Source organism: Labeo rohita, chromosome 22, assembly GCF_022985175.1.
Source record: "Labeo rohita strain BAU-BD-2019 chromosome 22, IGBB_LRoh.1.0, whole genome shotgun sequence".
Lineage (NCBI taxonomy): Eukaryota > Metazoa > Chordata > Actinopteri > Cypriniformes > Cyprinidae > Labeo > Labeo rohita.
The window spans coordinates 11821003-11965181 of NC_066890.1; the positions used below are offsets into that span (position 1 = coordinate 11821003).

The window sequence follows — 144179 nt, forward strand, 5'->3', positions numbered from 1 at the left end:
GATTTGTGACATTATTTCAGGCCAACAATTCTCTTACTGTAATGCAAAACACATATTATGAAATATTTCATTTAAATTGCAATAAATGTAAACATTATGGGAGTATTTGTCATACTGTCTTTAAGCCTACTGTAGCTAAATATGTAGCAATATGAATTTACATAATAATAACCATTTATAAATAAAGGGTTGCATTACAGTAATGATACTTATAAATATATATTTTTTTAAAATCTTTTTTGTTATATTTATTTTATTCTGGGAATTGTTAATATAATTTGTTATATATTAAAAAAATATATTATTTATTAACACATGTACAAACAAACCCACCTACTCACAAAAAAGTTTAGCCAAATATTAGGTCACATTATATATTTAAATAGTGGCTATTTATTTATTTATTTATTTATTTATTTATTTATTTATTTATTTATTTATTTATTTATTTATTTATTTATTTATTTATTTATTTATTTATTTATTCATTCATTCATTCATTCATTTTCACATCACTTTTTAATATTTTTTTTATTATTATTTATGTTTACTGGCCTGAAAAATATTATATTTAGTGTTCAGATTTTTTTTTTCCATAGAATTTTTTGTTCCTTTTTCTTTAAATGTATTAAAATTGTATTAAAATTATTACAGTCACTTTCACTAATACGTCTAAATAATAATAATAATAATAATAATAATAATAATAATAATAATAATAATAATAATAATAATAATAATAATAATAATAATAATAATAATAATAATAATAATAATAATAATAACCATTTATAAATAAAAGGTTACATTACAGTAATGATACTTATAAATAATGCACTTTTTTGTTGTATTTATTTTATTCTGGGAATTGTTGATATAATTTGTTATATATTAAAAGACAACAACAACAATAACAACAATTAACTTAATTATTTGAATTTTTATTTATTTGTTTGTTCGTTTACACATGAACAAACAAACCCACCTACTCACAAAAAGTTTAGCCAAATATTTAGGTCACATTATATATTTAAATAGTGGCTATTTATTTATTTATTTTTTCATTTATTCATTCATTCATTCATTCATTCATTTATTTTCACATCACTTTTTAATAATGCAGTTGTTTTTTTTTTTTTTTTTTTTTGTTTTCTTTACTGGCCTGAAAAATATTATATTTAGTGTTCAGATTTTTTTTTTCTCCCTAGATTTTTTTTTCTCAATTTGTCCATTTTTTTTTTTTTCAAAAAAAAGAAAGAAAAAGAAAAATCAATGATGCAAATTTTACAATGCTCTTCATTTAATGTAAAATGAATATGACACTTTATTTAAATATTGTAAAATATTCTAATGTACGTAAATATTGGTAGAATATTTGTTATACTGTCTTCAAGCTAAATTATTTATTTATTTATAATGTATTTTATTGTGTCTTATTCTTGGAATAAAATAAATAAATTAGCCAACAAAATTGTATAGTATGTTTACAAAGTAATACTTTGAGTTTTTTTGTTTTGTTTTGGGTTTTTTTTGTTTTTTTTTTAAATGCTAAATTATTTTATTTTATTTTATTTTATTTTATTTTATTTTATTTTATTTTATTTTATTTTATTTTATGGAATGGAATGGAATGGAACGGAACGGAACGGGACGGGACGGGACAGGACGGGACGGAATAGTTAGGTTTAACGTTCTGGAATATTAAATCTAATCATGGTTGGACAAATGTGCTTAGTTGTCCTGAACATAAAGTTAAAACAGAATAGTCACACGTTTTTGGCCACTTTCATTTAAACACATAAACCCTTCAGTAAATTTAGCATTGTGGGTTGCAATCGTGCCTTAAGGAACTATGAAATCAAGTAACAAATCTGACAAGAGTCTGACAGATTATTTTTTCCAATCTAGGCCCACATAAAACCCAAGTATTGCATCTCTGCATCTCCTCTGAGCCCAGAAACTTCAGAAGACAGAGAACGCCTTAGGACTGCAGAGGCAAGTGTGTGTGTGTGTGTGTGTGTGTGAGTCTATGGGCTGCACAGATAGCACAAAAAGCAGAAAGATGCAGACAGTGATCTGCACTTTCTCTCAGTCTGTACAATCAGCACAGCAGCACTGAATCACTGCTGTTATAAAAGTCCTTGAAAGTCAATAAATTCTGCTACGCAGCCACCGCCACAACCCCAGTTACTGTAAGCAAGCTTGAAATCCTTCATCGTATTTGATTCCACACAGCAGCTTTAATAATTCGTCATTGTTTGGATCAGACTGGAGGTTCGCTGATGCTGAGGTCATTGTTCTGACGAATGGATGGATATTTTTTATATACAGTATATATTAAACTAGATGTTTGTCAAGACAAACTTTTGGTTGGCTTGATAAAGCCTGACCAGAAAGTTTGAAAAAGTTATAAAAGTTTGACGGTTTTCAGTCTGAAGTAGATTGAAGTTTAAAGTACATTTAAAGATTAGCAAGTTACTAACATGATTAACATGTTACTAGCATAATTATCATGTTGCTAACATGTTTTTGGCATGACTAGCAAGTTACTAGCATGATTAGCAGGTTACTAGCATGTTGTTAGTTTGTTTCTAGCATTATTAGCATGTTGCTAACATGATTAGCATATTATTAGCATGTTTTTAACATGATCAACAAGTTACTAACAGGATTAGCATGTTATTAGCATGTTGCTAGCATGATTAGCATGTTGGTAACGTTTCTGGCATGACTAGCAAGTTCCTAGCATTTTATAGCTTGATTAGCATGTTACTAGCATATTGCTAGCTTGTTCCTAGTATGATCAACATGTTACAAGCATGGTTAGCATGTTGCTAACATGTTTTTGGCATGACTATCAAGTTACTAGCATGTTTTTAGCATGATAAACATGTTGCTAACATAATTAGCATGTTACTAGCATGTTGCTAGCTTGTTACTAGCATTATTAGCATGTTGTTATGTTTCTTGATTGACTAGCAAGTTACTAGCATGTTTTCTGACATGATTGGCAAGTTACAAGCATGGTTAGCATGTTGCTAGCATGTTTTTAACATGATTAGCATCTTATTAGCATGTTGCTAGCATGTTACTAACATGATTCTAGTTGCTAGGATTGGATAGATAGAATCTATGGGATATTTATGATTTTTAATCTTCAGTTTTATAAAAAACGTAAGTCTGATCAGTTAAAAAAGATATAGCAACAAACTTCAGACCAGTCTGAAGATCTGGGCTGAGTTTAGTGGTTCTAGAGTTAAAGCTCTGAGGGAGTTAGAGTTGATAATTTTAGTCTTGGAAGAAGAATAAGTACTTGTTTAAATAGCATTTCAGTAGGTTGACTTAATAATATCTATCCTACTTCCTCTGTAATTCCTCATAGTGACCTAGTCAGGCGAGTTTCCGAAAGCTCAATAGGGTTAGTGTTAACTGTTAGCGTGTAAACATGGATGAGCGTAAGCAGGTGCATTTATCTACATGACATCATAAGTTAAACAAAACCAAAGGTTTCTTTTCTTTAAATAACGTGCAGAGATGAATCATACGGAAGTCATTCAAACAGTCCATTTCTAATACAATAAAAGCGAACCTTAGAGATATTCTGATTCACACACACACACACCTGCGGATTATTGCATCACGATATAATGGCGTTTGCGAGTGTGTTTGTTCATTTCCAATACAATGAGCAGCTGCGGGCTGACAGGAAGTCTTGTCTGGACACGCACAGGGAGCAGTGTTAAGCAGGGTGTTAGTGCGTGTCAGCGGATCAGGCAGAGGTTGTGTCGGGCCACAGCGGGACTCGGCTGTTGGCAAGAGGGAGAACACGACGTCCCGCCGTGTGATAGCACCATTCAGACGGCCTCTCCCCGGTGGAGGTTAAAGTGTCGTCCTCTGGAGGGTGACCCACCGACACCTCCTCTGTTGGGCTGTGACCTCTGTTGTCTGCCTGCTGCTTTCAGCCGGAACCGCGTTTGTGGCGCCGGCGGAAGTCAACGAGCCCGCTGTGGCTCAACGCTGCAAGTCAAGCCAGTGGATTCTGGCCAGAGCATGTTCATTACATCAATTCTGAGCCAACTGAAATTTTTTTGGGGAAAATATGACCCATTAATGACCTCCATTGCAAACAAACTTTGTTAAAAATTTAAATTCTCACACTCTACAAGAAATAAACATGGTTGAGCGATTTCTCCAAAGTCTTGTTGGCCTAAGAAATTAAAGGCTTGATGAACATTTGTTTATTCATTTATTTTGAATTAGTTTTTAGGCATTTATTATTGTAGTCATTTTTAATATTTGTCCAGAAGGTTCTGCAGAGAGGTAGGTGCTACACACAACCAGGAACTACACAAGGTTTGACAGACTTTCAATATGACCTTTAACAAAAAATACTTTTAACAAAAAAATACTCTGCAAGAAATAAACCTGCTTGTTTGTTTGTTTTACTTAGTCATTTTTCAAACAGTTTTAGCAGAGCTGTAGGTGCTACACACAGTCAAAACACTCCACGAGGTTTGACAGACTTGCGATATTTCCTAATTGTAATTCATTTTACTTAATTAAATAAATATAAAATATAAAAATAATTTCTGCAGAAACTGCCAGAAACCATCTCAGGGAAGCTCATCTGCATTCTCGTCGTTCTCATCGGGGTCTCGACCTGACTGCAGTTCATCATCGTAACCGACTCGAGTGGGAAAATGCTCACATTCGATGGCGTCTGGCACTTTGGAGAGGTGTTCTCTTCATGGATGAATCCCGGTTCTCACTGTGGCAGATGGCAGACAGCGTGTATGGCGTTGTGTGGGTGAGCGGTTTGCTGATGTCAGTGTTGTGGATCGAGTGGCCCATGGTGGTGGTGGGGTTATGGTATGGGCAGGCATATGTTATGGACAACGAACACAGGTGCATTTTATTGATGGCATTTTGAATGCACAGAGATACCATGACGAGATCCTGATGCCCATTTGTTGTGCCATTCATCCACGACCATCAGCTCATGTTGCAGCATGATAATGCACAGCCCCATGTTGCAAGGATCTGTACACAATTCCTGGAAGCTGAAAACATCCCAGTTCTTGCATGGCCAGCATACTCACCGGACATGTTACCCATTGAGCATGTTTGGGATGCTCTGGATCGGCGTATACAACAGCGTGTTCCAGTTCCTGCCAATATCCAGCAACTTCGCACAGCCATTGAAGAGGAGTGGACCAACATCCACAGGCCACAATCAACAACCTGATCAACTCTATGCAAGTAGTGGTCACACCAGATACTGACTGGTTTTCGAAACCCCCCATTATTTCCTATGCATTATTTCCTAATTGTAATTCATTTTAATTAATTAATTAATTACGTGAATATACATTACATAATTAATTGGAAGTCATTTGCAGTACTTTAGTCATTTTTTTAACACTGTTCAGAATGATCTGCAGAGTTGTAGGTGCTAGACACAACCAGGAACCAGGAAAGTTTGACAGACTTGCAATATGTCCTAAAAATCAAATACATAATTAAATTTCACTTACAGTGCTTATTATTTAGTCATTTTTAACATTGTTCAAAAGGATCTGCTGAGCTGTAGGTGCTACATACAGCCAAGAACTGCACAAGGTTTGACAGATGTATTGACAGCAATATTTCCTAATTGTAATTCATTTGAACTATTTAATTAAATAAATATGAATTAATTAAATAAATAATTAATTAATTATACTCATTTAAAATACTTTAGTCACTTTTAACATTGTTCAGAAGAATCTGCAGAGTGTCGGTGCTGCACAGCCAGGAACTAAATAAGGTCTGACAGGCTTTCTGTATTTCTTTTGAAGAAAAAAAAAAAAAAAGACTTATTATTGACCTTTTCTCCACTGCAGATGTCATTAACGAAAAGACTTTGATTTATATTCTCAGACTCTGTGAGAAATAAACCTGGTTGAGCGCTTCCTCCCAGCTCGTTTAAGCATTCAACTAAGAAATCAAAGGCTTGATGAGCATTTAATAGCAAACACTTTGAATGTTTATAAGTTGGATGTGTAATATAAAAGTGCTGCCACAGAATTCTTCTTTGTGCAACAGTTCTGATATGTATGTATGTATGTGTGTGTAATATATATATATATATATATATATATATAAACATTTCAACTGATTTTTTAAGTGTGGCTGTCTTGTTTGTTTATGTTCCTTTTTTTCAGTAAGTAGAAGGTTTTACACAAGTTCAGTTCAAGGTTACTGGAATTAATTTCTGTTCTGACCAAACTGTGTGCTTTTCGGTTCTTTTTAAATCTGTTTACAGTGGTGACCGGTCAAGGTGTTTGATAAGTAAAGCTGGTTAGCTCTGAGGGTTAGTCTCCCAGGTCATGAATATTTTAGTTTTGCTTCAGTGTATACAGGCTAAAGTTCTGGCTTCAGAGTGAGCAGCCCAGCACACACACACACACACACACACACACTCACACCGTCTCACAACCTCCACCTGCTGCCTTTAAGTGGATGCAGATTAAATATACACACGTCTGAAAATAAAATTCACTTTTATCAAGGTTAAATGATTTCTTTTTTTATTCATGCAAATGAAGTTCTTAGTTTCCAATCTTTTCGACAACTGCCTGGGGTTCCTTCAGAGCAATTACATGGCCAAACCCATTTTAGTCTTGACTGAAACCTATTCATCACCACAAGAGCTCTGCCTCTGCACCGCACTGATGGGATTTTGGTGTGCCTGCTGCCCACAGAACACATTTCAAAGCAACAGCATTTGATTTTGTTTATATATTATTGTGTTTGTTGTGTGTATAATTTATTGTTTTTTTGTTTTGTTTTTTTCTCAACAATTTTAATGAATACTAGGAATATTCGCCCTTTATACATCGGATCTTCTGCAACAGACCTTGCAAACTCAGTTTAAGATGTATTTTTATTTTGATTATTATTATTATTATTATTATTTTAATACTTGGAGTTACTCATTTTAAAGCACTGATTGCTTTCTACTTCTGTTTGCAAATGTGCTATAGGAAATAATAAATATTGTACAGCAATGATAAACTGACAAAATCTAAAGTTGACCTTCGGATGGATGGATGGATGGATGGATGGATGGATGGATGGATGGATGACGGATGGACAAATATTCGGATGGATGGATGGATGGATGGATGGATGGATGGATGGATGGTTGGATGGGCAAATATTCGGATGGATGGATGATGGATGAATGGGCAAATATTCGAACGGATGGTTGGATGGATGGATGATGGATGGATAGATGGGCAAATATTTGGATGAAATATTCAGATGGATGGATGGATGGTTGGATGGGCAAATATTCGGATGGATGTATAATGGATGGGCAAATATTCGAAAGGTTTGTTGGATGGATGGATGGATGGGCAAATATTTGGATGAATGGATGGATAGGCAAATATTCAGATGGATGGATGGATGGGTAAATATTTGGATGGATTGATGGTTGGGCAGATGGATGGATGATGGATGGGCAAATATTCGAAAGGATGGCTGGATGGATCGAGGAATGGTGGATGTATGGATGGATGAGCAAATATTTGGATGAATGGATGGATAGGCAAATATTGAGATGGATGGATGGATGGATGGATGGATGGGTAAATATTTGGATGGACTGATGGTTGGGCAAATGGATGGATGGATGATGTATGGGCAAATATTTGGATGGATGTATAATGGATGAGCAAATATTCGAAAGGATGGTTGGATGGATGGATGAATGATGGTTGGATGGATGGGCAAATATTTGGATGAATGGATGGATAGGCCAATATTTAGATTTAGAATGGCTAAATATGGATGAATGGGTAAATATTTGGATGAATTGATGGTTGGGAAAATGGATGGATGGATGGATGGATGGATGGGGAAATATTCAGATGGATGGATGGATGATGGAAGGACAAATATTTGGATGAATGGATGGATGGATGGACAAATATTCGGATGAATGAATGGATGGATGGATGGATGGATGGATGGATGAATGGGGAAATATTCGGATGAATGGATGGATGGATGGATGGATGGATGGATGGACAAATATTCGGATGAATGAATGGATGGATGGATGGATGGATGGATGGACAAATATTCGGGTGAATGAATGGATGGATGGATGGATGGATGGATGGGGAAATATTCGGATGAATGGATGATAGATGGATGGATGATGGATGGACAAATATTCGAATGGATGGTTGGATGGGCAAATATTCGGAAGGATGGATGGATAGGCAAATTATTCTGATATGGATGGACTGATACATGGATGTGACTGAAATGACAGAACCAAATGAACAATTGTTCCAAGTTTGGCTTTATGAATTCAACATAATTATATACTAGAGTGTGTTGTCAGCATGAGTGTTCAGATTATAAAAACCCCTTAGAAGTCATTGTTTACAGGCACAGTTTTGTCATGAGGGAAATATCGATGAATTTAAATGCGATAAAAGCAAAATGCCATTGCGACACTCTCCAGAGCTCCACATATCCAACGCAATCCACACATTATGGCCGAACACGTGGACTTCGACTCTGGAGAGCGGCAGAGAGAACATAAAGCAGTAGAAAGGAAAACGCAAGCGCAGACGATTGCACACGGGCATGTTTAATTCCCTCAGTCATGCGTTTGATTGCTGTAGGATGCGAGAAATGGGGCCGCGAGACATCAGAGCCAAATACACACACACACAGACACCGCATTAGCGTTTCACACCAATTAAACTATTTCTGGAAAATATGACCCATCCATGACCTCTCGGTCCGTGCTGGTGGCCGTGTGGATTAAGCAGTTATCGTCACAGTAGATCAAACAGAGAGAGACACCCATAGGGCGAGAGACAGACAGATAGACGTGAACAAAGCAGTTGGGGCACAAAGAAAAAAGAATAAGGCTCTTAAACTGGCCCCATTTTCCACGGCATAAAGAGGCATTAACATAATCGGCATCGGCCTGCACCGTCAAATCAATCCATTCGTGCAGAGGAACCTCATTACCTGAGTGTACAGGAGAAACCCAGTGCTGGAGATGTGTGTCAGTGTGTGCCACAATTTCAAATGTCATGATTCTCTATACTAATTATTTAATTAAAAAATTAAATATATATTTTGGTCATAATCCAAGCATTCAATGGAAAGAAATGTGTAAGATGGGTTTGATGGTGTGGAAAGAATGGTGTGAAGTGGAGTATACAGTAATTTGGAGACACCGCTGACGTTCACTGTATAGAAAGAAAGAAAGAAAGAAAGAAAGATCTAAATATCATCTTTTGTATACTAACATTTCATACATAAATATCTGTGTGTGTGTGTGTGTGTATTTCCATGTTAATATACTTAATATCATTATTATTATATCAAGGATATTAATAGTGTTAAATATAAATATTTATATTTACAATATTAATACTTTGTTTGTGTATAAAATATTATATATCAAAGAACATGTATTTTATAGTGTTATATTAATATCATATTAGAATGTATTACAGTGTATATGTAAATATTACTATATATTTGTGTATTATTAGTAAATAGGTTTTTATGTTACATTGTTATATTAATATTGCATTATATTAAAAAAAATATTGTAGTAAATTGTGTAAATGTGTAATTGCACATTACAAATACATATAAATATTAAGTTATTATTTGTTAAAATGTATACTAACATTTCATGTGCAAATATTAGTGTATGTGTGTGTTTATATTTACATGTTAATATACTTACAATTTGTGTGTAAATATTAGTATATTATTAGTGCAAATTATAAATATTTATATTTACAATGTTAATGCTTAGTTTATATGTAAAAATTACTATATATCAGTAAATATGTATTATATTATATTATTGCATAATAATAAGTATTATTACATTATAGTAAATTGTGTAATTACACATTACACGTTAAAATGTACACTAACATTTCATATGTAAATATCTGTGTGTGTTTCTTTACATGTTAATATCTTATGTATGTGTAAATATTAGAATATTATTAGTGCAAAATATAAATACTTGTTAATACTTAGTTTATATGTTAAAATTACTATATATCAGTAAATATGTATTATATTATTACATTAATATATTATATTATATTATGTTATATTATATTATATTATATTATATTAAAATATACAGTATATGCAAATATTACTATATGTTTGTATAGTATTATATTGCATTGTTATATTAATATTGTGTTATATTAAAATATATATTGTAAATTGTGTAATTACACATTACAAATACATGTAACTAATAAGTTATTTGTTAATGTATACTGACATTTCATATGTAAATGTTAGTGTGTGTGTGTGTGTGTGTGTTTATATGTGTGTGTACATGTTAATCTAAATATTATATTAAATAGTATTTATTAGTGTAAAATATAAAAAAGATATATATATATATATATATATATATATATATATATATATATATATATATATATATTTACAATGTTAATGCTTTATATGTAAAATACTATAGATCAGTAAATATATTATATTATATTATATTATATTATATTATATTATATTATATTATATTATATTATATTATATTATATTATATTATATTATATTATATTAATATTGTAGTAAATGTGTAATTATACATTAGAAATACACATACATATTACGTTATTTGTTACAGTGTATACTAACATTTTGTATGTAAATATTAGTGTGTGTGTGTGTGTGTGTGTGTGTGTGTGTGTGTGTGTGTGTGTGTGTGTTTTACATGTTAATATTCCTGGAATTTATGTGTGGAAATTGATATATTATTAGTGTAAAATAGTGTAATATTTTATTAGTGTAAAATAACTATATTTACTATATGCTTGCATATTATTAGTAAATAGGTATTTTATATTATATTGTTATATTAAAATTGCATTATATTAAAAATACATTGTAGTAAGTTGTGTGAACGTGTGATTACACATTACAAATAAATGTACATATTAAGTTATTATTTGTTAAAATGTATACTAACATTTCATATGTAAATATCAGTGAGTGTGTGTTACATGTTAATATACTTGGAATTTATGTGTAGATGTTGGTGAATTATTGGTGTAAAATAGAAATATTTATATTTACAATGTTAATACTTACAGTTTATATTACTATATATTAGTAATTATTAGTAAATATGTATTATATTATATTATATTATATTATTATATTATATTATATTATATTATATTATATTATATTATATTATATTACATTACATTATTATATTATATGATATTATAGTATGTAATGTACAACTGTAAGTACACATTACAAATACATGTAAATATGAAGCTGTTTTGTTATTAAAATGTTAATATATTAGCTATTCAAATGTAAATATCAGTGTGTATGTGTGTTCATATTTACATGTTAATATACTCACTAATTAAATGCAAATATGAATATTTTATTAGCGTACAGTACAGTTAGCGTATACAGTTTTTATGTAAATATTATGATATTATATGATATTATATTATATTATTATTTAAAAATAAATCTTGACTATAAAATCTTGAAATATTAGCTTAGCATATATGCACATTCTGTAATTTATAAACAAAAGCTTTTTCCCCCTCAAATGTGCAACCCCCCCAGTCCCCCCCAGTCTTTTCCCATAATGCAACATTCTAGCGTTGTCCTTTCTATGACCCCATTTGCAATTATGTCACAGTCTAGCCACGGGCGGAGTCACATTTCGGCCAGCATGAACCAATCAGATGTGTTCATACAGACTCCGCCCTCTGCGTCACGTAACCGAAGCGCAGCTGCGGCTGACCTATCGTTAAATGTTAGCGTCATTCGCATGACCCGCTCATACATTCGCCAACATTCAGCATCCCATTGTTAGCGGCGAACGTGTCGATTTCCTGCGAAGGTCGAGTCATTTTCGATGCCGCCTTCCTGTCCCGCTCTTTGTTGTCCTGACAGCTCATGGTGTTTACAGGTCAGCAACAGCAGAACAAGATAAAGTGTGAAGCGCAATGAGGCGACACCGTGTTGAACGTAAAAACACCTCCTACTCTAATTCACACAGCTGCAGAAATGTTACCACACAACCCCAAACACCCCCACTGTTAGCGCCTTTGTCTGCCTGTCAGCTAGCATTAGAAAAACAAAAATCACCTGTGTTTCATGCAGACGCAAGCCGAAGGTTGTGCTAGTCGGGCCACCTGGTCACAGCAGGTCTGTTTAGCACTTAGTAGCAATTATACTTAGTACATGGTTATAAAATATTTAACTTGCTGATTAGTTTGTAGCTAATAATATAATTTTAGCTAATAAATACTGCTTTCCATTTACGTTTTGCTCTTTTAAAACAACTGGCTTTGATGTCTACTGTTGTAAATTTTATTATATTTTAACTTTTAAAAACAGATAAAGATTTTAGCTGTAGTTGAATATTTTAGCTGTGTATTGAAAAATATTTTAATATACTTCAAGTTTGGTGGTCTTTGGCTTTTCGCATCAAGGACACCCGACACTGTAGTCTCTGGGAAATAATCACAGCATGTCTGCCGCAAATTTGATTAAGACTGATAAATATCAACGCTCGCTTAATGAGATGTCAGACGCTAACTGGACTTTCTCAGCCTAACCTTTTCCACCTGCAAATAAAAATATAAAAAATATGATATAAAAACAAGACGGCGCATTCCCACATATCTCAAGGTCGTCTTTCACTACACTGGTCCGGTGTCTAAGCTGTTCATTTTCATCAAAAGATACGACATGGGAAGAGAAGATGGAGGTCCTCAATGCTGGGAAGAACATTACGATTAGAAGTTCAAGGTATCTGGTGTTCAATTAATTGTCACAAAGACATCAAAAGAACTGAAAGTTCTCATATGTGAGTTTGTTTTAAAAAATGATCACACTACAGTGTTTAAGAACTGTGTTAAATTGAAGAAAAAAAAAAAAAAATACAGGCAAGGCAAAGAAATTTGTGACATAGACAATAATGCTTAATTTATTTGTTTATTTATTTAATTTCACTAGGGTAAGTAAACAAATATGCTAAAATGTGTTTAAAACACATTTATTTCATGCTAAGTATACTACAAATACATTTACATATTATGCACTTAATAAAAATGCCCTGCAATTGTACTTTTAGTGTACTAAACTGGTATATTTAAAGTCTGCTAAATTGGAACAACTAATTTTGTTCTTAATGCACTTTAATTGTGTGGAAGTTTTGCTGAAATCATACTAAATATATACTTAAGTAAATATAATTGTGCTAAAGTGGAACTATTGTAAGTATACTTTAGGTACACTTTAAATATTTTGCATTTAAAGATATAATAGGCTTAATATTAAGAAATGTGCATTGTGCACAAGTAGTACTCCACATAAAGTGTAATTACAGTTTTTCTATCAGTAAATCTTGAGCAAATATGTCAGTAAATATGGTAATAGACCTAGAACTATACGTAGTTATACTACTCTACTATGTATACAATAAATGCATTTTAAATTTATCTTTGTTTTTTTATTTATTTATTTATTTTTACTAGGGACTCCAACTTGTTTTACATACTATTTTTTAAATTTACATTTTCAAATGTATATTAAGTCTTGGGAATGAGTAAGTTAGAGTAAATAGCTGGATCTGAAATAGATTTTGTTTGCTTGTTTGTTTGTTTGTTTGTTTTCTGCACACAGAGTGCCCACAAAGAAACAGATAAACATTTGGCAGATATTTTTTGACAGTTCTTCCACGGTGTGAATAAACTATTAATACAATGTTAAGTTCACTTAAAGAAAACTTACAAGACTTAGGTACTTTCATAAACTAAAATACTACACTAATTAATGCTTTACTTTAAAACGAATTCAGAAACTGCTGGCAAATTTCACAAAGAATTACAAAGAAACAGCAAGTAACACACTGAATTAAACAAGCATTCTGAAGTGTTTTAATATCTATAATTTATAATAGTATTTTATAATAGTGTTTTCTTGTAAACTAAGAGTATATTGAAGTAATGGACTTGTACTACTATTAAACTTACTACATAAAGTGTACTTGTAAAATATACTTGAAATTTACTTTAGTTTACATAATAAAATGAACTTGATGTTTACTTTTTTAGCTGTAGGTAAGTAGTTGTTTTTTATTTATTTTTATTTTTAGTGGTTTGTATCCTTTTTTTTTGCATACATTTTACATACACTGAAATGTAGCTTAACGCTAAAAACTCTTAAGCCAAGGAAGCTAAATTTGTGACATAAACAATAATGCTTTATTTATTTATTTATTTATTTATTTATTTACTTAACCTACTGAAAAAATAAATATACAAAAATGTATTTAAAATACATTTATTTCATGCTAACTACTATTAAATATGCTATACTTAATAAAAATCCCCTGCAGTTGTACTTTTAGCATACTAAACTGGTATATTTAAAGTCTGCTAAATTTAACAACTAATTGTGTACCTTAACTGTGCAGAAGTCCAACTAAAGATATACTGAAGTGTATCTGATTGTGCTAAAGTGGAACTATTGTAAGTATATTTTTAGGTACACTTTAAATATTTTGCATTTAAAGATCGATATAACTTAAAAATCATACAATCCGCATCAACAGTGACATTGAAACACATTATAGGCTTAATATTAAGAAATATGCATTATGTAGTAGTACTCCAAATAAAGTTTAATTACAGTTTTTATATCAGTAAGTCTCAATATGTCAGTAAATATGTTAATAGACTTGAACTATGCTTAGTATAAAATAAATGCATTTAAAATCTATTACTTTTTACTAGGGACTCCAGCATGTTTTACATACTATCTTTTAAATTTCATTTTTTTTTTTTTTTTTTTTATTTTATAGTAAGTCGTGGGGATGAGTAACTTAGAGTAAGTAAATAAACAGATAAACATTTGGCAGATTTTATTGACAATTCGTCCACGGTGTGAGTGATCTATACATATGATGTTAAGTTCACTTAAAGAAAACTTATACTTAGGTTATACTTTAGGTACTTTCATAAACCAAAATGCTACACTATTTTGCTTCACTGAAGCTTTACTTTGAAACAATTTCAGAAATTGCTGGCAAATTTGACAAATAATTACAAAGAAACAGCAGCTGAATTCAACACACTGAAACATGCAGTTCTGAAGTATTTTAGTATTTATCATTTACAGTAGTATTTTTCAACACTGTCTTGTAAAATATACTATAATAAATTCTAATGACAACTTAAAAAAAAGATATTTAACAGTATTGCAAACTAACACTATATTGAAGTAGTACACACACTACATACAGTGTACTTGTAAAATATACTTTAAATTTAGTTTACTTCATAAAATGAATTTGAAGTATACTTTTTTTGTAACTGTAGGTACATTGTACCTAAAAAAAAAAAAAAAAAAAAAGTTTGTTGAGTCAGCTTAAAATAATTTGTTACCCTGCTGCCTTAAAAATTTTAAGTTCAGTCAACTTGAAATGTTAAGTTGTACTAAGTATCAACTTAGATTTTTGTGTTTGCTAAATTTAACAGATGGGTAAGTAACCCAGCTGCCTTAAAATTTTAAGTCGATTCAATTAAAATATCTAAGTTGTCACTTAGTAAAATTTAACATTTCAAGTTGAATTTTGAGTTGACTGAACTTAAAAAATTTAAGGCAGCCAGGTTACAAATTATTATTAAGTTGACTAAAATTGTTTTATTTACAGTGTAGTTGGATATTTTTGTATACATTTTACATACACTGAAACGTATGAAACGTTTAAGCTAGAGAAGCTATAGTTGTGGCATAGACAATAATGCTTTATTTATTTGTTTATTTCTGTACTTGTGTTCTGTCACGCTTTAAAAAACCACAAACTTTACGACAAATAAAAATAGCCTTTTTGACAAGTTTCAGACTTTATAGTAGAACATAATATGTAGTTTGAGTTATAAAAGAGACAGGGTTACACTAAAATATACCTGAACTTTACTTAAATTAACTTAACTAAATGAACTTTTTTGACTGTGAAGCCAAATTTGTGAAATAAACAATAACAAATTCACCCAAAGTTTTCTGACCAATGCTATCTTGTGTACTCTCTCTATATATAGCACAATATAGACGGCTTGACAAATGTGAGACTTCACGGTAGATGATAATTAATATATTGTTTGAGTTATGACAGAGACCGTGCATGGTGAACTAATCCAGTCTGGCGTGCGCAGCTGCGCTCAAACATCTCAACAAAGGCCTGCTTGTTGGACCACTGTCATTGCAGGCTGCCATTTTGGATGGATCAGTCAAGGCGAACAGCATTTCTTTGGGGGGTTGGAGGTTGGAATGGGATAATCCGCCTTGACGTGCTTTGGAAAGTACGGCGCAGTCGAAATGGAGAAAAGCCTCGCTTCTAGCGATCCCTGCTTAGCTAAAGCCCTGTTTTTCAACTTTGTTCGCTCAATGACACGGGAACCCAGAAGACAATGTAATGTCACCAGCACCTTCTGTGATTTAACTTAGACTGAATCAACAGGAAGCATACAGTGCTCCAAAATACATATTCAAGCTAATTAATCACTGTAAATACAGAACTGAAGACATGACGGGAATTAATAAAGCAGGTTTTATTAGTCCCCTGGTAAGATTGTGGTTGTTCTATCAGGACACAGTCAGGAATCATAATGAAACACTATATGAAATGGTGCATAATGAGACCTGTGATTTGTGACCGCTCAACAGATGACCACTGGAAAAACAATTAAAACCTTTAATAACACTGATATATCATACGTGTGTATTAATTTCCCTTATGGAACAGCTTGTGTTTTCTGCCCAGTCTTGGCATCGGTTTTAACTGGGAACAAAGTCTGCTGACACAGGACTAGTTACGTAAAAACAAAGAAATTGTTTATATTTTTGCCACATTTTCTTGCAAGTGCAAGTTTGATGCTGGTTGTTGGGTAAAAAAAAAAAAAGTGGTTTGTTTACACCACTTGTTTTGATACTTAATACAATTGAAAATGAATTAAAGCAGTTTTTTTGATGTTAACGATTACTTTTCTGTCTGGTGCAACCAACATACAGAAACATACAATAAAACAACAAATAGGACAAGAAACACAGCACACACAAGCAAGTAAAACGAAATGGAAAATTAAACAAACCGCAACAAAACAAGCACAAGTGACAACACAACACAACATTTAAACAAAACTAAACGACACAACAAATTAGCATAAGAAAACACACACAGAGACACAAAAACAAGCACAGCACAATAGAATTAAACCAAATGCAACATATACAATAAAAAACTACATAAAATAAGCACTATATAAAACAAAAGCAAGTCAAACTAAACATAATACAACAAATAAAAAAACAAACAAGCAAAACTAAAAGATAAAACTAAAAACACAGCAAATTAAACACAAAAATGAAACGAAAAGTCAAAACAATACAGCAAAACATGCATAAAAAAAAAAAAAAAAAAAAATGCATAAAAAAAAAAAACAATATATATATATATATATATATATATATATATATATATATATATATAAGACAATAACAAATTAAAGCACAACAAAACAATACAATTAAACCAAACACAACAAATAAAATGAAGAAAAACGCAAAACAAAACAAATACGAAACAAAAAGCAAGTCACTAAATTAATAAATAAATAAAACAAAAATAACATAAACAAAACAGATACGAAACAAAAAACAAGTAAAAAAAAAAAAAAAAAAAAAAAAAAAAAACTACAACAAATAAAACAAAATTAGCATAAAACAAAACAAACATGAAACAAAAAGCAAGACAAAAAAAAAAAAAAAACACAACAAATGAAACAAAAATTTAATAAAACAAAACTAATATGTAACAAAAACCAAGACAAACAAAAACAAAAAAAAAAAAAACAAAAACGAATAAAAAAAATAGCATAAAGCAAACAAATACAAAACAAAAAGCAAGTCAAACAAAACAACAAATAAAGCAAAAAATAGCATAAAACAAATACAAAGTGAAAAGCAAGCCAAGCAAAACAAACAAACAAATAAAACAAAACAGCATAAAACAAACAAATACAAAACAAAAAGCAATTTTAAAAAAAAATAAGGAAAACTCAATTAAAACAACACAAACAAAAAACACAAAACAAAGCAAAACAAAACAATTAAATAAACCAAAGACAACAAATAAAACAAATAAAACACAAAACAAACAAAAACACATGAAACAAAAATCAAGTCAAACAAAAAGAAACACATTAAACAAAATGCAAATGCAAACACAAACTCAAAACAAAATTAAAGCACACCACAACAAATAAAACAAACAATAGAAAACAAACATTCAAAACAAAAAAGCAAGTCAGAAGAAATATATATATATATATATATATGTGTGTGTGTGTGTGTGTGTGTGTGTGTGTGTTTGTATGTATGCATGTATGTAATGTAATGTATGTAAAACAAATAATAACACAAAACAAACAAATATGAAACAAACAAACAAAAAAAAACAAGTCAAACAATACAACAAATATAACAAAAACACCATACAAAACACAAACAAAATCTCAAAACAAAATTAAAGCACATCACAACAAATAAAACAAAAACAACACAAAACAAACATTCAAAAAAGAGTTAACACTTTAAATAAAACACAAAGAAAGCAAAACACACCAAATAAAACAAAAGATAATACAACACATAAAACAAACTAAAAAATAACATAACAAAGAAGTAAAAAATAATAATTAAAAAAATAAAAAATAAAAAATATATGTAAAATAAAATAAAACACATCAGAATGGATTAAAAAACAAAGTAAAGGAAAACAAAAAAGTCAAACAAAAGTGAAAAACGCACATTAACAAACATTTAAAAAAAAAAAACAACAGTTAACAATTTAAATAAAACACAGAGCAACCAAAACAAAACAATGAAACTAAAGCAAAACACACCAAATAAAACAAAATATAAGAATAAAACAAACAAACAAACAATTAACATAACAAAGAAGTAAACCAAACTAAACGAAACACAACAAATAAAACAACAACTTAAAAAAAGTAAAACAAACAAAACACAACAGAACAGAACAGATAAAAAAAAAAAAAAAAAAAAAAAAAAAAAAAACTAAAGCAAACTAAACAACAACAAACAACATGACAAAAAAGTAAAACAAACTCAACAAAACACAACACAATAAATAAAAAGAACACAAGAAAACACAAAACAAGTAAAACACAACATAATAGTGAGCGTTCAACAGATGACCACTAGAGAAACGCTTAAAACCTTTGCTAACACGGTCGTATCATACTTGTGTACTGATTTCCCTTATGGAAGAGCTTGTGTTTTCGGCCGGGTCTTTGCATCGGCCTCAGCTGCGAACACAGTCCGCTGTCAGCTCCTCTGAACTGCACACATGAGCACACAAACACCCCCATTCTTGTGGGAACCCTCTTCCAATTAAAGGTTGTGGCGCTGGGCCTGTAATTAGCGTTTCCAGTCAGTTGCTGTCTGCATGTTGCTTAGCTGAGACAGGCCTGATGCTAAACGGCACACTATTTGTCCAACAATTATGTCAGGTCCCCGTGTCACGGCACAGACGTGACCAATTAGCCGAACCTCTGCACCGAGCGAGGGAAAGAAAAAAGGGATTACAGCGGAGGAGATGGGCGAGGATGAAAACAGGGTGAGGGGGAGAGGAGTGGGTGGAGAACGAGGCGAATCTAATGGGAATAAGAGAAAAGAACACATAGAAAGGCTTCGCCGGGAGGGAGGTGGATGGCTGCTTCTCTCTCGCTCTCTGTACTTTCTGTATGTTCTGAGGCTGCACTGATCATTTCTTTAACCAAAACACAGTGCACAATATTCATCAAAGCACGCCGGCTAAAGCTCAGTCTATTAAAATAGTCAGCACTGTCTGTGAAGCCTGCGTGTATAATGCATTACGGAGGTTGACGTAATACATTGCCATGTACGCGAAAAGGCCTTTTAATACATCGCATAATCATTTTGTAGGTTCTCATGCAAAATATTGTGACATGCATGGGAGAGTTTGATGTTAGCTTGCTTCTAAGATAACAGCATGACTCCAATTAGCATACGAAACTGCAGACACAAGCAGAGTTGCTAATAAATGTATTTGAATGATACTTCTCAGTGTTAAATGAAATATGGAAATAATTATATAATTACGATCCACATTTTTCTCTCAGGTTGTCACTGAGATTGTCAGAGACAATTTTGGGACTGTTGTCTGCACAAAGGTTGCAGTTAAATTTGTATATGTAATATATATATATATATGCTTTATTACAATATATATATATATATATATATTGTAATAAAGCATTTTACAACTATGTTCATTCAAAATGTAAAATAAAAATAATTGTAAAATATCGGGATGTAGCACAACACAACAAATAAACAAACAATAAAAACAAACCAAAAGCAACAAAACAAGCTGAACAAAATCCAACAAAAAGCACAACAACAACAACAACAACAATCAAAACAAAACAAAAAAGTAAGACAAAACTAAACACAACACAAATACAACAACATAACAATAAATAATTAAACAAGGCAAAACATAACATTCAAAACAAGACAACACAACAAATAAAACAAACAAACAAAACTGCAAAACAAACTGAAAAAAAAAAAAAAAAAACAAAGCAAAAAATTAAAGCAAAACTAAACACAACACAAAAATAAACTAAATAACACAAAAAGAAAACAACATAACACATAACATAAAGGACAACACAACAAACAAACAAAAAACACTATATAAAACATAAAACAAGCCAAACAAAACAAAATTAAAGCACAAAGCAGCAAGTAAAACAAAAAACATTAAACAAAAAAGCAAAACAAAACTGAAAACAACATAACACAAAAAATAAAGCAAAGTATAACAAACAATTAAAAAAACAGACAACTAATAAAACTACATAACACAAACAATAATCAAAAATACAACAAATAAAACAAAACATAAAATTAAAGACAATAAAACACAAAATAAATCTAAAAACAACATAACACATGAATAATTAAAGAAAAAAAACAAGAAATAAAACAAAACAACAAAACAAACATTATTAACAAAATTAAACAGCAAATAAAACAAACAACAACAACAAAAACATCATATAAAACAACAAAATCAAAGCACAATGCAGCAAGTAAAACAAACAAAACATAAAAAAGTAAAACAAAACTAAACAACATAACACAAACAAGAATTAAATAAACACAACAAATAAAACAAAACATGAAATTAAAAAGGACAATACAAATAAAAAAAGTCAATTAAAGCACAGCAGAAAATAAAGCACAACACAGCAAGTACAACACAAAAAAACTAAAACAAATCTAAACACAACAAAATAAAACAACACAACACAAAAATAACAAAAATAAAGCAACATATAACAACCAATAATTTAAAAAACACAACAAATAAAACAAAACGTAAAATTAAAAAGGTCAACACAACAAATAAAACAAACAAACAAAAACACTATATAAAACATAAAACAAGCCAAACAAATCACAAAATTAAAGCACAATGCAGCAAGTAAAAGACAAAAAAAGTTTAACAAAACTAAACAACACAAACAATAATTAAATAAACACATAAAATAAAAGAAAACATAAAATTAAAAAGGACAATACAACAAATAAAAAAGTCAATTAAAGCACAACACAGGAAATAAAGCACAACACAGCAATTAAAAAAAGTAAAAAAAAAAAAAAAAAAAAAAAAAAAAAAAAAACTGAAAAACAAGAAATAAAACAACAACTAAACTAAACATACAATTAAAAAAGGACAATACAACAAATAAAAAAGTAAATTAAAGCACAACACAAAAATAAAGCACAACACAGCAAGTAAAACAAACAAACAAACAAACAAAAAACACGTAAAACAAAACCAAAAACAACATAGCACAATAATAATAATAATAATAATAATAATAATAATAATAATAATAACAATAATAATAATAATAATAATAATAATAATAATAATAATAATAAAAATAATAACAAAACAAAACAAAACAAAATAAAAAAAGGACAACATAACAAATAAATCAAACAAACAAAAATAATAATAATATAAAACACAACAAAATTAAAGCACAACGCAGCAAGTACAACACAAAAACTTAAAACTAAACAAACAAAAAAAAAAAAAACATAACACAAACAATAATTTAAGAAACACAAATAAAACAAAATATAAAATTACAAAGGACAACACAACAAATTAGAAACTGTAAATTAAAGCACACCGCAGAAATTAAAGCACAACACAGCAAGTAGAACAAAAAACAAAAAAGTAAAACAACTAAAAACAACATAACAACAAAATGGAAAAACAAGAAATAAAACAAAACAAAACATACATTTAAAAAAGGACTAAACTAAACACAAGAAAAAAATATAAAACAACACAAAAATAACAAAAAATAAAGCAACATATAACAAACAATAATTAAAAAAACTCAACAAATGAAACAAAACATACAATTAAAAAGGACAAAACAACAAATAAACCGACCAAACAAAAAAAAAAAAAAAAAAAAACACTATATAAAACATAAAACAAGCCAAATAAAAAACTAAATTAAAGCACAACACAGCAAGTAAAACAAACAAACAAACAAACAAAAAACACGTAAAACAAAACCAAAAACAACATAGCACAATAATAATAATAATAATAATAATAATAATAATAATAATAATAATAATAATAAAAAAAACAAAACAAAACAAAACAAAATTAAAAAAGGACAACATAGCAAAAAAGCAAACAACAACAAAGAAACATCATATAAAACACAAAACAAACTAAACAAAAGGCACAAAACAAAACAAAAAACTAAAACAAAACTAAACACATCAACAACACAAAGTGACAATAAAAAAACACAACAAAATTAAAGCACAACACAAACAAAGCGAAGTAAAACAAAACTTAGCACAACAAATAAAACAAAAATGAACAATAAAACAACAACATTTAACAGAAATGTGTACAATAAGTACACAATAAGTACAATATACCTAATGTGGTCACACTGTATTGCAAAACACTTTTGCTGCTATCGAGGTGGGATATGGGTAAGTTTAGGGAGAGGTTTGGTGGTGTGGGTAGGTTTAAGGTGTAAAGGATGCCTCAACAGTGTAATTATAAATGTAATTACAGGAATTGTAATTACATGTATGTACACAATAAGTGAATTGCATCAAATGATTAATTTCAATGTAAGTACATAGTAGTTAAGGCCATTTAATATAAAGTGGGACTGAAAATTTACACAGAACAACAAATAAAACAAACCAAAAACACAAAATACGTTAAACAAAATGCAAAAACTAAACAAAACACAATGCCCAAAACAAACACAAAACAAGTGAAACAAAACACAACATAAGCAAAGAAAAAAAAAAAAAAAAAAAAAAGCAAAATACAACAAAACTAACAATTTTTTTTAATACCTATATTTTATTGTATTTATTGCTTGTGTATTTAATGTGTTCATATTTTTATACAGAACGTTGATATGCTTTTGGAGTTTTATAAATTTATAAATTTATTTTGCAGCTTTATAGATAACTGACTGATGATTTAATTGATTGGTTGGTTGGTTGGTTGGTTGGTTGGTTCAAAACAACACAAATATTTTTTATTTAGTTAGTTTTAGTTAGTTTAGTTTTTAGTTTAGTTTATATGTTCACCTGCATGTAATGTGTCTATTTCCCAAAATCAAAGAACCATATGTGAATCTTATGTTACATTCTTAAAATATTAACTTTTAAATCCTACTTAATGTAAGACAATCTTTAGTAATAATTAGGGCTTCTTAGAGGGAAAGTTCACCCAAAAAGTGAAATGGCATGTGTGATTGCTTATGATAAAATGAATCATTGAAACAATGCAAATGCAAGGCAATAGTGCTCTGTAAGCGCATAAATCTTTGCAAGCGCTATCTCTTTGTCAAAAGAAGCTTTCACGTCTGCTGTTGTCAAAACATTTTTTCATATAGGATGTGCGGTTGCCCCGTCTGGAAGCACCTCTGTTTCCCTTTCCAATCTGACAAGAGCTCTTGTGTGCGCACCAGCCACTGTAATGTCACGGCTTTCACCGCAGAGACTGACAGCGACTGGTTGCCATTGCAAATCAAGAGATAGCACACAATACAAGCACTGTGTCATCACATTCCTGCCCCATAATATCTGTCAGGGCTTGCTTAACTGAATCTATTATCTGTTACGGCGCAAGGAACGGTTGCAGATGGGGTTTGGTGTGGTAACATTTCCTTTGTGCTCTCTCTCTCCCTCTCTCCATTCTGTGCAGGCAACAAACAAGTAATCCTCCTTTTAAGGACCTCTGAGCATATCGCCACAGTCCTGAAGGAAGCCTGCAACTGCACACAGCTCCTTAACAACAACAGAAGGAGAGAAAGGTTGGTGCAGAGGCCTAGGTATGCAAAAGACAAAGAAACTCTTTGTATATTTCAATAAATTTCTAGAACTAGCATCAAACTTGCACTATTATTTGTCTGCATACACCACTTGTTTTCATAATGTACCTAATGCAATTAAATGCAAAATGCATTAATTTTAGTATTTTAACTTTTTGCTTAATGCTTATTAATATTTTTGTCATATTTTTGTCTGTTAAATTGTGTGGTGCAACCAACATGCAGAAATAAACAACACATAAAAATAAAATGAAACAAAACAAAATGAAATAAAACAAAAATTGAAAAACAACATGCAGAAATATAAACAAAATTAAATTAAATGAAACAAACATAAAACCAACATGCATAAATATAAAAACATAAAACAACATGTACAAATATATAGAAATATATAAAAAAGAAATAAAACAACAAAAAACACAACACCATAATGAAGAAGTATAAACACAAAACAAAATTAAAGAAAAAGCTAAAAAAAAACCCTGCAAAACATGTCGAAATATATAAAAAAGAAACAAAACAACAACAAAAACAAAAATAAACAAAACACAAAATAAAATAAAATAAACCAAAATGCAGAAATATAAACAAAATTAAATGAAGTTAAATTTAAGTAAATTAAACAAACAACATGCATAAATATAAACGAAACAAACATAAAACTCACATGCAGTAATATTATAAAAACAAAAATTGCAAAACAACATGCAGAAATATATATATATATATATATATATATATATATATATAAACTAAACAACAAAAAAGCACAGCATAAAGAAATTTAAACAAAACACAAAATTAAACAAAAAAACAACAAATTTAAACAAACTGAAATGAAACAAACACATAACAAACAACCAGATATATAAAAATGAAACAAAATAAAGTGAACACAAAAACAAACATGCATAAAATATATTTTTATATTATATATTTATGTTACATTTTATTTATATTATATATTCATGAAGAGAACACCTCTCCAAAGTGCCAGAATGTGAGCATTTGCCCACTTGGTTGGGTGGCTGGTCTCCCTCAAATATATATAAAATATATAAAAAACAAAGAAAACAAAAAAAACAAAAAACACAACACCAACATGCAGAAATACAAACAAAGCAGAATTGTACACAAAAGGCCTTTTTCTCTTGAATATTGTTCACAAATATGTCTAAATCTGTGTTAGTGAGCACTTCTCCTTTGCCGAGATAATCCATCCACCTCACAGGTGTGGCATATCAAGATGCTGATTAGACAGCATGATTATTGCACAGGTGTGCCTTAGGCTGGCCACAATAAAAGGCCACTCTAAAATGTGCAGTTTTACTGTATTGCGGGGGTCAGAAAACCAGTCAGTATCTGGTGTGACCACCATTCGCCTCATGCAGTGCAACACATCTCCTTCGTATAGAGTCGATCAGGTTGTTGATTGTGGCCTGTGGAATGTTGGTCCACTCCTCTTCAATGGCTGTGCGAAGTTGCTGGATATTGGCAGGAACTGGAACACACTGTCATATACACCGATCCAGAGCATCCCAAACATGCTCAGTGGGTGACATGTCCGGTGAGTATGCTGGCCATGCAAGAACTGGGATGTTTTCAGCTTCCAGGAATTGTGCACAGATCCTTGCAACATGGGGCTGTGCATTATCATGCTGCAACATGAGCTGATGGTCGTGGATGAATGGCACAACAATGGGCCTCAGGATCTTGTCACAGTATCTCTGTGCATTCAAAATGCCATCGATAAAATGCACCTGTGTTCGTTGTCCATAACATACGCCTGCCCATATTATAACCCCACCGCCACCATGGGCCACTTGATCCACAACGTTGACATCAGCAAACCGCTCACCCACACGACACCATACACGCTGTCTACCATCCGCCTTGTACAATGAAAACCGGGATTCATCCATGAAGAGAACACCTCTCCAAAGTGCCAGAATGTGAGCATTTGCCCACTTGGTTGGGTGGCTGGTCTCCCTCAAAACTTATGACATCTGTGGCATTGTGCTGTGTGATAAAACTGCACATTTTAGAGTGGCCTTTTATTGTGGCCAGCCTAAGGCACAACTGTGCAATAATCATGCTGTCTAATCAGCATCTTGATATGCCACACCTGTGAGGTGGATGGATTATTTCGGCAAAGGAGAAGTGCTCACTAACACAGATTTAGACAGATTTGTGAACAATATTTGAGAGAAATAGGCCTTTTGTGTACATAGAAAAAGTCTTAGATCTTTGAGTTCAGCTCATGAAAAATGGGGGCAAAAACAAAAGTGTTACATTTATAATTTTGGTCAGTGTACATAGATACACTACCGTTCAAAAGTTTGGGGTCAGTACATTTTTATTGTTTCTTTTTTTTTTTTTTTTTTTAAGAAATTAATACTTTTATTCACCAAGGATGTATTAAGTTAATAATTAAAATTTTATTAAAAGTTAATAATAAATAATTTACATTGTTATAAAATATTTATATTTTGAATAAACACTGTACTTTTTAAACTTGTTATTCATGAAAGAATCCTGAAAAAAAAAAAAATTACAGGTTCCAAAACATATTTGGCAGTACAACTGTTGATATTATCCAACATTGATCATTCTAATAATAAATCCGCATATTAGAATGATTTCTGAAGGATCATGTGACACTTAAGACTGGAGTAACAGCTGATAAAAATTCAGCTTTTCATCACAGGAATAAATTCTACTTTAAAGTATATTCAAATAAAAAAACATTATTTTATATTGTAAAAACATTTTGCAATATTACTGTTTTTTTTGTATATTTTTAATCAAATAAATGCAGCCTTGATGAGCATAAGAGACTACTTTAAAGACTATTACAAGTCTTACTGACCCCAAACTTTTGAACGGTAGTGTACATAACTGTAAAACTGTTCCTACTTTGCCAGTGTTATATTTTTACTTGGTGGTAGTTATATGTTATGTTATGTTATATGTTATGTTATGTTATGTTATGTTATGTTATGTTATGTTATGTTAGCTTATATTATGTTGCGTTACATTATATTATAGTATAGTATAGTATAGTATATTACAACTTTTATTTTTGCAACAATTATTTTTTTAATTATTTTTTAAACTTTTTTATTACAACTTTTGCGGAAAATAGAATAAAGATGTTTTAAAACCAAATGAAACCTACATTAAAAACTTCTCATTTGTCATTGAGTAAGACTTCAGTATATAAAAAAACCTTGGGGCCATTTTAAAATGTTTATAATACAGCCTTGTGTAGTCACTGGTGGTAAGCATATGAAGACCGTAAAACCACATATTGCACAGATAAACAATAAAACTTAAGTAATAAAACATCAAGGCCTATGTCTCTGCAGTTAAGCCTGACCACGAAGACTCTCCATTTTGTAAAGTCCAGATCAGTCTGAACAACACATGAACTCCACATACTTTCTCACAGTCCGTATCTGCAAGGCAGGTGCCCTGACCTGTAAAGATCAAAGCTTTCCCCTCTCAAATACAGGCCAGAATGTTTTATAGAGGAGAAGGACGGTCTTAAAAATCCTCAGGCTTTTCAATTAAGCAAGAATTTGTGGCCCCAACATGCCTGAGAAAGGACAACAGTTGACGACTGAACATGTCGATGCACAATAACTTTCAACAGCGGCCGTAAAGTAATCCACGCAAGAAATGAGACAAACGCCAAAGCGGGTATTTCTTAAATAATTTAATTGCAAAAGGGTTTTTTAAAAATATTTCTACAAGAATGCATTATTTAATCGCTGTTTTTTGTCTTCACCATTAAATACATCTCAATGCTTTCCAAAAACAAAACAAAAAGAACAAGAAAAAAATGTCTTGAAATGTGTCTTGCTTCTCTCAATATAAGTACAGCACTCAGCAGACATTTCGCTTTTGCACGTCAGTAATTCGTGATGTGATGAGAAGACTGTTTGGAAAAAAAAGAAAAAACATTTTTTGCTTGATTTTTAATATAAAAGAGTAACTTCAAAACTCAGGAAAACTATCACAGAGAGGAGTGGAGCAAAGAGAAAGAGAGAGAGAGAGACAGAGAGAGAGAGAGAGTCTGAGATGGAGAGCGACCATTGGCACGAAGTTATTGAACCAAAATCATGCAAGTTATGTTTTCGATTAAAAAGCAATGACAATAGCACCTTACCCAAATACAGTCATACATACAAACATACACACTCAAATCCAGTTATGAGAGAATATACCATGTCGAATGTGACAAAAGCAGCTACGTTTAGTTCCCGAACGGCTCTGTAAGTTAGTAGCACATACAGTAGGAACTTCAAGGGTTCATATACATCGAGAAAAAGGATAATGTCGGTCATCATGTTATATTACACGGAGCTCTTGTAATTGAGAGGGTTTGTGAAATCAGGAATGAAACGAAACCACAAACGGAGGAGTACTGTGTGGAATATATGCAGTACCATTTCCCATAGTGGAGTATATAAGCACTGAAACTAGTCTAGATACAGATTTTGGTAATAACATCCTGTATTGGCTTCTAAACCCATCAAACATGCTACTATTTTGCATATTTTATGTCTTTCTTGTTTGGCGTGGGGAAAACTAAACTAAAAAAGAAGACAAGAGCCATTCAATAACTGAAGGCAAATAATCACGTTGGTCATCCGTCTGTGCTAGGCTGTAAACATTTTCCCGCCTAATCAGACCGGCAGGCTCTGATGACGGGCCCAAGCCTGCGGAATCTGCGGTTGGGGTCTTTCATCAAGCCTACGCGCAAGAAAATCAGGTGAAGGCTAAAAAATATGGAAGACAAACCAACAGTTTCAGGAAGTGCAACGTATCCTAGCGCATAACATTAGCGTGAATTACCATTGTGACTCAAGATCTCATTTGAAAAATATGATTGCGCGAAGTGAACAAAACGCTTGGTGAGTGAGCTTTACAATTGGTACAGTTTCTCTTTGTGGTGGTGACGGAAAGGCTTAGCTTTAATATTGAAGAGATTTACTAGGGATCTGCCCAACTTTGATGAGATGTTTAACACCTCTATTCATACCAATTTCAATACACTTCCTCTGCATTTTTTTTCTCTATCTTCAAAGCAACGTCATTCCAAAAATTTTCTATGTCAGCGTTTAAATTGACATTAGATCTTTAAATAAATTAGTCATTCCTTTTTAGGGATATGTTCAAACAAAATAATAAAATAAAGACAATAAATTGGTATTTCTCCACACATTATTGATTCGTATATAACCGGAGCTCCTTGTCACAAGTCCTTTCATGCATTAGTGGTTCGCTGTGGAACACAACTGAAACGTTCATGTACAGAATGTGTGCATAATCCTTATACTCTCCCTTTGTTTTATACACATACACACAGAAACACACACACTTCAACAAGGTCATACTGATACATACACACTCACTCGCTGTAGAGATGGCCAGTGATCTTTTTTGCACTGGAAAAATACTTTATAAATCAGTATTTTATCATTTTCCTGGAAAAAGAAAGGAAAAACATTCTCAAAACAAGATAAGAAATTTCATGAATTTGAACCTCCGTTGTTAGATTTATGCTTAACATACCAAGAAAAAGCAAACATCTTAAGACATCTACTGTATATTGTGCAATTTGACTTCTCAAATCTTGTTTCAAGAATGTTTAGATATTTGTTATGGAAAAAGACAAACGTATTGATTTAAAAAATGATTTCTTGCAGTGTAGTACAGGTTATCACAGTCCTTCTCTTTTCTAACCGCTAAAGAATCCTGATATAATGACTGACGACCAGCTAAATGTCAACTCATTGTGGAACAGAAACTAAACAGGGTGAGGGAAAGCAACAGAAGAGAATAAAAGAAAACATCAATTGAAATTGTGAAAACACAGCTGAGAATCCATTATTTGAAACTATGAAAGCATCCTGAGTTCACCAGGTATATTCTAAGAAGTCCTTTGTCAGTTTAAACCTGGTGGACGAACGCAACTTCCTCAAATCCGGTCCTGCGACATCCGTGATCTTTCGCCCTCGGCTGTGCCTCTCCCTCTTGTCCGTTTGAGGCATGTGCCCTTAAATAAAACACCTTCAATATGAAGATGGGGAATAAGCACAAAATCACACGCACAATAGAACATCTGCTAGCATTGGAGGGATTTCTGCGCACTTGTGTCCACGCGTTCCTGTGAATGTATATTCACATCTAGTTTTTTGTCTTTATATTCAAGTTATGTGTACTATTAGAGGAGTATCTCTTCCATAAGCGATGTCCATCAGGGAGAGTTCGTCCCTCAGAGTCCGTTTCAGGGAGAAATGCATTATGGGAGGCTTCCCAGCCAGCCTCGCGAAAGAAAATACCACACGCATGCATGCAATCGCCAACCCCACAGCGGAGCCTAGAGAGGCATGCATGGGATATAGGCTTTCCTCTCCGTTCTTAAAAACAAGTACAAAATAATCTTATCTAATCCTGTCGGGTGTAAAATAATGCAGTCGTTACAGGAAAACAGGAGTATGGAAAAGAAAAAGTTGTCCGAGGCACTGCAAGCCAGTTTCATTTGATTAGTGGAGATGATCAGGCATCTGGGGTCGTCCGTTAGTTCGAAGTAGAACAGTTCCGCCCCCATCTCAGACCTGGACGGGCAGCGTTTGGTTCATTTGCAGTCTCATGTCTTGAATGCTGCCGAGAATCTTCTTTTGGTGGCCGGCTAATGTTACACCTATCCGTAACAGGTCTCTGTAGAAAACAACAACGAGAAAAGCTTATTGCCATTGTTACACAATAAACAACACAGTGGTTTCTGAAAGAAAGGACAGAATTGATGCTGCTCAAGCGATAAACTCCCATGGGAATGCAGCCAGGTGAGCAAATCCGTTAGCAAATTGTCACTAGGTTAAGCAAATAGAACAACCCCACCCTTTGGCTACTGAACTGAGACAGGTTTGTGGTGCAAAGCCAGTTCTCAAACTAGAGACAGGTCAAGCATTGGTCAATAATTTGCAAGCTTTTGCACCTAAGGCTACCAGATGTCAAATTTCACATTAAGAAAGTGTAACCACAGACATGACTTGGAATAATATTTCACTGCATGGCAGACAGTCATTGTACTGTAGAATGAGCGTGGTGTAAAGGTTACCACTGGCTTTATGATGAAAATGCTTCCTGTTGTTTCACTGGCTGAGGAAATCTAATCCCTTCGTGAGGTTTTAGTTTACACAGCAACACGTGTAGCTAAAAGCTAGTGCAGACTCTTGTCGTTTATCCTTTTTTACCTTCCGATAAGCAAAGAGGACGTTGTCAGGGAGCAAGCGCCCCGTGGCGGCCCCCAGTCTGTCTGCCCTTCTCATCTCTACAATCGCACGACATTAGTAGAGTAATTTCACACAATGTAAAAGTGTTTTCTCTCTTTTCCCTCTGTTGGTGCCATCAAGCCAACAATGTTGGATAAAATGATAATAAATGGAGCCCATTAGGAGAATTACTAGTCATTAAGAGCACGAGAAAACCACCGACTGGTCCACCTGTCAAGATGCCAAATTGAAACAAATTACCCCTGCCTCCATCCTTTATTACACTTTAATGGGCGTGATGAATTTATAATTTTTTTTCTTTATTAGTTTATTTGATCCCAGCCGCTCTCTTCACATCTGTCTAGACGTTTAACATAGCGACAACTCACGGATTTCTTTTCTGGACGGTGACCTTTGTAAGATTCTTTGTTCGTGACATTTTCTGGGGATGAAATGTTACAATAAATTAAAGTGAGATGCTCAACCGCATGCTCAAAATCTTTATCACTAACCCCGCTCTGATCGCTAATACCGCTTTTCCATTGGGGCTGGTGCCGGAGCTGAAGCCAGTGCTTGGCCAAAAGTGGCACTCGTTCAGAACAGGCTTGTGTTTCCACTGGCAGGGAGCAGAACCCTCTACGTCACCAACATTTGACCCGAGATGCTTTTTATCCCTTGGACTATTCTGTCGACCACTGCTAAACATATTTAATTGTTGATAATGCTGAGAATTTATCTGAACTCCGACAGCTTTTAAAAATGGTGCTTGTCTAGTTTCAGCCTCAGACATCACTCCCACGGACCGCTGGCTAAACGTCTGATTCATACGGCACACAAAAGTGGAAACACTTCAGGAGTTTCGAAGTTGTCATCGGATTGGTTCGATTATACCGGATTTCCGGGAGACTCATGTGTTGTGTTTAACATTCCGCCTGGAAACAAAAATGCCGTGGCGCCAAACCCCCTCACGAAAGAAGAAAGCTGTCGTGTTTGCAACTGTGATGGCGAGTGCCTATCAGTATCATCTAAACTTTGGATTTTCAAAAGTATCTTAAGAAATTAAATTTCGCGACAATAATATTTCAAATATGTCCGAGAGATTTACACACCGGTCTGTTATTGTGGCGGCATTTCCATGCTACTAAACATGATGCGGCACAAAACAAAACATGATTGGTTGCTTTACTTGTCAGTCATATTGCCTCTGGGGCGGGCCTTGGCCATTCAAAGCCGCCAAGGTTCCCAGACCTTCTGCCATCAGTCTGACGGTCTGGCTACATGAGACTAGTGGTTTTCAAACTGGGCTGTAGTGGAAACCCCTCCTACTAATGTCATAGGTTCCCTTATTCTAGACCAGCAAAGCTTTGGGGCCAGTTCGGGACCAGGATCTGGGCAGTAGCCAAGGATTTTCTGGAGTGGAAAAGCACAGCCTGGTTCCCAATTAGGCTCCAGAACCAGACCCCTATTAAAGTTTAGTTTTAGGTTGCTTGGTCTGAATCAGAATTTGATTTCACGTGACTGGCTGTCCACACCACAAGCAAATTATGACTTATTTCTTTCTTTAGAACAATTAGAAGTTGCACGAGTACACAGTGCTTTGAATTCTAACATGAAAACTAACATGAGACCAGCAAAACAAAGATGAGCAATCCAACAAATGAACCAAGACACTCACTCTGCAGTCATCTGGGCCACCAAGTCAAAAGAAGCAAAGCCAGCATTAAGGAAGTTGTCTCTGTAGCGGCTCATCTTGATGGCGTCCAGCCAGTCGCCCACAGTGGTGAAGGTGGTGTAGTCAGGCACACAGCGGTCGAGGAGCGGCTGGGAGGCCCTACAGAGAAAGAGAGGAGTGGAGATAAAAAGAGAGAAAGAGGGTTAGGTCACGCCAGGCCTCCACCACCGAAACCTCACCCCCAAACCCCCCCACCACCACCACCACCTCTCCTGGCCTGTAGGGCCTGAACCTGCCACTGTGGCTTACTGGCTGGAGACGTGCAGGGGCCCACCAGAGAGAACTGCAATGATGCTGTGGGTGTGGGTCCGTATGAAGCAGCAAATGTCTGTGATGCCTGACATGTATCAATACTTGACATGCTCTGTTTGCTTATGCATGACACAATTTATCAAAGTAGGACGACCACCTTGTTGATCCATTTAGCTAAATCATGTTTGCCTGCATACACCCAGAAATACCCTTCTTGCACCGTATTTCAACTGAATTTAATGTCATGCATAAACGCAGCCAGTTTAAATTAGATCAGACAAAACCAACAGAGACCAGTCTTGATCTATGACCAGATTGGGGTCTTAATAACTAACAGTGAGGTCTGGGCAGTGGGGATAAGAAGGCAAAGTTTGAGAGAAAAGACACTTCTGTCTGCAAACTCTCTGCTCTGCTGAACCTAGCTGTCTTTTGATGGCATTAGATTAATTAACAATTAAAAGCATAAGAAAAAAGTTAATAAGAAAGGAACAGAGGCTCTATTGAGGACGAGGTCTGTAGATGGATGGGAAGAGTGATTTTTTAATAAGCTCCTGCCTTTAGGGCTGAAGGGTTTGTGGTCATTAACCTGGAAGGCAGCTTTTCTTAATGGGGCATTGTTAGAGCTGGCCTGGCTCTCACATCTTAGGGATGCTGACTTTAAGTGCGAGACGGCGAAACTGTACGAGGAACCAAAATGTCTGCATAACTACCCTTAACTCACCACTGAGCGCAACTAAAAACTAATTAAACTCTCCTTAGTTTAGTTAAGGAATTGATTGCTGAAGATAGTACAGAGAGCATCAAATGTTGCAACAACCGGAGCCCATTTCTCAGTCTTTCATGAGGCTCAGCAGGCAGGCCACCTCTCCATTGGCCCTTTTAAAATCTTGTTACTTGCTAATTAAAACCATTCCCATCTCTGAATTGCATTAACTAATTATTCTTCCTTTATCCTCTGATCATTGCAGTGTAGACAAAGTGTCTCCCACTGTTTCCTGGTAGTTAGAGGCTCTCCCCCAGGACCTACAGCCTAGAGGAAGGCACCCCGAGGTGGGTCAAAACCCGCCTACAGCTTCTGGCTAACAATTACTGTGTGTCTTACTGAAACAAATACATTTTGTACAAAAATGCTGATCAACAAGTAAAATTCTGCTATATAGTGACGGGGATCTGGAAGGCAGCTTGTGTCTTTAAATATCTCAAACAGAAAGGCTCTAGTAAGTAGCAAGCATCTCAGGCAAAATAATCGATAGCCCCGTGATGGTTCAATTAAACCGAATGTTTTATTGACTGCAGGTCATCTTAATTTCCATAACGTCAGAGTTTCTCAGCTTACAATATTGTTTGTCAATTGAAAATGATCTGAAATCAATGGCCTCTTAATTCAAATGCCTCTGTAACTTTGGCTTAATTCTGAATTTAAAATGAGAGAACCAGTTTGTAAAAGTCTTTAAAACTGCTTGGTTAGTAAGTTGGTAGCAGTCGAATATGCCAATGTGTGCCCTTACCCAGAATGTGTGCTGGTGACCACTTTAAGGCTGGCGGCATTGCGAATAAGTTTGTCCAAGGTATTGACGATCTGGGAGAACTTGGGTCTCAAGTTTCTTTCTTTCACCCAGCAGTCTAGCATGAGTTGATGCAAGGCAGTAGGGCAGTCCATAGGTGGGGGCAGTCGGTAGTCCTGCTCAACTGCGTTGATCACCTGTTGACAGAAAAGAATTAATTGTTTGGTGTTAGATTACTCTCAAATTAAGTTCAACAGAGGCAAAGTAGGGATAACCCTTACATCTTGGTTGCTCATGTCCCAGTATGGGCGCTCGCCATACGACATCACCTCCCACATCACAATGCCATAGCTCCAGACATCACTGGCTGAGGTGAACTTCCTATACGCAATAGCCTCTGGTGCTGTCCAGCGAATAGGGATCTTTCCTCCCTACAGATGCAAGAGCATAACAATGTGTTTTAATCTCAAATGGAAGCTGGAGATGTTGTATAAATATTAAAGGATCAAGACTTGAATGCTGACCAATGAGCTGGTGTAGGTAGGGTCAGTGGGATCATCCTCCAAGAAACGAGAAAGGCCAAAATCGGACACCTTACACACCAGGTTGCTGTTGACCAGAATGTTACGAGCAGCCAAATCACGGTGCACGTAGTTCATGTCGGACAGATATTTCATGCCAGCTGCAATGCCTCTCAACATACCGACGAGCTGGATGACTGTGAACTGTCCATCATTTAGCTGTTGGAGAGAGTGGGAAAAATCACAGACCCATTCATAACAGAAATGTCTGCTGTCTAAGTGTTTTTAACTTTCCAGGATGTGACTCATCAGACAGATGATTCATCTCTCAAAGTCACAGCTAGCAGCCATGACATTTGTCATCGCTATTTAGAAAGTTTAGGATGTTTTTCAAGGGGACAGGTGAGAACAGCTCTTTTTATTAGAAAACTAATAGGGGCTCAAACTTATGCTAGACTGCAACAGTGATGGTTTCATGAAGTAGATAGCTTTTTTTTTTTTTTTTTTTAAGTATTACTTGGATTTCCATACATGTACCACAACAAGAATCCAGGCATCAAACTTATAAATAAATAAATAAATAAATACATGCAATTATTTTTATGATGGTAAGCATCTCTAACCCGAAGAAAGGAATCCAGCGCTCCGTTCTCCATGAACTCGGTGACAATCATGACTGGCCGACTCTTCGTCACCACCCCTTCCAGGCGGATAATATTAGGATGGTCGAACTGGCCCATGATGCTGGCCTCGCTCAGGAAGTCTCTTCTTTGGCGCTCAGTGTAGCCTGCCTTCAGAGTCTTGATAGCCACAATGATTTCACGCCGTCCAGGGAGTTTCAGACGGCCACGGCACACTTCTCCAAACTCTCCTACATAGGTAGTGGACAGACGAGAGAGAGGAAGAAAGGGTGGAGTGGAGAGAGGAGAGGGAAGAGTGGAGGAGTGTGGGAGAGAAAGGGGAGAGGGAGAGTTACTGGTTAGAATCAAGGAGCCAGGGGGAAGCAGGGGGAGACAGCAAGAGAAGCCAGGGCTAAAGGTGATGCTATTGGAGTGTATCCAGGGGGCGAGGGAAGGGGTAGAGTGAGATCAGGAATGCTTCAATGGGAAAAGGTCTTGGGGGTTGTTGGGGGTTGGGGTACCGAAAAGGAAATGGGAAAAGTAAGGCAAGAGTGGAAGGGGTAAAGGGTAGAATCAGAGAATGCTAGGGTCTGGAGGGAGTGAGGGTAGTAGGTGGGGACAGAAGCTTAGGAGCATTGGACGGCTTGCGTCTGCAGTCTAGGCCAATGTGTAAGCAAGTGCAAGAGAAACAGAGGGGTCAGGGAAGGACATGGTAGGGGTTCATCACTTTAGACAAAGCTAGGAAACAACAGGTTCAGGTAGCAGTGTTAGATGTTAAAAGCCTTGTTTGTTGGAGTCTGGCATGGGGCTCAACTTATTACAACATGGCTGCAAGTCTTATTAAACCAGAATCCTACTACTTGGCTTTTTTGGCTCTCAGAAGCTAAACTGCCAGTGCTAATGTTAAGATTTAAAAAATGTACAAAATAAAGGGGAATCGTCTCAAGGACAAGAAGGAGCACCATGGATGGAGAAGTTAACAGGTCACAGGATCAGGAGGACAATTAATTGTCCAAGAGGTATCATCAGGCTCAGGACAGGCTTGGTAAGTTAGCAGGAATGGTAGCTCTATAGTTAGCTCTGAAGATAACCTCAGAAGCTCCATTTTGTAAGTAAAGCTGTTAGAGACATTGGTAAGGTGCTAAGGGTTTGGATTTTGGAGCGGGATGAGTTGATTGAAGTACCGCTTGGTGTGAAGTCCTCTAAAGGTATGGCCTGGGTGTGCCTAGCTGTCTTCCCCCTGTTGCTCAGGAGCTTGTGTTGTTGGTTACCTGCGCCAATGACTTCCTCGATTTTCACACAGGAAACGTCAATCTCTTTGGCAAACTCGCGGATGGCCTCATTCGGGTCCTCGTAGGTGAATGGGTCAATGTAGACCTTCATCCCCGGAGTGACTATAGGGGATTCAATAGCGCGAATAGCCGTATGAATCACACTGCCATAATAAACAATATTTATAGCACTGTTAGTCATCAGATGGCAAGGAAACTCTGTAGAGACTTACTGTATTGTTGCAGTTTTTCTGTGTACTCTGATTCTGAGCCATTGCGTTGCTTCCTGTGAACCAAAGACAATACAGTCAGTTACAAAAGGTTGATGATTTCCTGTCTAAACATAAGAAAATAAGCATTTTGAAAAGGACCTGTTTTTTTTTCCCTGCCAGCCCCTTTAGGGACATAAATTGAGGTCGATTAAAGAACGAGAATGATATGAAAATTAAGAGAACAACAGAATCAGCCTCAAGAGACCCTCACGACGGAAGTCAAATCTGCATAAAGACAGCTAAGAGAAACAGTAGCAGCACTAGTTGTCTCGCTTCCGTTACGTTAACGAATCTTTACTGCCACATTGTTTAATTCTCTCCTGACTCTTAATTCCTTCCTTCACACTTTTCCCACTATCAGTCCATTAAATGCAATGCAATTTCAACAAACCCAACCCCCCTCTAGTACATGTTAATGCAATCCCTTTGTTGTCTAACTAGTAACCGGGCCAATAATACCCGCTGGTGATTTGTATCTCATTTCCAATTCAAATTCAGTTCCGGAATATGCCAAGGCCTACATTTTTTCAATCGCAGACAAGTTACGATACTGAGACACACTGTGCTGATTAGAACGAAAGAGAGTGCAAATTTAGAATTTTTGCATGATAAGGCTTTAAATACACAGCTGCCTTGCCCTCAACTGTGGAATTGGGAAGGTGGCCACAAGATGAAAAGTGCCAGTGCCAACGATCATCAGGGCACTGTGGAATTCCAATGTAGGGCACATGTACATTTGAGACCAAGTGGCTACAATTTACCAAGCACAAGATCCAAAATAACTGACAACCCGGAATGAATCTGCTTCTCATACTGCATTCATTAACTGTCAAATAGGTTCTAAGAAAGCAGGCAACTAAATTGCATATGCAACTTCTAATTAATTCTTCTACTCTTGGTGTGATCGATTTAAATGGATGTCATTAAGATAAGTGAAAAAGCAAACCATTTACCTTAGGCAGACAATGGCAATAACCACAACAACAATGATGAAGACCAGCCCTGCTGTCAGAGAACCAACAATGAGGGGTAACTGCTCCTGTAAGGTCTTGTCTGCATCAGCTGTGTGAGAGACACAGGAGGAGATATCATGGGATGCATTCAAGAGAACCAGATCTATTTATAGCATATCTTTTTCTATGAGAGGTATTTATATTCGTAGATTCACACAACTGTTTGATATTCTTCAAAAGAAAATGTTTTACATACCCTGGTGGTTGGTGCTGAAGTCAGTAGGGGTGCTATAACGGCCATACCCTGCCACTGTTCGGGCTCGAACCTGCACAACATACGGTGTGCCCGGCTTCAAACCCTCAATGCGTGCAGAGCTACGCTGGGCTGTCATGGTGTGGGCAATAGCTTCTCCCTGGTCCTGTGGGAACAGTGATAAAACAAGCCATATAAAACCAGCCAGCACCCAAAAGCAAGCGTCTGGCAGCTCTGGTTTAATCTGTCAGTACAACACATCAAACACGAAGCAGATATGCCTGGCCCTTTCTTCTCCTCTATGCAAATCCTCCTGCCTCCATCCCTGCCAAGCACTGACTGCCTCGCGGTATCAGCGTTCAAAAGAAGAGGATGAATCAAGGAAGGAGTTAGGGAGGAGTGTTAGGGTACGAGAGAGAGAGAGAGAGGAAGGGTTGATGCTGTTGTCAGGATGAACGATTATGTATAGAGCAGAGGATGACAGTGGTAGAATTGTGATTGAATGCCCTTCGCTTCATTGACTTACACTGGCTCTTACCTTCTCATGGTATTTAATCTCGTAATCCAAGATGATGCCATTTGGTTTTTCAGGGGGGAGCCAGGAAAGACTCATGGTGTTGGCTGAGGCCCCCATCAGGTGGACGGTAGGAACTGCAGATGGAGCTGTGTGGAGAAAATGAGAGAAATCCTATTTTAATGAAAGCTGAATTTCTATTTTTTTTTCACATTTCGAGCATGCTCACATTCAGGATTACCAAAAAGCTGCTTTGATGTGTAAGCATTAGACAGCTCTTAGTCTTGGGCCCTTTCGGGGCCCCAGACTCTCCAACTACACAGACAGAATGGATTCTAAAGTCTCTTGTGAAAAGCACCAGGACAGACAAACCGGAAGGCTTAGTATCTGGCACATCCAGTCCATACAACCTACACACACATGCAAATATATGTATAGCTGTACACACCCTCTCCCTAAACTCTTTGTTATAACCCATGACGACACCTTATTAATCTCATATTTTTATATTGTGATATTACTTCCATGACAACTATGCACATTCTTTCTCAGATTTCTGTAATGTAAAAAAATAAATAAATAAATAAAAATAAAAAAAATGTATATATTATTTAGATATTTAAAGCTATTTGAGTAAATGTCTGAATTTATTGCATGAACCTTGAATTTTGGGGGTAACTGACATATCCTTTTAAAATTTTCTTTATGCAAGTATAAACACTGTGACTTGGACCTTTTTTTACCCATGTATTCATGGTAAACTTCTTCCATAGCACCTCACTTATCTTAGCACCTCGCTTTACATAATCTGTACCGTCCCCATTTGTTCTCAGACCTGATGTTGCCGTCTCCGGTTTCTGATGTTATCAAGTTCTGTTCACACACTACAGTAGCTCTCAACATCCCCTACTTTTTTGCCTGTGTCTCTCTCTCCCTCACTCTTTCTTTGTTAAAAGCGTTTTAATCCCCAGGTCCGGTTCTTTGATCCTTTCCCTGGTAGCTCTTTATTATTCTGTCTGTCTCTTTGTCCACCTCCCCCAAAAGCTCACTCTCCCCCAACCCAACACCATCAACCTCCTAACCCAGGCCTTGCTCAGAAAAGCCTCACCCTGAAGACAATGCTCCCTGGGCAGCCCGCTTGCTTACTCTCACCCCAGGATTAAGGGGCCTCATCTTGAGGAGACAGTGGAAGTAACCATGACGTCCCTTGAGCTGATGGCCCATATTTACTTTTTGTCTTAAAAGGCGGATGAATATTCAAGCACAGTCCTGGGAGATAATCTGATCACAGACCCTCCTGAATTTTTGGAACCATAGGGGTGGGCTGCTGTGTGGGTGTGCATGTCACCCCGGGATTGACTTATGCGCAACAACAGCCTGGGTTATGTGACAATGCCTGTGGTCAATCCCTGATAGCAAACAGAGGCATTCACTTCTAGCATAGAGTGCTAAGGAGAGGGTTAAGCATATGCATAACTCTAAGAGCTATCCTGAGAAGTCCAGGGTCAATTCAAAACTTGAAATTACACAATAAGAGGCTGTTTTAACAAGGTTAATGCATCTCCACATCTCACTAACGTAGCACACTGTAGCCTAGAGTAGATTAGTTTTGCTACTGAGCCTCTCTGGCATCGATGCATTCTGTGGGCTGAGCTCTTTGGGTAGAGTGTCGTGGGTTGGAAATATCTTAAGAGAGGCCATTACACTTCATTATTTCAAGCTAGAGCATGTAAAGAAAAACCTTTTTGTAACCTTTAAGGACATATATTGATAACCAGCTTGAAATCTAAAGAAATCACTGACTCACCAGCCTGGTTGGTGGTGATGTTAACGGAGGCAAACTGGGGTGCGTAGGGACTCTTGTTGGAGACTCCATTTACAGCCTGGATCTCAAAGCTGTACTGGGTGTGAGCCTGAAGGTTTCTAACCGTCACATGTCTCTCGGTAAGGCCAAGGTGGCGGGGAGAGATATCCACGTTGTCATCGCATCGTGTGCAGGTACCACGCTCAGGCAGACATTTCTTACAGATGACGTTGTAGAGAAGGTCTTCCCTTCCACCTTGGTCACGTGGCTCGCTCCACTCAAGTACAAGCGACGTCTCATTTACACTGGAGATGACGGAGCGTGGAGCTGAGGGTACGGCTGCAAAAGAAAATATTGCTGTACTGAAGTAAGCGTTTTCTATTGCTGTTGTGTTCAGATTATTTAGTATCAGTAAGCGTGTCAAAAATGCCAGGCTAAGGTGGTTTTCTGGCAGGTTTAACCTCGGCTAGGGTTAGGTTTCTCAGCAGGTCCCTTAGCAAAGCAGGTCTTCAGCTGGTTTAGTTCCCAAAACCCCAACAAATTCCCAAGCTAAGCAGGGAAAACCAGCTTGGGATGCACTCCCAAAAGCAACTATGGTCCGTCGTTACCAATAGAATTCAGTGGATCTTACAACTACTGTTAGCTAACGATGCTTTTGGGAAACGCACCTCTGGTAAGCAACTAAGACCATCAGATCAAATTAGGCTAGTTTATGATGTTTTTTTTAAGCAGAAAATTTAAATAAAATTGGTTAAATGGGGCTTCACATTTACTTAATGTGGATTAAGTGCTTTCATGTAACTAAAATTAAGCAAAACCTTGTTTTTCCCACTTGTGCTGTTCATTTTAACATCAAAAATGGCTAGAAATAGCTGTGGTGTTCACTTGGGAAAACATTTTTTTTTGCATGTATCTGTTCAGAGTGCTGACAATGAACACAACCAGAAAGCAACTAATGTAAAACAGAAGAAATGGAAACGTTTCAAAACAATCCTAGCGTTCTTCTGCATGTTGGATGGAGGAATTGCTTTACATATGGATGAACATATGAAAGTACATATGGTGTTTGGATCAATGTGGCTTCTGAGAGCAGAGAACGTGGCAAGTAAACAACACTCCTTATGTTCAGATAAGTTTGTGGTGCATTACTCACTGGTGCATCCTGAGTCAGGCGAGTCATTGTCTGCCCGATAGTAGCCGGTCCTGCATGAACAGATGCTGGCGGCTCCAGAACTTGTCCGACTGTTGGGCGGACATGGGGAGCAGAACCCTTCACCCTGCTTAGACTTGAAAGTGCCTGGACTGCAAGCTAAGGAGAGAAAGAGTTGTTTACATATAGTTTACATACATACTCATAGCTATATCAGCATAATCACACAATGTGTACTTTTTTGCTACTTATTTTTGGTGTATGTCTCCATCTAGTTATGTGACATCTTTTCATTGCATTCAGCAGCAAAATCAATAGCAATTTCCCGTTTGCAATTTGCATTTTGTGAGCGCCGCTTGCCTTAATTTAGTTTCTTACTTTTGTTTTCCTTGCCCACAGTATGCAGTCTAATCCTTTCCATCTTGGCATTGTAAAATACGAAGGCGCACAGGTTCTTGCTTACGTATTTGTTTGGCACCGTTAATTTGCTGTTGTTTTCCTCCAGGGAAATAACCCCCTCATGACTAGACGAGTTCCAACAACATACCGTGGCCTTGCATAAACCCCATGTGCATATGCTAACCGTCAACTTCAATTACAAACACATGCCTGTTAGTTCCAAACAAGAGCACTTTTCAAAATGAACTCCTTCAATCAATACTCAAACACGGGGAATGTCGATGTTATACTGCAGGAAGTGTCCCTCTAAGATAAACAAAGCATATTAAAGACCACAAGGGAAAGTGTGAGCTGTTATCTTATACAAAGATTAGTGTGCCATTCACAGGTCTTTGGTCTTTGTGGGGCTCTGACACCATTTACGGAGATTGTGTACACATTTTATCGCATCTATGATAAATGCAGAGCTGGCACACAATGCCAGTGTGGTCTTTCTGCGCAGAATGTCACTCAGCTGTCTAAGTGATCAAGTAGTCAGTTTTAAGTTTATTAAAAACAGGCAAGGAGTTTGACTGCAGTTCCCAGCCTACTGAACCGTTTTATCAGTAAGGCTTAGAAACAGCAAATAATGAAAAAAATTGAACATCTGCTTTCTGGACTGATAGTGCTCAAAGCAGAACACAACACAATGTTCCTAAGGTCACCTTCCAAGTTCCCTTTCTCAGAAAGTGCAATATTGACACAAAGCTTCATTAGCGCAGGGATACTGTTAACTTGGTTAAGCGGGGGTTTATTTGTTTAACCATTAATCAGGGGGAGACCAGAGATAGGTACATAGAAAACAATTCACATAGAGATAAAAATGAAAGAGTGTAGGCCTTGTGAATTCAAGTTTATCACACGTAACATATCACTTTGGTGATTAATGAGTCCTCAGTGTTTTGCCTCGCATTTCAGATGTACATAAATCAACCAAAAACTGGGGGAGACAAATGAGACCATCTAGTTCTAGCCCCCATGAAAGACTGCTTGAAATTCCCCTTCAAAAAACTCTGGCTGTTTTCTGAAGGGTTGAAAGTGCTGATTAATCGCTTCCAAGAAGGTAAGAAGTCAGCCCTTTCCTTTCATCCTCATCCTTCCTCTAGCAGCTCTCCTGACAGAGCGAGAGAGAGGAGAGGTGAAAGAAAGCAAAGGAAATGCAAATCCTGTGGCTTTTTTCTCTTACTTGTACACTCTCTCCAGTACAGTCTATTGCTCACACTCTATTGCTCAAACCCTCTCTCCCTCTCTCATTGAGAGCAGAACATAGGACTTAAGGGAGTGATTAGAATTTGTGGTGAAATTGGAAGCGAGGAGAAAGAACGGATAGGGAAAATATGGAGCGCTCCGAAAAAAGGGCCTTGTCGATTAATATTCATGTGAATGTCCTAACTGTGCTCTGGCAGGGTATTAATGAGACCAACGGCCTTCAGATGAAGGCAAGCAAGAGAGAGGTGACAGAGAGATTTATCCCTCCTTTAGTTTCCGGTTGGCTTGATTAGAGAGCATTTTATCAGGGCACAGCCACCAGGGCTTTCACCTTGAGCCACCACAAGCAAACAAATGAGTTTTTAACTGTACATCAGGCAGCAGATTTCCAAAGGACTGCCCACTTTCCCCTACGGGTATACGCACGTTTGATATCAAGTTGGCTGTACTATAAAAGTCCTTCATTAATATGACAACTACATACATAATGCAAGTGGTGCCAAACATGCTTTCACTATGCTAAGGTGTTTGAAATGGTTGCCATGGCATTGCTATGCGATTCTTAACTTTTTAGGGTAGCATGTGGTTGCTAGGATTTTGTGGTAGATTGCCAAGGAGTTGCAATGCTATTACTAGGGCATTCTTTCTTGTTCTTTTTTGCATACTATGGTTGCTAGCTGGTTTCTTACCATTTTTACCATCAAGTGAAAATGTGTCCACCCCTAATCATATTCAAGACATTCTATTTCCCCCTAAAATGTGGGATATTTTTATTATACCTAACCCTAACCCTAAATCTAAACCTACCCCTAAAAGAGGCAAATATAAGGAAATCTAGCCCTGTACCTAATCCTAAACCTAATCTGGGATTACGGTTTATTTGAACCTTAATATAAAGAATTATAGCCCTGTACCTAATATTAAACCTAACCCTAACCCTAATTGGGGATTAAGGCTTAATTAAACCCAACTAATAAAAATCCATATATAAAAGTGGAGCAGCCCTATCAAAAACATGCGTTGGTCAGTGTATTCTACATCCTTCCTAACCCAAACCGGAATAGCCATGAGAGACTGTCCAGGGGAAGGTCTTGCTTTCAGAAACCCTAACCCTAAATCTAACCCTAACAGCTGAAAATGTAAGTAAATTGCTTAGTAGTATATATTCATAAAAGTGCCCAATACAGTTACCCAGGGTTAAGCGTTTACTTAAATCTCCGACCCTCAGTATGAACAATCATAACAGTTATGATTAGATCAAACACCACAAATAATCCTCTTTTCTCTATATACAAATAATTTGCTGTTCAGTTTAGTTCTTTACCCCAGAGGTTCACTGCTCAGTGGCTCTGTCTTTGTAGTTCTTTTAAAGTGCTAGAACCGACTGTTTCTTTGCGACCTTTCACTTCTGGTGCCTTGACTGTCAGGGTTACTTTTCTTTCTCCATCTTGTGCTCTTCATTAATGTTTCACTGCAGCCCTTGCCCTTGGTCCGCAAATCGATTCCGGTCTCCTCTCACTCCCAGCTCTCCATTTGACCCTTGACCTCCCGCTGTCTGCTCTGCTCACTTTCACCGCGGCTATGTTACACGCTGGCTTAATTCACCTCAGCCTGAACCTGATATGTTTTTCATCAAGACCGCTCCTTTCTCTCAGCAAAACGTTCCACTCTGATAGACATACAGACTTATTCATTGCTTTGCTCTGCTTAAATTGAGGTCGAATAACCAAATTTGCTGTTGGGCCGAACACCTTGATAAAAAACAGGATGATTTGTCCATTTGGCTTAATGTGATACCGAGAGATAAGACAAATTGCACAGTGAGAAAAAACACATATATCAGCACTCACCTTGACACTGCGTGTCCTTAACTGCAGGCTCGAACCCAGCCATGCAAGTGCAGGAACCGACTGGAACCATCCACTCTCCATCTCCATTGCAATAGAGTTTAAGAGGTACAGACACCTCCAGAGCGTTCGGCACGCAAGTGCCAGGAGCAATGACTAGTGACGTAGCTTCGGCACCTGTGGCGGTCTCTGGAAAGATGGCAAAATTGGCAATAGTCGTGGAACACTTCTTGTAGAAAACTCGGACGGAGATTAAAGACATGCATGCGCCCAGATCCTGGAAAGCCAGATAGAACCCAGCCTTGGAAAGTGGACCAAAGCTGCGAATCTTGGTGTTGACCCGGCCAGACTCCAACATAGAGAAGCTCTCGTCTGGAGCAATGGTGTCCACCTTAACATAAGGGTTCTCCATCCAAAAAGGACTGGTGGCGGTGGCTGAATCCGAGTCGGACTCGTAGTAGAATAGATTGAACGTCTCTTTACATGATCCTGGAATGTTGGGAATACTGTTGCAATCTCGTACAGTGAACTTCATCTCCACATAAACACGGAGAACATCCTTTCGTGGGATGAAGTCGCTGCGAAGCCAGTTGTTCTGGTTCAGCTCACGGACATTGCACACTTGGTACGTTCGGATGGGGTTCATGGCATCGTCGTAACCGCTAACTTCCTCCCACTGAGAGAAAAAAAAAAAAGAGGAAAATAGAGAACACTAAGTCATAGATATAAACAACATACAAGTTCACCTTCAGAATGAGGTAGCACTTAATATATTGACTGCATTTGAGGATCCTTCTACAGAACAATAGTAATAACAAATGTTTTATCTAAAGTACGGTACAATACGCCCTATTGTCAGTATTATAAATGAAACCATTTTCATTTTGATGTTATCCAGGGCTTTCGAACTCCGAGGTGTTACGCTACAGAGCAATAAATTGCTCTTTCTCAGCTCCAGCCCCACACACCGTAGCTAAGAAACAATATAACGGAGGGAGCAAGCCGAGAAAAGAGTGAATGGGGTGGATGAAAGAGAGGGGAAATTAAATTTTGTGCTTTTTGGTTTGTGTCTTTTCAATTACACATTGTGCGTGGTGTCATTAAGTGGGGAGCTGCATGCTGGTCTTTCATCTGCGTTCGCCAGTTCAATGAGAAAACCTGCTTGGCAAATTCATCAAAATTACCGTGGAGTGTCAGAACTCCATCGGATAAAACAACGAGTGGTTGTTTACCTCATACCTCGAGTGTGGAGTACTCTCTGCATCACTTCACAATCAATTACTGTTCAATTAAACCATCATGATTACATTGTATTCATGCAGATCAACAAGCTCAGTCCTCTACCAAAATCATTTCTTTCTTTTCTACCAAAATTAAGATAATACGAATATGAAAAGACAGTTGAGAGATATTTTCAAGAGGTTGATTGCTTATGTCAGGGGTCTCCAAATTTGGTTCTGGAGGGCCGGTGTCCTGCAGAGTTCAGCTCCAACCCTAATTAAACACACCTGAACCAGCAAATCAAGGTCTTACTAAGCATGCTAGAAACTTCCAGGCAGGTATGTTGAGGCATGTTGGTTCTAAACTCTACAGGACACCGGCCCTCCAGGACTGAGTTTGGACACCCCTAGCTTATGTGGTACTAAACTAGGGGTGCCCAAACTCTGTTTGGGAGGGCCAGTGTCCTGCAAAGTTTAGCTCAAAACCCAGTTAGACACACCTGAACCAGCTCATCAAGGTCTTACTGGCCATGCTACAAACTTCCAGACAGGTGTGTTGAGGCATGCTGGATCTAAACTGTACAGGACACTAGCCCTCCAGGACTGAGTTTGGACACTCCTGGCTTATGTGGTACTAAATCAGGGGTGCCCAAACTCGATCCTGGAGGGCCGGTCCTGCAGAGGTTAGCTCCAAACCCAATCGGACACACCTGAACTAACTAATCAAGGTTTTACTAGGCATGCTAGAAACTTCCAGTGTGTTGAGGCAAATTGAAGCTAAACTCTGCAGGACACCAGCCCTCCAGGACCAAGTTTGGGCATCCTTGTACTGCTGCATTGCAATTTAAGGTGACATAAACAACACCATGTGATAAGACAAGCATTAACTTGTTGACTGCGGTCAAGTAAGAACGCCTACTAGCAATCTTGGCAGCTAATGAATGTTTTTACATCAAACTTGGCTTGTTTAAACAGACTATATCAACAAGAAATGATTCAGTAAAGGAACAATTAGATTCACGCACAACCTTGGGAAACTGTCCCACTTCTTTTGATTACAGCAAGTTCAATTTCAGAGCAAGAAAAAGCGATCCTAAAGGAGAGAGTGAGCTGTAGCCAAATAGGAAAAAGAAAACTAGCACGGCATCGAGAGATTTGTTGAGAGAGTAGCGTAGTGTTTGTGTAGAGGTGAAGTCTTTAATTAACACGGAGATATGGATGTTGTGCGGACAGGCCATTCATCCCTTCGGGCCCCGGGGACCCGAGGCAGACAGGGCTTCCAGAAGTCTCTGCTTTATCACTGCCTTTCTGAGCCAAGGGTGCTGAGATCAATAATAAGCATCAGGTCAATGCGACAGGAGAAAGAATGAGGTGTAAATGGGCATTTAGTTCAGTGGAATAAATTGCTGAGAGAGTAAAGATGGGTACGAGGAAGTGGCCCACACATCACACTGGTGTCAATTTTTTTAGGGATACCGGTGGATCAAAAATTAATCTTTCCAGATGCCCAATCAATTTCTTTTCACCTCCATTTCAGGGAAATAAGTCCACTTTAAGTTATTTCTGCATATTAAGTGTTGATATGAGAAAGTACTACATCACACTTAAGCTTCAAGGTGAAAAGTTATGCATATTGATTTTTCCCCTGCTGCATCGCTTCGATTTGTAAAAACGATGAATGAATTTACTTTAGACACAGATGCTGCTGTGGAATGATGGTTCATGCGGTTTATTTATAAATAAGTAAGTGCATTACGGCTCTTCTTTTACTCGGTTTGTTTATCTTGGAAGAATTAGCAGGTCAGGTTTAAGCGACAGCAGGTCGTTATGTTTATTTTTCCTTAATGGTGTTACTGTCTGTATTTATTCATGTTTATTTCTTGGGTTACAGGTGTCACACTAATGACTAATAGAGGTTTTTCTTTTTTTGTGACAGATTAAATGAAATGAGAGAAAGAACTGCTGAGTCGGACTGGGATTTATTCCAACTTTTTGCCCCTGTTTTTATTATCTGGGCACAGTTCCCATTTCGGTTTTCTGGGTGCGACTTACCATTGAACTTAGTGTCACACAAAATTAGAAACGAGTCTGCCATAGGAAGGAGAGATATGGAGGGTGCCAATTAAGCCAGCGGCTGAAATAAAAACTGTCAAAATTACATTTCACCCCGACAGAAATATAAAATTATATTTTGCTGAAAAAAAAAAAGGTTTGTTTTTTAGAAAATTAATTATGAGAAGTAGGCAACACCTCTCCCAACTCACCCCAGTTATCATAGCTATAAATAAATGAATAAATAATGGATACATATATGTGACCCTGGACCACAAAACCAGTCATAAGTAGCTTGTGTATATGTGTAGCAATAGCCAACAATACATTGTTTGGGTGAAAATGATTGATTTTTCTTTTATGCCAAAAATCATTAGGATATTAATTAAATATGATGTTCCATGAAGATATTTAGTAAATTTCCTTCCGTAAATATATCAAGACTTAATTTTTGATTAGTAATATGCATTGCTAAGAATTTCATTTGGACAACTTTCAAGGTGATTTTCTCAATATTTAGTTTTTTTGCACCCTCAGATTCCAGATTTTCAAATAGTTGTATCTTGACCAAATATCCAAACAATATTGGAAAGCTTATTTATCCAGCTTTCAGATGTATAAATCTCAAATTCATTGAGAAATTGACCCTTATAGTCGTAGCCTAGTGGGTGAGTGGGCCGTCATATAGTCATATATATCATATATAGTTCTAAAAAAAGAAATTGACCCTTATGACTGGTTTTGTGGTCTAGGGTCATGTGAATTTACTCCACTAAAAGGAATATTTCAACTTGAGACCTAAATAAAAGGTGGCTAGGGCACTGTGAAATTTAAGGCAAGGAGACACTGGTGCCACATTTCCCCTGTCTGTCCTAAAATACAGTGGGGCGGCGTGGGTGAAGTGTATAGCGGCGTGCATGACAGAGAGCAGAAGGGAAAGCATTGGACAATGTATGTTCTAAAAGGCAGCATCTGTTGGGGTGTAAAGGGGTTGTGCTTTGGCCCATTGTGTTGGTGAGTTTTAGTGCTATAATGGGGGCGGGGAGGGATATTTACAAGAGTAATATATGGACGGGAAGGTGAGATGCCAGTTGATTTGTGTCTTTGGGGCTGATCTTGCGCCTCGGCGCATTGGTGCTAAGTTACTCGGAAGTAAAGGTTTTGGGGAGGGGTGCCTACAACAGCTGAGATGGTGTGGCTGGGGGCAGGAAGGGGGCAATGGACACATGCAGGACCCTGAAGTAGAGGATATAAGAAAGAGAGGTGAAGACCCAAGGAATTTGACAAATCCCAACAAAAGAAGTCAGAAAAGGCAGCAGTGCCTGGGTATTGTGAAAGATATACTGAGCGAAGGATACTTCTGCTGTGTCTGCCAAAACCTTGTGGGTGCAGATTTCACTTTTGGAGAATGAATGTAACACGGCTATGGTGAAACCTGATATGGGCATTGCCTTTATCTGATGAAACTCAGAGCTTCCTGTGTTTAACACACTATATTTGAACAAGACTGTAACTGGACCTCTTATAATACCTCTTGATTTAAAGGATCTGCAACTATGACATTTATGAGAGAATCTCACGAAAGCGGTCGAGAACATGTGCGAGTCAGTTTCAACCCTCGAATTAAAGACTTTAGTGGAAAGAATAAGAAATTTTATTTTTCTTGAAGAAAATTAGGCCTATATTTAAGAATTTGTATTTTGAAATAATTTAAATGATAATTAACCACATTTTAAGTGTCTGCATTTATTTGTGTTTATTTATTTGCTAGCTTGCTTAAATTACAGTAGTGAAAATTTTGGTTGAAATCTGTTAATTTGTCATGAAAATAATGCAAAAATGCCCAAAACAAAAGAAAAAAAAAAGAACGAAAGAAAGAAAGAAAAAGATGAAATGAAACAAAAATAAAGTAAAATCATTCAAACTAAACAAGAAGGGAAAAACAAAACAAAATGTTGAATGATGAATCAAAATAAAACAGCAAAAACAAAACAAAAAAAAAAAAGAAACACAAAACAAAATAATGCATCAAACTAAAAGTACAAAAAGAACTAAAAAGGAAAACAAGAAATAAAAAACAAAACAATATATATTCAAGACAAAACATTATACAAAAGGATGGAATAAAGTAAAATCCACAACACAAAAATTTGAAACAAAACAAAAGAGAATAAATACATAAATAAATAAATAAATAAATAAAATGATGCAACAAAATAAGTAAAAAAAAAAAAAAAAAAAAAAAAAAAAAAAAAATGATACAACAACAACAAAAAGTAAAAATGTTGGTTAAAGTGTGTTTTTTGGCATTAAAATACAGCAAAAAGGGCCAAAAGTAAAGAAAAAAAAGATAAAACAAAAATAAAGTAAAAACAAATTAAAACAAAACAAGACGAGAGAGAAAAAAGAGAAAATATATACATCAAAATAAATGAAGCACAAAACAACAAAGGAAAACAACAACCAAAAAAATAATACAACAAAAATTCAAAACAGAACAAAAAATTAAATGAGGAAACAAAATAAAGTAAAAACAATAACAACAACAAATAAAAAACAAAACAGAAGGGAACAAAAAAGGAAAAAAAACAAACAAACAAACAAAAAAAAAACTAAATGATGCAACAAAATAAAAAAAAAAAAGGAGAAATATGAAACATACTTAAATAGTTTGTTTGTTTGCTTGCTTGCTTAAATTATGGTAGTGCAAATTTAGGTTGAAATGTGTTTATTTGTCATTAAAATAATGCAAAAAATCCCAAAAGAGAATTGAAAAAAAAAAAAAAAATAAATAAAAAAAAAAAAAAAAATAAATAAAATAAAATAGCAAAAACAAATTATAATGATGCATCAAAATAAACAAAGTACAAAATAAAACAAAGGAAAATAAGAAGTAAAACAAAACAATCAAAAACTAAACAATACAGAATAAAATGGAAACAAAAAAAGTCTATACAAAACAAAAAGAAAAAAAAAAAAAAAAAAAACTAAAATTGATGCAACAAAAAAGGGGGAAAACAAGCAAAAACAATGAAGATAAATAAAAGTCAAAACTAAACAAATAGAAAAAAATTAAACAAAGTATAAAGAGGGGAAAAATAAATAGTGAAACTAAATAAACGTCCAAAATATAAAAATAGTACTTCAGTAGTACTAAAATAGTACCAAAATACTTTTCTTTATTTTATGTTAGGGGTCACATGTGAGCTGGTGAGGATTTCTTGAGATTCACCCTTGTATACTTTATTCGTACTGAATGAGCGGGTCATATAAGCATAATGGTTCAGGTTAACCAAAGTCAAACACACAAAGGTAATAACTCACCCCAGTTTCAGGATGTGAGGTCCATGCGAGTTCAGTGGTGGCCCATTTGGTGTCCATCAGTGTTTCTGCAGAGCAAAAAAATAAAGATCCACTCAGTTCAAGGAACAAAATCAGCCTAAACAACAGATGAGGGAAAAAAAAGAGAATGAAATGGAAACGGAAAACCACGGGAGGAAGTGATTTCACACTGTGCGGGACGAGCCACGCAACACATAACTGTCACTGTCCATATTGTTAATGGGTATTAATGCGTTGCGGTAAATTCACGGGGAAACGCTATCATGCTAATCAACAGTGAAAAGACGGTAGAAAGGCGAAACAGCTTTGTGGGTGATCCAGAAGGCATTGTCAAAGATTTATGACAGCCCTCCTCTAATTAGATTTAATTAGCCGTGTATTTGCTGGGTGGGAAAGAAAAGCTAAGTGTTTTTGAAAGACAACCCGCTCCCCTTCCCACACGCACACACACACACAACACATCCACACACTCGCACCCTTAAGCTAGCAGCTGTAAAACTCAAGAGGATATATAACAGAGTAAAGGAGTTCTTGAATAGCACCATAAAACTCACAAAAGGAAGATCTCCACTGTTTCCTCAATACCCAGTATGCTCTGCCTGTCTGTTTTTTTCTGTTTTTATCCCACCAGCCATATGTGCAGCTCTCTGTTTTTATTATAATGAAAGCACACTCACTCAGCCTAGACTGGCAACATATTGAGTCGACCATTTTACCTTCCGCCACCTGCTTCGGCTGTTTATATGTCGCGGCTGCAGTTACTATTGCACGGTGAGACTGTGTTTACTGAATGAGATGAATGGGAGTGTTTAAAATAAATATCACAGTATGTTTCTTGTCCTCTAAAGTGAGTGATAAACACTCTTACACCTGGTATTAACATTAAGTTAGCGTGTAAAAATGTTGAAATGGCTGTAAAACTTCAAGATTTATTGATTTATTTATCTCCAAAGAGCTCTAGTTTTGCTGTGTTTATTTGTAAATTGGCACAGTTTGACTAAAAATGTTATAATAATAATAATAATAATAATAATATTTTTATCAGTGTTATTTTAGTATCATTGAGATACTGTTATAGTTTTTGTTAATATTTTGAATTAGATTTTATTTTATTTTTTTTATATTTTCTGCTGTCATGTTAATTTTAATGAAAGTTTGAGCAATTTTATTGTTTTTGTCATTTTTATTATTATTTTTATTATTTTTATTTTTTTGTTCTTTTTAAATATGTCTATGTTTGTTTTAATTTATTTTTACTTTAGTTTTTGGTTTTTAGTAAATCAAGTTAAACTAACCTAACAAATGATAAATGCTGCTTTGGAAACTAACTGAAATAAAAAAAAAAATAAAAATAAAATAAAATAAAATAAAATAAAATAAAATAAAATAAAATAAAATAAAATAAAATAAAATAAAAGTTTTAATGTTTCATTTCCATTAACATTTATTTTATTTCAAGTTTTTTTTTTTTTTTTTAACTATAATATCTATGGTACATATTAATTTACATTATTATATTATATTATATTATATTATATTATATTATATTATATTATATTATACTATTATATTATATTTATGTAAAATGTGTACTTGTGTAATTTTATTTTAATTATAGAATATAAAATGACTCAACAACAACAACATTAATAACAACAATAACAATAATTATCATTATTTAAATAGCATTTAAGAAATGATGATACTAATACATATTATTTTCATTATAATTATTATTACTTCTGTATTATTATTATTATTATTATTATTATTATTATCTGAGAAAAATAAATATATACGATAAATATACAAAAATAAAAACAAAAATAAATAATATTTTTATTTTATTTTATTTTATTTTATTTTATTTTATTTCGGCAGAATAAAATTAAACTGCAGCTGTTATGGCCAGAGTATCACAATTTTGATTTGATTCAACATGTAAATTTATTGCCAAATGTAAAACATGTACTTGGAATTATTGTTGGAGTAATTTTATCCTAATTATAAACTATATAATTTTATATGACTCATGCTGACTCAAAAACAGCAATAAAAATACCTATTATTTCCATTATTATTATAATTACTGCTATAAAAAAATAACAAGAAGTATAGCAATAAAAAAGCATTTAAAAACATAATAATTACATTTTTTACACCTGTAAAATTACACTATGAATACTGACAGCGAAGGACCGCCTCCTCACCTGTCAGTCAAAACACATATCAGTCTGTCTAATTTGACTGAGATCATATCAGTCGAGACGGATGTTAATACTAAGTTTACATTATGTGTATCTCCTCTGCTCATCTTTGTTTACTCGTGTGAACCAAAAAAAAACCAAAAAAACCAACCAACCAAACAAACAAAAAAACACTGTGTCTACAGGAAATATCGAGCTGAAGTTGAGGAGTTTGTAACATGTAGGTGTTTGTACAAGTCTAGGCAGCTGTTTATTCTTCAGATAGAATCGGCCATTGATTTCCTGTCATGCGGTGTGTCCGGAGCGTCATACAGTGTCGCTGACTGACAGGTCCGGCGATGTTCAAACCCGCTCTCTGGTCGTTTCCAAAGAAAGCGCAAATAAAACGCAAGTCAAAGCCAGAGAAAAGCACTGAAGGTTCGGGAGCATGCGGCGACTGACTGCGGCGGTCTGTTTTGTTTGCGTTTTGTAAGCTGTGCTGAAAAACAGCAAAGCCGAGCATTGTGTCAGCCGAGCGCGCTTTTAGATGAGGAGGCAAGTCCCGGCTCAATGAGAGCGCGAACGCAGCGGAGGGCGAGCCGCCCCTCACCCCATCCCGCCGCAGTCAGGGGGGCGAGAGGCCGTGCCCTCAATGCGACAATTCATTCACACTCCAGCATGAAGCTCGCAGCCTCCATTACGGCCCTCGCTACAGTTAAAATGGCTCCACACAGGGAAAGTTTTGTTTAGGCGACCGGGAGCCGACCGTTTATTTCCTGCTTCTCTCAGTTCTGAGGAAAAAAACAAAGAATATGGGCCTTTCCTGGCAGGACGGCGAACCTGATTGACGAGTGCGCCGAAAAAACCTCTCCCTCGCACAACCAGTCTGTAAACTCAGTGACATAAAGCACACGCCGTAAACTTAAGTTAGTGAGGCAGAACATTTATGAAACCTGAGAAAGCGGCCCGACACATGCATTACCTGCTGCACAATCAAACGCAGGTTTACGTATTCAGCACGTGTTGACTTAGCTGTCATAAAAAAAATAATTACACTGTTTTTAAACTATAACATACTGAAGTATAAGAAAATTGTAGCAATATACTATAAAAACTAAAAAAAGAAAATATATATATTAATTGTTAATATTAATTAATCATAATAATAATAATCAATTAAATATTAATTATATTAATTAATATAATTAATAAGAGGCACTTTATAATAACTTATTTTAAAAATCATGAAACTTTAATCATCATCATCATCATCATTATAATCATAATAATCAGAATCAGAATAATAATGAAAATAATACATAATAATAAAAACTAAAATAAGTGTTTATTTTATGTTTTCTGTTTTCTGTTTTATTTTAAAGTTTTAATTGTGTTGTATATTTTGTTATAATACTACTACTACTACTAATAATAATAAAACAATTTTTATTTTTGTATTTTCATTTTTCTTTTAATTTTAAAGTTCTATTTTTGTTGTATGTTTTTGTGATGATGATGATGATGATAATAATAATAATAATAATAATAATAAAGCATGAATCCATTTTTTTATTTTTATATATATTTTGTTAAATTCAAATTTTGTTAAATTTTGCTGTATGTCTTGTATTTTTTATTAATTTTTAATATAAAATGACAATTAGGAGGCACTTTATAATAGCTTATGGTTATAAAAATCATGAAACTTTAGTACTATTAATAATAATAAAAATTAAACATGAATGAGTTTTTATTTTATTATTTTCAGTTTTCATTTTGTTGTGTCTTTGTCAGTTTTAATTCATTTATGTAATATAAAATGATATATAGGAAGCACTTAATAAAGTATAATTTTAAAAATCATAAAACGTTAATAATAATAATAATAATAATAATAATAATAATAATAATAAAAAAAAACATTGTTCAATTTTTAGTTTTATATTTTTATTTTATTTTATTTTAATCTATATGTGCATATATATATATATATATATATATATATAATTAATTTTTAGTTCATTTGTTATTTTCTAATGTTATTCAATCATTTTAATCATTTTATTGTGGCATATTATAACAAAAACTTAAAATTATCTGAATTATGAGTACAGTTATGAACAGGAAATATAAATAATGAATGTTACTACAGCCATATCAAAACATAACTCAAAGAAAGTAAATATGTAGCCAGGAAATATATGAAAATTATAAGTCATTGTTTGTGGTTCAAACACTAAACTTCCTTTTTTAAACAATAAAATGCTAATAATTGAGAAAATAGTAAGAATACTATATATATATATATATATATATATATATATATACACAGTGTTTAGTTCATTTAGAAATGTATTAGTTATTTTTAAACCCAAAAATCCCAGGAAATGTACATATTTGAGGTTACTGAAGTACACATCAAAACAGCTCCACTGAAAGAACACGAAGGTGTAGCCGGATGTTTAGAAGTAAATATGGAAATCTATGTAAATCATAAAATGATAAGTCAGTGTTTTTGGTCTAAACACCAAACGTACAAGCTGCATGACATGCAAACATTCAGAGGCACACATTCCCATTCTCTCAGAGTTGCATGTTAAAGCGCACACACACATATATTGATGTAAGAAAGGTCAGCTCTTCCATTCTAATCCTGTAATGACAGAGCAGCACTAATAACACAGCAAGACACAGAAATACTTGAATCAACACACATTCTGCAGGTTTACGAGTGCCTTCAACTATTTCTTTGTTCCAGTAAGCAGTCGTTTTAAAGAAGGGGTGTGTGAACAAAACCACCTCTATTGATACAAAGAATGTTCAGTGGATTTAGAAACTGAGTCAGTGGCGTGTGGGCAGACAGGTGAGAGATTACCGCAGGATTTCTGCTGATTTCTGCTTTCAGCTTTACCTAGTCCTTTTTTCATGTTGTTGGGAGGTTAGAAGATGTGGAAAGTAAGAAAAACTCCATGGGAAACAGAGATGACAGGACTGGAGAGGGCAGATTAAGGACTAATAGGAACTGAATTTACATGGAAATTTGCATTTCATGAAAATTAAAAGCCAATTGTGTACTTTATGCACCATTACCATCAGCAAATGAATCTTCATGAGAAAATTATTTTAAAAAAAAGTTGCCAAACTGGTTTTCTGAAGACTCTTCCTCTGCCCCATTGGTCAGTCGAACAAAAGCCACGCCCCCAAACTTATGCTATTGGTTGAACCAGTGTTGCTCTGAACAGCTGGTCAAGATGCTCATAAAAAAATAAAAGACAACGTACTTACAACTTACAAATTACTTCAAATAGTATTTGCACTAGTGTTATTATAGTAAAATTGAGATACTATAATAGTTTTTGTTAAAATATTGAATCAGTTTTTATTTTTACATCTACATTTGTGTTTTTTTTTTTTTTCATTTTAGTTAATGTTGCCTTGGAAACTAGCTGAAATGATATTGAATATGATATGAAATGTAAATTTTATTTCAAGTAATGAACACATTTTTACAATAATCTGTAAATTAATTTATAATATACATATCATATATTTTTAATATTTATGTAATATGCTTAATTCAGTTGTAATAAAATGTATTTTACTGTAAACATTCAAATTATTATTTATTAGAGTTTTTTAATAATTTTATATTGTATTTATTTTAGTACATAAAGTTAAACTAAATTTAATAAATTAATTAATAAGTAAACAAATAAACAGAAATGTTGCCTTGGAAACTAGCTGAAATTATATATTTTTACAATATTTCAGTTAAGTTTTATTTTATTATATTTATTTTATTGAATCATTTATATTTCTGTAATATATTTAATTAATTCAGTTTCATTAAACTTTCATCTTTTTCATCTTTTTCATTTTTTCACTTTTTTTATTTATTTTATTTCTTTATTTTTAGTTTTTAACAATTGTATTTTAGTTTTAGTTGTATTTATGTTAGTACATCAAGTTAAGTTTTATTTTTTATATTTTATTATATATATATAATATATTTAATTCAGTTGTAATAAAATTTTATTGTAAACTGTCAAATTATTATTTTATTTTCAGTGTTTTATTTTGGTTTTAGTTGTATGTATTTTAGTACTTCAAGTTAAACTAAATTAAAATAAGAAATATTGCTTCAGAAACTAGCTCAAGTTATATATTTTAATTCATTAATTTATAATTCACATATTTATTGCACCATAAAATGTTTGTGAATTTGCCATAAATGTGTACTTGAGTCATTTTATTCTAATTAAAATAAATACACACATAAATAAAGTTGTATTCATTGCATTCGGTTTCATTTGCATAAACAAATTCTCATTAATTTCCAGGAACAATTAATTAATTCTCTAAGATTCTCAGATCTTTCTATTCCATCTTGCATTTAAAGTTTTGCCAGTTTTTGTCTCCCGCTGTGCCGTCATGAAATTGTCCCGAACGGCCGGCCCGATGACAAAAAAAGAATGTCACTCTCTGTCTCCAAACACTTGAGCTCTGTTTTGCCACCCAACACTGAGATGTGTCAACAGCGTGGGGAAAACACTGCATTAAACTTATTAAAGCTATTAGACTGATTGCTTTGTGTGTGCTTTTGTTGCCGCTTTTATTAGCTCTTGGGGGGTTAGGTGAAGCAGCCGAAAGTGGGGGAGAGAGTACGGGAGAGAGAGGGAAAGTCGTTGAAAGAGGACGGAGGGGGGATAAGGGGGGGATCCTATTTAAATTGAAATGTGGTGAGCGGCCCGGGCTTTTGTGCCACACTGGAGTGCGGTGATTAGAGGCGAAGGCTGCTTTTGGCGAGCTGGCGTGCAACCTCTAATTGGTCGACGCTTCTTGATGTCGGTGGCTGGATCTCCAACACCCTGAATCCTCCATGGGAAATCCATGAAAGGAGTCTCCTCATCCCCATCCGTCCACTTGCCGTCAGTCACGGCACAATGCTTGTCACTCTCCGGGCCATTTACGTACTGACAAGGCCCACTGTCATGCTCATTTCACCATGAGTTTACCATCATTTTTAACTAGTAAAATTGCCCAGGATACGACTGATTTCGCAACTGCTCGTCGTTGAAATCTCTTTCAACATTTTTGACACCGGTTACATTGACAGCGTTTGACAGGAAGGCGACAAAGACCATAAGTGCATCTGCTACATTTTTTGTTTGTTGTGATAATTAGTTCTTCTTGAAGACGTCGGGATTGGCGCGAGGTCTTAGGGGGTCTGATTTGAAGTTGACATCATCAAGGGAATGGGCTTGTGGAAAATGAGCCCCTTTGCTTTGATCAAACGGAGTCAGACACACCGTTCACGCTCGCAGACAGCACAAAGACGAGCACGCCGGGTTCACACGGCGAGCGAAAGATGAGATGAATATTCAAGCCCCGTTCGTGTTTGCGTGAACCCCGTCGTGCGTTCTCGTTCCAGTTCCAGCCCTAGAAATGGGCTTTGAGCCCCTCCTTTCCCACATTCGCTCTCGTTTCTTCCAAGGCCTTTAATTACAGAGCGCAGTCAATCTGATGAACAGGCAGCCCCTGGGGCGACTGTCTGCTAACCAGGTGTGCTCACAACTGTGAGCTCCCAGTGTCTAAATGCGTGTCCTTATTACTAGCAAGTCCAGAGCTCCTAAAGACGTAGGGTGATCATGTCACCTGTTTAACCCAATGAGTCCTACCCCTCTCCCTGTGAATGACTCGAGAGTTGTAATGCATTTTCATATAGGACTGAGTGGTATTAATTCCCTAGAAAGTGTATACTAGTATCTTGGAGTAGTAATAGATACCCTTAAGGTGTTACTAAGAACATTTTAGGAGTAGATAAGGTATGAAATGTCTCTTTATTATTGTCCCTTTAGGGTATTAGGGCAAGGGATGAGCTGTTGTATCCCAAAAGGTACAATTTTTGCACTTTTTTGTCTTTGTGTATGTATTACAAAGTTATAATACTATAATAAAGAGCTTATTACATGGTTATGCAATATCAAGAAACATTTAGTAATAAAATGTCTGAGGAAAATCACTGTACACAGTGAAAAAAGGTACAAAGTCTGTCATTGGGGTGGACATTTTCAAAAGAACCATTTATCGACCTTATTTACCCTTAAAAGTATAGTATTTCATTTAAATGTCCTACTATGGACATTATAGGGGTAGATAAGGTACAAAATGTCCCTTTAAGGCTACTAGAACAAGGGATAGGTTGTTATACCCCAAAAGGTACAATTTTTGCATTTTCTTTTCTAAAAGTGTATGTATTACACTATTATAATATTGTAATAAAGATTTTATTACATTGTTATGTAATATAAAGAAACATTTGGTATTGCAATGTCAAAGGAAAATCACTCTATAATCTGAGAAAATGTACAAACGTTGTCACTGGGGTGGACATCTATTTTTGGACATTATTTACCCTTAAAAGGGTATATTATTATTAAATTGTAATAAAATATATAAAGCATTTGGCATTGAAATGCCTAATTTAAATCACTATACACTCTGAAAAAAGGTTCAAATGCTGTCATTGTGGTGAAAAACTTTCAAAAGAGACGTTTTTGGACCTTATTTGCCCCTAAATGGCTTTTAGCACCTTCAAATGTACTACTATTTACTATTTCAAGAGTAGATAAGGTGCAAAATACTCCTTGAAGGAAGTATTTGGGATGAGGGATAACCCTTTTTTTAGCCCAAAAGATACAACTTTTGCCCTTTTTTCTGAGGGTGCAAGATCCCTAAAAGATGCAAATTAAAGTCCTAAAAGTCCACCATATGAGTGCACAATTTTTCTGAGATAGTATATACATTGTAAGCAAGACTTTACTAGTATCATCATATAAAATTACTCAAACCATTTCGCTCTGATCACCTATGCCCATTGTGGTCAATCGCCGTGAATCCGTGTCCCCTAAAGCACTTAGTGAAAGCGTTACGATACTGCACATCAGTTACTCTGTTGTGGCTAGACAGGACACAAGATGCGTTGAGATGGAGATAAAGCACAATCAGCTATTAATGAGCACTTAAGCTAACACGCTGGCGTATTCTGATACCGAACGTTGATCCGATTACAGATTTCACACTAAACGAGAGCCGTCTGTTAGACTCACATTGCTGCCGGAGTACAATCAATTAATGCCTTCGTGTTTCTTCTTGTAGAGGCGAGTTATTGTACGGCCGCAAGGCAAACAAGAACGCGTAGGCCTCGTCTGTGCTCATAATTTGGTGTTTTTGTGTAGAAATGACTCAGATGTGTTTCCCACTAATCAATATCTACCATTTAAAAGCTTGTTTCCTTAAAAATGTTACAGTATGACGTCTTCACTACCGCTGATTCCTCAGGCATCGTTACACAACTGTAATGATAGTGTCTGCTGATCGGAGAGAATGACAGCTGTACTTTTATGATGTATGATGAGTTCCATGTGGTTTTCTAGCCGAAAAACACAAGCATAATGTAATTTATGCGTCAAAGCATATGATTCTCCCCACAGTCATGTTTCGGTATCGATGTTCATGGTCACATGTTGATGACTTTAAAACAAGAGTTTATGTTTGAGGTTTTGTACGTAATTATAAAAGAAAACTCTAGATTCTAGAGTTTAGACACAGAGCCATTGAAGAGACAAGGTTATGGAAAATGAGATGAGATGGCAGGAAAAATAATGTTTAAATGCTTTTCTGTTATGTTGCAAATACTCTGCATTTACCTTAGAAGCTAAGTGGTTATCTGCAAAGAATTTGCATTTACGAGAAAACTTTGCAATTATGTCAAGTTTCTTGGGGAAAAGCGCATGTTTGTGAGTTTCACAAGTGAACACATACACTGTAAAAAAAAAAAAAAAAAAAAAAAAAAAAAACAATTTGTTGAGTCAGCTTAAAATAATTTGTTACCCTGCTGCCTTAAAATTTTAAGTTTTTTTAAGTCAACTAAAATAAGTTTAGTGAACTTGAAATGTTAAGTTGTACTAACAACTTAGATATTTGTGTTTGCTAAACTTAACAGATGGGTAAGTAACCTAGCTGCCTTAAAATTAAGTTGATTCAACTCAAATACTAAGTTGTCACTTAGTATAATTTAACATCTGAAGTTGAATAAACTGTTTTTGAGTTGACTGAACTTAAAATTTTAAGGCAGCCAGGTTACAAATTATTTTAAGTTGACTCAACAAATAGTGTAGTTTCTTTGTAGAACACAAAGGTTTTGTGACTTTTGCAACAACACAAAGTTTCTTGGGCGAAAAACAACATTTTCGCAAAGTTCCTCTCTGAAACTGAAAAATTTTGTCAGACAATGCAAAAGCAAAATTGCATATATTTTAATACATTTGTATTATTTAGAGTGGCCAAAAGAACTTTAAAAAACAATGGAAATGTGATGATGGAATGATGTAGCAACCATAAAAATGTTAAAACAAACTAAAATACCTACATTTTCAGGCTCTTCAGAGTAGCCATCCATTGCTAGGGTCTCAACTGCTCTTTCTTTCTACCTTTTTAATGTTTCATTCACACCTTTTCTATCTCAGTCTTCTTTTCCCAAGCGTCTAAGGGTGTATCAGTCAACAGGAAGTGTTTTGACAGGCCGCCGCTGATCACAGCCATCCTTTCCATCCACTTCATTCTCCCTCATTCCCCCCATATCTCTGAAACCCCTTCTCTCTTTTTCTCCCTGTCTATCACGCTCTCCAGGTCTCCATTACTGTCAGCGGGGAGCTGGGCCAGCTAGAATAAATACAGATGACTCAACTAGCCAGTGGAAAAATGCAAGCCGGTGAGAGTAAACAGGTTTACGGAAGGTTTGGAAGAAGAGGAGGGAGACTTTGACTCTTAAGCATCTCGTAAATGGCACTGAGAAAATAATGAAACATATGTTTAGGTCACAAAGAGTCGCAGTGATGCGAACCAAGCAAAAGGTTCAACAGAAGCGCCAATTTGCTTCATTGTGCTGCATTAAATTCAGTCAACATAAGGACTTCTGAATCCTCTTTTATGTTTCTGGTGTCACCATGGTGTCATCTCTCTATTATTAAAAATAAATATATTTTTTAATAAATAAAAATGTATAAAAGCTGTCACAGGGAGGAAATTTTTCAAAAGATATATTTTTTGGACCTTATGTACTCCTACAAGATGTATATTTGTACCTTAAAAGGTACTACTATGAAGGGTAGATAAGGTAAAATTATAATTTTAAGGGAAATGAAGGATGGGATAACCTGTTCTACCCCAAAAAGTATGTATTACAGTATTATAATATGGTAATAAAGACATTATTACTGGGTTATGCAAAAGAGAAAACATTTGCTATTCAAATTTCTAGTGAAAATCATTACACATTGAGAAACAGGTACAAAATCTGTCACTGAGGTGGGCATATTTTCAAATGATATATATTTGGACCACCTACAAGATGCAAATTAGTACCTTAAAAAGGTACAACTATGAATGTTTTAGGGGTAGACAAGGTAAAAATGTAATTTTAAGGGAAAAGAGGAAAGGGATAACCTGTTTTACCTCAAAAGGAACAATGTCTGTGCTTTTTTTTTTTTTTTTTTTTTTTTTTTTTGTGAGAGAGTCTATTGCAACATTATAATATTGTAATAAAGGCATTATTACATAGCAGTGCAATAAAGAAAATATTCTCCATTCAAATTACTAGTGAAAATCACTATGCACTCAGAAAAAGGTACAAAAGCTGGGGTGGACATTTTTCAAAAGATATATTTTGTACCTTATGTACTCTTACAAGATGCATATTAGTACTTTAAAAGGTACTACTATGAACTTTTTAGGGGTAGATAAGGTAAAACATGTAATTTTAGGGGAAATAAGGAAAGGGATAACCTGTTTTACCTCAAAAGGTACGATGTTTGCACCTTTTTTGAGAGTGTATGTATTACAACATTATAATATTGTAATAAAGGCATTATTACATGGTTAGAAAAATGGCATTCAATTTTCTAGTGAAAATCACTGTACACTTTGAAAAAAAGTACACAAGCTGTCACTGGGGGTGGTACATTCTCAAAAGTTACAAATTTGTACCTTATTTACCCCTAAAAGATGAATATTAGTACCTTAAAGGGTGCAACAAATAACTTTTTAGGGGTAGATAAGCTAAAATGTAATTTTAGGGGAAATAAGGAAATAAATAACCTGTTTTACCTCAAAAGGACAAATGTTTGCACTTTTTTTTTTCTGAAAGTGTATGTATTACAGCATTGTAATATTGTAATCAAGGCATTATTACATGATATGCAATATTAAAAAAAAAAAAAAATGCATTTAAATTTCTAGTAAAAATCACTATACGCTCTAAAAAAAGGTACTAAAGTTGTCACCGAGGTGGTACCTTTTCAAAAGTTACACATTTGCACCTTATTTACCCCTTAAATATGTATATTAGTACCCTGAAAGTACGTAATAATACCTATAACGTTGCATTTAGACATTCTGTTTAAATGCAAATTAAAACTTTCTAAAGACACCAGTGTTTAATAAATAATTAACTATGTTATTACTAAATTATCATCATCATTGTTGATGTTGTTGCTTTCTACAAAAGCAGTAAATATTAATTAAAAGTTCAGTTAATAAATAAATGAATGAATGAATGAATTAATTAATTAATTAACTAACTTTCTAACTAGTACAATGGCACTGAACGTTGCTCACCAGAACTGGAAGAGTTGGAAATAGTTTACACAGTACTGTAGCTTTTGTTTATCATAAAAACAAACCAAAAGCCTCCAAGATGTGTAAATATACAAATTATTTTCAAAATGAGTGGAGAAAATTGCAATCCGTTGAGCATGATGAATCCTGCCAATGGCTGAGGCTAGCGTGAGCACATTTTAACCAACAGTCGAACACCTCTCCCTCTCCTCAAGCGAAAAGTATAAAAGGACTATAATCACGGTAACTGTGTTTTGATTGATTTTCTCGTTCTGGTTGAAATTCAACTCTGGCTGTAATAAACTGCCAGGAATGCAAGTCTGCCAATACTGCAGGAAGAAAAAAATACTTTTGAAACTCTAAAATATGCCTCCATGCTCAATAGAGAGCTCAACGCGTCATTACCCACTACTCATATTATCAGTCAAGCTATGTCCCGAAAGCTGGCACACGGCACTGATGGAGATGTTTTTACATAAATCAAAAATAACCTGAGCGCGATTCATGTGGCGCTATTGAGGTAAGTCAACATAAAACTGTAAAAACGACAAACATAGCCAGCCAGAAATTGGAAAAGTGTGACAACTATCCCTGGCCTCCAGGAAGCCCTGCACCCTTCCTCAAAGTCCGGAGTATGTTGGTTTTGGAGATATCTTTGTATTCCCCTCCTGCGTTTTGTAATCCAAGCCAAAGAACGAAGCAGGAGGCATGTCTGACTTCCCCATACCTCCATTCCAGGTTCATTATGGAGGTATTTTGGCACCGCGCTGCCCACTGGCCTTGCCTGTCAGAAGCTGTCTGTTGTAGCTGCTGTCCAGGGACTCATCTCCATCCTCCAACAGCCCTTTTTACCGTACTCGCCTCTCTTTGACACGTTCATTATGCCACTGCAGAGGCAGCCAACAGACATCTAGGCTAAATATATGGTAATGGCACGATCCCTCGGGACCACCGGAGGGCATTTGCCATGCTATAACACTAAGGAGGTACTTCAGACTGTTGCAGATGCTGAAATGCCCCCAAACCCTCATTTTCTCCAACCTTTTTTACCTTGAGATAAGATGTTTGTGAAAGGACCCTGAAGAGCTGACATCACGGTTTCTGATCGATAATGGTGTGCACACAATAAAAGCTTAAAAATCTTGGGTTCATCCTTGCAGTCACTCAGAAGGATCTATAAACGTAGTATGTATAAACACAAAGGCTTTGGTTAGATTTTATTTATTTTTTTTTTTTGCGGTTCTGCTTTAAATTATGTAATGAGATATACGTATGACTAAAATTACTCCTGATATAATCATCAGCCAAATGCACAGTATCATCTTACTATGCAAACATACAAATAACCTCTAATGGTTGTTAAATATGAGATTTCTGCTTTGCATCATGGGACAGCTGTTTGTTAGCAGCTTCTGGACTGATGTGGTCCACATTTCCAGCGTTCCAGTGGCTTTCGATCGCTTCGTAATGTTTCAAATATACCGTCTGGGGCAGCCAGTGAGGTTGAGATTCCTTTTCAGTTTTTGGGAAGAAAACCCAAGCTGCGAGGGCAAGTACCCTGCTAGCTTCCCAGTGCCGTCACATATTAGCATTGGCAGCTACCGCTGAAGACATGGGAGCAAATCCGTGGCTCAGTTTCGCCTGTCATGCTGCATGCTAATTATCAGGATATGTTGTGGTATACCTGCTAGAACAAAGAAAACATGTCTAATGGCTTCAACTACACCACAGCGTAATAGGAGTTATTATGTTAAGTTCTTTTGACTTTTTTTTTTTTTTTTACATTTCTTGCTACATGTGACACTTTAGCCCGAGGGAGTGCAGGCCTCTTTCGACTAGCTCTTCTCACGTTAGCTCATTAAGCCACTCGTTAATGTTTACCTGCCCACTCATTATTTGATTCAGGTCAGGACTGCAACAACAAAGAAAGGTTAGGCAGTTACCGACAGGAATGTGGATGGGTAGGGCCTTTGTGACTGTTGAGCCGACAAATACATGCACAGAAACAAATACACACCCACACCGAGTCTCTGAATACGCTCAATGACTAAAGCATGGTTTGGAACTGTCCTGAGTGAAAGGGACACTATCATTCATGCTATATTTCTGGAAATTCCTACAAACTTCTATAAATATGTCAATAACAGAAAGTAGGGCGCAGAGATATGCAAATTTCAAGCTCCCACAGCTCAATATACATGCATATACAAGCACAATGTGATGAGGTTACCCCATAAAGCATGTTCTTGGATCAACATTTTACCACTCAAGCCAGAGAACTAATCATTTCATGGGAAATTTGTTCAGGGACCAGTCGAGCTGACGAATCCAAGTATGTCTTAACTAGGTGAATCATTGTAACGTACCAAGAATTGCTAATTAGGCAACATAAGCTCACTGGAAAAACATGCCTCTAACTACAAAAATGTACCTACACATACAAATCACTGCAGTTTCCAGCTGAAATTAAGACTAGTGACAGAAAAACACCAACAATTTTTATTCCAACACCATATGTATGGCTTTTCTGATGTAGTAAAGTACCTTACAGAACCCTAACCCTAAATTTAACTAAAATATCACTCTTGCTTTTGTACATTCGTTAGATTTAGTGTAGAAAAACTGAACACGCTTTTAGCGCAACTGACTGGACATTTCATTTTGAAAGTGGCGTGGAATGTCCAAGAAGAAACGTAATATAACTTTTTACAAATGCAGCCACAGGCATGTTTTTCCAATACGCTTGGGTTCTAATTGAAGGTTATAGCTTGTTATTTCTGTTTACTCCTTGTACCCTCCCTGTTGGCTAAAGCAGAAAAAAAACGTTGGTTGCGATTCTCCCCATGCTTATCGGTTAAATCTTTTCAGCCGTGTTTTTAATTGCTGCTCAGTTAATTAATCTCACACTTGGCTGCAGTAATAACTTGACTCGTTAGACCTTTCTAAATGGTTTTCGGCTCTTTAACGCACAGATGCAGGCTGCCGGAGTGTATAGAAGACGGTCATCGGAGTAATTTATTCACAGACTCCACCCCCGAGACTGTTGATTAAAAAAGAAACAACTGCCTGATTAGGACACATGGGCGTCTAGGTCATTGGCGATCACACAATCATGCACTTAAGTGTTTCACTTACAGCAAATTGACTCACAGATTGTGACAGAAGGTATTAGTGACGGAAGTTCATTTCTGGGCAATTATGCTGGAGAAGGTTGATAGAACGGTTGACATCCAATTCTAGGGTGCCCCATATGGCCAGGGGTTTAGATGTCTCTGAACAATTAAATAAAAGCCTTGATACATTGGAGGGACAGTGTGAATGTTTTTATAATTGTGCGTCTAAGGAAGGGCTACTTGGATATAAATCAGTACACAGTGCAACAGAGCTGAGAAGGCTACAGTTCTGGGACCGTTTATGCCACAACAATCCATCTCCGCAGTCCTTGCTGGTCGACCTGGGTCAGTTGCAATACTTCCTACCCACTTCAAATCATTAACCTTAACATTATGGGTGTCACTTGCAGCTCCTGGCCTCAAGAAAAGGCAGTTTATCTGCATTTAATACCTTACAGTGCCACCTGTACTCCATATTCTATAGAGATAGACTTCATGGAACAGTTCATCCTAAAAACTATTTGTACTGGATCAACCTGACTAGGGAGAACTGTCCCTTTAACCCCCAGAGTGGGTGTTTAAACATCATAATATTTGCAAAGACAATCAGTAAATCAGCTGGAAGAAAGGTAGGCCAAAGCCAAGAGGTATATCTCCAGAGGCTGATTATGGCACAGATGCGCTGATGAAGGGCCAGGGGAGGCTCCGTCTGCCTGCCCGCCTAGAACTGTACTGTCAGGGGCTGACTAATGTATTATTCACCCTTCATTGATGTGTAACTAAAGCCAGCGGCTGGGGAGCCTGGGCCACCAATACCCCCCACAGACGGTAAACCCCCGACAGGCTACTGAGCTCCATTGATTTATGGGTCTCAGTAGAGGGCCTGGTGAGAAGGCTGAGGGAGGGAGAGAAGGATGGAAGGACTTAAGATGGGTCTCATTTTTATTCCACTATGTGGCTGTGTAATATCTAAAACACTTTTAGGCCCATATTGGGTTGTAAAATGACTGTGATGTTATCCTCACTTCCCACTCATAATCTGAATAATAATTAAATCTATAAAGTCTGAATGTGGGTGTATCTGGAGACATGGTGCTAAAATGACTATCATGTAAAGAGAGTGGCGCTGATGGAGGAACTAAGGGAACTGGTCACATGAGATAACAGAGTTGAATAAACAAAAACAGTGTACCAGAGATGAGAAATGCAGGGCTGCTGCTGGCCGTCTGTTTGTAGTGCAGGTGACACTGAAGGTTATAGCAATCTAGAGTCAATCATTGACTGATAAATCAAACACAGTGGCTTTAACAATGTCTCGACTGAACCAATAAAGTCTCTGTATTGCAGTATAAATGTACAAGCGCTGTTTTTTTTCAGTAGGACGGCAAAGGTGGCACAAAGACGGCGACTGGGGAAGAGAATTTTATGTGAGAACGCCCTTCAATTTAGGAAGCACAGGTGCTAAGAGATGCAATTGACAGGTATCGAGATAATGAGAAGTCTGGGAATTTTCTGCCGTTGTTCTCTGTCGCACACTTGAACACACACACATAGATCCACTAAATCCAGCACACACACAAAGATAGACATGCCGTCACGAAGACTCGGTGGCTTCAGCGCTAATTACAGACCTGCTAACCACACCTTGACTGCCTGGAACCTACCCGTGAACTTCTGCATTTCAGGTACGTTACATCTCTTGGTGGTCTCAAAGCGGGATGGAAGCGCTCATCAAAAGAACCACAGGGTGTGTACTGAATCTCGGCATAGATTACTCATAGAAGCAAGTCAGCTGTACAGGAGTTCCATCACTGGAGGACTGACCATATGTACTGGTGACAACCCTGTATTTACGTCTTCCTCAGAAGAGTGATGCATGAGCAGACATGTTTTCCCGAGTCTGAACTTCGTAACCTGGGGACAGGCGAGTACAAAGACGCAAAAGAACAGAGAGATAAGAAAACAGATTGCTCATCCTTTAATAATAGACATTTTTGTATGTAGTGTGATGACGGCTAACGTTTTGCTCGCATTGGCTTTCAAAAATCTACTGTGGTAGGGTATGTATTTTCTAACCATGTCTGCATACCAGAATACTCAAACTTTTAAACAAACAAGTTGCTAGCTCTGTGACTGGCCATCTGGCCAGGGTGGTGCCCTGCCTTTGGCCGAAGCACTGGGACAGGCTCCAGCATCCCCGCTCCCTACAATATACAAGTGGTTTGGAGAATGGATGGATTGATGATTGGACGTTTCTTGTTGCTGTGGTGACATAGCAGTTAACAAACATTGTTCAACACATTAAATTATGGCTCATTTCCTGTTCTGTCTGTACTGAATCAATACAAGTGGCAAAAACGCTTAAGTTAAAAGTATAATCTCCCCCTTGATATGCTTTAGTCGTAAGTGTCTCGGTGTTTATGACACCACTGCAGTGCCTTGATTAATTAACCAGGCACAAAGCTGTGCCCAGTGTTGAACTCTATAGATTACCCTTAAGTGCTTTCCTACTTAGCTAGCTCCTTCAGACCAAGCTGTCTCAAATTGAAGGAAAGATTTATGAATAAGTAAGAACAGTGACGAACTGCTTGCTTAATTAACCAAGGAAGAGAAATCTAGTCCCTAGACAGTTCGATCGCCACCTATTTTGATGGCAAGGCAGCGTCGTCAAGCATCTCCTCTCGGCCTGCCATATTGACCGACGGCTGGCTAAATTGAATTGCTAATCATCGCCATCCTTTTAGGTCATTTCCCAAAGGACACAACAGGGCAAAAGTGGGAATGAAGCTGTTTCGCTGTAGTGCGTCTCACACCCATGATACGACCCCTCGGTTCGCCATCCCCATCTGGCCATGAGATATTTTAATTTGTTTCTAGTGCCAGCTCCATTTCACGTCAATATGCTTGCTTTCACACCCCACGAGACTTTGCGTCACGTCAGCATGCTGTTCTTACTTAGAGACCTCTGCTTGACTCTCCTCCAAGCCGTGTATGGGATGACGATGCTTTCGGGCTGCTTTGTGCTCTTGCACCTACATAATTTCACATAAGATGTCAAGTGTAGGAACCTGCGCTGAGATTTTCTTAAAAGCCATGGGCAATGAAGTATCAAGAGACTGAACTTGTCAAATCTATCTTGACTTACATTGCTTATGGACATGCCACTTGGCTCCCGTAGGATACTGTGACAGAATAGAGTTGTAAGAACACACACACATAGTCACAAATCTTATCAATGACTGAATTCAACAAAGGTGGGTAAATAGGCCCTGTCCCCAAGCTTCTAAGACCTGTTCTGGGATTCTGATATCACTGAAGGGGTGAGATAACAGATAGGGAAAATAATGCCACAATTAGAATTATCTCCCTGATAAGAAATGGCCACGCAAGGTGCCCAGTGTCACGAACCTGGTCGGTGTCCCGTTGTCTACTCACCACCAGATGTCACTCTCGCTCCACCCACTCACTCTGACTGTCGCTTTGCATCTCGGACTGCATCTCCCATCCTCCACCGCTCTGATTGCGTCAGCCCCCATTACCAATCAGCGACAGTATAAAAGCCCCGGACTTTCCCCTGCACGTCACGGTGTATTGAATGTTTATGTCCTGTATTTCCTTGCTCCTTGTTCCTAGTTTTCCTTGTGCTCTGTGTTTATGTTTGCTACTGTTTTGACCCTGTCTGCCAGACCATGTCTATGTCTCATCAGATGAATAAAAGTTCGCATTTGGATCCGCTCGCCTCTCGACTCACTCCCACTGTTACAGAATACACCGTCATACAAGGATCCAGCAACTTTTTTCACGGACATCATCCAGGTATGGACTATACTTATTTGACTGTGGGCTCGTCTTTCACGGTGGGTGTCGCTAATGAGGAACGCGATACCCCAGTGATGCCGGTCGCGCAACCCGCTCGCGGAGTGGCGGGCGCGTCGGAGCGCGCTCATATAATGGCGGCTAATGTGGAGCCGGCTCGCAAAATGGCGGCCGCGCCGGAGCGCGACGCCACGAACACGCCGGCCGCCTGGCCTGCTCACGACACGGCGGCCCTGCTGGAGCACGCTCAAGCAGGGGTGGCCGCGTTGGATCGGCTTCTCGAAATGGTGGCGAACATGGGGCTCATTCGCAAAATGGCGGCGAGAACGGAGCTCCGTCATGTCACAGCTGCTATACCTGAGCCATATGAAGTTGCAGCTGCGTTTCCTGATTCAAGTCAAGTTTCCAAGTCAAGTCAAGCTACAGCTGCTGTTCCTGTGTCAAACCAAGCTGGAGCTGTGTTTCCTGTGTCAAGTCAAGTCAGAGCTGCTCTTCCTAAGGCAAGTCAAGTTAGAACTGTTGTTCCTGTGTCAAGTCAGGTTAAAGCTGTGTTTCCTGTCTCAAGTCAGGTTACAGAGCCACCGCACAAGATGGCTGCCACGCCAGAGCCACCGCACAAGATGGCTGCCACGCCAGAGCCACCGCACAAGATGGCTGCCACGCCAGAGCCACCGCACAAGATGGCTGCCACGCCAGAGCCTGCTAAAGCCCCGTCAGTCAAGCCACAGCCTGCTCAGGCCATCTCAGTCAAGCCACAGCCTGGTCACGTCATGTTTTCTGCTCCTGAGTCGGCACCTATCATGGCCAGTCTTCCCGAAGCGGTTTCTGAGTCAAGTCACGCCCCGCCTGATGGCCCAGAGTCAAGTCACGTCCCGTCTGGCCTCAAGTCTGCTCCAGAGGTCCCGTCTGGTCTCAAGTCTGCTCCAGAGGTCCCGTCTGACCACGAGACAGACCCAGAGGCCTCACCGGGGGGAGAAGCCGCGCCTATGCCTCCTGAGGTGTCAGCTTCGGATGTGGATCCTCCCATGGAGGCGGCGTCCCTCTACAGACTCTCTGCTTCTCCCCAAATTCTTTCTACCTCTTCTGTCTCTGCCGTTTCCAGATCCCAGGCCATAACGCAGTTTCCTGCTCCGCCCCAGCTCCCGCCTGGTCACAAGCCTGCTCCAGAGCGCCCGCCTAGTCACAAGCCAGCTCCAGAGTTTTCGCCTGGTCACAAGCCTGTTCCAGAGTGCCACTTGGTCGGAGAAGCTGCGCCAATACCTCCAGAGGTGTCAGCCATGGCTGTGGATCCTCCCTTGGAGGTGGCGTCCCCTACAAGCTCTCTGCTTCTCTCCCTTCTCTGTTTGTCTCCTCTGTCTCTGCTTTCCCCAGGTCCCAGATCGTAAAGCGGGGTCCTGTTCCGCCCGGAGGGCCGCTGCGCCTCCTGTTCCGCCCGGAGGGCCGCTGCGCCTCCTGTTCCGCCCCGGAGGGCCGCTGCGCCTCCTGTTCCGCCCGGAGGGCTGCTCTGCCTCCTGTTCCGCCCTGGAGGATCGCCCCGCCTCCTGTTCCGCCTCGGAGGGCTCGGGCGTCGCCTGTCCCACCTCCGGCTCCGCCCTGGAGGGCTCCTGCACCCCCTGCTCTGCCTCCGGCTCCGCCCTGGAGGGCTCCTGCGCCTTCTGCTCTGCCTCCTGCTCTGCCTCCGGCTCCGCCCTGGAGGGCTCCTGCGCCTCCTGCTCTGCCTCCGGCTCCGCCCTGGAGGGCTCCTGCGCCTCCTGCTCCGCCCTGGAGGGCTCCTGCGCTTCCTGCTCCGCCTCCAGCCCCTCCCTGGAGGGTACCTGCTCTGTCGGTCCTGCCTCAATCTCTGGGCTTCCCTCATGGACCTGGTCCTCCAGCCCTCGCCCTGTCTCCCTCCCATCCCACCGCTCCCTGGACTGTTGTTTCTTTCGAGCGTCTGGAAGCCGCTCCTCCTTGGGGGCTATGTCACGAACCTGGTCGGTGTCCCGTTGTCTACTCACCACCAGATGTCACTCTCGCTCCACCCACTCACTCTGACTGTCGCTTTGCATCTCGGACTGCATCTCCCATCCTCCACCGCTCTGATTGCGTCAGCCCCCATTACCAATCAGCGACAGTATAAAAGCCCCGGACTTTCCCCTGCACGTCACGGTGTATTGAATGTTTATGTCCTGTATTTCCTTGCTCCTTGTTCCTAGTTTTCCTTGTGCTCTGTGTTTATGTTTGCTACTGTTTTGACCCTGTCTGCCAGACCATGTCTATGTCTCATCAGATGAATAAAAGTTCGCATTTGGATCCGCTCGCCTCTCGACTCACTCCCACTGTTACACCCAGGGAGAGCAAGGAAGAAGGGGGGGCTTTCAAAAGATGGTGGGAAAGTGTAGAAAAGAAGTGACAGGGATGTGGAACAGGGAACAGTAAACAGAGCAGAGAAAGAGGTGCATTGTCTTTAGCCTCTCTGTCTGGATAAAGCCCACCTGTTGGGGTGGGGGGAGGCCTCTGAACTTCCCACACTTGTTCTCTAGGTTTTCACCAGGTTGTCATCCCTTTTACAGTCGACATGCATCTAGATGGTATTGCAGCTTTACAAATGAGGATTCCAATGAAAAGAGTTTCTAGCCACCAACTGTTGCGACATAAGAGGTAACATCTGTATGTTACTCTGGAAGGCTATTTTTCCTGCCTCGAGAGTTTCTTGATTCTGTATGCAGACTGTAACCTTCCTTTCTACTTTCCCGCTGTCAGGTGGACCTGATCTCATGTGCAGGCTCAAGGCCGTCATTGATTGATGCTCGCCGGTTTTTCAGATTCATTAAAAACCCTTGCATTTCCCTTGCCTATCAAGAGTTTCTTAGACTAGCTCAGAAAAAGAGAGTGATAGGTAGAAAGACGGACAGAGGGAAAAGGCAGAAACAATGATCTCCTCTCAGGCATAGCTAGGCCGAGCAAGTCAAATTTAAGATGCAGAGATAGATCCATGGCAGCTGTCCAAGACAGAAGATGAAAACTCTCTGCTCTCACTGTCCTGAGCTCTGCCTCAATTCCCACTGCATTCATAACCCCATCTGACCAGCTCCAGTGTATTTCCATTGTCTCTCCTCTCAGCACCTTTTCAGATGAACTGCTCAACCAATACTGTACCAAGTGCCTGCTGGATACCAGACAATTCTCTCAGTCTTTCTCTGTCCCTTTGTTCGCCTATGTCCTCATCTATCCCGTTCAGGTTGAGGGCACTTTAATAACAGATAAGCCACTCGTCGCGGCTCGCAAGTGACTTGGGGGTGCCCGGCATACCTTATATCAAGGGGTATTCTGTCCTCCTCCTTGAGATCTACCTTCCAGCAGAGTTTAGTTTTTTAATCAACTCTAAAATGTTGATCACTAGTTCAGGTGCTTGGTGTATCAATCAAAGTTCTGCATAAAGGTAGATCGCCAGGACCACAATTGCCTGCCTTATATCTAATGCCCTTAATGTTCTCCAGACTTGGGACATGGCTGGGAAAAGGGCAGTTCTGAGGTTGCTGCAGAAACATGTCATTTCATCTACAGGGTTGCTCACGAGACGTGATGAGCGCCCTTTTTCCATGGCAGTTCTGGCCTATGCCAGCTACACAGGAAGTTGACGGGAAGATCGCTGGACAGATACTATCTTCTAACTCATTGGATCTTCAATCCTGTCATTCTCCTATAAGTCTTAAAAAGCTGGTAATGAGAGGCTCTAGAAGGCTTGGCACATTTCGAAAGGGCAGTTGCCAGAAAGGCTAAGTGAGAAGGAAGTGTGATCGATCAAGCCTGACAACAAGCCATAAATGAATCAGTCAGTGTTTCATTCAGAATCCTTGATTGGATGGGGATGGTGACCCTGCCGAAGCTGGATGTGGTGTTATACTCTAGCAACAGAAAGTAGGAGAGGGAACAGGATGTTGGGAAATACTAAGTCACTCAAACATGCACAAATGTTATCTGCACAGTGAGATTGCCATCAACGTCTTAAAGGAATTCACCAAATAAAAGTGTGCCACATGCATACGTGGCACTTGCTTCGCATTACATGAATCGTCTGATCCACTTCCAGCAAGCTGAAATTCAAAAGACTCGCAGTACAGCTACAACAGACAGACTTGCAATGCCTTCAGGGACTTTTATGACACATAAAAAAAAAACAGTTTTTCACAAGTACCTGCATTTGCACCTTGCCGAAGTGGCATTGCTCTCACCTCGAACACCAAATGGAGAGGTGACAGATCACATAAGCAGTAAAAGAATTCCTGTCTAACACCAGTTCATTCTGTGTTGTCGGCTAAAACAAATTACACTTACACAAGCGTACCATGGTAAAAATAGTTGATAGAGCGGTGTTGATATTTTACAGTGTCCATGTTACACATCACATGTACTTACTATAGAGATAGCAATAAATTATGCATAATTACATGTAACTTACTACAAATCAAAACGTCATTCTAACTCTAACCATATAGTAAGTACATGTAGTTAATTAACATTGCTCAATACTTAAATGTGTAATTACACTGTAACAGGGACACTGTAAAATAAAAGTGTAACCAAACCGTTATTGCAGTTATTGTTGTAGCAATAAAAGTGATCAAAAATACTTTAATTAAAGACTGACAAACATTTCAAGAATGTCCCATATTAATATATAATGCTTTTACAGTAAGAATAGTAATTGTTCTAACTATATTTTTACAGGTTCATGAAATCTATAAATCACAACATATGATTCCAGCCTTATTCTGTTCGCCAAATATTCCCGAATGCAAAAATCAAACCAGTCAGAACTCATTTCTGTAGATACACGCGTTAACAAAATGAATGGCTAAGAAAGTCTACAGATGTGTAATTGAACAGCGTGGCTCAAAAGTGCAAATTCGAGTCTAGATTTAACAGAGAGGGTAAAGGGCCAGGGTGCTTTTGGGCCCCTGCCTGGGGCTCTCTGCGTTTGATGTGGAGATTAGGAGCATGTTTTAACCATCTAGAGGCCTGGTCTGATTGGTAGCGCGGAGTTTAGAAGCCATCATTAGCCCTAACACCCCCCACCCTGTTCGCACATGCCCGTATTGCTAATCAAAGCAGACATTTGCACCTAGCGTTAGCATTAGCCATTTCCTGCAGGGCTTCTAACATCACACATTCCCCCATTTAAACTAGGGTTGAGAACTACGGAGCACTGTATCTCTCTAACAGGTTTTTTTTTCCTCCATTTTTGACTTTGTCAGTTCACTACCAGCTTTGGGTTTAATCTGGGGAATTGTTATCAAAGAACTCTTCTGCTTCATCAGCGGAGCACGCCGAACTGGTTTAAAGCTCATAAACATTGTCCAGCAAAGGATCAAACACACTGCAACAAAAAGTCCGGAAGGTTCTCCAAGCTCCTACTTACCGAACGGTTTCACTATAGAGTAATAACTATGGCATTCTTGTAAAAATGTGTTAGTCATTTCTCAGGAGTATAGCAGGAATACATGTGTGTGTCCGATCATATGTCATCTTGCTTCTACAGTCAGAGCTCACATAGCCTATTTCTGCACATTACTTCTTAGGTGCGTTTTGACACATTTGTGACCCTGGACCACAAAACTAGTCAAAGGGGTCAATTTTTTGAAATTGAGATTATTTATACATCATCTGATAGCTGAATAAATATCCACTGATGTAGAGTTAATTTTTGGTCGAGATACAAATATTTATAAAAATCTGGAATCTGAGGGTACAAAAAAAATCTAAATACTGCGAAAATCACCTTTAAATTTGCCCAAGTGAAGTTCTTAGCAATGCATATTACTAACCAAAAATTAAGTTTTTATATATTTACAGTAGGAATTTACAAAATATCTTCATGGAACATCATCTTTACTTAATATCCTAATGATTTTTTGGCATAAAAGAAAAATCGATATTTTTGACCCATACAATGCATTTTTGGCTATTGCTACAGATATACTCGTGCTACTTAAGACTGGTTTTGTGGTTCAGGGTCACATACAGAAAGATGAATTTGCCTCTGGTGGGTTGAAATTGGAGGAAATTGTTAGAGTTTGCACAGCAACCATGTCACAAAATGCTTCTGTTTTTAGATTTTAAACAGGTACGATACTCAAGTGTACATAAAACACAGTCATAGACGGTGCACGGATATGATACATTTCTAAAGCATTAATAAAAGTACTTTCTAGGCAGGGAAAAACTTTCCACTGTGTTTTTTCTAATCAAATTGGCTCTGACTGTAAATTCACTGAACCAGTGGACGCATGCCGTCCGAATCTAAATTTTAAAACTTTTAAAAATCCCTGTGGCCGAGTTGGAGAGGGAAAACCATTCAGATGGAAAGAAAAATTTATTGTGCCTGTCATCATGTGACTTTGTTTGGGTATTCTGCGCTGCCGCCTCCCTTTTCAATGGGCGTTTTGGTAGCAGATATATTCCCTGCCAGCGCCACCCATCTCGCTCCTGACCAGCCGAAGACAGAAACCAAGCTCCGATGTCTCTTTTTCTCTCAATCCCTCTTTCTTTCTGCCTCTCTTTTGCTCTCAATTTCTCTCTCTCATTCCGCTTCAGTAGCTGCAGACAGCACCGGGGGGATTTTGGCAGTGTTTGGGCCCAGACACATTCTCTCCTCACACTGTCGTGAGTGTCAAAGACCTATTTTTCTGCAAAGGCCTTTGCGTCAGCTGCCAGGATGGCCCTTTTGAGTGGACACTCCAAAAAGAGCAAATTCTACATTCCAGTCAGCGTCCAGTCCACTTCTTCATCAATTAACAGAGCACTTGGTTAAATATTGGCCTTCAGCGCAAGTTATTGTTCCATGCTGGGCTCAGAACGCTGTCAAATTTTACGGCCAAAGCATTCCTGCATTCAAAAGGTTATCAGAGCTAATGTTTAAAGGCTAGTGGTGCGAGCTGACGTGGACCACCACAGTAAGTCACTCATAATTCTGCCTGGTTTTCACGGGATCTTTAAGTCTGAGACCCCTTTGAGCTCCTTACGAGAGTCTGAAACAAAGCCAGCGGACATCTGTTCACCCTATCCTCTGTTTAACATATGACCTTTCAATGGCTCTGGCTCAAGACTTATATAATAACAAAAATAATTAGTTTATAAATAGAATATCTCTGGAAATAAACGAATAAGCAATTAAATATGCTACAAAATGTTAGGCTGCACACCAAACTGAAACACTCATACATTAAATGCAGGCCCACCATCAGAAACAGTGAAACACGTCCAACCCAATAATCAGAATGGGGTTTTCTTAAACTTTGCAGTTTGGGCGTCTCCACTTTGGACTATTTGGCCACATCTTCGGATACAGTTGGTATTCATATTTGAATACATATCATTCAATCTTAGAATTTTAATTTTAAGCGCAAATGGAAAATGCATACTGTTGGTTTTAAACTATATTTCGCGTTTTTATTTTTATTTGGCGCTGAACGCAGCTTTGCAAAAATGCGTATTACTTTGTTTGTTTACTTTACTAGACCGAACTGTGCTCATGTTTAGTTTAAAACGGCTTCTCTGTAATTGAATAAGTTGAGAAAAGAGCCTCTCAGCTGAGTGTAGGCCGTGTGTATGGTGTGAAAAACAGATCAATGCTTTGACCTCTTTTTAAACCTTTTGACGGCGGATTTTACAGATCGATGAAGTCGCATCGATTGCAGAATTCGGGTGTTGCGCTCAACAGCTGTCATAATAATAATGAATTATAAATATTTTATATATAAAAAGATAATAATAATAATAATAATAATAATAATAATAATAATAATAATAATAATAAAATTGTTATTATTACTTTGCCTTGTTTCTTTGTTATTATTAATTTACATCTACAGGCTATTAAAATAACAGCAGCGGAAAAATAATAGCAATGTCGCCTACGTGGACGCGTTACTTGTCAAATAGCTTTTTTAATCAAAAATAAGATTTTAGTATCAAACATATATAGTTTTTTTAATGTAAATTAGTCTACAATTATTACGATGTGACTGTCACTATTTCTTTGACGTTTTTCATAAATTGTAGTTTGCCATCAGCAGATCCATTTTAAACGGGCCTGTCCTGCGCTTTGATGAATGGTTCTTTAAAGTGCAAACATTTAATTTAGCCTCTCAGTCAACGCAAAATGGCAAAATGGTTTAAATAAATGGACACATCCTGGCCTCTAACATTGAACCTCGCATGTGAGAGTGAATTGAACCTTTTTCTAAAAATACAAATAAACGTTTTGCTTACGCTGCGCGTTCAGGCCTTTCTTCAAGCTCACGTTACGGCTCTTCTGCAGTGAATGTGCCCTATAATTATTCCCTTGTTTCTCATGTTAATGCTGTTTACCCCCCAAAATGAGTCTGTTATTTTGTCAGTAAGCGCTATGTCTGCTTTTACCTTTACCTTTGCTATAACTGCGTTTACCTTTGAATTACCACTTCAATGGGACATGAAAAGGGCAGATACGCTCTGAAAAAGCAGAAAATGTTCCTACAGGCGCAAGGACGCTTGCTTTTAACGAATAAAGTACTGTAAATACAGTGTGTGTGTGGAGAGAAAAGATAAACAAGAGTAATGCCAGTATTTTAGCACGTTGATTTATGAGGTCAAATGGTCTACATGTACTTACACCGTACTGGCGTTATACAGCAAAGGCCTGTTTACCACATCTCCGATTGAGATATGCTTTAAATTACTGTGTTTAGCTCAGAATAAGTATACAGGATAAAATATGTTTATCACGAAAGTGTGTCCTAAATAATAAGTGCAGTGGCGTGGTACGAATTAAAACCAGATTTGACTAATTGGACAGGAGGAGAGAGAGTCTTGGATACTAAAATGCGTGTGAGTTCAGATTCAAATAGAGAGTGACGCGTAACTAATATTATAGAAAGGCTACAGGAGAAATTAGAAATGCATTGAAATCACATTTTAAGGCATGTTGGACAGCTTTGATCCCTCTTTTTTTAATTCGCTGGGCTCTCAGAGAGTAAAAATCTCCTGAGACCACGAATATGACATGAATGTTGTCAGCAAAAACACTAGAAGAATGAATTATATTCGCATACACTTCAGAAAATCTTTTAGTATGAACGGACACGTAAAATCAGTCGTAAACAACAGGCCTATATTGAATCACAACTTGAGTCGCTGATTAAGTTATTCATTGTTATTAGATACAGCTCTTTTATTGTTAAATTGTAATTTGCATTAAGCATGATAATTATGACACTTGACTACAATTAACGGCAGTTCATAATCTGCTTGATTTTCGAGCTAAACGAGTAGAACAAAGTATCAGACAATACAGGCTGGCAATCGAGGCCCGTGTGCCATTCACATAAACATTTACTCATTTTTTTCTGATATGTTATCGGACAAGACTATAAATCACTTAGCGAAGTTTATTTAAAGAACTTTTACAAGGGTAATATAGAAATATACACCACGGTGGGAAAAAATGCAGTGAGGGGGAAAAAAAGGATAAATAAATCAATTTAACTAAACAACCATATGGACTCCAAACAACTTCCCGCATTCAACATCCGTCCACTTCACTCACTAAAACGTTCAAATATAAATAAAATAAACAACTATAGCAATATATCCTCTCATTTAGTTAGTATCATAGTCTATAGATAGTAATAATCCAACACTAAGCAGTAAAATGTAAGGCAGGCTTTTTCATCTTTTAAAAAAAAAAAAAAAAAAAAAAAAAAAGAGTAATTGTGGTTAAAGGTGCTGTAGTTAAATATGCCAATATCGCCGTTAATAGTATGAAAATACGAGTTTGATTCAATAATAAGTGCTGTTTTAAAGATTTCACTAGTAGACACACAATAGACAAGTCTGAGCAGCAATACAATAAGCAAGTGTTCACGATTTCATGCTTGTCGCCAATTGTATGGCTTAAAATACCAATAAAGAAATAAATAAATCGACGTGTTGTTCTCCCTGAAAATCTATTAAGCGCCCACTCATTTTCATCTTTATTGGTGTCAAAAGGTTCCCGAGTCTAATGGAGGTCCAGACTTCGAAGAATTAATTGAATCAAAAGCCAGCTAAACTACCGATCTGAGTCATTATGAAATAAACGACTCATAATTGTGATTAGAAAGAACACGTACGCCAAAAAGGCCTTAATTGATTCACAACATGAAAGCAACCCCCAGATACAGAGGAGCGAATAAAATGCCAATTTTGGTCAATTTATGCGTTGCTCAAAATTCAGCATGTGTCTTTTGAGGGAGCCTGGATTTGCGGTTTGACTGACAGAGAGACTGTTGAAGTGGGACTCCCTGTAGAGACATTTCCTTTACGAAAGACACAAACTATTGTCTTGGTGAAAGAAAATAAACAACAATTAGGAGGGAGAAGTTCTGCAGTCCTAATTGCATGTGTATTGGTGTCATTCAATGGCCAGATCGATTCCCCAAGAAAGCTTCGGACCGGGCGCGTGTTTCTGCATTCATTAAAACGCATAAATCTAAAACCTTAAAACCCGGTTATTATTTACGGCGTCCGAAGCGCAACTCCTATAGACGCGCATCAATACTATCGACCCGTGACTTGCCTCCCAGACTCTAGTTTGGGGCTGATAAAAAAAAAAAAAAAATACAGGCAATCTTACCTTCAACAGCTGAGGACAGAGGCAGCAAAAAGCCGCATAAAAACAGCAAATAATCCATTGTCATAAACCAGAGACTTCGGACATGAAAGTGGAGCTCCAGGAGGAGATTGTAAAATCCTTCAGACCCTCAGTCCAGCTTCAGAGACCCTCTTCTCCAACTTCAGCGGTCTTCTGCTGAGCTCTGTTTCCATAAACCGCAATTTCAGCAGTTTGTGTAATCCAATGTGCAAAAAAAATGATCTAAAGCAGCGCTGAAAGAGCTTTAAAACTCATCCACAAGGTAAACGCTCCTTCCAGCTTATTTTTCATCAGTGGAGAGCATGTGTGTGTCCTTTTATAGATGTTGCACAGTGAAATCCCTATACGGAGAACAGTTGTTTAAATGTCCATTCGTCCTCCAATAGCATTCTGTTGTAGTCCAATAATAAAGCGCGTCCCGTAGAAAAAAAAAAGAAAAAAAAAAAAAAAAAAAGAAATCACCTTATAGCGGCTTTACGTGTAAAATCCCTGAGCGCGATTCACCTTCCGAGCGCTGACTGTTCCTGCTCCTCTGCCTTTCCATGTGCACTGGAATGAAGATCGCCTGCTCTGAAATCAAGGAAAGAGTGAAAAAGCGAGAGAGAGAGAAAGGCGGCGGGGGGAGGAGTCAACTGTCAGTCATTCTGCTGGCTCCGCCCTCCGGACTATCTGGCGCAGTTGGCAGGGTGAGAGCGCCGCTCTGCGGGTTTAAGTGCTTGCATGTCTTCAAACGTTCGTGGAAACGAACACACCTAATGTATATGTTGTTTTGAAAACCTTTTATGTTAAAATGCGCATACGCATGTTTCTTTAAACATTATTAGAGTAGTTTTTTACCACAGTAAAAATGCGTAATTGCGAGATCTTCCACAAAATAGGCTAAATGCACAGTACTACAGTAAGTAAAACCTGCTTATCTGTGTTGCCTAATACTTCCATACACAATTATACCCCAAAATAATCACTGTGGTCGTTTATTTATTTAATATTTAGTATTTATTTTAACAGTTTCTCAATTACGGAAGCTTCTTGTAGAGCCGAAAGCGGGAAGGAATTGTTAACGGTTGGCACACGGACCGGCAAAACGCTTCAGATGTGCCACGTTGACCTGTCCGATCATTTTTAACGTGTTATGATTTATAATATGACACTAAACACACTGTTAACATGTGTTCGAGCCTACATGAAGCGGTTCCGTGCTGTACGTTTGCATACGGACCGACTCATGATAAAGTTTGCATTATTCTTGTTTAGCTTGCTTTTGCTCTTTCACACACACTCATATCCCATCGATCTCGCTCTCTCTCGCTCTCACTCTCTGTTTTTCATCTAACTTCTGGTAAAAGCAGTAGGCTAGATGACATTTTCGAGGTCTCTTTTAAATATAGCATCCAAACTCAACGGCCTCTTACTTAAAATAATTGTTTTCTTTATAGCGCTTTGTAAAAATGTGAACGTGTAAACTGCAGTAGTCATAATTTCAATTATTATTATAATTACTACTACTACTACTAATAATAATACAGAACGTTTTGCTTTGTTACTTTGGGTTTAAGCTCTAGGCATCACATGAGATAAATTTTGAATAGGTTCATTTATCTTTAAAATGACAAAAAAAATCCATTTATTCATCCCTTGATTTATTTTATTCAAATGTTATTATATTTAATGTTAGTTTAGCAACCAACTTTGAAGGATGTGCTTCAACTAAGTTGTACAAACATTAGCTGCTTGAAAAAATAAAACACACTTTTGTCCAACTTTCCAAAAAACACTTTTAAAAACAACATTAATTGTCTAGAAACAAATGCTTTGCATTAACATTAATAAGTTAACAAAAAGGAGACAATACAAGTGACTTTAGATTTTGTTTGCATGCATGCCTTTTCACTAAGGTCCACTAGCTATTGAATGTGTATACTTATATATAGATAAAAGTGAATTGAAGGATTGTATTATATAGTCTAAGTCAGTAAACTAACATTGAAATGATAATGAATGCTCTCGTTCTGGCAGTTTGGATCATTTGTGGTTTAGTCTTTTGTTGGGAAGACTGTACGGGAGACCATCGCCGCTCAGTCTGCTCGTAATGAAGGCGTGCATCGATATGTGTGTTTTTGTGAGAGGAACTGAGACGATGCACTTTGACAGTGATTTTATAAAAATGAAAACCTGTCTGATGTAACTCTCACAACACTGCTGTTTTTAAATGAGTGTGGTAAGAGGTTTTACGTTCTCTATCTGGACTTCTTTTGTTACCCTGTTTAGGTAAACGTTTTGTAACCTCTATGATGAATATGGTCATTAAATTGAAACTGTAGTCTGTGTGGTTGACATAGAGGATGATCTAGAAATTTGTAGCTGTTTGTCTTAAGTGTAACTACAGTATGTTATATAATCCTCATGAGAATATTATACAATAATATTGTTTTGTGGTACATATAAAAGCTAAATATAAAAGGTCCCAGTACAGAGCCTTGATTCACACCAAATGTTCAGTTTTGGTTTAGCTGAGCGGTGATTGCCAATGAAAGCAAGAGTATTTCAGATCAAATTTAGATATTTTAACTGCTTGAGAGGCCAAGTGCTTCAGGAGTTTTGGTGTTTTGTTGTGTTTATATAGTTGCATTTATATCCATTATCATTTTGTCTTCAGATGTCACAAATTACTTAACATACAGTAAAAGTCAAAAGTTTACATACACCTTGCAGAATCTGCAAAATTAATTATTTTATCAAAATAACAAGGATCATACAAAATGCATGTTATTTTTTTTATTTAGTACTGACCTGGTTAAGATATTTCACATAAAAGGCGTTTACACACAGATGTTTACAAGAGAAAATAATAGGTGAATTTATAAAAATTACCCCGTTCAAAAGTTTACACACTCTTGATTCTTAATACTGTGTTGTTACCTGAATGATCCACAGCTGTGTTTTTTTGTTTAGTGATAGTTGTTCATGAGTCCCTTGTTTGTACTGAACAGTTAAACTGTCTGCTGTTCTACAGAAACATCCTTTAGGTCCCACAAAATCTTTGGTTTTTCAGCATTTCTGTGTATTTGAACCCTTTCCAACGACTGTATAATTTTGAGATCCATCTTTTCACACTGAGGACAACTGAGAGACTCGTACGCAGCTATTACAGAAGATCAAGCGCTCACTGATGCTTCAGAAGGACAAGTGATGCATTAAGAGCCGGGGGTGAAAACTTTTGGAATTTGAATATTAGGGTTGAACATAACTTATTTAGTCTTCTGGAAAACATGTAAGTATCTTCTGTAGCTTCTGAAGGGCAGTACTAAATGAAAAAAAAAAATAGGATATTTAGGCAAAATAAGAAAAATGTACACAAGTACAAATGTTCATAAGTTTTCACCCCCCGGTTCTTAATGCATCATGTTTCCTTCTGACGCATCAGTGAGCGCTTGATCTTCTGTAATAGTTGCATATGAGTCCCTCAGTTGTCCTCAGTGTGAAAAGATGGATCTCAAAATCATACAGTCATTTTTGGAAAGGGTTCAAATACACAAAAATGCTGAAAAACCAAATAATTTGTGGGACCTAAAGGATTTTTCTGAAGAACAGCAGACAGTTTAACTGTTCAGGACAAACAAGGGACTCATGAACAACTATCACTAAGCATAAAAACACAGCTGTGGATCATTCAGGTAATAACACAGTGTGTAAACTTTTAAACAGGGCCATTTTTTATAAATTCACCTATTATTTTCTCTTGTAAACAACTGTGTGTAAACACCTTTTATGTGAAATATCTTAACCAGCTCAGTACTAAATAAACAATAACATGAATTTTGTATGATCCTTGTTATTTTGATAAAATAATTAACATTTTGCAGATTCTGCAAGGTGTATGTAAACTTTTGACTTCTACTGTATGTTAAGTAATGTATGACGTCTAAAGACAAAACGATAATGGATATAAATGCAGCTATATAAACACAACAAAACACCAAAACTCCTGAAGCACTTGGCCTCTCAAGCAGTTAAAATATCTAAATTTGATCTCAAATACTCTTGCCTGTGGGACCTGAAGGATTTTTCTAAAGAACAAAGGGCAGTTCAGGATAAACAAGGGACTCATGAACAACTATCACTAAACAAAACACACAGCTGTGGATCATTCAGGTAATAACACAGTATTAAGAATCAAGCGTACGTAAACTTTTGAACTTAAAAATAATTTGTACTACTAATATTTTCTCTTGTGGACTATATGTAAATTTATTTTATGTGAAATATCTTATTCAGGTCAGTACTAAATAAAAAATAACACGCATTTTGTATGATCCCTCTTATTTTGGTAAAATAATTAACATTTTGCAGATTCTGCAAGGTGTATGTAAACTTTTGACTTTAACTGTGAAGCTTCATCATTGTTTTGTTTAATTAAAAAAAAAAAAACTTTTTACATATTATTTTGAACTAGAGTTAAATTTTCTAAGACTGAAACAATATGTTCATCTATTTTCAAATTTAATTTTGAACAAAAGACTAGTTAAATACTGCGACAAAGCACAGAATACACAAGCGAGTGAGTCTAAGTGTAATCAAGACTGTGTCAATTGCAATTTCTCATTTCTGTCGTATATTTGTTATTTATAGAGCTGCTCTTGTAAAAAGACACAAATGAGATGTGATTTATTGTGTAGGCGTCTTGTGTTTTAATGAAATCATATGTGTGATCTGAAAGAGGGTTGGGTCATGAGAACAGGGATTAGCCGCACACTGAGGAAGTCCTCTAATACGAATGTTTGTTAAAGTAAGAAAGTATGTGTGTGAAGCCATAAATATGAGGCCGAGCCAAAACCCTGACCAAAACTCCGGGGTCTATTTTGCATGAACGGAAAATTCAAGTTAATAGAGCGATTGGCTCGTCGCCTTTAGGTTCTGTGTTGTTTTGCAAAACTTTTATTGCTCAGTTATTTGTCATTATATGTGAACTGCTTTTAAAGGTTAGACCTTATTTGAATTCTAGATTTCATTGAGAACTTTATTTTGTTTTATTGTTCCTATGAACGGTAATAACCATTCAGCGTATTTTATAATAGCTGAAGAGTCTGTTTTTGGTCAAACGGCGAGATTTCGTGAAACATTCGTTTAGTTGCGTGTCCGTGGAGTGCCTTGAAAAACAGACTACGCACCTGGCATTCATTACAAACTCAATAAGTAAAGTGGCAGACATTTTATTGCCATGTGGACATATGGAAATTTCTCAAACTTACACACGATCCCCTTCCACTGCTGGCCTAACTTTGATGCTGGACTAAACAATAGCGCTAAAGCAATATGGGTACGAGCATTTTGTTTTCTTCATGGATACACAATGAAAATGTGAAGCTCTTGTTTGTGGTTAAGTTGCTATACTGTGTTTAGAAATTTGAGGGTTACTGTTAATTGATGTCCCGACACATACAGAAAGCCCTCGTCCTCTTTTTATCACTGTCTTTAGTTACTTTCTTCCCATGGTTTTGCACTTCAAACAGCTTTGTATCTGTGTGCTGTGCTGATCTCTCCATCAAACACACACACATACCTGACATGTATGGACTCATGCGCGTAAGGGCATGAGCGTGAAATGCTGGCTGACAGGTTTCATCCACTTTAAGTACAGGGTTTTGTAAATGTATTGTCTCACAGAACAAAACATAATTGCTGTGCCACCGAGAGCAGGCCGTGCCAACAGACAACACTGATACAGTTCCCAGAACTGAACGGCTGCTTTCAGCGTCCTGGTTAGTGCCAAAGGTCTTGCAAAATGTCATGTCTGACTCATAATATAATACTTATGAAAAAAACAAAAAAACAAAACAAAAAAATACTATATATATATATATATATATATATATATATATATATACACACACACACACAAAGTATGCAATATATATATATATATGAAATGAACAACAACAACAATAATAATAAAAAGAAGAAGAAGAATGTGTTTTTAAAGTGGACAAAACATATAATAAACATATAATAAAATTGATAATTTAAGATATTAAATTATCAACAACAACAACAGCAAAAAACAACAGTAGTAGTAGTAGTAGTAGTAATAATAATAATAATAATAATAATAATAATAACATGTTTTACAATTGACACAATGCAATAAATGTATAACAAGATTTACAAAAAAATAAAAATAAAACAACAACAACCGTAATAATAATAATAATAATAATAATAATAATAATAATAATAATAATAATAATAATAAATGTGTTTTTACAATGAACAAAACATTGTAAAATACATTAACAATATCAATACCCCAACAATAATGGAAAAAACACTTCATTTATTATTTATTTGTTTGTTTGTGTGTGTGTGTGTGTGTGTGTGTGTTTGTTTATAACATTATTTATAATACATATATTGTAAAGTAGAATGTAACATTTAATATAATAAAAATAATACATATATAATATAATATAATATAATACAATACATATATAATATATAATAATAAAAATAATACATACTCCAAAGTACAGCAAAAACAATACAATTTTGAAATACTTTTACTATTTAAATTAACTGTTTTCTATTTGAATATAATTTCAAATGTAATTTATCCCTGTGATCAAATCTACATTTTCAGCATCATTACTCCATGGTCCTTCAGAAATCATTCTGATATGCTGCTCCAGAAACATTATTATTATTATTGCATGCTATTAATACAAAGAAAAAGGAAATTGCTGTAAGTCTTTTGTAACATTATAAATGTCTTTATCATCACTTTTGATCAATTCAAAACATCTTAGCCACATAAAAGTATCAATTTCTATAATTATAAAAACTGAATGGTAATGTTACAAAAGCATGATTTTTAAAGGATCATGTGAATGATGCTAAAAATTCAGCTTTAAAATCACAGGAATAAATTACATTATAAATATACTCAAATAGAAAACAATTATATTAAATAGCAAAAATATTTAAAAATTTTACTGTTTTTACTGTACTTCAGATCAAATACATGCAGGCTTGGTGAGCAGAAAAGGCTTATTAAAAAAAAAACCCTTACTGTTCAGAACCCATATACAATGTATTATATATAATATATACTGTATATTTCAGCAAACAGCTTTATTATATGACGTTAAAATCTCTCAGTCTATTACCACAATGACAAATAGCCACTCAGATGCCACCGATATTGTACAAAGCGCCTAATCCAAATATAAATACAAAGTGACGTCCCTTCAATCTCATTCCCCCTCTCCTATCTGACCTCTGACCTCTCGTACATATCCCTGTAAACGAGTCCAGTCCTGCCGTATTACCCGTCCAGCAGCAGCGGCTATTAAGAGTCGATCACAATAGGTCAATGTCAACACAGCCTCTAAAGCCTGAGAGGAAGCAGGACGTTCAGGGGGCAAGAGGGAATTCACTTTCATTTCCAAATGCACTGCGGATACGATCACCCGCTTATTATGGGATTGAGGTGATCTGAAGGTCAAGGAAGTTGATAAATTCCTCAACCAGAAAAGTCCATTACGTACATACACTCTAAAAAATGCAGGGTTAAAAACAACCCAACTTGGGTTATTTGGCAATCCAGCGCTGGGTAAATATTAGACAGAACACATGCTGCATTATTTTGACCCGGCTGCTTTGGGTGAAATGTTTTTACCAAACAGTTATTTTATTTAAGTCAACTAGTGTATAAAAAAATATTATATTGCTGGTTTAAAATGAACTAGAACTTATAAAAAAACACACAGAATTACTAGAGGCAACAGCAATAATCAAAAGATGAACATTTATTATTAAACATGAACAACATACAAGACATTGAATTTATTTAGGTGAACAGCATAGTTTACAATATTACATACATTTAAATTCATCTAACAAACATTTTAGACGTAAAAAGGTAACATGTAAAAGTAGAATTTTAATTTTAGTGTATTCAACCGTTCTCTGTAATCGCTTTTTACTGAAATAGTGCAAAATTCTCATGCTGGTGTGTCGCCGAAATCTGAGCCGGTGAAGGGCTGCTGTTCGCCAGGTTAACTGCGAACTTCAGACCGCTGTGTCGCGTTTCACTCGTAGCTATAAAATGACATAACTGACTCCGAAAACTGCCCATAAACAAACAGTATTGACATTAGAGAACATATTTTAAGATTAAAAACAGTATAATAACGAATAAAATCCATTTATTTTATACAAAGCAAAAAGCGTTTCCATTCTGCGAAACGACCGCTGCTGACTCAGCTGACTCTCGTACTTAAGTTGCGTTGCACTGCGTAAAATAACACAATTTACAGCACAGTAAAGACTTTATACATTAATTAAAATGTATACAAACCTTTATTTCGCTGACAAAGTGCTGAGAACTGATCTCTCCTGTAGAGAACTCAAAAAACCCGCGCTTTGAATGACTGTAACTCAACTGGGTTGTTTCGCCAGAGACGGGCTTAACCCAGCGGTTGGGTAGAAAAAAGCATCTTAGTTAGCATATATATATATATATATTTAAAATAACCCAAATGACCCAACAAGTTGAACCAAGCATTTGGTTAAAAAAAGCTTTTTTTTAGTGTACGGGCATTAAACGCCCATCCCTCATCAGAGGTAACTGGTTTTATAATGTTTTTAGCATAATGGCGGGCAAAGTCACTCTCGCACCTTTGCGAAAGGCTCTCTTTAGTGTTTACAGTAATGCACCTTCCCGCAAGAGCGTCTGCTTCGAATTAGAGGCGTGCTACTTCTAACATGCTCCCCTATGGTCGTGCGGCGCGCGATCAAACCACCCATATTTCTCGGCTCAAGAGCTCACGGCTAATGGGAACCAGAGTGGTTGGCGATGTTTTGGCAGAGCCGAACGGCACAAACGCCCTGCGCCTGACTGATGTGCGCTGGAGTCTTCTAAGCGGGAGGCTGTTGACTGATGCATGCGTTCAGGAAGACGAAATCCCGACATGACAAAACATCCACACACTTGATCATTGTTCTTTGTCTCCGAGTGTCAGATTGTTTTGGGGGCCTCATTAATCTTATTGTAGTTTCGCTTCATAGCAAACACCTGGAGATGTTGAGCAACGCTTATGAACGCAACCCAAATGCGGATAAAGTTCAGCGCGGTTGCAGGAAACGACAAACCGCGCCGTGTGCTGCCAGAAATCAAGCTCGATAAATATGCAGCAGTCAAGAAGATATATTGAGTCAATCAAATCTCAGGATAAAAGCACCAAAGCCGTTTTAAAAAGTTGTGGATGTTGGTTGATGTATTTTATCATTTATGCATTTCATTTTAGATGCACTTTATAGGTAAGAAGTTTAAAATCAAAAGTCTCTCAAATGAAAGTAGTCTCCAAGCTCTCCAAGGTTTGTTTGAGCAAAAGTACAGAAAACGTAATTTCATGAAATTTTACTACAATTTAAAATACTTTTTTCTACTCATATATATTTAAAATGTGAATATTTATGATTATTTCACAAAATATTATTACAATTTAAAACTACTCTATTTGAATAAATTATATACAGTATTCTGTGTAATCTACTTGTATGATCACACAGAAAAAATGCATGAAAATATTAAGCATCAAAAACTGTTAGTTTTTATTTAGATATTTAAATCATAAATATATTAATATAAGGCATATTTGAAAAACATATGATTTCATGAAATATTACTACAATTTAAAATAACTGTATTTTTGTCATAAATGTTAAGCATAAAAAACTAAAAGGTTTAGAAACAGAAATTAATAATTATTTTTTCTATTAGAAATTAAATAAATAAATAAATAAATAAATAAATATTAAGCATCAGAAACTAAAAGGTTTAGGAATAGAAATATTCGTAATTCATATATATTTCTATCATAAATATGTTTGTATAAGCTATACAGTATATATGTAATTTCACGAAATATTAAAATTAATGAAATTAAAAATTACAATTACTGGTTTCTGTTTGAATAAATTGAAAATATGATTTTTAAAATGTATTTTAGGTGATTTATTTCTGTGATTGCAAATCAATCAATCAATAAATAAATCAAAAAGAAAGAAAAAGAAAAAAATAATTTCCATAAAAAATATCAAAAACTATTTTCTATTTTAATATATATTGAATTTGAATATATGTATGCATTTCATGTAATTTATTTCTGTTATTGCAAAGCTAAATTTTCTTGCTTTTTAAAGATTTAAGACTTTTAAAAAAAATATTCAGCAAGGATGCATTAAATTGATCAAAAATGAAAGTAAGAATATTTATGTTTCAAAAGATATATATTTTAAATAAAAGCTCTTCTTTCGATTCATTGAAGAATCTTGAAAAAAAAAGAAAATATAAATAAATAAATTTAAACAAGACAGGTCCATATCCCTGACATATCGCCCCCCTCCCGGAAGGTGCGTCCTCGCACCATAGAAACAACAGAGGGAGGCATGGGTGGGAACTTGTGGCGTAGCCAGTGGTGGAGGAGCCCAAGGCGGAGACGGAGCTGATGAGCCAGGATGACGAGGAGGATCCGGAGAGCCAAGGTGGAGCTGATGGTGCTGGTGACCGACAAGGAGGCGTGGATTCGGAAGGCCGTGGTTGAGCCGGAGTGACAGAGGACCAAGGTGGAGCTGGAGGGATGAAGAAGCATGACGGAGCCGAAGGAATGGAGGGGCAAGGCGTAGCCGGAGGAGTGGAGTCCCGAGGTGCAGGATGGTCGACGACAGACCAAGGTGGAGCCGGAGGGACGTGGGAGCCCAGTTAAGCCAGTGGACTGCCAGGCCAAGGTGGAGAAGTGGGAGCTAGGAGGCATATCCCTGACATATCGCCGGAAGGTGCATTCTCACGGCGTAGAAACAACAGAGGGAGAAATGGGTGGGAACTTGGGAGGACGAAGAACAGAGTCTATGGAAGAGACAACGGAGAGAGGAGCCAAGGAAGAAACAGAAGGAGCCTGAGAGAGATGACAGGAGGAACCAGGGCAGACAAGATGGAGAGAGGAGCCAGGGAAATGACAGGAAGGACTTGGAGTAGGCGGTTCCAGGTGAAACCCAGGCCACAGCCATAATGACGGCCCATGGTGGAGCAGACGGCGGGAGGAGCCATGGAGGAGAAAGGGCTAACGACTCCGTTGGTGTTGGCGGAGAACCAATGAGCCAGGTTGACGAGGAGGATCTGGATGGCCGAGGAGGCAAAGGCGTGGATCCGGGAGGCTGCGGTCGACAGAGGACCAAGATGGAGCCGGAGAAATGGAGGAACGAGGGAGCCCGGTGGTGCCAGTGGACTGCTGGGTTGATGGGCCAAGGCAGAGTCCTGGACTCTGAGGCTGGAGGTGGAGACAGGGGATCCTCCAGCCACGACGCCGATGGAGACTGACAGACCAGCAGTGAGCCCACCACACAGTTGGAGGGCTAAGGGTGAGCAGACGGGCTGCCAGACGACAGCGGAGGAGGAGGCAGGAGTGGGTGGGAGGGTACACATTTGCAAGCCTCCAGTCTCTCGGGGATGCCCTTAGAATCAGAGTCTCTCTTTGGGTTAGGCTTGGAAACAGGAGCCCTCTCTGGGCTTAACACAGGAATGGGAGCCCTCTCTAGGCAAACATGGAAACGAGAGCACTCTCTGGGCTGGACGTGGGATCAGGGGTGACAGAGGGCTCCGAAGAAGTAGGGAGTAGAGGGGGGAGGTCATCATCCCAGTCTATAAGATCCTCCTTCATTTTCCATTCACCTAGAATCACTAACAGCTCACCCTCAACCATGTTGTAGGTGGTGGAGCTCCTCTCCGCGATCTCACCGATGTCGGCTTTCTCCCTTTCTCGGACCTGGACTGACGTCACTTGCAGCTCCGGCTCCACGGTGATCCATTGCTCTGTCGCTCCATGCGGCAATGGCTTGTCAACCGCGGCGAGCTCTGGCTCTCAGTGAATGGTGGGCTCGGGCTGCTGCTCTGCACGGCGGGGAGATGGTGGGCTAGGAACTGGGTCTGGCTGTGTCCCGGATCGAAGATAGATGCTCTCCAGACACCGGATGATCACTTCCCTCCAGTTTAATCCGGTGGTGTGTGGGAGGTCGATGGCATGGTGGTAATTCCTTCCGATCCAGAACAATGAGCTCAGTGCAGCATCGTCAAATGGCGTTAAAACTCAGCTGCATACTCCAAGAGGGAAAGGTCTTTGCGGGCAAGGGAGGTGAACTTTGCGGGCAGGGGATCAATGGGGAAACACAACGGAAACAAAAAAGACCGGCAAGAATTGGGAAGCAAAACGGAGGGTGGACACGGAGGTAACTGTATTTGGTCGGGTCTTCTGTCATGGTATGCTGCCGTAGGAGACGCAGAGAAATGTTTAACAGTCTTTAATGAACAAACACAGGGGATAATCCACAACAGGAACCAACACACGTACATCACAAGTAGACCAAAGGAGGAACGCACAGACAGGAACTTAAATGCATGAGGAAATCAGGGAAATACACAGAAATAAACTAATTAAAGGACAGGAACAGAAACGCAAATTGGAGGTCTATATCTATGACAGTTATGAACTTTCTATTAACTAAAGAATATATATATATATATATATATATATATGTATGTGTGTGTGTGTGTGTGTGTGTGAATGTATTTTATGTATTTTATCTAATTTATTTATGTGATTGCAAAGCTGAATTTTTAAAGAAATTAAAACTTTTATTCAGAAAGGATGCATTAAATTGATAAAAGTGAAAGAAAGGACACTTATGATGTTACAAAATATATATGTTTCAAATAAATGCTGTTATAAACGTTCTATCAATTAAACAATCCTGAATGAATGAATGAATAAATACAATTTTCCATAAAAAATATTAAGCTGCCAAAACTAAAACATTTAGAATCCAAAATATCTACATGAATCATATATAATATTTTTTTATTAATAAATATTTGTGTTATCTATACATTTACATTAATAGTATGTGCATTAATAGTAATTAAATCTGCATAAAATGCAAAAAATGATCTTTTACATATTGTAGATAGTACTTTAAAACAAACATAACATTTTGAAAATTAGCTTTGGAAGTTGTGTATGTATTATTATTGCATTTTTAATAATGACATTGTTTGTGAAATGTTTCTAAATAAGATATTTAAATAAATATTGTAAAAAAATATTTCATCTTAAATATACGTGTATGTTGAAGTGCAGCCTCGAACATCGCAAGCCCTAAAAATACATTAAAATCCAAGCACAGTTTCCCTTTCCCCCCGATTATTGCAGTCCAGCGTTTCTTCTTTTATTTAAGATATATGTCATTTCCCATGGCAAACAAAATAATAATTAAATGATTCAATAATGATTAAAGGATGACAGAATTTCCATTAATTTTAACATCTTAAGTTTTAGTCTTGGGTAAAGTGATGAAATCCTTAGAAACATGTAATACGTGACAAGAATACGGCACCAGAGCAGTCTTGTATTAAACACAATAAAATCAACCTATGATTGAACTTAAAACGCTTCAGTAACGTTTGAACGTAAAATAATGCCATTTTGGATGCTGTCAGTACATTAATAATGCACATGTGTGCATATCATGTTGGATTATAAAAGTTAAAACAGCACCAAACCAGAGCTTTAACATTAACTTATGATCTTAAACTCCACAATTTGCCTGAAAAATGATGTGCCACTCCATCCTGGATATGTGTTTTATGAGTTACATACATACACATGTTAATGGCAGGCTTTTGGCTCTCCTAGTCAGGGATTAGCATGGAAACTATGGTTCATATCAGTTGTAGAATGTGTGGCCTGTAAATCTCACCAGAGCGTGTTGTGACACACAACTCCAGCCCAAGAAAAAAGGGTGAGATTCCTGCGAGAGAATGTAATCCACACGTACCCCCGCCCATACATACAGTACACACACCCGGCCCGCCGCTGCCAGGACGGCAATCAGAGAGCTGGTCCTGTTCTGTGCGTCCTACAGGTGCTGGAAGTGAGACTGACAGATAGCGATCCATCAAGCTCTGAAGATTAACAGCTGATAGAGAACGATGAAATCATAAATCTGATAGAAAACCGCCCTTAAGCAACGTTTGTCAGCGCACAAGCCCGGGATTGCTGCGAGAAACAACTTCAATTAAGTTTCATGTTGTTACAGTTTGTTTCACCTCTAAAGTTAAGGGCAGCTTTATGGTTGCCTGGCCAATTTTCATGGACGAAATGCAGTCATTTCAACTGAAAGCCACACAATTGTATGGAAGTTTATTAAAAATTGTTTCAAAATAAAAAATAGTTTAACTTTATTGTCCATTCTGTTTGTCACAGAGAAATGTGTGTTTGTCGCTGTTAAAAGACTAAAAATTGGGAAGGAAAAAGAATTGTAAAAAAAAGTCAGATTTGCAAGATGTAAACTAGCAATTGCAAGAAAAGTCAGAATTGTAAAATATAAACTCTTAATTGTGAGAAAACATGAAAATTGTGAGATGTAAACCTTTTAATTCTGAGTAAAAAGTTGCAACTGTGGGAGAATTGTGCCAGAAATAAAATCTCAATTGCAAGAAAAAAAAGTTGTGAGAACTCAAATTTGCGCAAAAAGTCGCAATTGTGAGAAAAGGTTAAATTATGAGATGTAAACTATATTTGAATAAAAAAAAATAAATAGCAAGAAAAAGTCAGAATTATGAGATATAGACTCAATTTGTGAGAAAAATGTCATAATTGTGAAAAATATAATTTATAAAATAAAACTTTCAGTTATGAGAAAAAAAGACAGAATTACATAATATAACTTTTAATTGTAAGGAAAAAGTCAGAACTGTGAGATATAAACTTAATTTGCAAAAATAAAGTCATAAGAAAAATGTTATAATTGCGAAATATAAACTTCAGTGTGTAAAAAAAAAAAAAAAAAAACAGAGTTGCAAGATGTAAAGTAAATCACAAGAAAAAGTCAGAATTACGAGAAAAGAAAAAAATTGGAATTGCAAAATATAAACTTCCAGTTGAGAAAAAAGACAGAACTGCAAGATGTAAACTGAATTGTGAGAAAAATCTGAATTGCAAATAAATAAATAAATAAATAAATAAATAAAAGAAGGAAAAAGAAAAAATCAGAATTACAAGATAAGATTTAACTGGATAAAAAGTCACAATTGCAAGAAAAAAAAAAAACATAATTGCTAAATATAAACTGAAAATATATAATCTTTCAATTCCAAGAAAAAAGAAAAAAAAAAAAAAAAAAAGACAAAAAAACAGAAATGTAAAAAAGTCACAATTAAAAAGTCTGAATTGTGAGATGCAGTAAAAGGTGGGAACTGCAAAAAAAAAGTCAAAATTGTGAGATGTAAATTTAAATTAAAACATCACAATTGTGAGAAAAAATACAATTATAATTAAAACTCTATTTGCAGGAAAAATGTCAGTTGTGCTCTGAAGAAAAAAGTCAGAATTGCAAGATATAGGCTTTTAGTTATGAGAAAGAAAAAAAAAAAACCCAGACAATTGTGAGATGCAAACTCAAAGATGCAGACTCAGAATTCTAATAAAAAAGGTGAAAATTGCAATATGCATTGTCATAAATGCAGTATATAAAGAAGGACAGTATTACGAGATATAAATGGGAAAATGTATGTTAATTTGCAAGAAAAATGTCAGAATTGCGAAATATAAACTTTCTGTTACAAGAAAAAGACAAAATTGAGAGATGCAAACTAAATTACAAAAAAAAAAAAAAAAAAAAAAAAAAAAAAACACCAGAATTATGAGATGTGAATTCATATTTAAGTAAAAAGTCGCAACTGGCAGGCAAATGTCAGAATTGCAAGATATAAACTCAGTTTGCAAGAAAAGACTCAGAATTGTGAGATATAAACATTCAGTTACAAAAAAAAACATGACATAATGTTCACTTGCAAAAAACGTCAGAATTACGATATTTAAACTCGCAATTGCGAGATATAATATCAACTTACGAGAGAGGAAAAAAAAAACAGAATTGAGAGATTAAAGGGGTCACCGGATGCCCATTTTCCACAAGTTGATATGATTCTTTAGGGTCTTAATGAAAAGTCTCTAATATACTTTGGTTAAAAATTCTCAATGGTTGTGTAAAACAACACCCTTTTTACCTTGTCAAAATGAGCTCTGCAAAAATCATCTCATTCTGGTCGAGGCTGCTTTAAATGTTAATGAGCTCTGCTCGCCCCGCCCCTCTCTTCTCTCTGTGGAGTGACGAGCCTGTTTACTTTAGCCGCATTTAGCCGCGTTTAGCAACTAAACTTGCTAACTAGCACATTATTAGGAAAGACGATCGCAAAGATTCATAGAAAAACCCTTATATTTACTTCTGCTGTAAGTGAAGCTGAATCACGAATGATTCACGCGAACATGGACGGATATATGTAGATCGGTATTGCATTGTCATAATTGTAGGATATAGACTTTAATTGTGAGAAAAAAAAAACAAACAAACTGAATTGTGAGGGAAAAGGGCAAATTGCAAGGTGTAAACTCACAATTGCAAGACAGAAATGTACAATTCTAAGAAAAATGTTAGTATTGTTTTTTTTTCAAATTTTCAAATTTTGCATGCGTGTGACGTTTTTCCAAGTGCAGATTTCACAACAAGTTCAGTTTGGTCACAGAGATTCAAGCTGAGGTCAAGTGGTTGAACACAAGAACGTGTGTGTGGTCATTGACAGAAACGCCGGGAAAGACGTCAGACTCACTTTTTAGCCATCGTGGCCTTTTGTCTTCAGCCATCTCCGCCGCAGTACCTTAGGGAAGGTGTAGCGTTGCTGCAGGTCTCACAATGGACAGAACAAGCGTGTCTGGAGTTTCTCTTGGCTCCTATGCTGAAATGTAAACACGCAGGACGCCTGGCGTCACCCAGCGAGCACCTGGTATTTCAAAGTGGACCCTGACTGTGACAGTCCGCAGGCGAGCTGGACGGCATTATTTGTGCATTTTTCCTTCCCTGGTGTTTTAAACCTCACCTGGTACCTTGTTTAGTCTAAATTCTCGGTAATATACACGACTAGATTGCCACAGACTTCCTGGATTGGGTCTCTGGACAGATGCTGTCCCCGTCACCTCAAACAGGACAAACTTGTAATTAAAAGTGTCATGCTCATTAATATTGAACATTCCTCTCAGGATTTGTTGCATTTGCATTCAAAATCCACTTTTTTCAAATGTTTTATTTAAATAAATGTTATTTTATTATAATATATATAAAAAAATATACTTATATAAAATAAATTTACTTTTTAAATAATGTACTAAAATTGTAAAAATGTTTTAAAAAATTACTGTTATTTTATATTATTTTATTGTATTGATACATATTACGAGAAATATTATGAGAAATGTACTAATTTATTAATAAATGAACTGCAAAACAACATAAAATCAACATAATATGCAACATAATATTATGTTATACATACTTTTATTAAACATTTGTATAGAAAACATATTTGTTTGTATTTACATAAAATTATAATGTGTATTTATCATTATTTAAATGTAAATAGAATATGTAAAATATATTTGTGTATGTTTTTGAAATAATAAATGTATTGTTGATAAATTTACTAGTTTATTTTATTATTTTAATGCGTTTATAAAATACAAAATCAATAAGATCAATTAAATATATTAGTTTTATTTGCATGGAATAATATTAAATATACTATATACTGTCATTGTTTAAATAATGATGTTGTTATTTTATTTTAAATTTATTTTTTGAAATAATAAATGTTTATGAAATACAAAATATGTCAAATGTATGTTTTATTTATATTAAATAATATAAAATATAATGTATATTTCCCACAATTTAAATAAATGCAAATTACTTTTTTTAAACATTTATAAAATATAAAACCAATAAAATATACAACATGCATGTGTTTTATTTGCATTCAATAATATTAAATCATATACATTTATCATTATTTAAATAGTGATGTTATTTTATTATAAATGTTTTTTTTTGGGGGGAAAAAAAAAAAACAAGATATATCAAATATATGTTTTATTTACATAAAATAATATTAAATATAACGTATATTTTACACTATTTAAATAAATGCAAACTTGTTTTATTTTTAATACATTTATAAAATATAAAATCAATAAAATATACAAAATACATGTGTTTTATTTGCATGCAATAATATTTAATAATATATATTGATCATTATTTAAAAATAATGTTTTATTAATAGTTAGTAAGAATTTTATTATAAATGTACTTTTTAAATAAATGTTAATAAAATACAAGATATGTCAAATATATTTGTTTTACACTATTTAAATAAATACAAATTTGTTTTATTTTGAATACATTCATAAAATATAAAATCAATAAAATATACAAAATACATGTATTTTATTTGCATGCAATAATATTTAATAATATGCATTTATTATTATTATTTAAATAATGTTATTTTACTATAAATGTTTTTTTAAACAAATGTATATAAAATACAAGCTATATCAAATATATTTTTTATATATATATTTTACACTATTTAAATTAATGTTATATTATTAAACATATGGCTGTCACAGGTAAAGAAGTGCTGTAAAAAAATCATTCAGTTATATCTAAAAATGATTTTTTCTTTATTTTTCTTATTTCACATCACACACAAGTGAGCAAAGACTGTCACTAATGTCACCGTTTATTCTGCCAAGGACACGTATGAAGCAACTCAAGAAAGCCAATTAAAAATTAAAGTCAACCTGCAATATTTTACACTGTCAGACGGAAAGAGGAAATGGGACGCCCTCAAATTAAATTTTATTTGTCAAAATTGACATCACCCTCCCTGAAGATTGGGCGTATTTGTTGCCTGAATTAAGCTGGTACATTTCTGGCCCGTTTCAGCCGTATGATGTCACATGACAGATTGAACGGTTCAGCGTTTGGCAATCCTCACTGTTGACACGCAGCACGCAGTAAATACTAGGTTTCTGTCAGCGCCGCTCCGACACTTTCCACGCCAACCCGCAGCTAAATAAGCCCACCTCTACGCCGTGACTTTATACAAGCCCTTGCTATCTTTCTAACGCCTAAACGTGCATCAGAGTTACTTATTCATAAGAATGTCTGAGTGCTGCCAAGATATCAGTCCTGATTTCACATCTACTTTTCTTCACTTGAATACCTCCATTGTGTTCTGCTCTACACCTATTCAGCACAGCACTGGCAGCCCAACTGTCTCCAGCACAATTTTTATAGGTAGACAGGAAACAGTAAGTATTGGCAATTCAATACCTATTTTAGATTACATTTAAGTTCTTCACTGTGTGCAGTACAAACGCAAAACCAATGGATGTGCAAATAATGTAACATTTGTAAGTGCAATTTGGCAAATTAGGAACGGTTGTATAAAACAACCAGGAGCAGCAGAAAAATGACAGTATTTTGCAAAAACAGGCCATTATGTTGTGTGTGCCTCCATCTTTCATCTTTTTATTTTTTTGTTTTAAACGTTTTCTAACAGTCTCTCTCAGCGTGGGAGACAGTTATAATTTGTCAATGGAAATGTTAACTTTCTGTTGACAAAAAGGCAGTTCATAGTCCAAACAATACATACGTGACCCTGGACCACAAAACCAGTCATAAGGGTCTAGATTTATGTATCATACATAGACCTGAAAGCTGAATAAATAAGCTTTCCATTGATGTGTGGTTTGTTAGGATATGACAGTATTTGACCGAGATACAATTATTTGAAAATCTGAGGGTGCAAAAAATCAAAATGCTGAGAAAATCACCTTTAAAGTTGTACAAATGAAGTTCTTAGCAATGCATATTATGAATCAAAAATTAGGTTTTGATATATTTATGGTAGGAAATTTACATTTTCGTGAAACATGATCTTTACTTAATATCCTAATGGTTTTTGGCATAAAAGAAAAATCAATATTTTGACCCGTACAGTGTATTTTTGGCTATTGCTACAAATATACCTCAGCGACTTAAGACTGGTTTTGTGGTCCAAGGTCACAAATCATTTGAAGACTGAGAATTTAGTGGGTCACACTTTATTTTAAGGTCCAGTTCTCGCTATTAACTAACCATTAACTATGGTTTTTGCCTTGATAAACGCCTAATTTGCTGCTTATTAATAGTTAGTATGGTATTTGTTAAGTTGAGGTATTGGGTAGGATTAGGGATGTAGAATATGGTCATGCCGAATATATGCTTTATAAGTGCTAATAAACAGCCAATATGTTAATAACAGACATGATAATAAGTAAGTAGTTAATATAGTGAGAATAGACCAATTATCTGTTCGTAAACATTCGGGATGCGCGCGCAGCATGGTTGTAGAAAACCCGGGAGAGATCGCATTTACAGCTAGAGAATTACACGGATATGGTACAAAATACTTAGATCTAAAAAGAGTATGGATTATATTGATTAGATGTCATTTTCAAAATGTTACTCGCATATTACAACAGCTTGTCACCCAGCCATAAGCAATGTTATTCAACTAAAATTGAGTGGGATAGTCTTACAGACCCGAAACAGGGATGATGTTTTTGTGGGCGCTTCAAGTGGCAGTGTTTGGAGCCATGGAATAAAAGAATAAAAAAGGTAAATTTGATTTTATATTTCAAAATCCTGACTTTATTTTCACAATTCAGAGATATATCCCACAAATCTAGAGGAAAAACAACTGGTCATTTTCTCTTTTCCCCTCGGCTCAGAGTTTTTATCCCCCACTTCTGGCTTTTTTTTCCCCTCAGAATTAATAAACTCACTAGTTTTGTTAAATCGAGTTATAAAGTCAGAATTAGGAGATATAAACTTGCATTTGTGAGAAACAAAAATCAGAAGTGTAAGATAAAAAATAAATAAAACTGTTATGTAAAAATGTTAAAGTAATAGGTTTAAATAATATTTCATGCTGTAACTGTAGGGCTAATACAATAAGTCCCCTATGAACAGCATATGTGAATATTATGTAGACCTATTGTTTAAATCAAATTTATGCTTTAAAAGTAGAGTAATCATAGCAGTTTTCATCCATAGTATGTCTGTTTAAACGTCTGCATTTCACTTCAAATATCGTCTTTGACTACAGAATTGTATAAAAATTATTTGCATTCTGATTTTGACATCAAAAGGCTCAAACATATTTTTTTTCCTCTTATTCCATGGATTTTACCTGTTTACCTCCACTTGCTACTAGTGTTTTTCTGCAACCACTATGCGCGCACAACTGCAAATGACGTCACTGTGACGTCTACTCGAAATTGGTCTATTGTTCCCTATACTAAACTGTTATGTTTTTTGGAAACACTTTAGAATAGGGAACACTTATTCACTAGTAACTACAATTTTTCCCTCAATAAATTCCCAATTTGCTGTTTATTAACAGTTAGTAAGATAGTTGTTAAGTTTAGGTATTGGGTAGGATTAGGAATGTAGAATAAGGTCATGTAGAATAAGGCATTAATAAGTGGTTAATTAGTACTAATAAATGTCTAATATTCTAGTAAGATGCATGCTAATAAGCAGTGTTGGGGGTAATGCATTACAAGTATTGTGAGTTACATAATAATATTACTTTATTTCAAGTAACTAGTAAAGTAACCCATTAAAATATGTGAGTTACTTTTTCAAATAAGTAACGCCAGTTACTTTTTTCCCCATTTACTGATTGACAAGCCTCCTGTCGGGAAATTGGGAGTAAACATGATGTGACTGTATTCTAGACTAAATGTGAACATGCATTAATTCATCTCACACACACACACACACACAAACAGATTCAGTATTCCACATAATGAATAAAAAACTGTGAAATGCAAACTCAGAATATGACACAACCCTGCAATAATTAAATATGTTTAATAAAACAAATATCCTTTATGTATTTAATGACATTTTGTTAACCAGTGTCTTTGCTGCTGACCTTCGATGATGCAATTCAACCATACTAATAAGCAAAAATGACTTTAGATAAACTAACATTTGTGCTTCATTTTTTTATAGCTGAAGAGTGATCTTCTCCTGCATAAATGTACTTTTTCTTTCAGCCTGAGGTGAATTCATTTCACTTTTGGTGTAAAAGGGTTTTTACATTAGAATTGTTTTATATTAAAAACAAAGAAGCAAGCCCTGCCCAGATTTAAAAAGTAACGCAAAAGTAACATAACACATTCCTTTCCATAAAAAGTACTGTAATTAGTTACTTTTTCAGGGAGTAACGCAAAATTGTAATGCATTACTTTTAAAAGTAACTTTCCCCAACACTGCTAATAAGCAACTAGTTAAGAAACCATAAAATAAACCCTTTTTTTTTAATATTCACTTTAAGTGCACAAAATGTAAGGGAACTTGTGTTTTAAATGTAGAAATTTGTGCACAAAAAGTGTTGACTTTACATTTCTTTTCCAAAATGCAACTGTTTTTTGTCTTTAAGCTAAACAGTATTGTTACCCTTAATAATAATAAAACAAACAAACAAACAAACAAAAGAACGTTTACATTGTATATTATATAAATTAGTTATATAAAATTATTTAATTGAATTATTCAAATTGTTTTATTTCAGTTTCTGGCCAATATTTCTAATTGTCATTTAAAGCTCACACACTAAATACACCAAAACTGAACTAAAAATTAATAAAAAACTAAATAAAAATATTTAAAAAATTAATACAAAAAAAAAAAAAGAAAGAAAGTTACAAAACCATTAACTAAAATTATATATTATACTGATAAACTGATATTAAAATATTAATAAATACTATAATAATGGGTTAATTATACTAAAATAACAAACAAATAAAGGGTAATTGCATTTTATGTCACACATATTAAAATACAAAATAAAATCATACATTTGAAATCATTTGTTTATTTATTTAAAATAACACAACTTATTGAATATTTGTTATTATTTGAAACACTATTATTGTCAAGTGGTCCAACCAAAAAGAAAGAAAGAAAGAAAGAAAGAAAGAAAGAAAGAAAGAAAGAAATAGATAGATAGATAGATAGATAGATAGATAGATAGATAGATAGATAGATAGATAGATAGATAGATAGATAGATAGATAGATAGATAGATAGATAGATAGATAGTGGATTAATGATACTAAAATAAGACTGGTATTAAATGCAACATGTAATTATTACATCCAAAAATAGGCAAATGCAAATATGTAACAAAACTGTTAAAATTACCATTTATTTGAGTGTTTTTCTGTCAAGAAATAAAGAAAGAGTATATTCCAAAGAGGATCTTTTTATGACTGGTCAATGTTACAAAAACTTTAACTCCAAACAAAATTAAAACAATTAAAAAAGCTGAATGAATGAATGAATGAATGAATAAATAAATAAATAAATAAATAAATAAATAAAAAAAAGTGGATTGATAATACTAAAATACGACTGGTATGAAATGCAAATTGTAACAGCATTTTATGTCATATAAATCATTCACTTCAAAATATTACATACTATTTGTCACACAGTTCAATGCAAATATAAAAGAAAGAAAGAAAGAAAGAAAGAAAGAAAGAAAGAAAGAAAGAAAAGAAAGAAAAAGAAAGTGCTGTTGGCACCAAATGGTTTGTAAAAATACATAATTTCCACACAGGTTTCTGGATCACTCCCGTCTGCCATTGGTCAGACAAACTGACAGACTCACGCCATTGGCTGAGACAACGTTTGAAAACGCCAGAGACATTTACAAGTTGTCTGTCTATATTAAGTTGGGCTAGAAGTTACACACAAAACGCCTCCCTCCCCTTCAACTGCTCTCATTCTCTGAATTTAAATGTGCACATGCGAGGAAGTTTACAAGAGTAGGCTACAAGCTTGAACAGTTTGGAGTTATCAAGGTCACTGGTCCTCCCTCACCGTGTCTACTTTGATTTGATCAAATTAGAAAAGGACAACCCCGTCCTCTGCGCTGGGGGCAAAGGTGTATCTGTATTAAAACACACAGCAAATTGAATTCACAGTTGATGAAACAAATAGATTTTTTCATATTGAGTGAACTCGAATGAAACGAGATGGCCAGCTCGGGGCAAGAATCTGTCCCATCTTTTAACACCGTGCTCAGCGAGATAATTAATGAATGTTTAGAACACGATCTTCGAAAGAGAAATGCTTTAAAACCCCATCACCCCCGCAGGGCCAGATCCTTACCTATTACACGCCAATAAGAAGCTATTTTACATCAGAATGAATCGCAGCGTTAGGCTGAAATGACCCAGTAAAAATAAATATCCGAGCACTGGCCTGTTAAACTCGGAGATTTATCGCGTATCAAACAGCAGACTACATTAAAGAGACTTTCAACCATTTGGACTCATTTTCAGGGACCGAAATAAATTTCCAGTAACCTGTAAGCAGCTGGTTAACTGTTAAACAAACCTCTTTTGTGCGAACAACGTCCTTCCGCCACAAATTCAAATTTCAATTTGACCGTTGAACAGCTGAGACCAAGATCCGTTAATTCAAAAACGTCACTTTACAACTAGTAACGAATGAACATTGAGTTGCTTCATTGAAAGCTTGTATTACTGTATTAAAAGCAGTGTATTATGGGTTAGAGTATTATAGGAGAGAGATGGACTGAACGAGTGCAATTACCTGCATATCTGATGTGGCATTCAGTTATTCATAATCAGATTAAAACATTAATTTGAATGTCCGCTGAGGAAAGCGATAAATGTTCTACTATGCTTTAGGGCTGTTATTAATGATTATTTTGGTAATCAAGTAATCTGTCGATTATTCTGACGAATAATCGGAAAATTATTTTTTAAAGTGAACAATAGCCTTTAAAACGACTTAAAATACATATGTAATAGCAATGAAGCAATAATTAGTTAAAATAAAGTATCAAAATCAAGTAATCACATGGTCTTACGGAACAAAACTGTTAAATACATAATGCATTATAAACAACAGAGCTAATGTGCATTACGCATTATAACAAATGCCTGCAGAGGGCGCCAACGGCCTGACGGTTTTTTAATACTTTATTACGCGATCTAATCCGTCGTTAATACTGACTCAATATTTAATTCAATTGTCCACTTCATCTTTAAAATTACACCATTTCCTTATGATATAAAAACGCTACAGCCACTGTAATTTCTTGAATATGTGAACATCAAAATGTGTAAACTCAGAGTGAGGGTTTAAACTTTTATTTTGAAATCGTAATGAACAGTTAGCATATTGAAAAAGACAATGGTGCATTCTCCTGTGTTTGGGTAGGCTTATAAATGATTTACCTTACAAATCTGATGAAATAGAGCATGTTGCGTTCCCGGATGAACGTTATAATAAACTCAAACTCACAAAGACATGCAGAGATGGAGTTTGAGATGCTCCACACATGAAAGTTAAAATGATAACGGTTTGTGGAGCAGCATTTACTGTGAAAGGAGCCGCTCTGAGATGCACATACGTAAACTACACACATGTAAATAATTAAAGCGCATAGATGAATTTTGTTTGTGAATTTTTTATAGCATTATGCTTTATTATGCTTTTTAAATAGGTTTAATATGTAAAATGCGCCACTTCCGGTATTTTGCCAATTACTCGACATGGGCAAAATGCAATCAAGGATTTTTTTTAATCGAATACTTGAATAGAATCGAGGAATCGATGGATCCCTACTATCCTTTCATCAATTGCTCAGTGCATTTGTTGGCTGCGTCTTACAATCTGTTGATAAAAGTAAAAATAACTTCCTTGTTTACAACCCTGTTTCAGTCTCTTTTAATATAAAAGTCTTTGCCGCAATTGAATGGCGGAATAATGTAACTAAAATCACCATCGCAAACACAAACCCAAAATTTCCCAATACTAAAAACTATTAAAAACTAGCTTATTATTAACTATATAAACTATTATTTATTGAGTAATAATACTTAATAAACAACAACAGCTATCACAAAAGTTGCTAGGCAATTCAGTCAAAAGTCCGAAAACGGTGACGCAAATTTTCAAATAGGCGCTATCTTTATTAACAAACCGCATATTTGAAGTCTGAACAAGTACATTCTCACCTAAAAAAATCTTAAAACTACATTCACTGACAAAAAACACATAATTTATAAAATTATAGTGGATTTGGACGTCCGCCATGAGAGAAATACCTCAAGCGGAGTGATACAAACAGTAAGTCGGTTAGAGTTCTGTTGTCACTAGAATATTGCACTCATATTGCTCTCAGCCAATCAGATTCGAGGACTAGAAAGAACTGTTGTATAAATAAATAGTGGGAGGGTCTTATGGTGATCAAAAGCCTGTCACGTTATAGCTTTCAAATTCATAACTGCATGCCTTTCTATCCCGCGAATGACGTCCGTTTGTTAAGGTCCATTAATGAACCGTGCTTTTTCTTGGTCTAACTGACCTCAAAATTTAACTTTAAAATCAACAAGCTGCTCCAAGTCACCCAGAAAGCAGCTTGGCTCTTAACTACGTGCCCTACGGCCAGCCACTCGTCCTGTTCACGGATGTCATGCTTTTGATTCCATGGCAGGATGGGCACCAGATAAACCTTCAGGCTTCACTCGGGGGAGGAACACCCACATGGCGGGTGTGGGCAAACGCACTGACGCGTCTCCTGCCATCAGCCAGATGGAGGTCTCTGTCGGAATTTCACACCCTATTGACAGTGTCTTTCTGTCTTTTCTTCTCGTCTGTTTGTATTCTGTCTTCTCAGTTCTGACTAATTGGAAAAAGAGGTGTACAGTCATGGCTAAATCTGCTGTTTTGAGTGGAATCCTCTGTGTTTAGGTTGTAGACAGAGACGAGTTGGTGAAAACGAGAAAACACTGATGTAATGCTGTGGTTTTATTATTACTACATTTATGTATATTTAACTCGGTGAGTAAATCTCCAATTTTTAACTATGGGGTGTTTCGTAAAACTTGATGAGATGCTCATTTTTGTCCCATCTATTAATTTATCAAAAAAACAAAAACAAAAAAAAGCATTAAAACAAAAATACAACACACATTTTATACATACATTGACTTGATCTCTTCTGTGATGAGCATGTTTTTATTTTCTGCATTAAAATACTAAATAAAGTTATATATATATATATATATATATATATATAATAATTAGTGCTTAGTAAGTACTACAAAGTCAGTAGTAGTACATCAAAAGTACTTATTTAGTACTAATATTTAATATTAATATTTAATATTTGAAAAACTATAATTACTAATAACCATAAATTTTGCCCACCAGGTCAAAGTCATGTGGTGCAATCAACGTCAAGAATAAAAAAAAAAAGCAAACATGCTTATTTAGTACTAAATCAGTACTTAATAAGTCCTAAAAAACCATTAATATTAAAAAATAATAATAACAATAATAATTAAAAAAAAAAAAACTATGATTAGTAATAAGCATATATTTTGCCTGCCTGATCAAAGTCATGTGGTGCAGCCAACATACAGAATAAAAAATTGTATATGTTTTTTTTTATTTATTTATTTTTTATTAATAATAACAAAAGTGCTTATTTGGTACTAAATGTTCATTAATATTAAACACACACACACACACACACACACACACACACACACACACAAACTGTGATTATTAATAATATAGATTTTGCTTGCCAGGTCAAAGTCATGTGGTGCAACCAACATGCAGAATAATATATATATATATATATATATATATATATATATATATATATATATATATATATATATATATATATATATATATATATATATATATATTATTTATATAATTATAATTATAATTATTTTTTTTTATATTATTATTTTGTTATATTATATATTATTTTTATTAAAATAATAACAATAACAACAACAACACTTATTTAGTACTAATTTAGTACTTGATAAGTACTAAAATGTAATTGATATTTGGAAAACTATGATTAATAATAACCATAAATGTTGTCCGCCAGGTCAGAGTAATGTGGTGCAACCAACATGGAGAATTAAAACAAAACAAAACAAAACAGAAATCCATGTATTCTTTTTGAAAATATGAATAACAAAAGTGCTTATTTAGTACTACCTTTGTATTTAATAACTACTATATATATATATTGCCAGGCAAAAGTCATATGGTGCAACCCACATAGTCATGTGATCCAATCAACATGATTAACATAATAATAAAAAAGGACTTTTTATTATATATATATATTTTTTCTTTATAACCTTTTTTAACAGTCAAGGTTAGCCCAAGCTGAAAATGTCATGTGGTGCAACTCCATCCAAAAATACTTAACAACAGAATAAATCATATTTCTAATGTAAATGTGCTCAAGAAGTAAGAGAAATATTTTATTAATTTTTACTTGATGGTTATACCACATGACAAATTGAAACTAAATTAAAACATGTCTTGAAAACGCTACAAACATTTGTCTAAATGAAACCAAAACAATTTTAAGTACTCAACCCATGCAATTTTTTTTTTCCTTTTCTTTGTTGTTGACACTCTTAATTATCATTGGCCAATCAAAGCACAACCTAATAAACCACCACTTTCAGGTCTTCCAGGACGGCCAACCCGGAAAGCCCATGTCTGAAGCGTGACTGGGTGGGCGTTCATGATGAGATGAAATCGGTGGAGGGGATCTGAGTTAATTAGCTTAATCAGATCGGTTGGAGGGGGAGGGGCCGTCAGGTGCACTGGGTGTCCCGTCCTTCAGCTCTGAGATCATCGGATGCCCGTGGCGTTAATCCCCCAAATTGAAAGGTGCCCGCTCACAGGGGTTAAAATGGCACCCGCTTCCGATCCTGCAGGACGAGAGAGCGAAATTGAATTTTGGTGCCAAGACTCCCCACGCCCAATGCTGATTGAATTTGCGCCCACAAATGCGATCTGGTGTGACTGGCAGAAGGAGGAAACTAGCGACTTGCTGCCGACTTTTCACTTCTGAATTCGTAAATATGAGTTTGTTGCGTTCAAGTGCTTTGCTGTTGGAAAGAATGGTGTCATGGAGGACACCAGGTTCAATCTTGCCTATTTCATAGCCAAAATCTCATTAAAGCTAAAATGTGTTTAGTCAGAATCCAATGAATGATTATTTAGTGGAGACACCTTCCAGCAGCTAGAAGCTCAGGTGGTCTGTTTTCACTCTCTCTCACACACGCACAAAAAACAAAAAAGATTTAAAAAAAAAAAAAAAAAAAAAATCTGGCTTAATTCCATAAGTGTTATTGCACTTTAATCCTAATGTCATTCCCAGATCACATCTCCAGGGTACGAAGCTGGGTTTGTTTCTGAAGGCCTGCCATTTTGTCTGTAAGTAATTGTAGCAGCACCTTGGGGGGATTCCATTAAAACACTCTTATATACCACCGTGAGGTAAAACGATTACCTGCGGTTCAGAGTCAAGCTAATCAACACGCGATCTTTATGATGTATATGCAACCGCTAAAGTGATATTATAAAGTGATATTCTTTTGACTTCAATAGGAGAAATCACACGCACTAATTTATTTCGACCTCACTCAAGCTCAGTGTTTTAAGCAAATGCAATAAGCATTTGCATACTGAAACACCTAATTCATACCATCCATATTTCTCAAAACATGATGTACACAGACTGGAATTAAATATGAAATTATGTTCTTGTCTTCAAGGTAGCATTTGCAAATCGATCATAAATATGCAGCTTTAAAAGCAAGTATGTTTTATACATTTAAATAAATATTTCACTCAGTTTGCTCAAAATGTACTCAGGTCATCCAAGATGTAGATGAGTTTTTGTCTTTATCCAGTTTGGAGAAATGTAGCATTTAATCACTTGCTCATTAATGGAAATAAATGGGTGCCATCAGAATAAGAGTCCAAACAGCTGATAAAAATGTCACAAGTAATCCACACCACTCCAGTCCATCAGTTAAGAAGCCAAAAGCTGCATATTTGTAAGAAATACATTTATTATCAAATTTATTATGTTGCTTCTGGTCATCTCATCTTAATCAGGAGAGAAATATGCACAGATCAACCACTGTTTACAAGCTAAAACAGTCCAAAGCTGTTTTAAATTAATATTGTGATATTTTTATCACCTGTTCAGACTCTCATCCTGACGGCACCCATTCACTGCAGATGTGAGTAAAGCTTAAAGTGAAAAAAAAAAAAAAAAAAAAAAATGATGAAAATGTTCATGAGTTTGTTTCTTCATCAGATTTGGAGAAATGCAGCATTTGATCACTTGCTCACCATTGGAAGTGAATGGGTGCCGTCAGAATGAGAGTCCAAACAGCTGATAAAAACATCACAGTAATCCACAAGTAATCCACACCACTTCAGTCCATCAAATTAACATCCTGAGAAGTCAAAAGTTGCGTGTTTGTAAGAAATAAATGCATCATTATGGTATTTTACATTTCAAATGGTTGCTTCCAGTCATCTCGTCTGAATCAGGAGAGAAATCTGCACAGATCAAGTACTGTTTACAAGCTAAAACAGTCCACAAACGTTTTTTAATAAATATTGTGATGTTTTTATCAGATGTTTGGACTCTCATTCTGATGGCACCCATTCATTGCAGAAGTAAGTAAACCTTAAAGTGGAAAAAAATAAATAAATAAAAATTAAATTTGCTGTTAATTGACTCATCTTTAGGTCATCCAAGATGTAGATGAGTTTGTTTCTTCATCATATTTGGAGAAATGTAGCATTACATCACTTGCTCACCAATGGAAGTGAATGGGTGCCGTCAGAATGAGAGTCCAAACAGCTGATAAAAACATCACAGTAATCCACAAGTAATCCACACCACTCCAGTCCATCAAATTACCACCCTGAGAAGTCAAAAGTTGCGTGTTTGTAAGAAATAAATGCATCATTATGGTATTTTACATTTCAAATGGTTGCTTCCAGTCATCTCGTCTGAATCAGGAGAGAAATCTGCACAGATCAAGTACTGTTTACAAGCTAAAACAGTCCACAAACGTTTTTTAATAAATATTGTGATGTTTTTATCAGATGTTTGGACTCTCATTCTGATGGCACCCATTCATTGCAGAAGTAAGTAAACCTTAAAGTGGAAAAAAAAAAAAAAAATAAATAAATAAATAAATTTGCTGTTAATTGACTCATCTTTAGGTCATCCAAGATGTAGATGAGTTTGTTTCTTCATCATATTTGGAGAAATGTAGCATTACATCACTTGCTCACCAATGGAAGTGAATGGGTGCCGTCAGAATGAGAGTCCAAACAGCTGATAAAAACATCACAATAATCCAGAAGTAATCCACACCACTCCAGTCCATCAGTTCAACGGCTTGTGAAGTGAAAAACTGTGTGTTTGCAAGAAATAAATCCATCATTAAGATGTTTTTATTTTGAACTCTCGCTTCTGGTCGTCGGGTCTGAATCAGGAGAGAAATATTTACAGATCAAGCACTGTTTACAAGCTAGAACAGTCCAAAACTGTTTTAAATAAATATTGTAATGTTTTTATCAGCTGTTTGGACTCTCATTCTGACGACACCCATTCACTGCTTAAAATGGAAAAAAAAAAGAAAAAGAAAGAAAATTAGTTGAAAATGTCTTCACTCTCAGGCCATCCAAGATGTAGATGAGTTTGTTTCTTTATCAGATTTGGAGAAATGTAGCATTACATCACTTGCTCACCAATGGAAGTGAATGGGTGCCGTCAGAATGGAAGTCCAGACAGCTGATAAAAACATCACAATAATACACAAGTAATCCACACCATGCCAGTCCATCAGTTAATGTCTTGAAAAACCAAAAGCTGCGTGTTAGTAAGAAACAAATCCATTTTGGTCATCACTTCTGGCCAAAATACAACTCCATGATCTACAATAATGCTTCCTCCACTAAAATAATCCATCTCCTATTGTCTCTTACATCAAAAACCCATCCACATTTTTGTTTAGAGCTGTTGTAGACTGTTTTGGCTTATAAACAGTGCTTGATCTGTGCAGATTTCTCTCCTGATTCAGACCAGATGACTTTTTCACTGGAGAAAGCAATATTATGTATAGAGGACTCAGTGGCTTAAAGTTAAAAAGTCTTAATAATGGATTTGTTTGTTACAAACATGCAGCATTTGGCTTCTCAAGATGTTAATTGATGGACTTGAGTGGTGTGGATTATTTGTGGATTACTGTGATGTTTTTATCAGCCGTTTGGACTCTCTTTTTGATGGCACCCATTCACTTCCACTGGTAAGCAACTAATGTAATGCTACCTTTCTCCAAATATGATGAAGAAACAAACTCACCTATATCTTGGATGACCTGAGAGTAAAGACATTTTCAGCAAATTTTCATTTTTTTCACTTAAAGGTTTTCTCACATCTGCAGTGAATGGGTGCCATCAGAATGAGAGCCCAAACAGCTGAAAAAAAAAAAAAAAAAAAAAAAAACATCACAACATTTATTTAAAAATGTTTTAGCTTGTAAACAGTGCCTGACCTGTCCATATTTTTCTCCTGATTCAGACGAGATGACCAGAAGAAACAATTTTAAGTAAAAGACGTCTTAATGATGGATTTGTTTCTTATAAACACACAGCTTTTGGCTTCACAACATGTTAATCGATGGACTGGAGTGGTGTGGATTACTTGTGGATTACTGTGATGTTTTTATCAGCTGTTTGGACTCTCATTCTGACGGCACCCATTCACTTTCATTGGTGAGCAAGTGATAAAATGCTACATTTCTGCAAATATGATGAAGAAACAAACTCACCTACATCTTGGATGACCTGAGAGTAAAGACATTTTCAGCAAATTTTCATTTTTTTCACTTTAAGATTTACTCATATCTGCAGTGAATGGGTGCCGTCAGAATGAGAGCCCAAACAGCTGATAAAAATGTCACAATATTTATTGTATTATTTACTGTGATGTTTTTATCAGCTGTTTGGACTCTCATTCTGACGGCACCCATTCACTTCCATTGGTGAGCAAGTGATGAAAAGCTACATTTCTCCAAATCTGATGAGGAAACAAAGTAATCTTGGATGGCCTGAGGGTGAACTCATTTTCAGCCTTTTTTTTTTTTTTTTTTTTTTTTTTTCATTTTTGGGTGAACTGTTCCTTGAACAGTATAATAGTATATAATGAAATTTTGTGAAATAATTAAGTTGTTTTTTTTTCTGTCCATTTCTTCTGTCCGCAACACAATCTGCTTTTTTTATTTAGACGATGTGCATGGTCATATAAGCTTGTATCAGTTGATACAGGCCTTTTTGTCTCATGCACGCAAGTAAGTAGGTCCGTTAAGAGGTCACTTCCCTCATCAAATTGAATTTTTATTCAGGCTATTATTTATAAACCAAACAGCACGCGTGCTGAGTTTTAAATACATAAAACTGAAACAATGAAGCCGCTTGAGGATATTTTTTTCTGATATCGCTGAGGTTTGAAATGAAATGTGGGCTCTTGTAAGTAGATTGCGATGTAATTTATCTTGTTGAAATGTGGAAAGACTGCCAATGCCTGCCCTGAAAAAAACAATGCCTTCAATACAGTAAAAACAGCAGCAGATGGGTTACAAAACTCAGCCTGGATGAGTACTTGTCCCTTAACCTTGACCTGAAATGATGCAAAAACACAGTGCGGTAAGATCATAATTACTATAATACTGATATTATTTAAAACTCCTAATCTGAATGATTTCGGTCTCTTGAAAAGCCCGAATGTCTCTGACCAAGCGTCAAGTTTAGATGTGTAATTAGGTTAAATGAGCTCCGTAATGAAAGTGTTGGAATTCTAGGTGATGTCATAAATAGAATGATTAGAAGCGGTGCGATACGGCGCTTTTTTTCCTAATAATTCATTTTGAAGCGAGGCTGAAGAGCAGCAGAAATAGCTCTAATCACTTGAGGCCTCTGGTTTGAAGTGTTCTGCCTCTTCAAACTCTCCCACTTAATGCTTTTAGAAAAATATGAACTATTAATTGCGAATAATCACCGTGGCCTAATTACCGCACATTTTGCAACCAAACTTTTCGCCCAGCAAAACGCACAGTGCTGATAATCTTGTAGCAATTGTAGTTTTATTATGTTTTCCTTCATAACTTATAGAAATCATATATGGTAATATTTTAATATAAGGAACATACACGAAGAAAGTTTAGGGTTTGTTATTTAAAGTCAGCAAGGATGCATTAAAAGTATCCAACAATATAATAAAAATAATATTGTGAAATATGTTTACAATTTAAAATAGCTGTTTTATATGTGAATATATAGTAAAATGTAATTGATTGCTGTGATCAAAGATGAATTTTCAGCATCATTACTCAATCATCAATGCTGAAAACAGTTGTGCTGCTTCATATTTTTATAGAAACCATGATACATTTTGTTTCCACCCCCAGGAAGACAGTACTTATTTGAAATAATTTGAATAATGTTAAATAAATAAATAAATAAATAAATAGTAAATGCTATTAAAAAAAAAAAAAAAATAGTTTCTTTTAAAAAAAACAAAAAAAACAAAACAAATAAATATAAATGTAAATTAATGCATGGACTAAAATCTATATTTTTATTTACTTGAAAAACAAATAAGTAAATAACTAAATCTATTTAAAAACAAACAAACAAATAGTAATATTATAAATACTATTATACATCAAGTAAAGAATACTGATTTAAACAAATAAATAAATAAATAAATAGTAAGATTGTAAATGCTATTAATGCATAAAATAAAAAATATGAATTTCTATAAAAACAAACAAACACATATAAATGTGAATTAATGCACTGACTAAAATCTATATTTTTATTTACTTGAAAAACAAATAAGTAAATAAATAAATAAATCTATTTAAAAACAAACAAACAAATAGTAATATAAATATTATTATGCATCAAGTAAAGAATACTGATTTAAAAGTAAATAGTAAGTTTGTAAATGCTATTAATGCATAAAATAAAAATATAAAAAAAACAAATATATATAAATGTAAATTAATGCATGTACTAAAATATATATTTTTATTTAAAAAAACAAATAAGTAAGTAAATAAATATCATTAAAAACACAAACAAATAGTATTATAATACTATTATGCATCCAGGAAATGATACTGAAATAAATAAATAAATAAATAAATAAATAAATAAATAAATAAATAAATAAATAAATAAATAAATAAATAAATATTAAGATTATAAACACTATTAATGCATCAAATAAAAATATTGACTGCCTTAAAAAACAAACAAAAATGTCATCAGTGCATTGAATAAAATATATTGATTCCTTTATAAACAAACAAACAAACAAACAATGACATTATAAATGCTATTAATGCATTAAATAAATATTAAAATAAATAAATAAATAAATAAATAAATAAATAAATAAATAAATAAATAAATAAATAAATAAATAAATAAATAATAAATAATATCCTTAAAAACAAACAAACAAGTAGTAATATTATAAATGCTATTATGCATTGAATAAAGAATACTGATTTAAATAAATAAATAAATAAATAGTAAGATTATAAATGATATTAACGCATCAAATTAAAATATTGATTTCTTTTAAAACAAAAACATAAACAATAAATAAATATAAATGTCAATGCATTGCATAAAATATATACTGATTTCTTAATAAATAAATAAATAAATAGTAAGGTTATAAATGCTATTAATGCATCAAATTAAAATATTGATTTATTTAAAAACAAACAAACAATAAATAAATAAATAAATAAATAAATAGTAACTTTAATGCATCAAATTAATATTGATTTAAATAAAAATAATTGAATAAAAAAGTGAATGAATGAATGAATAACTAACCAACTAACTAACTAAATAAATAAATAATAAATACACTTATTTAAAAAAATATATATAATTTGTTAACAGTAACAAGTTTATTTAAATAATTTCTTGGAGGAAGACTTAATTTTGCATTTGCATTTAATACAATAAGTCAGCATGTTACAATTATGAAAATGGTCACTGAGAAAATGTGAAACCCACTGTATCTCACATAAGCATGTTCATCAGAATAACAATAATATATTGCTTTAAAACTAGCATTACAGTGGGACTTCAATAGACTTATTTAAAATGGCTCAAATATGTCACATAAAAAAAAAAAAAAAACTGACGGACTAATCAGTCACAAACACATTAATCATCCTTCGTACAATAATGAAATAATTTGTCATAAACTAATTTATACAATTGTACAACAAAGTACAACAGTATAGTTGTTTATGATTGAAGAAGTGACGCAAGTCACTATATTCTTTCCAACTGTTAATAGACAAAACAGCACAGGCTTTACATGATTTACATGATACTGTGTCATTTCCTAATGCCAGAACACTGACATGTCTTCCCCAAACACCAGACCAAACCCCAGAGTCGTGACTGAGGATCCCTAGAGGTTTTTGCACAGGATGTGATGGAGACCAACTGTTTTTTACAGCCCCTGACCATGACTTCCTTCATTAAGTCACCTCTATTGGGATCTGCTCTCCTCAAGACTCCAGACCTTGTAAAGCCGACCATTTGTCCTCGACAAATTACCTCTGCCTCAGTGGAGCGCCGCAATAAAAGCCCTTCGCTCGTCTTTTAGCGGCTCGCTGTTGTCTTGTCATGTCCGGCTCTTCCTCGCTCGCTTCTCACGTTAATTACAGGCAGACGCTCGCTCCACAAGGACGATTTTTTAGAAAATCAATTTATCCGAGTTTATTACTTGTTAATTTAATTTCAAAGTCCTCATTTTTGAATGGCACTTCCCTGTGGTTTCACTCGTTTCATCCTGCTCTGCTTTCCAAAACTCTTCGTGTTTATTTATGAGCGTTTATTTGAAACAGAAAGCATTATAGATGTCCTTACTGCCACTTTTGATCACTTTAATGTGTCTTTTATAAATAAAACTACTAATTTCCTTTAAAAAAAAAAAACTCGTTTAATTTCAAGCCGGCTGTCTAGACATTCCCACTGAGTATGAAGGTGTGAGGTTTGTAATGCTGCTGTCATTTCAAGTCATTAGCTGTCATTTTTCACTCTTTCAAGGAAGGAACGAGCGAAGCCCCCAAAGACAAGACACGTCGGCCATTTGCCCTCGAGCGCCAATCTGCATATCACAGGTTTAGTCTGAGATGAAAGGGCTTCCTGACAGCTGCTACATGCTCGTGCTGTCTGGACACTGACGCTTTTAGAGAGCTTACACTGTTTTCTCTGCTTTACCTTTGATTTTGTGGTTTTGGTTTTAGATCTGTGAGAGGTATAATCAATATATGAGGACTTTTGTAAGAAGTGATTGCTTTAAAACCATTTGAGTGACTGGAATAGATTAAATATATCAAAAAAGATGGTGATTTTTGAGACAGGGTGATAAAAGAAAAGAAAAGAAAATTAAATAATGGTTGAAATTATAGTCAGTATTTGTAGATTTAAATAAAAAGAATATATATATTTTTTAAATTGTGCATTTACAATATAATTGTTGTACTGAATTATAGTAATATTTTAATGTTCTAATGTGAAATATTTTACAGTAAATTTCATAGGGAATGTCAAATATATATATTGGGTAAATCCTAAAATAAAATAAAATAAAATAAAATAAAAAAGTTGAAATTATAGTCAGTATTTGTATATTTAGATACAAATATATATGTATGTACAAAACACTATTTTTATTGTATTATAGTAATTTTTCAATGTTTAAATTTTAATTGTTTTATAGTAAATATAGTATACATAGTATATAGTATTTATAGTAGTAATATGCTTTTTTCATATTGCAAATATATATATATATATATATATATATATATATATATATATATATATATATATATATATATATATACTTTAAATACACTGTATGCTTTAAATATATGATTCAATATATAAAAGAGATGGTAATTTTTAAGATTGGGTGGAAAATAAAATAAAATAAAATAAAATAGTTTAAATAGTCAGTATTTGTGTATTTAAAAAATAAATTAAAAAATAGATTTTATATAAAAAAGAGATGGTGATTTTTAAGATTGGGTGGAAAATAAAATAAAATAAAATAAAATAGTTAAATAGTCAGTATTTGTGTATTTAAAAATAATAATAAAAAAATAGTATCTTTATATAAAAAAAGATGGTGATTTTTAAGACTGGGTGAAAAATGAAACAAAACAAAACAACAAAAAATAAATAAATAAATAAATAAATAAATACATATATATGTATATAGTCAGTGTATGTGTATTTAAATAAAAAGAATACCGTTATATTTTATATTCTTATTAAAAAATACACTTTTTTTGTATTGTATTACAGTAATTTTTGGATGTTTTACAGTTAGTTTCATTGGGAATGTGCTTATTATTATTTTTATTTTATTTTTTCATATTCCCTACATTTCATCACAACCAAGCACGTCATTTTATGATTATATAATGTTTAGTTTTGTGTTACTTTTATAATTAAACATAATGTGAATTGCACAGCTCAGATCATTTTGTTTTTGAAGAATATAATAGTAATTTTGATTGTTTTTGGTTTAATATCACTAAGAGGCATAATGAGGACAAGATAGTTTTTTTCTAAGAACTGTATGCTTAAAATCAATTGAGCACCTGGAATAGATTAAATATATAAAAAAAGATGGTGATTTTTAAGTGGGTGAAAATAAAATAAAATAAAATAAAATAAAATAAAATAAAATAAAATAAAATAAAATAAAATAAAATAAAATAAAATAATAAAAGTAAGTAGTTGAAATTATAGTCAGTATTTGTGTATTAAAATAAAAATAATATATTTACATTTTTATTGTACAATACAAATATTTTTTTAATGTTTTAATTTTAAACGTTTCACTGTAAATTTCATAGGGAATGTTTTTACCTTTATTTATAATTATGTAATGTATAATTTTGTATTACATTTTATAAGTAAATATAATGAGGATTAATCATTTTTGATTAATTTAATAGTAATTTTTCTCATATTTTTGACTGTGTACCAGTATTAGATATGGTTGAGATCTCGATTTGCTCTCCATTTAATCTTAAAAAAAAAAAAAAAAAAAAAAAAAAAAAAAAAAAGATATTAAATGTAATTTCTTATTTTAATTTGTAATTAGTCCTTAGCTAACAGGAAATGAGAAACTAGCATTCTGGCAAAGTTCACTTGAACAAACATTCCCTTATTAGTTTGTTCAAAGTTATCAGATCTCTAATTATGAGTCAAAACATTAGCAGAAAAACATTAGTTATGTATCGTTTATGGAACTTTTTTTCCCCTGTTCGTGTAACATTTTTAAAATGTCACTACTTGCTTTAGTATTTTCAGAGAACATTCAAATTGTTTACAAAATTCAGAAACGGAATGTTCCCATTGCACGACCAAGAAAAAAAGATTTTTAAATATTTAAAAGCGGGATGTTTTGAGCATTCAGAAATAATGTCCCTATGAGTCTGCAAAACATTCTTACCGCATATTTTGTTCACTGGGTATTAGGTTTTCAGATTTTTTGAGTATGAAAAGACTTTAAATGACCTTTTTGTGTTTAACGCAGTGATAGTGTTACTGTGCTGTCTGTAATCACGCGCTGTTTGTCCTGTAGCGTCACGCATATAACAGGAAGTGAGGCAGACTGTGGCCTCAAAAAGACGCGAGGCACCAGGATGTGAACCCTCTTTATCTAGCCGAGGTTGTGCAGTCAGATAGCCATCAGTCGAGTGAATTCGCCTATGAAAGTACATTTGTGTATGTGTGTGTGTGTGTTTGTGTGTGGTGAGAGTGTGTGAATTCACACCATCGGGAGTCTCAATGAGATTCACAGCTCAACTCTCAAAGCAGATGTACCTGTTAAAAAATCATTTGCTCTGTTAGCATAATTTGGCAAGGTGAAAGTATAAATTAAAACTGTGACTATCAGTTTTTATTAGCGTGATCCAAATGAAGAAAACATTGCCACTGGTTATGAAAGAGCACAGGAGAGTCATCAGTTTTTTTTTTCTCCAGTGAATATTTCTGTCACTTAATACCAAAAATGTAAAACAAAGAAGTCACCATCCCAAGGCTGTTTTTTAGATAAAATGTGAACAATTATGAAAACTCTCAGTTAAAATGCATGCAAAGATAACAAACCATTGCTTAGACTAAAATAAATCGACAAATGAGAAAACCGTTTAAACTGTTATCATTAAAAAACAATGTAAGCTTTATATATTCTACCATGGATTTATTACTATAAAACATGCAAATTGGTTTGAGGCTTTCAGTGTGAAAATAACCTTAATGAATTCCTTAAAAACTAACAGTACTTGATCAGAATCACTGCCAGGATGACCAAATTAAATCAAATAACGAGCGATAAACCATTACTTCAAATTTACTTGAGCTAACCTCTTTGGTGAAAGGGAATTAGGGCAGAGTCTTTGTATAATACAGTTGAATTGGAGGATGCTGGTGGAAAAAAGGAACAGAACGCATGACAGAACAGATACAATTAAGTGTGGGAACGACTAATGAACCGCAGCTCCTGCGGTGAAGCCATTTGAAATGTTCACACTCTCGCAGTCATCTCTCGGCGTTTGTTTTGGAGGCCTTCCACACTCGCCTGCCGCCGTCGAGGCTTCTGGATAATTTAACGTGAGGGATATTATTATTTAATCGACTATCAGGAAATCAGCCTTTGTTAACACAGTGAGCTGTCAGGAGAGAAAAACAGCAGAAGTAGAACAGCAATAATCATTAAAACTGGTGGTGGAAAAAGGGGTTTGATTCTGGCGATGTTCCATGTGTATTCGTTGAAAGAGAACTGCGTCATCATGACCTTTGTTTTCACTGCATTTCTGTTGACTGGAATAGAAATGTTGCAAGTGGATGTCAGGAAGAATCACAATAGGATCATTGGAAATACGTGTCTACATATACATATATGTATGAAATATACACTGGAGGCAATAAAACTTTATTCCTTTTCGCACAAAGTATGATCTACACACAGTTTAGATTAATAAAGCCTAATTTTCACACAAATACTCGCAGAATATTATGTTATGACCTCAAAAAAAATGTAACATCCTGTGCAATTTGAAAACGAATACTTCTAAATGTTATCGTCACATATGTGACGTATAAGTAGCATGGGTATATCAAAATTAATGCCAAAAATCATTAGGATATTAAGTAAAGATCATGTTCCATGAAGATATTTGGTACATTTCCTACCGTAAACATATCAAAACTTAATTTTTGATTAGTTAATGCATTGCTAAAAACTTTATTTGGACAACTTTAAAGGTGATTTTCTCAATATTTAGATTCTTTTTTAATTGTTGTATTTTAATCAAATATCATCATATTCTAACAAACCATAATTTGTAAAAATTGACCCTTCTGACTGGTTTTGTGGTCCAGGGTCACATATATAGCTTCATACGTGTGATGTTTCTAATCTAATTCAGTAGGTTTGACCTGTAGTTCACACAATACAACACTGCACTTAAATGATGAAGAGCTCTGTAACATGAAACTACAGTTTGACGAAACAGGAAGTTAAAATAGCACGGCTGCATCAACACATGTGTTTTAATATCATTTTTGGATTTGTTAACACTATTGTAGTGTGTTTAGGATTGGGTTTGGTGTAAGGGATATTTCCAACACGATAGAGCCTTAACCTTTAGCAACACTCTCTGGATATTTTAATTCTGGACAGCCGAGATACGTACCTGAAGCAGCATAATAAAGACACAGTAATACGTTCCTGTACCAACATAATAAAAACGTGCCATGGTCACGTATTGAATGTGTGTTTTAGCGCCACTCTCTGGATATTTCACTTTGGAGCTGGTGCGAAACGTGCAGTTGGTACGTAATTACGATGTTGAGAAGATGTATATAGATGCACATATTTCCAATGAGCCTGAAGAGTCAAGCATGTTTGGTGGTGTAAGTGTGTAGAAAAATCTAATTTAAAACTTGATTTAAAATGTGTAATTTAAAATGTAAGTAAAAGCAATTTTAATAGTAAAACTCCAGTTTTAATAATTTAATAAACTCCAGGCCAGTAGGTGGCATAATTGCACATTTTAGATTAGTTTGCATAAGAAGAATAAATGTTTGCTTTTTTGTGTTAATTCATTAAGCTTTGATTTCAGCATTGATTTATTATGCTTTTGGCAATTTATTAAACATTAAATTAAAAGGATAGCTTACCGAAAAAAAAAAAAAAAAAAAAAAAATCTCTCATTAATTACTCATCCTCATGTCGTTCCAAACCTGTAAGAACTTTGTTCATTTTCGTAACACAAATTAGGGTTAGGGTTATTTTAAATGAAATCCAAAAGCTTTCTGACCCTGCATGGACAGTAACGCAACTACCATGTTCAAGGCCGAGAAACGTAGTAAGGACATTATTAAAATAGTCCATGTGACATCAGTGGTTCAACCGAAATGTTATGAAGCTACGAGAATACTTTTTGTGTGCAAAGAAAACAAAAATAACAACTTTATCAATCATTTCTACAAGTCTTCGACACATATTTACGAAAGTTCAACGACATATTCAGAAGTAGAACAGTAATAATCATTAAAACTGGTGCAAAAAATAGTTTGATGCTGACGATGTTCTACGTGTATTTATTGAAAAAAAAAGAGTCTTCATGACCTTCGACTTCATTACATGGCTATTGATTGGAATAGAACTGTTGCAAGTGCAGCAATGCAGCAATACGTGCCTGTACCAGCATTAAAAAAATAAAAAATGTGCCACGGTCACATATTGAATGTTTGTTTTAGTGCCACTATCTGGACATATCACTTTGAAACTGCCGCAAAACGTGCAGTAAGGTATGTAATTATGGTGTTGCAAAAATGTATACAGATGCACGTATTTCCAATGAGCCTGAAGAGTCAGGGATGTTTGGCGGTGTAAGTGTGTAGGAAAATCTAATTTAAAGCTTGATTTAAAATGCAAAATTTAAAAATGTAATAAAATTCTCTCAAAATACGAGAAGAACGATCAGAATCAGGAGCAATTTTAAGAGTAAAATTGTGGCAGGTACTGTGCGACAGCTAGAGTTTTAATCTCCAGGCCAGTAGGTGGTGTAAATGCACATTTTAGGTTGGTTTGCATAAGAAGAATAAATGTTTGATTTTTGTATTGGTTTATTATACTTTTGGCGATTTATCAAAGGATAGTTTTATTCTCTGACGGGTCAAGAAAAAATATAGAGCTAAGTATGTTCAACATAACAGTGAAAGCTAACACCATGTTTCCTAATGGTTTCTCCCAAGGGTAACATGTAAAGTGTGAAAAGCAACGGTCCTAGTACTGAGCCTTGTGGTACCCCACCTGCACTTGTGATCGGCGTGATACCTCATCATTCACTGCTACGAATTAATGATGGTAAGATAATTAAGATTTAAACCATGCCAATGCAATTCCACTAATGCCAGCATAATTGTGACCATGGATCACAAAATCAATCATAAGGGTAACTGAGATTTATACATCATCTAAAAGCTGAATAAGCTTTCCATTGATGTATGGTTTGTTATGATAGGACAATATTTGGCCGAGATACAACTATTTAAAAAATCTGGAATCTGAGGGTGCAAAAAAATCAAAATATTGAGAAAATCCCTTTTAAAGTTGTCCAAATGAAGTTCTTAGTATTGCATATTACTTATCAAAAACTAAGTTTTGATATATTTACGGTAGAAAATTTACAAAATATCTTTATGGAACATGATCTTTACTTTATATCCTAATGATTTTTTGGATAAAAGAAAAATCAATAATTTTGACCCATACAATGTATTGTTGGCTATTGCTTAAAATATACCCGTACTGCTTATGACTGGTTTTGTGGTCCAAGGTCATAATTTTCTAGTATATTCAAAAGTATGTTGTGGTCAATAGTGTCAAACAAAGATCCAGTAGCACTAATAAAGAGAGTGATTGTCAAAAAATAATTTTAACCAAATGAGTTGGTTACTATGAGATGGCAATTTTGGTAGCGACTCATATATTCCAAAGAAAGGAAGGCTGAGAAGGCCAGAAATGATCCAGGAAGATGTGTTATTTCACATAGATGGTTTAGCGTAGTGTCCTGTAACAAAAAATGACACATCATTATTCTTGTCCACCTGCAGAAGAAACGTTGACCTTCCTGGAAATGGACTTGACCCCTTTAACCCCTTAAAGATCCTGCAATCACAAGGCTCGGCTTGACCCCAGGAGCCCAGTCAGACAGAAGCTGTGTCGCTGGAGGTCACATCGGCGATCAACTCTGCGAAAAGCCTGCTTAACCTCAAGACCAAATCCACCGAGAGAAACCGAGCACGAGTAATCGTTTCAGACTGGTCATCCACTGACTTCGATTAAGGAGAAAACAAGGAAAACTGGCCATATGTGCTTGTGGTGGGCGAGGAATGCCACCCATTTTGTTTTTAGAACGAGGAGGTGGAGGGAAAGAGATCATGTTGAAAAGGTTTCTTAGGATGCCAGCTCCGAAGGAGATGTTTCATGCTTTGATTGAGCTATTTTTAATGCTGATTGTCTGGGCAGGCATGCAAAACAGACCTTGGTCATTATGTGATCGTTGCCCTTTGCAAAAACGTCTGGGAGACACATGTATCTACATTCGCAATAGCATCCAAAGACTGCCAGTATTCAGATACACCCAAAAAAACAATCCAGATCTCAGCGGCTTTCTTCGTTTAAACTGAATCTGACATGCATTAAGTTAAACCAAAGTATAGATTCTGGATCTGTTTGTCTGAGCTTGAATGAAGGTATTCTTTCCCCTTTACATCAGACTGCTTCCACTTCCCCTGATTGGTACCTCACACACGTCGTTCAGTCATTGGGTCACTGCCTACAAATTGTTACATATCGATGAAGTCACAGGGATGATTTCATATAGCCTCAGATTTAGTAATCAGCATGTCTTAAGACAGTGCGGTCAAATCCATCCGTGGCACCCGCAGGGGAGCGGTCTATTGGGAAAATGTTTTTTCTTGTCTATGTGGAACCATGAGGTTCACATTAGGCATGCTAGCACATAACTTAAATGCGATACATGTAAAAACAATGGCATTGAATGATCACCAACATTAGTATTATGTTTATACTGTTCGATCATATGCTAGTTCAGTATTTGAAACTATACTAGATCCAAAAACATTATAAAAATGTACAGTACATTGCTAAAATTTCAAGCAGTTAGTCTTACTTTTAAAATAGTTTTAAAAAGATATTTTACAAATCCGTCCTCTAGATCTACCTTATGCCACAGTGCATGTGTCTTTAACTATTCAAATGTCCAACCCCACTGGAGAAATATCATTCCATTACAGAATAAAACTCAGACCCAGAGGAATTTTGAGAAACTCTGACGAGATGAGTAAAGACAGTCCATATCTTCTCCACAGCTCCGTGATGTCAAAGAAATCAATCAGTCTCCACTACCCAAGTAGTTCACTAGTTCACCCAAAAATAAAAATTCTGTTATGAATTACTCACCCTCATGTCTTTCCAAACCCATCTTTGTTCATCTTCGCAACACAAATTAAGATATTTTTAATGTAATCTGAGAGGTTTTTGACCCTGCATGGACAGCAACGCAACTACCATGTTCAAGGTCCAGAAAGGTAGTAAGGACATCGTTAAAACAGTCCACGTGACATCAATGGTTCAATCGTAACTGTCAACGTAAATAATGTCTTTATTACAGAATTTCTTCTCCTCCGTGGCAGTCTTCGACGTGCGTTCATGGTCAGAAAGCTCTCGGATTTCATCAAAAAATATCTTAATTTGTTGGTGCCGATAGCCTTGTGGGCAGCGTGCTGACATACAGTGCTGTTGTGTGAGTTTGAATCCCAGCTCAAGGACCTGATCTTGCCCCCTTCTCTCTCTCCCACTTTGCTTCCTGTCTGCTATGATCTGTCCTATAATAAAGGCAAAAAGGCCAAAAATAAATCTTAAAAAAAAAATATATATATATATATATATATATTAATTTCTTAATTTGTGTTTCAGAAGATAAACGACAGACTTGCAGGATTGGAACGACATAAGGCTTCCATAATAGTAATTAATGACAGAATTTTCATTTTTGAGTGAAATATCCTTTTAAATTTGGCTAAACAAGAGAGCTCTGTTTTCTGTGAAATCTTTATTCCCAGAAAGGAGTGGTTTTGTAACATCAAATCCTCTGACCCTTTCTTCGGCCATCTGAGATCCAACTGTCAGGCAAGTAAATAAGTACAGTGAGAAAGCCTCTTTGTGTGATCTTCCTCTGTCAGCGAGAAGATTGGTCTTCTTAAAAGCGTTCGATGGCCATGGATCAATCAAAATCTCTGCTCCTCACTGGGTTTTCCCCAAGAACAGATTGAGGACACATTGAGTCTCACTTCAGCTGATCTGAGCCTGGCTGTCAGATGCGCCCATTGAGTGGCACCTTTTGAAGTTGGATTAAATGTTTTAACATGCATATGTTTGGAAAAGGAAATAAACGCAGAGTAAGGCGAACGAGAGAGAGAGAGGGACAGAAAGATGTTCTTGTAAGTTTACCAAGTGTGGGAGCAGGAAAGGAGAAAAAGGGGGAGAGAATGGAGAGTTAATTCCCCAAGAGGGATCCTGCTTGGGCATTAATCTTCACCGTTTGACAGCTCTGAAAGTTTTTTAGAGAAGCACTGTTTCCTTGAGCCATTATAATGCTTCACTCAAGCAAAACCCCCTCATAGACGGGTGGGGTGGTCCCTGAGGGAGGACTCCTGTTTGATTCTGCACACCGCTGCCTCACGGAGGCCGATGTTGGAGGGTTAGGAGTGAACAGGAAGCTTCGGACACGCTCACCATGTCCGCTTCACACTACTCTTCCCTTGTCTGATCTGCTCTGAAAGTAAATGATAAGCAGTGTACACATCCCTGGACATCCTGTGGAATCTCTTTGAAGTTTCAGGAAGAATATTACTCAATGTCCAAGAGTACAGATTAAATTCAAAGCATGCTTTACACGTTATATACATATAAAAGGGGGGGCTTTGTAAACTCCTTGCCCATTAAACATCCAGCCGTTAAACACCCTCGGTATATATTTGCATAAAGGGGACATATCAATTACGCTCGCAGTAATGTCATTAAACGCTGGTCAACGGGAAGTTAAAAGTGAGAACTTCACCCAGTGGGAACGGGAGTTCCTGTGCTTCCTGTAGAAGGGCAAAATATCCCTCTCTCTGGCTCAGACTCTCAAATGCACCTCATACACACAGCTCATTGTCTGTCTGGTTCTGCTGCAATGCTCTGACAGGGCTGCCAAGGGACTGTGCTTGCTGTCACTGGATGTCCTTCAAAGAGAAACGGCCCAGATCCTCTGTGTCTGGCAGAGAATTAAAATTCAGCCCAGCCACAAGCAAGGGTCAAGGCCGGTGACCACACTGACCATTGCAAAATCAGCCAACAAATTAGTTTCTTAACCTGTAACAGTTCAAGGACAGTTACTGTCTGTAAACAGAAGCGATAGAACGGAAAATTTACGATGCAGTTTGACACAAACGCAGAGTCCTCATTTGATACACAAGTATGCAAAACTTGCACCAGTTGTCCTCAAGGTCTGCAGTGCTGACGCTTACAAATCCACAGCTTTGTGTGGTCGGCGCTGGTGGTTGAAAGCTTAGAAACGTGCTGTGCAGTATCACCTTGATGACTGCTCAGTTGAAACCCTTGGTTAATTACTCTCCAGCTCTTTCCTGTTTCACAAGGAAAGTGGGCCAAGTTTCCACTCTTCGGTTCCTCTTGTTTGAAGTGGACCCCTCTCCAGTTCTCCTTTTCTTTAGCTCATCCACATTCAAGCACGGCCTAGTCTCTTAAACAACACGGCCCCTTCCCATTGTTCCCTTGCGGGCACCTTTGACCACATTGTGAGGGCCTATAAAGGATGCACACTGGAATGTGCCCACACTGGGGCTTCAACCTAGCAGGGAAAGCGTTTGTTTAATTGCCTGTAATTATCTTCAAATTGGAAGGGGGTGAGGGAACGCCGCATGTGTGCTCAGCTTGCCGTGGCTCGTTACATCCGAGAGCCCGTTGAGCAAATCCGAAAAGAGGCATGGGAGATGCGTATCTAAACCAACACAGAACTGTGGCATCAAGCCACTGGGAAACGAATGCGCCTGTTCGAAACTAGAACACATATTGTTGTCCTCTACATGGCCATGGATGCGTGCCAGTGCAAATTCCACATTTTTTCATCTCTCTCAGTGACTTTGAACTGAGCGGTAAGTGGCAGTTGGATTTTCATGGGGTTTGATAGATGGACTTGTATAACAAACAAATTGTTGGGACATAGGTCCATGTGAAAGGCATTAACGAAACCAAAGGCATAGATCATCCATGGTTCATACTGCTGAAATGCCCCACCATGAAAAGATTACGATCTAAGACACCGATGCATACTTGCTTTCTGCACCAATGCCAGATTTCATGACAAATGGAATAAGTACAATCATGCCTTGAAATGGGCATATTGGCTTGGTTCTGTCCTCCCGATCCATTGAAACGCCGTCCATCATCATCAAAAGTGTATTAATAGATAGGACACAGCGATTGGATGCAGTGGTGGTGATGGATTGGTCCAGCAGCTACGCTTGGGGTGCATTTCCAGAGACTCCAACGCCAGACGCCATCGTAGACAGATGAAAGCAATGGCCTGGCCTGACCCAGAGATTCTCAGTCTTGGGATGAGCCCAGTCCAGACACATGCAACCCAACCCTGATTGAATGATTGAATGAAATTGGCCCTTGAAAAAAGGTCATCCCTCTTGGTTTGGCTGTTCAGACCCCATTAAAAGGCAAGATGATACATAACCCAAGTAATTCGTTTTGATGGTTCAGCTGAGTGGAAGTCGCTTAGTCTTTTTTCGTATTTGACCCCACTGTTGTCAGATTTGTGTCATGCCTGGCATCAAAAAGACATCTGGGCGGCAATGGGAAAATTGTGCTTTCTCTATCTCTCAACACCGGTCGGTTGAAGTGCTGATAAAAAAGTAAAGGACACTGGAGAGAAAAGGACACTACACTTTCTTGTGACTGTGTGAGTAATGGCCAAGCTTGGGTGGCCTTGGGATCCAGTCGAGCTGATCAATACCTCATAATGTTAACAAGTATTCCCCCTCTTTGTAGTCCCAGAAGAAATCTATTAATGGTTTTCTCCCATTATCACCCTTTTATGCCAGTTAAGACAACCAATCAATTCATAACAGAGAAGTAAAAATGAATACCGAACGAACATAAAAGAAATCAATCTCAGCAGAAACAAAGGGCACTTGGGATTTAAAGATCACTCTTGATAGTGCTATGTATAATGGGTTTTAATGCAACACCCTTTTCAGAGAAAAGTATTTCTTTGATGTGATTAAACTTTCTTGAGGCTATGTCAGAACTTGTTTCGCAATTTATTACGGTTTGATATTTTATCGTTCAGACAATAATAGTTCAAAAATGTTGGCAGAAGGAGGGTGATGAAATTATGTTTTTTACTTATTAATAAATCTAACATTGAACTCCATCTGAGGTTAAAGCTGAAACAAGTTTCACTGCATTTGTTTTTTTTTTTTTTTTTTTTTTTTTTTTTTTTTTTAAAAAATGATGTGGTGCCAGTTCTTTATGCATTCACATAAGGTGAGGGATGTGGCAATCTGATGTGGCACATGTGGAATTTTCATCACAGCGCTAATCCAAATAAACATTAATGCTACCATGACAAGGATGAATGGTGTAGGGAAAGGCTATGGGTGCGTCCCCACAACCTGCAAAATTCTCATTTCCTCCATGTGAAATCATATAAAACGGATAGTTCCAGCTCTAAAATCTGACTGGATGAGCCATATTCAAAGTCTTTGTTAAAAAGCTGATATAAACACTGTTACCTCACATCATTTGAACAATATTAGGCTGTTTACATGCATTTTAAAATGAAAACGATCCTTGTCTACACTAGTGTAGTTTCACTGTGTTTCAGAAACAATCTCTGTTCATGCTACACAACCGAAAACACGTCACATGGCCATTCATGGAAGTTGTTTGCTTATCACTGGCAGGTGCAGCAATGAGCATGATGTTATTGTTTACACAGTCATCAATGATATGAAAAGCGAATGTGGCCAGCCATGCAATTGTCTTCAAAAGTCTTTTGTTTTGGTGTTTTACACTGAAATGCAACCCCAGAGTTTTCAAACTAAATCCAGGGTTACCATGTTTTCGAAAGTCTCAGTTTTTGAGGGCCGAAAATGCTGCCGTAGTATAAACAACAGGTGTAATCGTTAGGGGAGGGGGAAAAATTAATTCACAAATGAATCACAATTCAGTCTTCTAGCAATTTGCATCGATTCACAAACTTCAAAAACAATTTCACGATTTTCTAATTACTATGATACTAAATAGAAGAACATAATGTTGTCGGAACAAAACAGCGAAGGAGGAGGAAAAACAAATACATACTGTCCCATTTTCAGCTAGGGCAAGTGTTTGGAAAAAATATTATATTAACTATTGATCTTTTGGGAAGTGTAAAATATTTTTGATTTATTAGGAAGTTAATAGTTAATAGGAAACAGTGATTTCTTGAGTCAGGACCACCCGTACTATAGAATTGTTTATCTGGTGTGTTCAATGTCCAGTGAGCACAAAAAATAAATAAATAAATAAATAAATGTTAAAAATTGTTGAAAAACTGTGAAGCGTGATTAAAAAAAAAAAAAAAAAAAAAAAAAAAAAAAGTGAATCCATTTTTAGTCGAGTTTTTGAAAATTATACCATTATCACCTTTGTAAAATACACAAATGCAAATCTGTGACATCATTCTTATTACATGTTTATTCTATAGCTTTGTGTGCAAATGTGTAGTGTTTTTTTTTTTTTTTTTTTTTTTTTTTTTTTACAAAGTGACATCGCCTTCTACTGGCCTCGCATGAATAATCAAACATTTTTTTTTTTTTTTTTTTTTTCAAATTAAAAACTTTTCAGTGCTTTAGTACATTGTTGTCATGCAAACTAAACCTGTGTGTACCAGAAGTTCTGCAGATGCCATCTTCTGGAAAAATGTGGGAATTCGTTATTAAGGCTTACAGGATCAGTTCACTCAAAAATTTAAATTCTGTCATTAATTACTCACCCTTATGTCATTCCAAACCTGCAAGACCTTTGTTCATCTTCGGGACACAAATTAATGCTACGTTTACACTAGTGCGTCTTTGTTTTAAAAAATGCATAACTTTTGCTACAGTTATGCCTGTCGTTTACACTACTCCGACGTTTTTGACCCTTGAAAATGAAGAATTTTGAAAACGCTGCAAACTCCATTTTAGTTTGAAAACCCCAGGGTTGCATTTCAGTGTAAACGGACCAAATTGGAGATTTTTGAAAACAATGATGTGGCTGCCAACATTCACTCTGCCTATCCTTGACAATCGTGTAAACAGTAACAAAATGCTCATTATGGTCATGTGATATGTGTTTTCGGTTGTGTATTGTGGTCTGAGACCATTTCTGAAACGCACTGAAAACACCAGTTTAAATGAAAATCACTTTCATTTTAAAACGCCGTTTTATAACTACTAGTATAAACAGGGCTTAAGATATTTTTGATGAAATCCGAGAGCTTTCTGACTCTGCATAGACAGCGATGCAAGGTAGTAAGGACATTATTAAAACAGTCAATGTGACATCACTGGCAACATTTTTGTTTTCTTCCCACACAAAAAGTATTCTCCTAACTTCATAAAATTACGTTCGATTACATTTTATGTTGTAATGTCACATGGACTATTTTAACAATGTTCTTACTACCTTTGTGGGCCTTGAACGTGGTAGTCACATTGCTGTCTATGCAGGGTCAAGCTTTTGGAATTCATCAAAAATATCTTAATTTGTCTTCCAAATGAATGAAGGTCTTACAAGTTTGGAACGACACGAGGGTGAGTAATTAATGACAGAATTAGCATTTTTGGGTGAACTAACCTTTATGGGATTGGATGAGTGCACTTGTTATTGTCCATAGTTTGACTATCCCCTTAAATAGGATAAAAAGAACGACTAACTGAATTAAACTGAAACTTTATAAATATAACTAAATATAAAGTAACACCGGTAAAGTAAAGCAGCTTTCCTTCATGAGGCAGACAAGACTTCCATGTTCAGGAAAAAGCTGGATATGAGTGTGTAGAGAACAATTTCAGGCACCGCCCTGGTCTTTTCCTAATTCTCTTCCTCTCCTCTTAAGTGTTTCTCTTTGTGCAGTCTATCGAAAAAAAAAAAAAAAGAAACAATTAACCACAAGTTACTCATGCATTACAGGGATTTTATCGCAATTACAGAGAGTTTAAGCACTTAGCTTTGCGTTGTAACTGACAGCAACCCTTAACCACAACATGACCTCTCATGGTTTATTGTTTTATTTTCTTTCAAAGCATAAAAGATAAAAGTAGTTGTGCAAACAACAGTTTGTTGAGTCTGCAAATTACGACTTCTAAAACCCTCTCCTCTTATATTTATGATTAGTGACACAAACAGGCTTGAATTCTCACTCACCCAGACCCAACAACTTTTGAACTTACATATTATCTTGAGGGGGTCAGGGCAGTGTAATACGCTTAGTAAAGGGGGTATACATACCATATCATCTTCCCCTCCAGATGTGTGGCCGGGGTCAGGACAGTGTGTGTGTACAGCACGCCCCGGTTCTGGTGGTCTAGTGCACTGAGGAATGTCACACTTGCTGGCACTTGACGCCACTGACCTGTCACGATGACGAATGGTGCGATACGGACCCCCGCGGTCCCAAAGCGCACAGACCCCTGGAGCAAACATAAAACCGTTCCCCACTCGAGATCTTTATTAAGATTGTATTTTAAGCCTTCCCACTATGTCACCTCCTAGTTTATGTGTACATCCTGCATAATTCATAACTTCACTTGTTTTGCAATGGTCAGCGTTATGCTAAACGCATAATGTGATGGCATTATGCAAAACGGGAATTGGAAATAAATAAATGAACTCGATTTCTGCATTACTGGAATGAATCTGAACGTTTATTTTAGACTCAGGTTGTGTTTCCCAGGAACAGATTGGTTTCACTGTCTGACTGGTGTTAATTTATGTTACCTGCTCTGAGTTACGCTCGAATTGCAATCAATGGAGCCACGGCTGCGAGCCAGAGATTGACCGGTATTGAAAATCTTTTTCACCAGACGACTTGGCCTCAGTCTGCAGATATATCTAAATCGAAGCCTTTAACCCTGTCATGTTTTTTTCAATTTAACTGCATTTGCTGCAACGTATGGACTCGGGAGAAGTGTGATGCAATGCATTTGGCTTTGGTGTTTGGATTTCATGATGCTATTCCATTCATATTTTCCACAGGCAATTTATCCTGGAATTTGAATTTCTCTCAGCAAAAATGCAAACCCATTCCCACACTGGGCACACCGCAATTTACCTCACTCGCAGCGGAGGAAGACACACAAACACTCGCTCTCTGTCTCTCACTTCACACACGCACTTGTACACACACTAAATACCAACCTTCTGGGGAAGGATTTCTTTTCCCTTTGGTAAATCTGCTGGTAATCACACACATATATCAGCGTAAGCTTTCGGTGTCAGCGCTAAAGACACGCAGTGGAATATTTCTATGCAAAAGACAAGGCAGCAATTTAAAACATTGAGAGGGTTTTGCGAACGACATTAACTTGACAGTAATGATGACACTTTTTCTACTTTTTAACTTGTGGCATGCTGAGAAATGCACTGGCAGGGACAGCTCCGGTTACTTTTTAAATCAAAATTTTCTCAGTCTTTTCCAATAATAAGAGAAGGAACTTTTAAAGTTTTGGTTAATATTTCTACCAGTCCATTTGTCACATTGGAAATGGAAAAGGAAGGTCAGGTTAAGCACAATGTGGGATACAATGTTCTGCACAGTGTGTTTGCTTCCAAACACTGCATATGTTGGCAAATATATTCGTTCATCTGGGTTATCCATCAATACAATGTTTTTACACCGCTCATACTGTATATGGCAGAAATAGTACAATGGTAGTATGACAACAGTAACTCAAAATGGCATAAAAAATTAAAACCAGCTGAGCTGCTGTTGTTGCTGTCACATCGCAGTCAAGCACTAGTTCATATTCACATCGCTCTGCCAAATCTGGTGCCTGACAGGTAGGTTTTCAACTAATAGCGCACAGACATGACACCAACGCAGAATACATAGAATATACAGTTTGTATGTGATCACCCAGTCACAAAAAAACAAAAACAAAACAGAAAACTCTCACTACAATAAAACATCTACTATAATGAATGAATGAATAAATGAATATTATTTAATTTAATTATTCATGCTCAGTTGCTGGTTATGTTTAGGTGTGGGTTAAGGGAGAACTTTCATGCTTTGCTTTTTGTTCTAAATATAGTTTGTTTTCATAAGAATCACACTTCAAATTCATATGAAATTGACACATCGTAAAATATATTTTCTCATGAGATCGAGTTGGAAATCCCAGCACACTCTCATGACAATTTATAACTATTTTATGTTTTGGTGAATTGGTGGCTAATTCATATGTTTCCATACAATCCCATTTGTACATTTCGTACAAAACGTTTACACCCAACTGATGTTTAGGGGTGGAGCTTTCTTTTTTTAAATAAAAATTATGTTTCTTTGAAAATCAAGGAATAATCATGAATTCATATGAAATCAACAACTTGTAAAATATGAATGTTTTCTCAGATTGGAAATCCCAATACAATCTCATGGCAGTTTGTAACTATTTTACGTTTTGCAAACTTGTGGCTAATTCTCATTCAATCCTATTCCTATTTTTTATTTATGAATCACATCATATTCTATGTAAGCCCGTTTCCGCCACTGAAGAAAAAAAAAAAAATCCAATTGCGACTTTCATCAACTTTTTGCGAGTTTACATCTCGCAATTCTGACTTTTTTCTCAGAATTGCATTATATAACTCCCATTTGCGATCTAGTATTGCGTAATATAAACTTGCAATTGCAAGACGAAATTGGCCCACTTTCTAGTATGTAAAGTATACTTTTAAGCATAACAGAAGTAAACTTTGAGTACACAACTAGTTTGCATCTATGTTTTCAGTTTGTGCTGCAAGTATACTAAAAGTAAACCTATAAGTATAATGATAGTTTACTAGTTAAATACTTTTAGTACACTTTGAAGTATAGTCTCAGTAAACTACTAGTTTAATTGTTTTATACTGCAGGTATACTCGTACGTTTTCTTTAAGTGAACTTTACATCATACTTTAAGTATACTACTATGTCCCTATATAGGTATTAATTTGTATATGTATATTTGTATATATTTTGTTATATGAATATCTTTGAACAAACGCTAAAAAATACTAATTATGATAATCAAAACACAGATGGAGTTGATCAACATCCCAAATCATGACAGTCATTATTACCTCTTCATGGGTCGACATTTTATTCTGTAACATTATACAGTTTTACGTATCTAGGGTTTTGATGCTGTTTATGTCTGACGATTGTGATTGCACATCACAAAAAATGGATTCTCAGAGCACAAGTATAGCTCAAATACTTAGACTTTTTCTAAGTATAAATCAAGTATACTTAAATGTCATTTTAAGTATATTTCTGAGAAGTATATAAAGCACATATCTGGGAAGTACATAAAAGTATACTGAATGTATTTTTAGTTTAAAAGAAGTATACTAATAGCGCACTTGAATAAACTTATTTTTAGTAACCCTAACCCTAACTTACAATTGCAAGTTAATATCTTACATTTCTGAGAAAAAAAAAAGTGAGATATAAACGCTTAATTACGATAAAAGGTCAGAATTACGAGATACAAACTTGCATTTTGCAATAAAAAAGTCAGAATTAAAAGTTTATATCACACAATTTTGTCTTCATAACTTTATAACAATTGCAAATTTCATCATGCAATTCTGACTTCCCCTTACTAAAAATTACTATACTTTCAGTTTATTTTATTAAGTATACTTTTGTAAAGGTCAAGTATATTTTTAGGTATACTTTATGTAGTAAGTATACAAATATCAGTGTACTAGTAGTATACTTTTAAGTGTACTATTTCAATATTCCTCGGGACTAAATTGGCCCACTTTCTAGTATATAAAAGTATACTTTTAAGTATATTTTAAAAGTATATCAGTAGTACACTTTGAGTACACAACTAGTTTACATCAATGTTTTCAGTTTGTACTGCAAGTATACTAAAAGTGATCTCACATTTATACTTTTTTATGCATTTTTAATACACTTTGAAGTGTAGTGTCAGTAAAGTACTAGTTTAGTAGTTTTATACTGCAAGTGTACTTGTAAGTTTTCTTTAAGTGAACTTTACTACTATGTCCCTGTTAATTTGTATATATTTTGTTATATGAATATCTGAACATACAAAACATCAAAAGAAAGAACAGGGCATCTGCTTGTAAACAAAAATATTTTATTCTAGCTTCATGCATTCTTTTTTAATGTGGGTTAGTTTCATATATATATATATATATATATAAAAACATGAAAAAATAAATAAATAAAAGTCCTTTTAAATGCATTTGTATCATTAGAGATCTTCATCCTTGATTTTGTATCTGACCCTATCCTGTGCATTTAAAACTGTATAAGCAGAGAGTTCAGCTATAATTTCAAGAGCTTTTATCTCCAACTGGGGCTTTCGCTGATATTTGCATTAAATTACTTCTTGTGCTTCAACATCACATAGCCTATTATCAAGAAAGCTGCAGCTGGCTTCTCAACGTTTAAAGTGGTCAATCATCCACATTTAGACACTTAACACTCATTCTGCTCAAAAGTGGGCACTCTTCAGTCCGCGGAGGTCCACTTCCCTTCAGTCCTCATAATCCACAATCGTGCGGTTGTTTTACTGTCCCACGCTGTTTTTCCTTCTCGGGACGCTGCTTTGATCTCCGTGGTGCTCTTAGGGTTTAATTGCCCCTTTATTTGTGGAAGCAATGGACCCTGATAGTGCAGAAGATAAGGAAGGCTCAGCTGAATAAAAACAGTTGGCTACTATTAGGACTGGTCCAAGTGTTCCCCATGGGTTTACTGTGCTGAGCTCCAGACAGCAGTGACTGCAGCCTACAGCAGCTAAACAGCCGTCGTTCCCTGCTGCTCAGCGCAGCCGCTCGAAATTTAATTACAGCGTGTACCCATCTGAGTACCTGCTAATAAAGAGCCCCATTTAATATCTTTATTGTTAGATTAAGTATTGGCTTATAGATATTAATGATGTTTACTCCGTTATTTATCTGCACTGATTGTATATCTGTATATTTGTAGCAATAGCCAAAAAAAACATTGTATAGGTCAAAATTATTATTTAGTTTTTCTTTTATGCCAAAAATCATTAGCTACCATCAAAACTTAATTTTTGATTAGTAATATGCATTGCTAAGAACTTCATTTGGACAACTTTAAAGGTGATTTTTTTAAGATTTTGATTTTTTTGCACCCTCAGATTCCAGATTTTCAGTTGTATCTCGGGAAGGGAAGTCGTATTTGACTAAAGTAAGGTAATATTGTTAAACAGATAAAACGTTTTACATTTCAGCAACTTTTAGCGTGTCCTTCATCTCTGACTTGGTTATCCTCATGCTTTTTTTATCACATAAACACTGGCACTCACTAGGTTTTGATTAATATGATTCACACAAACTTTAGTTCAAACTATTTAAGTTCTGTTATAAAATGCTTGATTGTCTGGTGTTTCTTAAACGTTTAGTTTCAAATTATTCCCCGTAAAAGCCATTTTAAACGAGTTGTATTGTGAAGGTGAGAAGCTGGTGAGATTTAAAACGTTTTCTCCCTCATTCATCTGCTCCTTATTTGTTCTTCTAAACAAATGTGGACCAAAATAGAAGTCATAAGGGCCTTTAAGGGTCATAAGCTTTCCATTGATGTATGGTTTGTTAGGATAAGACAATATTTGGCTGAGAAACAACCATTTGAAAACCTAAAACCTAAAATCTGAAGGTGCAAAAATTGAAATATTGAGAAAATCACCTTTAAAGTTGTCCAAATTGCGTTCTTAACAATGCATATTACTAATCAAAAAAAAAAAAATAATAATAATAATAAAAAATAAATAAATAAATAAAAAAAGTTTATATATATTTATGGTAGGAAATTTGCATAATATCTTCACAGAATGTGATCTTTACTTAATATCCTAATGAAAAAAATAAACATTTTGACCCGTACAGTGTATTTTTGGCTATTGCTACAACTATATCTGTGCAACTTAAGACTGGTTTTGTGGTCCAGGGTCACAAATTAAGTTATTTATAATGAATAAAGTGTAATAAAATAATTTATTTGCTTTAATAAATTAAACAACTAACATTTTTGAAATTCACTAATCCAGACCTTGAAATAAGCAAAACGTGTTAAGATTTTGATGTATCTTGAACAATGAAGATTTTAAAATTTCAAAGTCTCTAATCAAACTATGACATTGATTGGCAAACACTTAAAAAAAAAAAAAAAAAATAAATAAATAAAATAATAATATTGAGAAAATCGCCTTTAAAGTTGTCAAAATAAAGTTCTTAGCAATGCATATTACAAAAATTAATTTACGATATATTTATGGTAGGAAATTTACAAAATATCTTCATGATTTTTGGCAAAAAAACAAAAATGGTCATTTTTACCCATACTATATTTTGTTGTATTGTTAATTACATCCGTGCTACTTAAGACTGGTTTTTGTGGTCCAGGGTCACAAATTAAGTCATTTATAATGAATAAAGTGTAATAAAATGCTTGGTTGTCTGGTGTTTCTTAAACATTTAGTTTCAAATTATGCCCCATAAAAAGCCATCGAAACTGAGTTGTATTGTGAAGAGAGGCTGATGAGATTTAAAAAGTTTTCACTCCAATTATCTTCTCCTCCTTCTAAGCAAATTTGACCCTGGACTAAAAAACAAGCCATAATAGTCTGAAAGCTAATTAAATAAACTTTCCTTTGATGTATGATTTGTTGGGATAGGACAATATTTGGCCGAGATACAACTAAAAAAATAATCATTTCGACCCATACAGTGCATTTTTGGCTATTGCTACAAATATACCTGTGCTGCTTAAGACTGATTTTGTGGTCCAGGGTCACAAATTAAGTTATTTATAATTAATAAAGTTTAATAAAAACTTTATTAACTTTATTTGAAACTTACTAATTCAGACCTTGAAATAAGCAAAAAGTGTTAAGTTTTTGATGTATTTTGAAGATTTTATAAAATTAAAAATCAGCATTCCGCAGCATTTCAAAGTCTCTAATCAAACTATGACACTGATTGACAAACACTTAAGCAAAAAAAAAAAAAATAATAATAAAAATAATAATAATAATAATAAATAAAAAATAAAATAAAATAAAATAAAATAAAATAAAATAACAATATTGAGAAAATCACCTTTAAAGTTGTCCAAATGAAGTTCTTAGCAATGCATATTACTAATCAAAAATTAATTTTTGATATATTTACGGTAGGAAATTTACACAATATCTTCATGGAACATCATCTTTAATTAATGTCCTAATGGTTTTTGGCAAAAAACAAAAACAAACAAACAAAACAAAAAAAAAAAAAAACAAGCAAAAAACAAACAAACAAACAAACAAAAAAAAAAAACATTTTTTTTTACCCATAATCAAACTATGACATTGATTGACGTCATTAAAGCAAAAAAGTAGACAAACCAAATACTAAAATGATCAATTTCACATTATTTTTCACATCAGCTTTTGTTCTATAAATAAGTTTTCAAATTTGATTGAATTATGTGGGGAAAAGAGTAAAATGGAGCCATTTTCAATAGTGATCCCCAACCTTTGGACCACACTATTATAGTCATGCAGATCATGATGAAAGCTTGGTTAACTATTGGTCTAAAATTGGTCTAAAATATCTTAAGTTCACTGTTAAAAGTGTCGTTTGTTTGAGTCAAACACTCATGCACAAGTGCTTTAATAGATATCCGAACCCGTAACTGGATGTAAAGTTAGCAGCTTGGCGTTCGGATGAGCAAATGTCCCCTGTTCAACCTAATAATACATTTCCACTTTTGTCGAGAGCCATTAACTATTTTGAACCTCGGTGTGGATGTAGGACGAAACGCCCACGTTATTAACAAAATGAGCAGGTCTCGCCCTCTCTTCCTCTTTCTCAGAAACGGCATGAGTTTGGCATGTGCTAAACTATAAACTAGGTCAAATACTGAAGTTGTTAGAACGAGAATGTTGTTAGAAAGCAGCTGTACGCGTACGTCTGTTTTCCAAGTGTGCTTTGTTTTAATGAAACCGAAGGAGAGCGGATCAGAGTGCGTGGAAAACTTATGAAGAGCTCTTTAAATGTTAAAGTAGGGACCAGAGAAATGGCGTACTCGAATGTCCAGGCAGAAATATGGCTGGATGGGAGCCATTTATTCTGAGGGTTTCATCCCTGAGCTGTATTCTCTGGAATTGGCTAACCCTTCAAAGTGACAAATCTGACTGGGCTCGGGGCAAAGGAATTGCGACTTGCAGCATTTCGCGAGTCTCTTCGGTATTAATGAAGCAGAAAGATGAGGAGACTTAAGGCAGTGTGTCATCCAAAAATGAAAATACCGTTGTTTATTCACCCTCATGTTGTTTCAAACCTATGACTGAGTTTCTTAATGGAATACAACAGGAGAAATTTAATACTGCTTTCTTTCTTTCTTTTTCTTTCTTTTTTATTCTTTCTTTTTCTTTTTTCTCTTTCTCTTTCTGTCTTTCTTTTTTATTCTTTCTTTCTTTGTCTTTCTTTTGTATTCTTT

General features: G+C 35.5%; 1 protein-coding gene across 5 annotated transcripts; it reads right to left on the minus strand.

Annotated features, from left to right (window-relative positions):
• Positions 1-28284: 28284 nt before the first annotated feature.
• On the minus strand, positions 28285-83820 carry LOC127153350 (ephrin type-B receptor 3). 5 transcript variants are annotated; one of them, XM_051094388.1, is made up of 16 exons: positions 83245-83820; positions 52802-52866; positions 46209-46881; positions 42715-42870; positions 41565-41900; positions 39782-39906; positions 39247-39409; positions 38991-39099; positions 37999-38051; positions 37766-37888; positions 36498-36745; positions 35878-36093; positions 35635-35784; positions 35357-35550; positions 33540-33695; positions 28285-31310 (listed from the first exon to the last, which is right to left on the minus strand). In XM_051094388.1, the coding sequence occupies exons 1-16, from the start codon at positions 83306-83308 to the stop codon at positions 31202-31204; spliced, it is 2940 nt and encodes a 979-aa protein (XP_050950345.1). In that variant the 5' UTR covers positions 83309-83820; the 3' UTR covers positions 28285-31201. The 5 variants fall into 5 exon arrangements, with proteins under 5 accessions (XP_050950345.1, XP_050950343.1, XP_050950344.1 ...); XM_051094386.1 differs by having other exon boundaries at positions 37679-37888; XM_051094387.1 differs by having other exon boundaries at positions 37766-37900.
• Positions 83821-144179: the final 60359 nt, after the last annotated feature.

What these genes read in the sequence shown, in the direction of transcription:
- LOC127153350 (XM_051094385.1), bottom strand. Translation starts at nt 83,308, where the DNA reads ATGACAATGGATTATTTGCTGTTTTTATGCGGCTTTTTGCTGCCTCTG. An exon ending in GCCTGACTCAGGATGCACCA is followed by an intron (nt 41,901 to 42,714) that starts GTGAGTAATGCA and finishes TTTCTTTTGCAG; the next exon opens with CCGTACCCTCAGCTCCACGC. An exon ending in AGATTAAATACCATGAGAAG is followed by an intron (nt 39,410 to 39,781) that starts GTAAGAGCCAGT and finishes CTGTTCCCACAG; the next exon opens with GACCAGGGAGAAGCTATTGC.